The sequence below is a fragment of the Clupea harengus genome, chromosome 23 (assembly GCF_900700415.2).
Source record: "Clupea harengus chromosome 23, Ch_v2.0.2, whole genome shotgun sequence".
Classification (NCBI taxonomy): Eukaryota; Metazoa; Chordata; class Actinopteri; order Clupeiformes; family Clupeidae; genus Clupea; species Clupea harengus.
Genome location: NC_045174.1, coordinates 6,964,089 through 7,108,267, shown reverse-complemented (window position 1 = coordinate 7,108,267; position 144,179 = coordinate 6,964,089). Strand labels below are relative to the sequence as shown.

Genomic DNA, 144,179 nt, shown 5'->3' with positions numbered 1-144,179 from the left:
ATCAATGTAATGGCAAGTTATTGTCATATATGAATCATTCATTGGAGCTGTCCATGCCTCTGCTGTTGCTACATGGACGATGCTTTGCAGAGTTGTCTTTTTGGCTGCAGGAGCTTCTTCATAAAGAAGCTCCACTCTCTTTGTTATGGTTTGGCAGGAGGGAACTTTATAGTTTGGCTCCACATGCCTCGTGAAATCTTGAAAACCCCTGCCTTTTACAAAATTCAGGGGTAACATGTCACTCCCTGTTATTATGGCAATCAAGTGGGTTCATTGTTTTCAGCCCTTGCTTGGTAGCCAAATAGTTGATTATCCCTGCACACCCCTACAACAAAATAGCTCACGTTTAAAACAACACCCACATAAAGTATTTTTCAAAAATATGTTATGGGAAAAAACACACACTTACATGACCTCCAGGATGCCAGCGCATCAACCTCTGTGTTGCAACAATGTTTCCGGCATGTACAAAATGACCTAAAAATGAAAAGGATAATAATGTTTTCTTAAGCATAATTCCCAAGATAACCATAATTTTGATGCACTGCAAACTCTGCTTCGCATATGGTGAGTTTGTCCAATTATGACATAGTATATAAGATTCCTATGACTATTTCTGACAGTTAATGCATCCTCATCTACAAGCTCGTGAACTGTAGTACCACTCAAAATCAATCAACACAGCCAGTATGAACAGCAAGTCGTCCACATATTTTGACCTAAATCAATTTTGGGCAGGGTGTAATTGTAGCTTTAGGTCGAGGTCAATAGACCTACATTTGAGTTACTAGTGTAACCTGCGTTTTTTACAGCACAGTCCTGCACTAGACTTAAACTCACAACCTTGACAGTGACCCCCCCGTTCATTCACTGCATAGGTGCCCCTAATACAATTTCGTAACTGACAGCTAGAGGACTGCGACGAGAAATTCGCTGAATTTGACAAGATGTATTGGAAAACAATCGCAAACTGCGCCTTTAAGCAACGTCTAAGAAGAATCGGGTTGTACTTAGTTACTGGATGCTTGGTTTCCACTTGCCACTTTTTAAAAATCTGCAAGGCGTTCATATTAGTTCGGACCTCAACACAGACTACTTTGTTTCCTAATTGAAATGCATTGACGTCTTTTTTCGGTAACTGATGTAGTGTCAAGACGACTTCCCAGAATAAACGTTAACTCGCTTTTTAGTAACCGCGTGTGCTTAACTAAATGAAGAAAGGGTGTTGTGAATATCTTACCGTCTAGTTTCTTGTAGCCATATCTGCGTCCAGGAGACTTTCCTCCAAGGTTCTTACTACTGCCTCCTGATTTCTTCGACGCATACCGCGCACTCACCACGACAGAAGACTGAAGGGAGAGCAACCCACCTACAATGGCGAACAGTGTTTACGGTAATGTTAGCTTACGTTGGGTGGTCCCGTGTAGATTTTCTCATTTACACTACAATGAATGGTGAAAATTAGAGTCAAAGCGTAGCCTACTATCTAGCATCTATACAAATCTGTTTGAACGTCAACTATGGTTACAGTTGGTCACCTTAACTTAAGTGATATCAGATGACAAGATGAGTAATGTTAGAGTCAGTTCAGCTAGTCTTTAATATTTTAACATTACTCATGTTAAATATTCAAAGATTTTTAAGTATACTGTTAACGTGCATCGCATTCACATTACCAATTTTAAATCGTGAAACCAAGGACACGGGCGCCGCCATAGTGGATCTTCTTCTTCTTTAGAGGTTATTGGCAGACTGGGCACTTTTAACTGTATTACTGCCACCTACTGGTTTTCAACTCATACCATCACTGCTCATTACGTAAAGTGGTCATAAGCAAACCGGCAAAGCAAACAAAATACAAAACGGAATAGAGTTAACATATACCTGTTGGTCTATGTATGTTTACATTCTTTTAGCAAACCCTGTATCAATTAGAACCTAACCTGGCCCCCCACAGTTCTATCATTGACTTGTGTCATTATTTCCTTAAAGGGGACATATTATGAAAATTCCGCTTTTGAAGTGCTTCTACACTTTAATTTTGGGTATCTGGCATGTCTACCAATCCAAAAACGCTGAAAAAAACTACCCAGGCGGTTTGTTATGATTTCTTTATGTCATAAACAATATGCTTGAGCAAGCACTTCTGATTAGCTGCTGATTGTGTTATTAATATTAAACTTCCACAGAGCCATGTAGGGAGTCTCTCTATATGGCCTTGGACCACCCCCACCTCACTTGACCCGCCCACGGAATAGATTCTAACTTTGTTCATTCCTCTCAGTTCAGTCACTTCCTCCAGTTCAGACCTTCCCAGTGTCACCTCCACCTCAACCTGTATCTCTTCCAAAGAGAGTTTTTGTCTCATCTGCCATTTCATTACCTATAACCCCAACATGAGCAGGGACCCACACAATTGTTACCCTATACCCTGCTTTTTGTATTACAAACAATGAAGTATAATTTAGTATTATGTTACAAAAGTATCATAACATCCATAAGACCTCTCCTACAGAGCCAATAGAGCTGCAGCAGACTTCAACGTCAGATACTATACACTCCACCCATTCCAATGTGCAATGTATAGCTATGATTTTGGAAGTGAAAATGGATATTATATTGGTTAATCGCACCTTCACCAGATGGATACCCTGACATTCTGCTGCAGAAATATCTGGCACAATGCAGAAGTCACAGTTATGTAGATGGTGCCATGCTGCCTTGGTCTTGAGGAATATAAAATGATGAAAATCTTCTTCATAATTTTTGTTCAGGAAAACTATCAAAAACAACCTTTTTTTTACTTATCACCTTCCAAGCCTTGGAAAAAATCCATTCACATGGTACAGGTGCTACCGGTTAGGAAAGATATTTTTGGACAAAATGTATAGGTTTGGGTAAACATCAGCTCAATCCCTCCAATACTGTAGTGAGTGTTCTTTGTGTGTGATGTGTAGGAGTCGGTAAGGAGTTCCCACAAGTTGTCCCTTACTTTAATGTAGTGGAACCAGTGGAATATATACTTGACGGAAAGAATAGTACCTGATTCGAATACATTTCAATTTTAAAGTCTTTGCAGCAAGTACTTGACTGCCAGACAATCTTTGATCAGGCTGGTATTTGTTAAGCTTGTGCTTTTTGATGGATTGACATTTTGTCCAGGCATATTTCAGTGGTTAGCCTACTTTGTTAAAACTGAGATTGTACACAGGCAGAGGCCAGTTGCATTTCCTGTGATTCAGGATACCATATCCACTTTTTTTGTTTTAGATCAATACAGAGTTCCAGAGACTCATAGCTGTTCCTCTTGAGGAGAAGTTCATTTAAGCAATATAGTACGAGTGCGAGTGGGGTAGGTAAGGGATATTCCCACGGGTGGTGTTCGGCCGTAGCCACGAGGCCGGAGGCCGAGTGGCGCAGGCAACAACACCTGTGGGAATATCCCTTACCTACCCCACTCGCACAAGTACTATATTGCTTTTATAAAACAATTTTATAGTCAACCAATTAACATTTAAACACGAAGTTATTGATAAAAAAAAATATGTATTTCGCCATTGTTTTCCGCAACAAAAAAATAGTTCCATTGTCAACGTCTTTTGGAATTATACGAACTTTGAATTAACGGTTATCGCTTAATTGTATCAACGCGCTATAGAATGTTTCATCGCGGAGTGATTTATTATTAGCTGTGAAAAGTCCGAGTTGGGATGTCCTGGAGTATTCCAACTCATGGAACGTCTCTCGTCCAATCAGAAGTAGCTAAATAATTCGATAGAACCCAATTGTTTTATAAAGCCTAGTTAGACAAGCACTCAAGTCAGCTGATCAGGTCATCCCTGTCAAAGGAGGAGCAACATGCGAGACTTCATGGACATAGCATCATGGACACTTTTGACCAGGTAAATCTGTATCATCAAAGGTGACCCTGAGTTTCTTTGGTAGCACAGAGGGGTGTCACAGTGTATCTGTATTCTTATATAGATTTACATAGGTAGACCAACACTGACAGTGTCTTTCATATGCAGGGCATGTTTTCAGTTACTCCAAACACCACTGAGCTCAAATCCCTTTTTCTTTTTTATGAAACTAGCATCATACATGTCCCATCTTTTTTATAAAGAAAATGTATAAGTTTGCCTGTAAGAGGAAGGACATCTGTCTTGACATCTGGAAAAATGAAATTAATCAATATTGTATTGACCTAAACTGTGGACATTACTCTTCAGAGACAGTGTATTCTGAAAGCTCTCATCATCTTCCTGGGAGAAGATGCAGATGACCTGATGAAGGAATATCTTGTCAGTTTCAACAGTAATATGCATGTCTACACTTCTTGTCAAAGGGACACACATGAAAAAATATCCTAGATTTCTAGTAATGCTGTTAAAGGGAGGTGGTATAGTGAATGAGGTGGGTGCTTTAGTGGTTGCTAAGTGAATAGATAGAGTGAAATGCTTGACTTCATATATTGGAGTTTAAAAAGGAGAGAAAAAGAGATGATGCAGCACATAGATGGAATGAGAGTGAAGAGAGTGAAGATGGAAAGAACGAGAGAAGAAAGTGATATACAGAGATAGGGAGAGATGTCAAATGTGTCAAGGATGGTGTTTTGAGCAGGACTCAATCGCATGACTCAGGGACAGGGGGAGAGAATAATCAAAATTGTTTACTATCAGAGACAGGCACACCTAGAATGCAAATGTCATGCAGTCAGTCACAACACTACAGGATGTTTAGCCGTCTTCAAAAATGATTTGCAAGCTGTGATATCTGCCAAAGGAGTGTTACTAAGTGCTGACTTAGTAGGGTATCCAAACTTTTGCACAGGCCACAATTAAAAAAATGTTAAAATTGTAAAATGACTGTTAAATTCATAATTTAAAAAGTAACACAAGTAATCTAGCCTACAGCTGTCCATTCTAATTAGGAACTTTGTATTTTGACTTGCATAGTATTTCTTGTTGATGTTTATTCTAATAACCTAATGATCCGATCTCAATTACATTCAATGTTATTTGTATAGCAACAAAACAGAACCCAGAGCCTGTACCCCCCTGGAACAAGCACAAAGGCGAGGGGAGGAGAGGGAGTGGGGGGTCAGAAACAATACAAAAAAAAAATACACTGGATCAATAGATCTATGATGGTGACATTTTTTTTTAACAGCACAAAATAAATTCACTTCCAAAAAAAACTTCCAAGTCGTTCCATCCTAGTTCTGGTCCCGCGCTGCCGCACCATCAGGTCCAGTGTAATTTGTGTTATCCACGACTGTTAGGTCTGTAAGGACTGTTAGGTTAGACTGTTAGTCTAGTCCCGCGCTCCAGTGCTGTTTAGTTTCCATAGTCCGCAACTCCAAGGTCGTTTTGTTTAAGAGTTTGTTCTTTGTTATCCCCTGCTTAACTTTTGTACGTTCTCGTTTCCCCCCCGAATTTCCCAGTCTATCTTTTGTGCGTTCCCATTTAGACATATCGACTGTGCTTTTGAATCCTGAGTTGCTTTTGTGTTTTTGCCCGTGTTTCCCTCTGTTAACCCTGTACTGGCTGGTTCATTAAACTCCATCACCCTGCAATCTTTGTGTCCTCTGCCAATCCGTGACAATCAGTAATCATTTACCTTAGCAAAGAGGGAGAGGATTAGAATTTTTGTTCATGTTTAATTTTGTTCAGTTATGTTTAATTATTGATGACCATGGTGTATGACAATTTTAATAGCAGGATAGCCAGGGTGGCAGGATACAACAGTGCACAACTGGCTGGTGACAGCCGCAACACATTCCGCATACTGTAAGTGAGAGCGCTGTCTGTAGCCGAATGTTATTTATGTTGGGAATTTGATAAATGTTTAGTTTTGATGAGTTATGTTGTGAACTCATAAGAGACACTGTTATCAGGAAACACGCCCCTGAATCTTTGTGGAAATGAGCGAGTCAGCACATCACGTTGAAGCAGTTTGTGTACGTGCTTTGTGTACGTTTGGTAATATTATTCGTCCTTAATTAAGTTGCATTACATAGTAGCCTATTCAAACCAAGACTCCCTTTCACCCTCTGCTTGTCCCAGACAGGCAAGAGTAGCTTACAAATAATGAAGCACCATGTATTTGCTATGTGTAAAAGTTGTAGGATGGTATTGCAATGTAAGTACACTTCAATTCATCAACGGTAGCCTAAACACATTTTTTTTGTATACTTCTTTTAGACATAGTAGTGTCGTATGAAAATGCAATGGTGTATGCATTATGTTTCAGAAAGAGGTCCTCTGATAAGTAGACTTCATGACCCCTGGCCAAAGAATCAGAAATCTGAATGTCCAATCTTCACAGTGTTTCCTGCTTTACAAAAAAATGACAAATATATTATTTATATTAAACCACTTATATATATATATATACATGCTGCATACTGTATACAATGAAATATAAAGGAACGTAATTACAAAAACATTTTCAAACATATTTATTGAGGCTGTCTGAGCATAAACAGAATGTAAGACCATTCAAAACAAGATAAATAAAAAAGGCTCCAGAATGTGCCAAATGTAAAATATTAACCTATTCTTCTTTCTCCTAACCAGACCCAGGAGGAATCAAATGAATACTATACTATCTTGTCTGTGGCTGCCAGAATGCAAAATGTCAGATTTGAGGACAGAGTACTGCACATCGTTATTCTTTCTGCTTAAATGTATTGTGTATTTATTAGAGCCAGCAATTATGTATTTGTTGGTGGTCCGTGTTACAATTTTGGTGTCAATTTAGAAGAATTGTCAATTTCATTTTTTTCTGAGGCTTGGGCATGCAGTCTGCCACTCACTATTACAAGCTAAGCTAACCACAAACCAATATCTGCTTATTACCACTATTACCCACAACAGCCTAAATAGCCTTTTTAATTTTCTCATGTTCTTTATACGTCTTATTAATGTTAGTTGTACATTTCACAGGGTGAAGACAATCACTTTTCCATGGCAGCCTGTTGTACTATGATACCCCTTGTTGTTTTCTTGTAACCACCTTGTGTTGTTGGGATGAACAATGCAGCCATGAGCTGTGTAAATTGTGAGCGGGCTGGTCCAGTGTCAATCATCTCAAATAGATGGAAGCAAGGTGTTCAGAAACAGAACCTTGTACAGTTGCATGCAAAAGCCCTGCAGCAAAGGAACATTTAAAAATGAAGACTTGTGTTTTTTGTTTCTGAACTCCTAGCATTCTCCATCTTAAACTTGAAAACGTGATGATGTATACAAATAATTTGAAGATTAGACTGCAGATTTAACATCCAACTACCAATAGAGCCCAAAACATTTATGCTAGCTTCACATCAAAAGCACACAGTGTAAGCAATATGAACTATTATCAGGTAGAAAAAAAATGCTTTCAGTGTTTGTTCCAAAAAGCAGTTGAGAGAGTCCTTTGTTACCATAACAACGTATACTAATCTCGAGTTAAGGTTAGGTAGCTCGGGTAAGCGGCCAGACTGTTAAAAAATGGATGCGCTAAATCTGTTTATAGATTAACATCATGTATTATCTTACCCAAACGAACGGTTTTCGAGACAAATATTTGTCTTGTACCACTTGTTTAACACCGGAAGAAAACGTGTTTCTAAACATTAATATTAATGTTTACGATGACACGCAGGGTTGCCAGGTCTGTGTGACAAAACCAGCCCAATGGCCAATCAAAACCAGCCCAAAACCAGCCCAATGGCCAATAAAACCAGCCCAATATCAGAACTCAAAATATGCCCCTGCCAAACCATATACACTGCTTTTAAAGTCCAACAGCATTGCTATCATTGCCAAATGTATTGTAATATCTACAAAGTAACACCAAATGTTTAATATGCCAGCATTAAAAGCAGTTTTCCCTAAACAGTTCTTTCATCAAGGTCCTAAAATGGCCTTGTGTAATTAGATACAGTATATTATCATTAATAATACGCACCGTGCGTGTGTGTATGTGGGCGTGTCCCATGTCCATGTGTGTACATGCTGATCTGGAGTCAGTTTGGTAGGATTTGGGTATAAATAAATGATTTCATTTAAAATATGGATTTTTATTTAAAGACATTCATGTAATTTGCATGCAAAATAGGTCTACCCGAACCAGCGGACAAAAAATTCAACCCGCGGCAACACTTCAAAAGTAGCCCAATTCCGCGGGAAAACCGCGGACCTGGCAACACTGATGACACGTTACATGAGTGTGTATGCGATTAGGCTAGATATCAGGCACCTCCCATTTCGTTCCACTTACTGCATTGGTTTTCGAAATATTAATATGCCTACCTTTACATATACCAGTCCATACGCCCCCTCCCCCTGCGCACATATTCTGCCTGTAGCACTTGTCAGTGTATTTTCTTCGATATTTTTTACGATATTCAAGAGTAATCTGGAAATGTTTTGAAATATCAAAGCGAATTCATAAAAATAAAATAATTCAATGGTGAACTGATCAACATAGGCTCATGTCGCAGACCCCCTGCAATGCCGCCGCGGACCACCAGGGGGCCACGGACCCCTGGTTGAAAACCCCTGTTCTATACAAATTACTTAGTCAACAGATGTTTTGACAAGTGTGGCCAGACAGCCCTCGAGTCAGTGTCATGCCGGGCTCACACCGTCACGAGTCTCTTCAGCACCCTCTAGAGGGCATGTTGAACGGAACCCTCTCTCACTTTGTTGTTGCCAACAAAAGCACATGGCCAAGTCAGACGGCTTCAACGAGTTTCTGCTGGCAGCCAATCATCACCACCCAAACCTGTCTCTCGTTTGCCCTCGTTTACTCCACACAAAAGGAGCCACGCTGTCAAGGACGAGCGGGTTGTGTTTTGCTAACCACTGCTTGAATATCTCCTTTTCACAGAAGGCGCGTAAACGGAGCCAACGACCGGAGCCAACGACCGGCGGAACCCTGCCTGAAATCCCGGCCTCCAGTCTCTCTTCCCTACTACCACCAGTGAGCCCCTCAGCTGCACCTTGCCTACCTGGCTGATTCCCCCAAGACCTTCTCCCCTGAGCACCGGAACACGTCAAGGGGCCTTTACCTGGACACAGCCTGAGTGAACACAACACTTGGGAAAATAAATATACCCGCCTTGTCGGGTTTTCACTGCAATTCTGCCTCTGGGTCATTCTTGCCCTTCTACACAAGCAAACGTTAATCTATCTAGTGTTATTTTTGATGGATTTGGGTATTTTGTTTATTATTTTACCTGAATCAGTTGCAAGTGCAGTTTATTCACTATTCACTTAGACACACAAACAAACATGACATGATTATGTATGCTATGTATTAAGAATTTAGACATTTTGAACATTTTTAGAAAATTTGAAAATATATAAATAAATGAATAGTTTATAAAGAAATACATACATAAATTAAATAAGAAATATAAATAATATATACAGCTCTATCTTTTATTTTAACCACGCCATTAAGTTTACATATCTGGCTGTTATCAGAGATTTTCATGGTAATACAAGGTACACTATTGTGTTATAGTATTGGTGCTACAGTGGTTAGCATCGCAGCATTGCTGCCTTCTAAACAGTGGATAGTTCCATTCCAAGCTAATTTAGGATGCTTTTGTAGGAATGTAGGATTACGTGTACATAACTGCCAGTTATCAGAGATGTTTCAGTATGTGATATACCATGGTAATGGGACAGACTGCTTATGCTCCAGGGCGAGCAGGAAACCAAGGCATCCAAACCATAGACACAGATAGACCTGGACCGGTAACACCTGTGACATGGGTCCCAACGAGTTTGCTGGGTTGGGACAAGCCATCGACTGTATATAGAGGTGGACGACATGGCTCTATGCCCATCCGTTCTATAGAAATTAAGCCAAAGTCCCTCTGGCGTGTTGTAAAATTTGGAGCCAGAAACTTGGAATACCTCCAGCTTGCGAAGCGCCTCAACCCGCATCAGGCTTGATGGTCCTTGTTCTTCAGCCGTTTTGATTTTACCCTTTCTTAATGCCCGGGCTCCAAAAACACTAAGCCTGATGCCCTGTCCAGGTGGTTCCCCTGTCCCAGATTGTGGCCCCTATCCACTGGGGAATAGAGGCAAGAGTCAAATGGGCTCAGCGAAAGGAACCAGAGCAAGGACCAAGACCGCCCAGACTCCTGTTTGTCTCCCGAGCAGTGCGACCTCAGGTGCTTCAGTGGGGGTACTCCTCCCATCTCAATGCTCGACCCGGATCCCAAAGGACATTGGAGTTTCTTCAGAGATGTTTTTGGTGGGCTGGTATGGCAAGGTATGTCATTTATTTTGTGGGGGCCTGCTCTGTGTGCACCCGGAGTAAAAACCCACAACAGCGACCCCAAGAGCTGCTGCACCCTCTGCCTGTTCCAAGCCGACCCTGTTCCCATATATCCATGGACTTCATTAACGGTCTGCCCGAGTCCCAAGGTAACACAGTTATCTTAGTCATAGTTCTCAGATTCTCTAAAGCCTGTCGATTTATTCACCTACGTAAACTCCCATCTGCTCTTGAGACTGCCAAACTAACATTTAATCATGTTTTCCGAGTGTTTAGTCTCCTCCACAACATTGTATCAGACCGATGTCCCCAGTTCTCCTCCATGATGTGGCGGGCATTCTGCAGACTCATCGGGCAACTGCCAGTGTCTCCTCCGGCTTTCATCCCCAATCCAATGGGCAGACAGAAAGGCTCAACCAGGAGATCGAGACCACCCTGAGAGGACTAGCCTTGGACAACACTTCCTCTTGGAGCTCTTGGCTGCCATGGGCGGAGTACGCCCATAACACCCTACAGTCCTCTGCCACCAGCATGTCTCCTTTCCAGTGCCAGTTCAGGTTCCAGCCTCCTCTGTTTCCTGAACAGGAAGAAGACATTGGTGTGCCCTCCCTCCAGCTCTTTTTGAGACGGTGCAGGAGGACCTGGACAAACCGGCCCCAGGCCAACCGGTGTCGGAGACCATTTTTTCGCCCGTGTCAGAGGGTGTGGTTGTCCTCGCAGGATATCCCCTTAGGGGTAGAGTCCTGCAAGCTTGCCCCCCGGTATATTGGCCCTTTCAAGGTGGTTCGCAAGATCAACCCCATCACCTACCAGCTCCTACCAACCCCACCTTTCATGTCTCTCTGCTGCGACCGCTGCCCTCATCGCCCCTGCCCCCAAAGTTCCCCCCACTCCACAAATCATCGGAGGCCAACCAGCCTTTACTGTTCACCGGTTGGCGGTTGAGGACCGTGTCATAGGTTTTTCTTTTCTTTTGCAATGCAACACTAAAGTGTGCAACAATAGAGGATACAGCAACAAATAATATATGCATTTTGCAATGCTTCAAGTTGTCTGTGTTTTTTAGTTCATTATACATTGGGCCTCATTTATAAAATGTTGCGTAGAAACTATCCTACATTTGATCTCAGACGTTTTCTGAAATGGTCGTGGTGCGATTCAGAGAAAACGAACGTACGCACAAAAAAACACGTGTACGCCATTCCTGCGTTTATAAATCACAAATGATCGTGGAATGGTGCGCAACTGAATCTCCGCCCTCAAAACGCCCCTACTTAATCTAATTAGCATATTCTCAATGCACAAACTGAGCGCATCCTCAATGCACAAACTCTCGGTGACAATGGCAAGCAAGAAAGAAACATGTAAAAAGAAGAATTATAGTGAGGCTGAAATCGACGTTCCGCTGATGGAAGAGCAGATGCGGGCCAAAACATTGTTCAAAAGCCTGTCTGGTGGCGTAATGGCAAAAGCAAAGTATGTGGCATGGTAGAAGACACGTCTCCGAAGCACCAGCGGCCGCACCTGCGGCACGAGCAGCACCAGAAGCCGCATCTGCGGCAGCAGCACCTGCTGCACCAGCATCAGGGCCTCGTCAGCCATCACCAGCTTCCTCTTCTCATTCACAAAGGGACTTGAATGAGTTTGTTAGTGAGGTAGTTGCCGAACTCTGTCCGCTATTGAGGGTTCTTTGAACAAACGTGCCTAAATAAAACATTCTGAAGAAAATGTGAACATGTGTGCATTTATTGTTATACTGTTGGTATAGTTGGTGAATCAGCTCCCATCTTCTCAGCGCAGTGATGTGCGTGTTCCAGCCAGCTGGGATGGGAGGGTGGTCATCTTGGTCCATGCGCATTTCGTCTTCTCCTAGCTCTATGCCATGGCTTAGACAGATGTTGTGTAGCACACAACAGGCTAGGATGATCTGGCAAACCTTTTCGGGGTCATATAGCAGTCTCCCTCCCGATGCATCCAAACATCGCCACCTTCCCTTCAGCATGCCTATGCTGCGCTCCATTACCGACCGCGCACGGGCATGTGCTGTATTGAAGTGGGCTTCCTAGGCTGAGTGTGCGCAATCGGGGTGAGAAGCCATTGGGAACCCTGTTTTACGCAGAAAACGGTACCTGCTTATCAGCCATACATCATCCTGCGCGATCACGAAAAACCCTTTCTCCTTATTGCGCGGTTGGCAATATCCTCTAACAACGCCAATGCAGCCATATCTCCTACTGAAAACGAAGTCACTATCAGGCTTTTTATAGGCTATAAATTGAGCGAAATGTTTTACACGTGTGGAATTAAAATGAATACCTATTAGACGTGAATTTCATTCATGTATGATTTATTCAAATTGTTTAATTGATTTTATTGAGCGAAACATTCATTTGGCCTTTCACCATTAGCCCTAATGGTGACGGTGGTGGTGACGATGATGAAACTGCATGTCGGCGCTCGGGAGAGTTCCGAATTCCTGCAGTACTCCAGTATTGCCACAAGGAAATGTACTTACACGAACTAGAACCAGACGTAGAGATACGTCCTTTTCTACGTCTAAGACGGTTTTTATAAATCTGTACTTAGACGTGGATTTGATCGCACAAACACTCTATGATCAAATCTGTGCGTAAGTACGTTTTATAAATGAGGCCCATTGAGTGATAAAGTGGTTTAATGGAAGAGAGCATATGCTATAGTTATGGCAGCATGAGTCACTTGTGAAGTATGAAGTGGTTATAGTGCATTTTGCACCAAAGGTTAACTGATGTGCTGAGATGTGTGTCTGTAAAGCCCACTGTGTGAAGAGTTTTGAAAAAGTGGACATGGTATTGAGACAAGTGTGAAAATAATTGGGGGAAAACTGTAGTACAACCAGCAGCAAAACAGGACATGGCTGTTAAACCCTAAACATGTAACAGTTACAAGAAATTATGGTAGGTGAAACTAAGTTGCTTGGCAAACTCGACCACACACTCAGCAACTTCACATTATGAATGAGAGTGTGCGTGATTCAGGTACTGCACCTACTATCTTCTAGTGAAGACTGTTTTTTCACCCAGGATTGCATACCCCAAATTCCAAAGCCTACTTTTCAGTCTTACCATAGGATGGCACGAGTATAGCTGTCATGGCAACTGTGCAACAGTAGCAGGTGCATGCATTCGTTGTGCCAGACTGACAGGCCAGTTTTCCATCCAAATGGACACTTTAGTTCTGCATGGATATGTCTTGCTGTCTAATTGGGTCATCGTGATGTCTGAGGTGTCACTCCAAAGCAGAGACAATGACGTACTGAACCATGTGGAGTCGCAATGAAGCGGAACTCATTTTCTTGGTTTGTGTGGATTTTTTCTGGACATTAAGGATAAAAACATGGATTACTTAACAGAGGAATGTCACACATTTCACTGCACGTCAAGATACATGATGCCTATAAAGGTTTATTATACTTTGAAAAAATATTAAATTTTTTAAACTACTTTGGTCGTACTTTTGAGTTGAGTTGTACAGCATTTCAACATACACGATTGTAAAGCCAATGGTCTTGGTGTTCATTTGCCATATAGTTTGTCTATATCAGCGAACTTTGATAGTAATGAAAAATATAAATGCCCATAATCATAATCCATTTTGGAGCAATATTTTTGTTCACATATTTAATTTAAGGAGGAATATTAATGCAATAACTTGGAATTAGCTTTGTGTCATATATATATCAAAAGGTTCTTAAAGGTTCTACGCTTTCTTCTGATTCCATGGGTATGCATTTAGCATGTTTGGAAGCTTGGCAGTGATCACATTCAGATGTCATATGAAAACTTCGGCCCACTGACGGACTAAGCCTTTCTAACAGGCTAAATATAATCAAATTCAGAATGCTAATGTCATGCCATCAGTCATTAAACTGAAGCCTACAAGATGTGGGTCTCTACAACAGGACAATGTATACCTCAAAATACACCATGAAGTACTTAAAAAAATGTCGTGCAGTCCCCAAACTTAAGGATATTTGAAAATCTGTTGGTAAGTCTTAAACATGATGTACATGAAAACCTTAAATGTATCTCGGAAAGTGATCTGCAAGGAAGAGTGGGTGAAAATTCATAAATCGACAATAAAGAGAGTTTTAGTTGTCTGCAAGCTGTGATATCTGCCAAATGAATGTTAAGTGTTGACTGTTTTTTTTTTTTTTAAAGTTCGTAACTTAAGAAGTAACACAGCATTACAATTTAAAGAAACCCTCAGTGTTTAATGTTTTTTTCTGCAGGGATTGTATTTATTTATTTCACTTTAAAAATCAACAAAATCTGTCATTTGCAGAGGGGTGCCCAAACTTTTGCATGCAACTGTATACTCTGTTTTCATTTGTGAAGCAGCGTTGGCTTTTCTGGGTTTTTTCTCCCAGAAAAGTAAGTATAAAATGTATTTGCATCAGACTACAAATGTTCTTGACTTATGAATTATTTTCATATTTTAGTGTTCTTTTTCCCTTCATGATTCCTTTTTTAACTAAGTACAGTGTCATGGTTGATCCTGCAGTGATATGGTCCTTCTTGGTCCTCTTCATGTCTATTTAAGCAGCCACTCGTTCACTAAAAGAGAAGCAAAAACAGGAAAGAGTCACTGCACATGTGGACACCCTCAACTCAACTTGATAAATGTGTGTATTTTTCTTTCTCAAATTTAAATGTTCACCATTCCACTTTCAAATTGAAGTATTTTTTAATAACTGAAGCAAATGTAAATAAAGATAAATCCTATTTTTTGTCCATCTTATTTACTCTCTAAGGTGGGTGGAAGTATGTGCTCAATCCTTCAACAACTGCTGCAAAGTATTTTAATTTCAGTAAAGAGCATAATGGAAACAGCAAGCTTCATAAAAAAGTACTCAATGAATAATGGAGGTTACCTCTTGATTTCAGAGGATTTATGCTGCTGGGATCAAATTCATATTTTGTGAATACCTTAATCTAGATTGTTTACCTTACCTTAACCTGTATTGACAGACAATGACAAAATGTCTCACAAGTGGTAGAGATCTTTTTTGGTCTACATTATATGTGCCACTTGCTCACTGATCTCTTACATTACATTGACTTGGAGGATTTCAAAGCAAGTAATCTAAGTATCATTCACATTCTGTATACTTAAATCGTGGAGGATGGGTAGAATTTGCTTTAACTTAATAAATGGACAGATGATAAATGTTTTGCATTGATCTGAGTAGGTTATGTAGCTTATGGCACACAATAAATTAAGTCTGTCAACTCATTTTGAATGTCTGTCATTAGCTGGGCGAGGGTTAGCGATCCTCTGCTCCTGCTGAGCAATCACACAGGACCAAGAACACTTTTAAATAAAACTGCATGTCTGCCGAGCAGAAAGGAGCAGAAAGGCCAACCAATACATGGTCAACATTTTGGAGAATCTCCCACAGCAACAACAACCAGTGTAAGGGCATACCACCCTCCTTATAGGCACACATAAGAAAGATTGTATTTGCCGCAATGGGCAATGAAAAATACTACATTAGTCTTCCTGTGCCTACAGGACGTGTCACAGACTTGAAAAGGAGGACTTGTAAGGGCCAGAGCAAGAGCTACCTGACTACATTGGCTGGTCAACAGCTCACCAGTCGCAGGTGGACAGAGCAGTTCCTCTGCCCCATGTTAATGTTTTTTTTATTTTTCAAGTCTTAAGGCTACTGTATAATATAATTTTGATAAGATGTCACTTCTGTTTTTGAACTAATACGATTTTGTGGTTAAGCCTACAAGCTTAAAAAAGTATGACCGGCAAGTTTGAAGTCAACCAATGAAAGTCAGGGTAGGCGATTTATTTCAGAAGAAAAAAAAACCATAATCTGGCAGCGGCAGGGTTGTAAAAAGCCTGTCCAATTATTTAAATCATCCCGAATGAAATGATTGGATGCCTACCTGCCTGTCTACCTACCTATCTGTGCACACTCTATCCGTGCAGTCATTGTGCATGACCGGAGTCTTTCACAAAGCTAGGCAGACGTATTGCTATAAAAGCTAGCGGGCTAGTCGCACAGGAATGGCAAATAAAATGCAGCCAAAATATCCAGTTCCACCCATACCTCCAAAAGCCTATACTGCTAAACCAAGCAAGAAAAAAAAGACAGAGGTACAGACAGAAGTAAAAGGGCCGTATACCGAAAGGCCTTGATATTTAACAAATACAAACTCTGTGACAAAAACTTAAAAGCACAGTCCAATATGTAGGTATGTAGGGAGTTCTTCAGGTACAGCATGCCTCACCCAACATGCCTCCTCCTCTCAGTCTGGCAGTCGACTGTCCACTCACCCACAGAAGTCCAAAAGGACCAAAGAGGCACCAAAAGGTGATAAGGACAAAAAGGTCTGAAGCCAAGTTTCACAGTTCAGTAAAAGCACCCACCCCAGGGAGAGGCGAGGCAGTTGTTGGATTGTAGTTGGTGGTATGGCAGTAAGCATAACAAGCTGTAACCTAGCTCTTCAACCCAACGCAGCCCCAGGAGGTCAGGAGGTAACAATTCATGGCACTGAAATGTGACGCCATGGGTGCTGTATTTCTGTTGGACAAATGATTCTGTTTTGTTTTGAGGGGAATTTGTTGTTTTCCTGAACTATGTAGCCAAGGTAGGTAACTCATGTATTCCACCCAATGCTAAGGCTAGTAGACTGTAGCTATGTTTACAAGTACCTTATATGTAATCTATCTGTGTGTATGTTTGCAGATGTTTGCATTGTAGTTGTGAGTAAGTGATGTTTTTGAAGGAATGTATCTTATGTTGGTCTATATTGGCGTTTGAATGTTTTATAAATGTGGTGATGTAGCTTATTTGTGTGTTTTTGTAGTTGTAAGAATGAGACATGAGGTAGTTGGATCTTTTAGCGATGACATGATTAATTGCGCTGTTCTCTCCAATGCAGATCTCTCTCTCTCTCTCTCTCTCTCTCTCTCTCTCTCTCTCTCTCTCTCTCTCTCGTACTCGTTCTCCAGTAGTCAGATAGTGCACGTTCATGTTTTTTGGAGGAGTGGCTTTCGAGAGGTCTGAAGGAAGGGTCTGGGATTTTTTTCAGTTGTATACTTTCAAAACATAGATAGGGACTCACACTGAAGTCGCACACACAGTGACTTGAGACTGATCCTCAAAACACGCAAATTCGTGAAGCGTTCCAAATTTGTTTCGTGTGGCACGGTGCCTCAGGTGCTTGCACTGCCGCCTCACAGCAAGAAGGTCCTGGGTTTGATTCCCGCATGGGGCGCTGTTGGTCCTGGGGGGTAGGTTCTCCCCAGATCTCCAGTGCTCTCCCGGGCCTTTCTGTGTGAAGTTTGCATGTTCTCCCCGTGTTCACAAGGGTTTCCTCCACGTAGAACAAAAACATGCAAAAGAACAGAAAAGATTGCTCTCCTGACCAAGATTGGACTGAACACTTGGCCTGGTCCCCGTGCGCCGTAAAAGGCTGCCCACTGCTCCTGGAGCCCCTTGAGGAAGGACAAGGACTCCAGGATAGGTTAAAGGCAGAAGGAAAATTTCACCGGCGACCTCATCAGCATGCGTGTGTGTGTCCTGTGTCGCCGCCAAATGCATGTGTGTGGTGTTGTGTGCTGTGTGACAATAAAACACACTTTGACTTTGACTTGAGACTCTACTCAGACTTGAGATTTGGACTCGTTAACTATCTTTATTTTGTTATTTATTTATTTCCTTGGCACATTAACTGTCTGACGAGCTGAATGTCATTCCCTCCCTTATTATCAACTGTCACTTTACGCATCTGGTTTTCAGTCAGTCGTTAGCTGATGGCCTGGCTTTTGCTAGTAACAGTCTAGGGTCTAGATGGAGCTGGTTACTGAAGCCTGCCCGTCTTCCCCTAGGTTGCACCACTTCCCCTCTCCCTCCCCCCATTAGTAGTTCAATGAAGTAGGTATTAAGTTATTCTCCTAGCGGCTGCAACTTTCTTTTGGGTAGTTGTTCCTCGAGAAGAAGAGGCAGAGATCAGAGACTGATAGATAGTTACCATGGTTACCATGGTCATTGGCATCTCTGGATTTATGTAATTTTTATGTTTATGTTCCTTTCGTGTTTTAAGAAGATTATCAGTGAGCCAGAAGAAGACAGTGATTATATTGACCAGGTAGGGGGAATATGATATCCAGACTCAGAGCTCAATGTGGAGCACAGAATGGCCTTGGCATCATTAACCTCTAGCAACAAGAATGAACAATATTAGTGTCCATAGCATCATTAACCTCTAGCAACAAGAATGAACAATATTAGTGTCCATAGCATCATTAACCTCTAGCAACAAGAATGAACAATATTAGCGAAGCCACAGGAGGGGGAACAAGAGGATGTTCCAGGTGAATAAGAAAATGTTATAAAATAGGATAAAAAACCCTATAATCTCTAAAACATAGTCCAAATAGTCAGTATGAGAGCTGAGGGTATGTGTGTGTGCTGCTCAGGGCCACTGACCTCGATATTGCAGTCTCTGAGCCCTGTTATTTGGACAGTCTCTGACCAGCATGTTGAAGTTGATGTTGGTGCGGATGCATCGGTTGTTGAGAGACTGTGCTGGACGAACATTGTCACTCATGCTCAGAAAAATAACAGAGGGATCATTCTGACTCAGGAGACGCATCGAGTGCATCTGCAACAACAGCACAGAGAAAACGAACAAAGCACAGGATGAAGTGAACAATAATAATTAAAGACCAGAATTTGTGTACGCATTTGACCACACGAGAGGTCAGCACGCTGGGTTTTGTGTTTTTGTTTGGCAGTGACTCTGCTTAGCTTGTGGAGTTACCTGCATCTTAGTCATATATATCGGCTTGTTCATCAGTATCCATGTAGAGGTCTCATAGCATGGGGGCACTGTCAAAGAACCTTCATATGTGATGAAACTGGCGGTTTCTGGATAAATATCCGTGACATTCAGTCCCTCAAGAAAATATGCATCATCTACAAAATAAAAAGAATGAAAAACAGAAAGGAGGACATTTAGTTATTTAATTTCATTTGAACTGAATTATCGCTAACAGTCAACTGATTGCCTGTTTTCTGTCTGTTACAAGATGCTAAATCACAAGTGAAGTCTCAAATACTACTGATTGGTTGATTGAATACAATTGATTGATTGATTTTGAAGAGAAAGGAGATAATCCTTGCAGCAGCAACATTTAAAGACCCACATCGATAACATTCGTTGTGGCATAATTCCGTAGCCTAGTGTAAGTGCAGTTACATTCTCTTAGCACCGCGGTTGTCTTTTCCTAAGTCCTCATGAATTGTCCTTCACCCCTTTCTTTGACCCAAGGATGTTTTCCAGCGAGGGCAAGGAAACGTGGTGAGCCTTGGTGATGTCCTTTTTTTTACTATACGACCGCAGCCATTGTCCCATTTATTTATATAGCACATTTAAAAACAACAGTTGTACCAAAGTGCTTTCCAGTCGAGGATAATCAATTTACAATAAAAATAAAGAAGAATAGAACAATAGAATAAGAGATTTAAAGGCTAAAAAGACGAAATATATATAAACATAAAATATATAGGACATAACAAGTAATAAACATACAATAACAAAAGAGAAAAGATAAATGAGCAAAACAATTTACATTGCATTACATTATGTATATATTACATACATACATTAAAAACAAAAGCATAAATATGGATAATAGAACACAATAAAACCACCAAAATAATAAAACACAACAAAAGAACAACAAATTAAAAAGTGAACTTGACCAAACCATAAAGTAAACCCCCGGCTGACTAAAAGCACATATAAAACACATAGACTGAACCACGTGTAACTAGAACGCATCACCAAGTTCAAATCCTGGGAAAGCCACTGTATAAGATTAAGTTTAAAGACTCCAGCAGTAAACAAATGTCATCCATGATGTAAAATAACAATAGACTATGGAAGAAGAAGAAATGCCACGCCTCCATGAAGGTCTCTTTTCTTGGCATAGCCACCATGTCAAATACCATAGTGTCCATAGACAAACCAAACATGCTGTTGCAGTAAACGCTTTAGACAACGCATTTTTTCCCATCTCAACACTTTTATTTCCTTTGAAAATAGAGTTGAACTCTCCTGCTCCCACAAGTTGAATCGCAGTGAGTGCCAGAATGGTTGCTAAAACATTCAACATTTAAGCAAGTACCAGCTTTGCCCAATGTTCCCTTAGTGTTTTTTTCAATTCTTCTTTATAAAATGTATATAGATCATCTAGGTTGGTGGCACTCAATAGGATTTTTAATGAACATTTTTTTTCTCAGTTTTATTTTGTGAACGTTTATGTTACCTTTTGATACTATAATGACAGGATCATAAATGTATGATGGCAGTTGCTAGATAACGGTATTGGTGAGATGGCTGCCATCACTCTGTGTCCCCTTCAAGTTTACGCTTTTCTTCTTTTTTCAACATTTACACTCTCCTGGATATTAGAGGAAGTTCGCAATCTGGAACTACACCAGCAGACTTCCCTTTGGCTGAATACCAAAGTTGTTTACCTTGATTACCTGGGCAGAAGCTTCCCCAGAGGAAAAGAGCGCGGGAGAGGCTGAGGAACAGGCAACACCAGTCCCAGCATTCACCTAGCCAATGACTAATCCATATTATGATAAAATGGATTAATTAAAAAACCAGACTGGCCTTCTATGGGGACATTAAGAACTATCATTTTTTTCTCAGAGACGTGGCTGGATCCCTCAGTCCCTTCCATTGCCATCCTACCTGAGGTCCTCTCTATTCATCATCGGGACAGAGTCAGGGAAGTGCAAAGGAGGTGGTGTGTGTACCATGGTCAAATAATGATGGTGTGTGGATGAACAAAAAATATCGACAGGGTGCTCTCCTGACCTTGAACATCTCATGATCAAATGCAGACCTTTCCATCTGCCCAGAGGTTACAGCGGTGTTTATCATTGTGTTCCCCACATGGCACCACGTAGACGCTGGATGAACACTCCTGCTGCTGTGCATCTTTTTCTGCATAGAATGTTTCTATAAATCCAAACATTTGGGGTGAAAGATGCGTGCGCACATTTCTCTGTTTACGCAACTTTTTTGACGGTTCCAACCTTTATAAATGAAGCCCCAGAATACTCACCAAATTCTTCCAATGTACCATTGAGAGTGTTCTGGTAGTATCTGTCACACTTTGCTTAATGACAGGATCCAAATGCACGACAAAAACCCAGGTTTAAATCAAACCAAGAATTCTTTACTTATAATGTGGATTTCAGAGAAGAACAGGATATGGGAAGCGAAAACAGCATGGAAACCGAAACATTGACAGACCATGAAGAGAAGGAAGGCAACGGTTTAAATACACGGGACTTAACGAGAAACATGTGAAACCAATAGAGAAGTGACACAAGGGGCGTGAATAGAGACACAATGAACAACAGAAGGAAGTAAACAATGACACAGGATAAATACAAAATAAAAGTTCAAAGACAAGGACCACAGTGCAGTCAGACACAGACGTTACAGTCCCCACTCCTGGTTCTAGATGTCCCCAGAAACTAAAATCACCAGCCCAGAACAAGCCGGGGTGGTTGGGCTGCTCAGGTGGACTACCCGGAGGCAGAACAGAGAGGCGGGGCCGGTCGGGAGGACAGCCAGGAGGGCAGGACTGACGGATGTGGCCACTCCGGAGGATGACCAGGAGGCATGACTGATGGACGTGGTCACTCCGGACGATAAGACATGCAGGGTCGAGCGGGAGGATAGGGACGGGTTCACGCTTGTGGTTGAACAGTCAGGAGAGCCAACTCAGGGAACTGGCACTGGAACGGACTGGGGACTGGAACCTTCTTGGGAACAGGAACCATGGGAACAGGAACCACCTCGTGGACAGGAATCATGGGAACAGGAACCACCTTGTGGGCAGGAACCTCCATGGCACAGGGCTACAGAAGCTTCATGGCGCAAGCTTGCAGAACCTCTATGGAGCAGGGCTGTGGGACCTTCATGCTGCAGGAGTTCAGGACCTCCATGCAGCTAGGCTGCAGAGAGGCCGTGATTCAGCTGTCCACTGGTGGTGGCTGGATCAAGCACATCCTCTGTGCTGTTCACCTGGTGGCTGGATAGGGAGACGATTGCCACCACACACACACTTTCAGGCCCAGAGTCCCAGCAGTGAAGGACAGCCTCATGGTATCTGGCAGGGGACTAGCAGGTCGAGGACAAGTCAATTCAGGAGCTGTACAAGGCAGGGGCTAGGCAACACAGGAGCTGAACCCCACCGGGAGATAGCCAACTCGGGACCCACAGTGTGGGAGAAAATATGCTACCTAAAGAAGACGATCTCTTGGCCAAACTCAGGTTCTCACTTCCACATGGCGGCAAGCAAAGGCAAAAATGCTGGCTCCACACTTTCAAAAGTCTCTTTGCTTACGACAGTCAGTCCATGAAAAGGGCATCTGGTCCACACTCTTGCCAGCTGGGTCTGCTTTTGTCTGTCAATCTGTCAGGCTTTGCTTAATGGCAGGACCCAAAAGCACAGGACACACGAACATTGACAGACCACACGGGACTTAACGAGAAAACAAGAAACAGGTGAAACCAATAGGGAAGTGACACAAGGAGCATGAGTAGACACAATGAACAGATGGAAGTAACCAAGGACACAGGATAAATACAAAATAAAACACAGCGCAGACAGACACGGACGTTACAGCGTCACAGTCTGGCACGGTAGCTGCACCACCCTTAAACACAAAGCTCTGCAGAGGGTGGTAAGAGCAGCTCAACGCATCACAGGGACTGAGTTACCAGTCATCACCAGGACTGGGTTACCAGTCATCACCAGGACTGAGTTACCAGTCATCCTATCCCCGGACTCCTGAGGGATGAGAATGAATGTACTAAATCTGATTTATGCTGCAGCATGTTCCATTGATTTGAATGGCCCACCCCAACGTTCAGAGGTCTGATATTTCTTTTGAATGACCACTGTAAAAAAATGAATTACCGCTTTTCATTGGCAACAGGTTTTGTGCTTCTAATTCTCAGTTCACTTTTCGTAACGGAAATTCATTGTAACTTGAAGTCAACAAGTAATATGTTGCTACGCAACACCTGAAACTTTAAAGTTCTATTTGCATAATATTTTTTCTCAGCAGAAGCCACCAAACGGGAACAAAATCACTCAAAAAGAGATATTTTGGACGAATGTCTTTTATAGTTTTGGCAAGTAGCATATGATAATGTATGGTCCACTGTTCATTATTGAAAAATAATTCCCTTCAGGATGATCCGCAGCATGTCAGGGTCCTGTTCGTCTTGTTAGGATTTATTTTTTGAAAATGACCAGCAGACTATACATTATAACTTACATACAGTATAACGGGTTACGCTTTGTTGGTATGCATTTGCCTGTTTTAGGGGGTTTTACATGACCATAATCTGGTCGTACAAAAGTAAGAAAGAAAGTATGAAATTCCCCAAAGATCAGTGCTTATGAGAGTTTTTCCTTGCTACTGCCACCTGTGTTTTTGCTCTGGGGGTTTTAGGCCTTGGGCTCTGAAATGTTGATTTTTAATGTTGCTGTAAATATAAATAAAATTGAACTGAATTTAATTCAATTGCTGTAGCATTCATACAATAGCTAACGTATAAAGTGCGATAACACAATAAAATAAATGTAAAACCCTTATTACGTATGCATATTCCCACACTAAACTTAAGTGCTTTAACTCTTGATACAAACAAAGAATAGAAGAATAGCATAAGTGTGTTTTGACAGGGATGAAGTGCAGGGATTCTCAATTTAGAGTCGGTCATAATCATGGGATTGCACAAAAATTGAAACAGTCAAGCCTGCTCTGATATGTCAGTAACATTTCAAGCTTTCGTATGTGGTAATGCAATGGTTATGCATGTGGTAATAGTAATCTCATTCAAGCATCAGCTGAATGTGTCATGACAGTGTGCCACTTTATAGCTAATAAACAAAATTAGTATATTATTACATTATTGGCTCCAGCTACTACATTTTGTATAATTTTTTTTATCCCAGCCAATAATGGAATAATCAGCTAATTATGTTATAACCAAAACTTTATTACATTATTGGGTCAGAAATTGTATTACATTATTGGCATTATCAGCTTTTATTACATTAAGAACAGAAAAAAATATGATGTTATCGACAGTAATAACATTATTGGTAGATGCATTATTGGCTGCTACAGTTTCTGGAGCTATACCTTCCCTGTGTCACTGAAGCCTTTAATTATGTATTTTTAAAGCTTTGCGGGCACACTGATGCCATGGTCAAGCCATCCAAGTTTAGAATGACTAATACATTGAAATACTCATGCTAACTAATAAACATATCAGAGCTGACTTTCATTTGTTTTAGGAAATTAATTTGTATTCTTGGCAATAATGGAAGGTTCGGATGCACTTACTTTTATATGTTATTCTTGTGATGGTGTCTCTGTTCAACATGCGGTTCAAAAATGAGTTTGACGTTTCGGCAATCTGGAATAAAAAAAGAGAAGCAGTGGTGTGTGTAGGGAGCCTGGGGGTCAGGGGTCAATGTGACTAAAGCTACAACCTCTATTAGAGGTCTGAGAAATACCATTGCCTGTATACTATATGTACTGCAGAAATAATATTCTACAATGTTCCAGGCCGTTTCCTTTTCAAGTACAGGTGCTGTACATATTTTGTTGTCACATTTTGGAAAGCAACTGAGGACTGAACCTAGGCTTCTTTTCCATCACCTTGATGTGTACTGCCTTTTTCACAGGGCATTTTGTAGTGAAACACATTTGTTTCACAGTTGTCCAAATAACCTTAAATGTCACTATTTTTGCATGTCAAGCTATATTTAGATAGTAATAATAAAACTAATTTAAATTCCATGAGCTTAATTTCAGCCTAATGTAATGTTGATATTTCATTGCATTATAATGTTTACTTTGAGAAAAACAATACACTTTGAAATATCAAGACAAATTCTATCTACAAATGATTCTCGGATTTGCAAAATATAACATATTGAGCCACAGAAAACCTGTATTGTTGGAGACTGATGATTCCTGTAGAAAAATCGAATAGTTTTTTCTAGGTTTGTCAAAATAATACATTTAGATTAATTAATTATAGAAAGATCATGTGTCAAAAACAATTCACGCAAATGAATCACACTCTATGATACCCCTTGACCCCTGTGGATATTCCTTACATAAATGTATTTTCAGTTAAACTGAAAATTGACTTGGGTAGAGGGAGTTAAAGTGTCAGTGGCTTGTGCATGTTATTAGCATACTGACCTTCATAAATATTGACACAACTACCAATCCATTTGGACTTTTAGCAGCCTCTGTGTAGTTTGGATAGAGTTCATGGTTGTAGTGTATAAGTTGAGCCTAGGAATAGACAAATACAGAGAACATTCAAATATGAGATTGAAGTACATAGCTTCACGTAGAACACATTTGATCACACCACAGATAGCATACTACCACAGATTCCCCTTGCAGAATGCACACAATTGTTTCATTGCTAATAAATAAATGAATAAAACGTGAATGAATGAAACTGTCCATGTTTTGTCAAAACTTGTGATTGCTATTGGAATTCAATCTCTCCATCTCTCTCTAAACTCTACCACCTCTCTGTAACTAGCTATTAAATACTTGTTGCTGATAGACTTACAAACCAATGGAATTTCCTGTTTGAAAATGCCCTACCACGTCCCTTCAAACTGATTGTTGTATTTTTAATCAGGGTAGCATATGTGATGTTGAGCCTGTAGAAAAAGAAAGTGTTTTGCTCCCTTAGATTCCATGACAATCTAACCAGGGACGTGCACAGGAGGGGGCTAAGGTTACCCGGGCAACTGCCCGTCTGCCCCCCTCGACTCAAGTTGCCCCTCCGAAGGAAATGTAATTTTTTTTAAAATAGTATAACGGCTGCAGAATTTCATGTAGGCCTAGATAAAAAAAAATCACGGAATATGTGGAGGGGGCGTGGCGGCGGCGGTTAGTGATCGACCCTGACAATTTCACAGTTTCAAGTGATATAGGCACAATATGCGAGCAGGGGGAGGGGGCGTGGCGGCGGCGGTTACAAAAATGAACGTGTTGCCCTTGTTTCCAGGGCAGAGCAAAGGCCCCTTCAAAATTGCTGTGCATGTCCCTGAATAATAACCCACTCACTCTGTTCTTTTTCTTTCTCTCCTAATCTAGACCATCTTCGCTATGGGGCGCTGCTGTAGTCTCTCCACCCGGTCTACCTGCAGAAACCCTCGGCCAATTGCACCCACCGCCACCGCACTGCCGTACACTTACTCTACCTCATACCCTATGCTAGCATTTATATACAATATATATTATTGCCACCATCGACATGTTTCTCTGTTCCTACTCCCCTTACCCCTGTAACAGTAACCCTATGAGCACAGTGTATACCCACTAAACTGGTCTTGTCTGTATTATGTATTTACCACCGGATGTCTGTATATATATTATGTACATCTACCAAATGCAGGATATGTTCAACACCTGTTGTTTCCCTTCCCCTTCTGCCACACAACCCTCCCCCTATCACCCCTTCCTATCTCCACCCGGCCGACCTCAAGCAGATGGGTTCCCCCTTATGTGCCGTGGTTCTGCTTAAGGTTCCTTCCTCCCGACTAACAGGGAGTTTTTCCTTGCCCGTGTTGCCATTGTGCTTGCACTAAGGGGGTTTCAGGCTCTGGGCTCTGTAAAGCGCCTAGAGACAATTGTATTGTTATGGCGCTATATAAATAAAATTGAATTGAATTGAATTTAATTGAATTGAATCTAACGTTTTTATTGAGATCGATATATCTCCTGTACATTCCTTGAGGATTTATTTTGGACTGCATTCCTTGAGAATTTATTTTGGACTGCATTCCTTGAGAATTTATTTTGGACTGCATTCCTTGAGAATTTATTTTGGACTGCAATGTAAAATGTCCAAACATGTGTAACATTCAAATAACAATAACAATATTTGATAATCTAAATGTGTTTAATGGAACACATTTGCAACTTCGGAGTTAGGTACTGAAACGAAAAATGTAGAGCTCACACCTTTGCTGAAATGTTCCGTAATGTTTGAATATTGGAACACCTCGTCATTTCATTCAAGCTAGGAATATTTATCAAGTTGCTAACATTAGCTCTAGAATTAACAAGCCTAAATTGATTTACAAGAACGTGAGATAACATTGCATTGTCTATGGTATCAAAACCAGAACTACCAGCAGCATTTATTTTGCGTCTTAGGTTTCTCAGAATAAATAAATGAAGGCATAACATGCAGGGCACCAAGACCACAGTGGCTGAGGTTCATGCAATATTCACAAGGGCATCAAGGCCAGACAAGTATGGAACTAAAGCCGAGATCAGCATTGATAACAAATAAATAAACTAAACTGAACATTGGCATTGAAACACTTGTATTGAAATTGACTTTCAAAATTTAAATTCAACAAAATGTCTGAATGCAATGTATTTGGTTTGTTTCATGAAGGATAGGTCTACTTTTGATCTGATGGTTTTTTAGCAGTTGTTTAGTACCTGCCACATTATTTGGCAGTTTTTGATGTGCCTGACACTGCCTTTACATAATACAAAAATTCTGGAGGGAGCAACAATGAGAAACCTGTGAGTCGAGGAAAGATGAGAGAAACCTCTGAGTAGAAAATGAGAGAAACCTCTGAGTCGAGGAGAGATGAGAGAAACCTCTGAGTCGAGGAGAGATGAGAGAAACCTCTAAGTCGAGGAGAGATGAGAGAAACCTCTGAGTAGAAGAAAAATGAGAGAAACCTCTAAGTCGAGGAGAGATGAGAGATACCTCTGAGTCGAGGAGAGATGAGAGAAACCTCTGAGTCGAGGAAAGATGAGAGAAACCTCTGAGTAGAAGAAAGATGAGAACATAATTGATATTGGGGTAATGTCAGACTCACCTCTCCAGCAAAAGCCTGACCATTGAGTAGGTGCTCAGAACCTTGGCCATCTTCACTGCCAAAGTGTAGCCTGATCTCCTCAAGACGGTGACTATATGTCATTGGTCCACCAGAGATATTCACCAAGTGTTCCTTGTCCAGTCGCATGGATATATGACGACCAGTATTGTACATGGTACCTCCCACCTGAGTTAAAGTAAAGAAGTAAAGCTTATTAATAACCCCATTAACCCCATCAAGATTAAACAATTGTATCATCACAATATAATCATTCACAACTCTTTGAGAATATGAAAGCAGGTCTTAATTGAACTCAGAGCACCGAAGATGCATTCAGGCAGCTTAATGGGTTCAAACCCATGGCCCTCCTCCGGCTCCCCTAGACCGAGCTTTCCAGGTTTGAGAGAGATAGTTACCCATTTGTATGTTGATGGAGATTTTATATCCTGCAATTTTTTTTTCATTATCTTTTTTACATCTACAGTAGCATAAGTCATAACAAGCAAATGCATATTTCACATATTTCGTCATCAATTAAACAATAATTAAACAAGCAATGCATTTTTCACATATTTCATCATCAATTAAACAATAATTAAACAAGCAATGCATATTTCACAAATGTCGTCATCAATTAAACAAGAAATTGGGTGTGGACATTAGGTTGTACAGGAGTCCTGGATTCAAAATATACATCACAGCTCAATTAATACAAACTCAGGGCCCTCATTTCATCGATGCACACCTTATGTGCAACAGAACAGGGCATTGTGAAAAGCTATTTTGATTACTTGAGCACATTGCATCATAACATGCTTAGGCACCGTCACCGACCCCAACTGGATGTGTGTAATTAAAAAAGAAAAACAGAAAATTGTAAACTGTTTTGTAAGCAATTTGTAAATTGTTTTGAGGAAGGCGCACTGTCATTCCTTTACTACGTCCATCCCAGAGCCTTCTCAACGCTATGTCATTCGTAAGGTGTGTCCTAAGGTGTACCTTCATTTTTCCAGTTTTTTTTTATTAAAAAAACATTACAAAATGAAAGGCCTTGATTTTTTATTCCCTTACGAAAATAACACTGAATAACTTCTAGACTACAGCCATTCTTATTTGGGAAGTTTATTTTTTTGAAGTGCATAGTATTTCTTGTTGATATTCTTTCTAATAATGATAGACATCACCTGTGCACCAATCTGACACATGCTCATCAAACTCATCTTACTCATGCTCAAACCTATGTGCATGAAAATGATCAATTCCAGATATGTGGATTCAGCCTCTTAAGTAGGAACTTAACCCTCTGAAGTCCGATATCCCTGTGCAGGGATATGGTGGTTTTTATGGGGAATTGCTTTTAAAGCTCAGCCAGTTTTTGTCGGAGAGACATAGAAATTACACCCCCAGAAACCTTGAACCCTTTTCTTTTCAAATTTACACAGTTTGAAACAAATATATAAATAAGCACTTTGTAAGGAGAATAGGACTAGTCTCTTGCACTTTTCAGTCTCTGAGTGAGGTTTCAGCTCCTAACGACCCGCCCATTAGCAAATGACAGCTATTCATATGATAAGGGTATGGTAATTCAGTGATCTCTATTGGGCCATGGTGTGTCAAGAAATCCTGTGGGGGGTACGGGCCACAAAGACATTCCAGGGCCATTAGGTAAGGGCCATTGTTCTTGTCTGAGGTGTCCCAGGTGTGTTTACACCTAACTCATCAATATGCATTTGTAGGGACACTGGTTTTGAAAAGGTACAGGTCACTCTAAAATTATAAATATATAGTAGTGAAACCACACACACTTTCTAAATGCTAAACTCACCTTTGTAAAACTAACACTTATGTTTACAAAGTTCAGAGTTCAAAAGCCTTGCTCCAAAATCTTTACAATGTATTTTTTGTACAAAGTCTGAGCACCTCTGAAAGTATGTTTTTGGAAGGGTTTGTTTAGATTTGATTTAAATTCAATCTTTTTTTACTACATTCCTTTCATTCCCATGTTATTATTGCTGAGGTATTCTAGAATATAATCATACATGCCACTTTTGCCTCAATGTTTTTAGTTAGGTGAAATAAACTAAAATATCAAGGCATGGCAGACTACCTAAGAGAGTGAAAAACAGGCTCGGACTCAGTAGTGTTAAGGGAACTCTTAAGAGATAGTTTGGAGAAACACTTTAATGTTTAGTAAGGTTTACCTTTTCAGTCTTTGTAGAATGCTAAGAGATGACATAACTGTGAAATGTACTTAATCTGTACATAGTTTGACAACATAACATTGACCACTGTAAATTGACCGATCATTTAGCTAAACAGAATATGTTACTGGCTACTACTGGCTACTTAAACTATGCAGTTAAGCACAACAACACTCTATGTCGCACATCTGGGCCTTCTGTAATGTTCAACAAAAAGTGACACAAAAGTAATATTTTGTTTTAGATTTCATAGCACAGTACTCACTCGGCTTAGACCACTGATCAATATGTCATTCTCCTTCTTCTATTTACCATTCGGAAATAGTCTCACATCTCTCACCGTAGTCGCAATTAGGCCTGAAGTGGGAAGGAGCGTCCATGTTGGCAGTAGACTTTGAAACAAGTCATCATTGCTGGATATTAATACATATTAATAAATTGCTGGATATTATAGATAGATAAAGCGGCTAGCTATTCTGTTCTAGCTTTAAAAACGTTGTACACGGACAAAAAAATCATGAACAATGTTTTTTTTTTACAGCGCTGATTTGTGAAGAAAATAGAAAGAAATGACCTCAAAACGGTTGGTACCACATTTCATGTGTTTATTTTTTGTTATGCTTCTTATGTCAACAATGGACTTCCCCATGACCGAAACCATGGCATGACTAACATGGAGCTTTTCCTTGCCCCTGTTGCCATTGTGCTTGCACTAAGTGGGTCCAGGCTCTGGAGCGCCTTGAGACAATTTTATTGTTCTGGCGCTATATAAATAAAATTGAATTGGATTGAATAGCAATAGGCCGACTGTCACCAGCTCCATGAAGCCAAGGAATGGTTTATTTTCGGACACCGATCTGGTGACACTGATTTTACTTGTTATTCTTCAATGTTATTATGAGTGTAAATGATCACAGAAATAGCCTAAACAATCACTCACATTGATTGACCCCTTTTTACACCTTTATAAAGGCAATACAACCACAAACCTGGAGATACCATTAGCAATCGGTAAGTAGGTAGCTTCTTCTAATATTAGTCATTAGCTATCCAGCCTGCTATAAGTTCCAAGATAAATTGTGGGGGTGGTTGTGTATGTAGATTGTAGTAGGTAATTTAGTTAAAGTAACATTATGAAGCAATTTTACCTTTAAATAACAGATTAAAAAATATTTTGATGGCACACTGACTTGTAATACGGAGAATGGCGTCTGTGCCACTGCCACAGCACGCCTGGTGCGGCAGGTATTGCATTATGTAACTTTGGGGTACAGGGCGCAAGACCAATCGCAGGAACTATGTATTGCTTTATGGCCTCACGTAACAACCACTAAACTCATGCGCTAGCTATAAGAGGAAGCTAAAGCAGTTGTCGGAGCATAGGAAGAGAAAAAGAGAGAGTAGCGAGCAAGAGACCGACAAGTAACCAAGCAAGTGACCAAACAAGTAACCAAGCCAGTCAGTTGCCGAGATGGCCTTCTTTCTGTTGCACTAGTCAGTAATAACTTGTTAGCTGTCTTGCTATGTCTTGTGTTGCGCTTGCTTAATGTTTGGCTGTGTTAGGAAAGTTGTCAACTCACTAGTTTTCATCATAAACATCCTTGCTAATGTTTATGAAATAATTTAACATAGGCTGTAACATTATTGGTGTCATCCCTGTCTCACAGAGAATTGTAGTTTTTCCAGATGCCCAAAGTCATCGACCTGTCCTGTTGCTGGCTAGCATAGCATCTCACGTCAAAAAGTTTGATCAGTTTTCGTCAATTTCACCCCAATAAGCCTTGGAAGTTTGCAACCTTGAAAACCTAATTCAGCTATCTTGTAATACATTACACTGTCAATGTATATTAAGCATGTCACCAACAACATTTTATAAGATTACACATACTCCACATTCAAACACTTAGAAAACAGTGTATATGGGATAAAAAATGGGATTGTCATTCTTTTTAATTGTAATATTTCAGTTATGTTAGCGTTAATCTCCGATGTCACAATAAATAAAACTATTCAGAGTCATTGTGTAAAATCTCAAAATATTAGTCTACCTTGTCAGTCTACATGCTTCTTTGGCTTCTGCCATTGTCTTTGCCAATTCCACATCCTTCAGCTTGTCAACAAATACATGTGTTCACTCCATTAGGGGGTCTCGAAGCGCGGGGTAGTTCCGTAAAAAAAAATCCAATTCTTAGGGCTTTAACCTTTTTCGTAAAACAGTTTTTTTCAACTCTCGCCACTGTTTCGTATAGTCGGTTTTTTTTCATTCTCTCCCACTTATCGCAGATGTTGTTGGTTTGACAACCGATGGAACCAATAGACATAGCCTATGGGTTGACTCTGACCGAGCATGGGTCTGGGAGTTGAGACAGGCCAAAGGAGAGATTGAGTTGGTGAGTTGGTGGGTGAACAGCCCAGATTGGCTGAACAAGACTGACTGAACTAACTAAACAAGACCCTAGATCTCGTTTGTGACTGAAATACTCTAAATATGATGTTGACTCATTGGGCTTGAGATTTTGTCAACAAACATGATTACCCTAGCCTATAGGAAGAATGTTGCCAAAGCGATAATTAAATAATCATAGTATATTTCCTTCCGTGTCTTACTGCTGATTTTTAACTTCCTGCTTAATACTGTTTAGCCTAAATAACAGGGTTATTTTTTTACATATTGCGACACAAGCATTTAAGATCTATTTTGTGCAGGAAATGTCCCTGAGCAAACTGGTCAGGACGAAAATCAGGACGATTTTATTTTAGGTGAACTGACCCAAAGGAACTGTGTCCCAAAACATAACCGTTCAGCCGATCTCTACAACTCTAGGCCTCATATCTGTGGTCTATAGTCTGCTCACACAAATAAGAGGCAAACCAGCACCCCCTGGTGTATTGAGTATTATTGTGTAAGTGTGTGTTCTACTCACCTGCACCTTACTTCCTAACACTACAAATTGAAGGAAGGAAGCCCATCATCGCAAGTTGCTCTGGCATTCTGGCATACTTTGCAAGATGTTCTGGATTTGGGCATACTTAGAGCCCACTCCATCGGGGCATAGGTATAGTTGAAAAGTATACTTGAAAAGTATACTTATACAACTTATTAAAACAACTATAATCAATGGGGCATAAGTATGGCTGAAAATGGCATATTTCACCAGCAACAGATGAAGAACCCGGTCGCATTTGGTATTCATTCATTGTTATTGTGGGAAGGTCTCTCAGTAAGCTTGTGGTGTATCTTGAGGTGTATCTCCATATCCATTGTAGGGGGTGAGTCTGAGACACCAGACATGACTGTTCAGCCTTCTGGAGGTGACATGGGCCTATTTCAATGAAACACCAATGAAGAAAGGTGCCCATTTGACAACCCCAGTGAAGTGCTCAGGAATGTATCTCTTTGTTATTGCTGTTAAGCATCAGTATGGTGGTGGTGTTGCACCCTGATGTGTTATAATGCATAGTCTATGGTTCTTGGGTATAATTACTTGCATGTGATACTGAGGAGGTTGAACCCTGTAGGAATTCCCCAACTAACAGCACAAGGAATTTGACATCATGTATTTTGTACAACTGAAATTTAGAAAGGCAGTTGTAGTTCAGCATAACTTTAAACTTGGACAGTCTGACGGAAACATAAATGAAAAATTCACCTACTTCAGTTACAAAAAACAAGCAGTAACCTATAATGCATTGAGGCTGAACAGCAAAACAGAGAAGGAGAGCAAACTATACCATGTGTCCGCCTGTGTTGAGCCTCAGAGGGGCTAGGTATGGGTCAAAGATCATGTGACTGGTCTCTACGTTCACTGGAGACTGCTTTTTCCCAACAGAACATAGGTTCCACGCCGAGTTTACTAATCCCCAGAATGATGGTACTGCAAAAGAAAGTGTGGAGAGAGAGAAACATTCTGATATACGTGCTGTTTTGTTCTATATTTTGCTGTTTTGTGCTGTGTATCTAAATGAGTAAACTGATACCAATCTCAGACAGACAAATAAAAGCTTTACAAACTGTTGATCAATGTTTTGCTATATCCTGCATTGCTGCAATTCTATTCTGATCAACAAGAATCCTTGCAAGCAACCAACCACATTCCAAATACTATTCCTTATTATACATCTCCTCAGAATGTTGCAAAAAAATGTATTGAATTGAAAGGGGCATCCCAACATTTGGAGGTCGGATATTTCTTTATAATGACCAATGCATTGGCAACAGGTTTTGTGCTTCAATTTCATCATTTCACAAGGATTCCATTCACTTTTTCTAATGCTAAACTAGTCTAAATGTAACACTAAGTATTATGTTGCTATGCAACCCCTGAAACTTCAAAGTTCTATTTTGCGTGAAGAACACTTTTTTGTCAGCGGAAAAGTCAAAACGGCAACTTTTTATGTATTTTAACTTTCCTAACACCGTCAAACATCAAGCAAGTGCAACACAGCAGACAGCAAATAAGTTACTGAATAGTCCAGCAGAAAGTAGCCCCCTACATGGCATCTCCAGAAACTCCATAGTGTTACTTTAAGAGACATGCTAGCGGCACATGCTAGCGGCACATGTATTTTAACCTCCTTGCTAGCACGCCCACCTCCTATGCACAAGGTTGCGAATTCCAGTCAGGTGCGGGACTGTGCTTGTCCAGACAATGCAGGTTGCATTGGTGCCATGACCTGGATTGGGATTGAGGTTAAGGTTTAGGGAGTGAGTGTAATGGTAGCCAGCTGGTACAGTGATGTGCAGTAAGGAAACCTAACTCCCCGACGACAGATGCTAGCAACCATGGTTTTTAGCCTCCTTGCTAGCACGCACCCAGTCTATTGTGAAAGCAAACGCTTTGTAACACCCCTCTGTACCGTTTACTTATCCACGTTCTCTTAACCTTCAAACTTGAGTATCAGCTGATCCTGTTATTTGGATTAATAATCATGTTTTCTGTGGGCCACTGAAAGACAACACTAATTATGAAATGACTTTATGAGGGTCACATGATGACGGAGGGGAAGTGCAAGAATAATATTTTGAACTGTTAAGGTGTCAGTCAGTTTAGGCAAAGATTGGTACTTCACAAATATACAAAGATTAAACAAGGGGTAGTGAGAATATACAGAGAGATATACAGAGAGCTAACAGCTAGTAGGCCTACTATCAAAAACTGGCTGAGGAAATTGGGATTTCAGGTCTAATAGCAAACTAATACAGAAAGTGTTAGGACATGAGAGAATAAGACAAGGTATTATCCTACAATTTACAATACCGTTTAAAAGGAATCACCCAGAAGAGGACACATTTTCCAGGAAAACTCACATCTTCATCCATCAAATAAGGTGCAAGATGAATTGAAAATATGGTCAATACATTGACAAATGTAGCTTTCATCAAATAATCCTTCATTTGCAGCATTACAGCTCAACTGCTTCTTCCCTAAATAGGTCTTGCAGAATTTTGAGCAATGCTTTCACTGTTTTGCCAACAAATGTACAGTACATAAGTAAAAAGAACTAAAATGGCCTGAACCATGGAACAGGAAACCATGTGCAGAAATGTACTGTTTAAGTCTGTGAAAGGGAAGTTTCTCAAACCTGGGACAATATCGAGCAGGCTTTGCTCAGCGTTTATACTGAGCAGAAGGGCAGTTCCAACTGAATTGGCATTACACCCCCAACTGCACCCTGTAAGTAGCTAGCCATGCTGTGTGATTTTATCCACTTTTTGATGATTGAATCTTAACTTGAAAGTTTCCAAGTGAGCTAACAAATTTAGCATACTTTGTGTTGCCGAGATTGAAAGCAAGTAGGTAGTATAGATAACATTAACTATTAGCTAACTCAAAGTAACTAGCATAGCTAACTAAACAGTATAACGACCTAGGTTGTTTACACAGAGATTGGTTTTATTGGTGTCCCATTCAAAGCTTGTGTTGTCATATAAATGTGTAATATAATTGGCATGTTTGTCAATCCCATTGTCAAGTACATTTCTAATATAGTAGTAGAAGCCATAACTCAGAAGCTCAGAGATATCCACTCTATAGCTTATTTGCTCCTCGAGAACGTTGAGACCTCACCTCCGAAGCAAAGGTAATGTTACCTATTTTAAGTGTATATATGCTGCATTATAAGGAAATCTTGTATAAATTACCATTATTCCCCTTCCTTCAAACATTAACATATCTACTGTCTTGATCTATTGTCTTGATAACCTACAGTTGCAATCGGAAATATTCAACCCCCAAAAGATTGTAATGATTTACCAATGAAAGTTTGTTCAAGGAGCTAGATTTTGCTTTGGGAATATTTTAGTATTTGATGAACATGGATTAACTCATACATAGGATAAATCTCACTCAAAATGGATTAACTCATACGTATGATAAATCTCACTCAAAGTGGATTAACTCATACGTATGATAAGTCTCACTCAAAATAGATGAACTCATACGTATGATAAGTCTCACTCAAAATGGATTAACTCATACGTATGATAAGTCTCACTCAAAATGGATTAACTCATACGTATGATAAGTCTCACTCAAAATGACTGACAAAGGATACCAAACAGACTGACTGCTTAGAGGTGGACAGCCGGGTTGGAGACTAAATGAATTGACTTTGCCACACGGATCCCAGGAAATGGGGGTGGTGCCAAACACACACACACACACACACACACACACACACACACACACAGAGACAGAGAAAAGTTAGGATTGAGTAAAAAGTTAGACAATGGCTCTAATTGGCTTTGGAAAACACAAGAGACTGGGAGGAACAAAGTTCCTTTAAAAAGACTGACCAGTCATTCATACAGTGAGATCACCCATGGAGCATCTTCTTATTGTGATTTATTGACTGCAATAAAGCTTCAGATTTATACATTCAGCTTCCAGTCTTCTGATTGCAAAGGTACGAGGAAGTTTTTTTTTCTCCTCAACAATGACTTCTTTACTAGTTGAGTGAAACAAATCAACAAAGAACATGTATGATGTATAGTATTCATGTTATAACAAATTCTATTTGCATCAAACAGAAACTCGTCACATTTCGCTGTTTCATAAAATCGGGAGATCTGTATTAACGCATTTAGGCAGAGAATACATACAATGAAAACACGTATACACAACAATACATGCGTGGTTATTAACCTTATAAAGAAAATCTTATCGTGTTGTTAACATGAAGTTCTTGGACACCAGTATTTTCAAGTCCCAGCTGTTCCAGCTGTATTTAAAGTGCCAGCTTTCCGACAGGCCGCAAGTGTCGGCCTGCTTCCGCGATAATGTACCTGCCCGTTTCAGGAACAATCCCGTGTGAAACAGTAATCCAAAACGTTATCCACAAAAACGAACCCAATCCTCTTCTAACTCAAAAATCGCAAGGCATTACCATGCGTAAAACAGGAACAAAAAAGAAATATCACCCTTCTCACCGCTTCCCGAGCTGGAAGGAATCTTCCGTATTCCGGTAATCCTCAATGCTTTTAGAACGGACTTGAGAATAACCTCAGTGGAAAATGTAAACAATAAACATAAATAAAGAAACAAAACTACTTTGAAACAAAAATAGGCCTTTGGCTGTCTAAGTTGTCTCAGATAATTCCTAAACCTTAGCTTGCCGCCACTACTCCCTTCAAACACCTTCCCACCACCCCCTTTTGAGCGCTCACCTGCCTTCAGTCAACCCAGGAGCGTCTCTAGTTAAAGGGCTAGCCTCCTAATTTGAAGGCCTAGGTGTTTGCTACTCATCCCATTATTCTAGTCAGATGGGGTCATGTACATATATATATATATGGCTAGACTGGATTTATGTCCAGCATACATATAAAAAGGTACCGGAGAGCCTTTAACTGACTTCTCAGTACCTATATCAAAACACCTAGTTTATGTGAACATCACAATGTGTAACAGAACATTTTGTTAATATAGCCATGTCACAATTATTCAACCCTTATATGGGCCATTCTACCGAATTGGTGCAAAGTCAGGTTGGAAATATTTTGAAAGTTTGTATGTTTTATTCCCAAAACTTTGTCCGTATATATATTGTACCATATCTAAAGTACACATATCTAGTAAATGAACCGTCAATTTTTATATTGTATTTTCAGAATGTGTTGGAATGTTTTTCCTCTCCCAAAAATTGTCACTACCGAAACATAGTAATAAACTATAGTAAAAACATATTATTATTAACCTGTTCAGATTGTGTTTCCTTCCCTTCTCTGAAGAGTATTTTTACAAATATTTCTTGAAGGTTTTCACAATGAAATCAATCAAAATGAAATTTTTACCAAATTTCAAAGTTCAATTTATACAATTCATCAAAATCTAAGTGCAACATTTCTTTGTAAAATGCAAAATACTGATCATATTGATTCCAGAGTTGATGATTGATGAAATTGAACATACATTAAACCAATCAGTATCATAACATTTTAGTTGATAACTCAATATACTTTATTTTTTACAAAACATCCAGTGTTTCGGTAGTGACTGCACTGTTTCGGTAGTGACTGCACTGTTTTGGTAGTGACAGCACTGTTTCGGTAGCTATTTTGTTTGCACAGTTGTATCATATTTCCTCAACCTTATTGCTTAATCTTAACTCATACCATGCTTTAGGTTGGGAATATTAAAAACACAAATGTTTTGTGCTTTTGCTGTCTTTTCCTCCATGATTTTCTGACCTTCTTTTGCTCCCTGTTGGATAAATCACTGATACATTTCAACTTTCCTTCCTTTCGTTTCTTATTTCTTTCTCTTTCCTTCCTTAAATATTCTTGGTGTTTCACTGGGTCATCCCTCACTCTTTGTCGGTATTCTCTCAGCCTCTCTGCTCCACATTTTCCTTTTGGCATTTTGTTGTCTTATGATTCTTTCTCTCCTGAACAATTTCAGATAGAAATCAGCATTATCTACATCTTTACCATTTAGTCCACATAACACATTTATTTAAAAATGATGGGATTGAACTACTTACCATTCCATTTTGTCACTACCGAAACGATCATGTCACTACCGAAACTTTACCATATGTTTTGGTAGTGGCTGTTTCGGTAGTGACTGTTTCGGTAGTGACAATTCTATATCACTGCCTGGTTATAAATGCAGGGGTGTGGCTAAAAAACAGGCTCAGCCAACGGACTAAAACTCCTGTGTTTCGCCAGTGCCCCGTAATGGTCCGCGACGGCCGCAAGTTAATTACTGCGACATTTCTAACATACAACTCAGAACGAGGAGAACACAGTCAGTAGTAGCCTAATCTATTAAAGAGTTGCCTGAATCTATTAACAAGGTCATGGATTGGTGGCTTAAGACAGGGACAATGAAAAGAAAATTAAATGAGAAAGCCTCTGATACAGACAAGGAGAAAGTGCAACGGCGAGATGGTTCAGCCGCAGTGGGCATCATGCCACCGCGGAGCTGCATTCAAACAGCGTTTTTTTCTCCCGCTGCGGAGACAACAAGATGATAACTATATTCTGTGTTGTGTGCCGCTAAGAATTGTCTGGCGCCAGGTCTGGGTAGGAGGCCTGTTGTTCCGGGGATATACTATTTAGTTAGATGGTCCGCACGTTTTTTTTTATTGGCTAAGAAAAAGTTTGAGAAACACTGGACTAGCGGTATGTCCGTGTACCTGGCATCATGGATTCCCAGAAATACCAGGCCATTTTTAAAGAGGAACGTGATGCCTTCTGTGGGGAAATTGAACCTTGGTGATCATTGGACTCTCCAGCAAGACAACGATCCCAAGCACACCTCCGAGTCCACCAAAGCTTGGTTGAGAAATACATTCTGGAATGTCCTGGGGTGGCCTTTTCAGTCCCTGGATTTAATTTTTTGGTGGGATTTGAAGAATGCCATTGCAGCACAGAAGCCATCAAACATCAGTGAGCTAGAGGCTTTTGCAGGTGAAGAATGGGCAAAGATTCCAACAGAGAGGTTTAAGAAGCACTTACCGAATACACTTATTAGAAGTTATAAAGGCTAAAGGATGCTCCACAAACCCAAACCAACCTGGGGGTTGAATAATAGTGCACATGCACATTTGTGAAAAGAGTTATATTTTTCATTTGAACTCAAAGTTAACTCAGTTTATGTTCTCAAAATAACAAAAATCTGTATCAATAAATATTCGTTGTTGTTTTAATGAGGCTTTTTGTCATATATTTCATTAACCTTGACTCACATCACTATAACGTCTTTTGAGGTGAGGGGGTTCAATATTTCCAATTAGAACTGTAGTTAATGGCCCTATGTAGGAGAGGCTATGTTGTCAATTGAACAAACTACTGCAATGTCTTACTTCAACACTGCTGAAGGCTTCAAGAAAAGAAAAATTCTTTGGGGGTGTAATATCTGACCGCGCAAAAGAGGGACCTTCTGAGCTGTCGACCAACTGTGCCATCACAGTGAGTTCTTTAGACAGTGTCCATCTGTCATTTGCAGCACAACTTAGGACAACTGGTTTTGGTCTGTGAAAGTGTCAATCATGAACAATGGCCAGGAGCCATCAAGTCTAATGGTCAATAGCCAACCATGAAAATGCAAATCACTCAGGGGCTGTTCTAACTGAAAGGCACTTGTAACAACACAGGCAATGCAGTATTTAGAAGAGTGCTATAGCACAGTTTACTGAGCATATGCTATAGCTTTACTTTATCACTATAATGTAATTTTGACCATTGACTTTTTTTATCGGTGTGTACATACACATGTGACTTATTCACAGAGTCAATATGCACATTTTCTGTGTTTGTTTGTCTTGTGGTTTATATTGTATAAATGCACTTGTGAATGCTGACCGTCCACAACAGCTAAAGGGAAAGTTGTGTATAAGCTTCACTTTCCAAAATCCAAAAAGGTAGGACACAGGGTCAAACCAGTAAAGACAGGGCCAAGACTTTGTAGTTTTACATAAAAAAAAATATTTATTTCAAAATGTGCAAAAGAAACTAAGCAAAGGTACAGCTGAATAAAAAAAGACCATTCTCACTTCACAGGTTATGTCTTCAACCTGACGATCCTTGTCTTCAGATGAAGTTGCCTTTGACCCCCCCTACCTTATGTGGATGCCGTCCAGCGGATTCCTGTGCCTCAGGACCTGTCTCCTCAGCATGACGGACTTCCCATGGAGCAAGTCATTGCTGAGCATGTGTGTGTGTTGAGCTTCTGTCAAGGGGGATCTGAACCCCACGTACTGCCCTGCAGCATCATAAACTCATGCACAACACCACACATGGAGGGATGACAACACAAACACTTCTTCCAAGGATCACCCAGCACCAGCTGATAAACCACCTGTAGGTGTGACATGTCTACATCATCTGCATGGAGAGGAGAGGAGAAAGGGAGAGGAGGAAAACACATATTGTTTGTTTTTATTAGTATTTATTTGGTTCAAAGTTTATTATTGGGTCATATTTGTATGATGCTGAAGCAAATTAACGGCGTCAAATCAACCACTGTGTGATGATTATGTGTCTCTTCAGTGCTGACCCTAGATCAGATCAGACAGTCTGTGAATTAGTAGCCCAGTTTAGTTACCTGCGGTATTTACCCACAACATATATTTTCTCTCACAAGGGGCATGTGTTTAAAGTTTCAACAAGAACACCTTGTTGAAAAACCACTTTGATAGCCATTGACGTAAGGTTATTTATTAATAGTAAGAAGGTAAGTCCTAATCAGATCGCCTATACAGCAGGGGAGTCGTAAACAACAAGTGATACTGATATTGACTAAAGGCTTCTATATTGTCTATACTTTTGTTCACCTAAACAAATATCTAATGGATAGCCTACTGAAGTCATGACATTTAAAAGCAGCACTCTCAATTCATGAAAACACATTTAGAATGTGCTCTTGCTGTCCAGAGATCCTACTAAAAATTGCATGTCCAAACTAACATCATATAATTGTTGTTGACAGAGCAACAAAATAATTAAATATTCTTGTTACAAACTTGTGTGTGGTAACACGTTCACTGGTTAACTGGAAACACTATGTGACAGAACTTACCACTCAGAAGTGTTCATTTCCAGTATCCAAGCAACTGGTTGTTCCTCAACATCTGTCTCCTCCTCGAATGAAGACTCAAACATGCACAGTTGGATGCCCAAATGCACCATGGGTCAACTTTGTCTCTCTTCTCTCTGATGTCTGGCTACTGTAACATATCGTTTTTAATTTGTGTACTAACTTTGTCTCTCTTCTCTCTGATGTCTGGCTACTGTAACATATCGCTTTTAATTTGTGTACTAACTTTGGCCCTCATTCTCGAACATTTTCTGAAGTTTCTTCTGAAATGTTTCTTACGGGCTTCGGAAAAACAACGTAAGCAAAAGACATCCGCCAAATTCATGCACGCTTGAAAATGCGGTCCTACGCAGCAGAAGTTTTCTGGGCTGTGCTCCCCCGGAAGAGTTTTCTTAAATTGAAAGCGCGTTCTCGTGCTCCTGAATTTGCATACATACACGCCCTGCCAGCTCCTTATAAGGGCACGCAACCGTAGTGACGTGTGCAGTCGGAATCGACCGAATCTACACGAAAGCAAATCGTAAACGAGTCATGTCAAAGCGGTTTCGTGTACATTACATTTAGTCATTTAGCAGACACTTTTGTCCAAAGCGACGTACAAGGGATAGAACAGTCAAGCTACGAGCAATAGAGACCTAGTGTAACAATAAATACTACTTTACATAAGAAATAGAAAAACGAAATAGGAAATAAAAACGAAGTGCAGGAATGTAACTGCTATAAGTGCAAGTTAAGCACTAGTCGAAGTGCCAGTTAGGAAGGGAGGTGCTCTCTGAAGAGTTGGGTCTTCAAAAGCTTCTTAAAGGTAGAGAGGGACGCGCCTGCTCTGGTAGTGCTAGGCAGTTCGTTCCACCAACGTGGAACTACTTGAAAATTCTGGATTGCCGTACTTGCACAGACGGCAGTGCCAAACGACGCTCACTAGACGAGCGCAGCATTCCGGTGTAGTCCTTTTATTTATTTTATGACATCACGGTGCCTCGTAGAATCATGACTATAGGCCTACATGTGAAACGTAATTGTTAATGATACTTTAATCCGAGCATCTGTAGAGTTGATGTGAACGCAATCACCAACGATTTCTCACAAATTAATTAACACGGAGAGTTTTCTTAAATGCGATTCCTCAAAAAACCACAAGATGGCCCACGGGGCCATCTTGTGGTTTTTTAAGGAATCGCATTTGAGAAAACTCTGGCCGAGTTACGACTGCTATTTCGAGTTCGGAAAGTCTTCTGAAGTTCAGAGCAAATCCCAGATGAGAGAACTTTCATGAATGCCGAATGTTGTCCTAAATCCAATTCCTCTTAAATTCCTCTTAAATTCCTCTTAAATTCTTCTTAACTGCGTTCGAGAATGAGGCCCTTTGTCTTTTGGGGCAATTAGGGGCGAAATGAAAATTGCCCCAGACCTCTCTTATTGACTCTCATGTTAAATAATTATTTTTCACAAAACAGAGCTCTCAATGCATTCTCCATGGCTTCCGGGAGGGCTCGCCCCTCCATGCTTTCGTCATACGTAATAGGACGGTTAAGCATATAGAACGTCCTATGGCTTCGGTCAAGGCATATTCTGTCAAGATGGCTAACATTCAGTGCAACAACTCTATTCGCTCTTTGAAAGAAACTTTTTAGTCGGCGTACTAATGAAGATAAATTGTCAACAAAACAATTAGGACTTCCTAGACCAAATTTATCAATTCAACAGGTTTCTACAAAGGGTGGGAAATCCTACATCCAAGAATTGGAACGAAAGAAAATCGTGGCTAGCAGGCTGTGAAGTGGCGGTCTGTATTCCTATATACCACTGTTTGTCTTCCATCAATGAGACATGTAGCAGGCCGATCACATTTAAGTATGTGATTACTTCATTGATTGATTGATTTAATTCATGTTAGGAGAACCATTAATGTTATAAGCATCAGTTTAACTATCTCTAAGAAAAGCTAAATCAGTATTCCTAAACGCTTTTCATTCATGCCTATCAGAGTCTCGAATTTTTCCATTTCAGCTCACGCTCACAAGTCTTCAGTGAATTAATTATACTGCAGCTAGCAAACTGTTAGATTGTTAAGCTAGACAGTTAAATGAGTGCAACACTATTATCTGCATACCTCTACCAACCTTAGATAAATATCCAGTTTGTTGACTTGTCAGGATCCATTTCAACTGTGTGGTGGGATGTTTGTTGACTCGCTATAACATTGCCTTTTCCTCAACAACCTTGTAGCTAAGGCTAGCACATGCACCATAGCCTGAATGACAAGACTGTCACCTAGTGGTCACTCTCCATTGCCTTTGTTTGGAGGGGGAGGGGGTGGGGGGCACATTTGTATGGATCAATACCGATTTGTTGTGTGTGGACCACGAAAAGCAAAAAGAATGTTTCAAAACTACGTCAATGGAAGCTTAAATGAATGTATGTGTTGATGATCCACAAATTCAGATTCAGCACTTGACATGCAGAATTAGATTTAGAAATGACATTTCAGATTCAGCACTTGACATGCAGAATTAGATTTCCAAATGACATTTCACCACAAATATACACGCAGAGTATGATGTATCGCTACAAATTATGAAGTGTATATTTACAAATAGGCATTCATTTGGACAAATCAAATTTGGACATTTTTCTTACCATAACTACAGGCCTGATAAATGAATGATTATGCTTAACACAGACCTCATTGGGCATTATTACAAACCTATATTACACGACAATAGAATGCTAATAATGGGCCAAAACCCAAATACTATTAGAAATTGTTTGAATACAGGAAGCATCTTGTAGCTTTCTCCACCAAATGTTAAATAGATTTCACTTTTTCCCATGTAGCTTTTGAAAGAGTTGGAATATTTTGAAGAATGATGTCTTTATCTGTGCGGTTTAATAACAATGTCTGTAAATGTATGTAAATGAAATGTTTAAAGAAAAAGATGTCAATATGTTGAATACTTATTTCCCCCTCTACACATCCATCAAAATAATCCAACAAAACAAAGGTACCTGGAATGAATTTCCCCTGAACAGCTTCTTTGTACGCCCACCATCCTTCATGATCTTTGGATGGATTTGGTTGAGCTATTGAACAAGGGACAACAGAAAACAGGAGCAAGAATCAGCCATGACATTTTCACATTTAACATTCATTGGGCCTCATTCTCGAACGCAGTTAAGAAGAATTTAAGAAGGAATTTCTTCTGAATTGGATATAGGAAAACATTTGGCATTCATGAAAGTTTTCTCATCTGGGATTTGTTCTGAACTTCAGAAGACTTTCCGAATTCGAAATAGCAGTCGTAACTCGGCCAGAGTTTTCTCAAATGCGATTCCTTAAAAAACCACAAGATGGCCCCGTAGAAGTGTTAATGAATTTGTGAGAAATTGTTGGTGATTGCGTCAACTCTACAGACATCCTCAGATTAAAATTATTATAATAATAATAATAAATACGAGAATATTTGTATCATTAACAATTACGTTTCACATGTATAGTCATGATTCTACGATGATCTACTGATGTCATTAAATAAATAAAAGGACTACACCAGAATGCTGCGCTCGTCTAGTGAGCGTCGTTTGGCACTGCCGTCTGTGCAAGTACGGCAATCCAGACTATTTTCATTTGTAGTTCCACGTTGGTGGAACGAACTGCCTAGCACTACCAGAGCAGGGGCGTCCCTCTCTACCTTTAAGAAGCTTTTGAAGACCCAACTCTTCAGAGAGCACCTCCCTTCCTAACTGGCACTTCGACTAGTGCTTAACTTGCACTTACAGCAGTTACATTCCTGCACTTCTTTTTTATTTTCTATTTCGTTTTTCTTTTTCTTATGTAAAGTAGTATTTATTGTTACACTAGGTCTCCAGTGCTCGTAGCTTGACTGTTCTCTCTCTTGTACGTCGCTTTGGACAAAGGCGTCTGCTAAATGACTAAATGTAAATGTACACGGACACTGCAAATGTAAGTGAATAAATAAATAAGCACTAAACTCAATCGCGTTAAAATAGCCATAGTGGAATATAATGGACACATCTATCCTGCAACAGTACCTCCACCTCTACACCGGTTAGATCTGCGTTTACTTGTGCTCGCTTTCCGCTTTGACATGACTCGCTTACGAGTTGCTTTAGCGTGGACTCGGTAGATTCCGACAGCACACGTCACTATGGTTGCGTGCCCTTATAAGGAGCTGGCGGGGCATGTATGTATGCAAATCCAGGTGCACGAGAACGCGCTTTCAATTTAAGAAAACTCTTCCGGGGGAGCACAGCTCAGAACACTTCTGCTGCGTAGGAACACATGTCCAAGCCTTCATGAATTTGGTGGAGGTCTTTTTCTTATGTTGTTTTTCCGAAGCCTGTAAGAAACATTTCAGAAGGAACTTCAGAAAATGTTCGAGAATGAGGCCCATTGACTCTTAGGACATGCGAACAAGTTAGGACATGCAGATCTTATAATCTTTATTTATATAGTACATTTAAAAGGCAAAAAATGAGCTCGTTTGAATCTCAAGACAAAATCACTTCATTAGAATGTGGTAATAGCATAAACCATTCCAAACATTTCTGATCTTGCTATTGCTCAAATTCAAGGATTTCCCGCAACTCGTGTGATGGGTTGCAACAGAGTTTCCAAATTTACTGGAAATGTGTACGTTTGTAAAAATGGGTTTTGGAAAATCTGCGAAAATAAGGTGTGAGCGAAACAATGCCAGTAGAAAACCTCAGCAAACCGTTGTTGTCATGTTGTCATGAGTCTGTCTTTTGTAACTAACTGATGTCAACCCTGTGTATTGACCACACCCATGGATTTACTGCAGTTTATTCAACATTACATAATCATGTCACGTGAAACGGAATGCTTTGAAGTTGTGGTGCGAGTGCTAGTACTACTAGCCAGTCAAAGTTGTATGAAGAACTAGGGACAGGCATTTCAAGCAAAACTACTACCCCCTCCCTGCACGCACATACACACACACAAACGCACACACACACACACACACACACACACACACACACACACACACACACACACACATACACACACACACACACACACACACAAATACCTCATTCCTACTCACAGTGAAAAAAAATTATTGAGGATTTATTTTGTGTTATGGTGTTGTGTAGGAATGGGCCGTACATTTTTAAGTCAAATCGTAAATCGATCCCCTGGCGACCTATACCATAAACAATAATCTTCTGACATGCTTGCAACAGAATTTTGAACATTGAATTAACATGTTGGAGAAGGGCAAGGGGGAGGTCTAATCTATCTCCTATGTGGGTTGCTGCTGTAGTCACTCCTCCTGATCTACTTGCAGAGTCCCTCTGCCTAAACCTACCCACCCCAATCACAATGTAGTGCACTTATTCTACCCCATACTCTGTGCTAACATTTATCTGCCGTATAAATAATGGCCACCAACCACTGACACAGTCTTCTGTTCCATTCCTCTACTCACCTTTGTAATAGTAACCTTACAATCACACTGTTTACCCACTAAGATGTTCTACAATACTTGAATACTCTCTGGCTCTGGCAAATGTAACTCACAAAATCGATATTTATTAAAAAAAAACGATATTTATCGGAAAAAACATAAACGGAATAAACCCACAAAACCAACCTGATCCACTTCTAGGTTTTAGCTGATTGACTTTAGCTGATAGGTAGTAGTATTTAATAGATACTCATACATAACTGTGTGCTGGGTCCTCTGTCAGATACTCGGCCACCAAATAGGTAGTAGTAGCAGTTTAAGCTTTTGAGAACCGTGAAAAGCGCTATATAAATGTGATACATTATTAGTAGTAGTAGTGATAGGTACCGAGGCAACAAATATAACGCATTATGTTTCATCAGAATATAATATTTAAACATACTGAACCGCTCAACATTAGACTCAACAGCAATATCTCCTAGGTTAAAAACGTATCTCCACACAGCAATAGTTTGTATTGGCCTATCTACACCGCCTTCACATTCTTAAAGTTGTCATATTACCGCTACACATAAGACTATATATCCATAAACATTATTATATTATGTGATTTGTTTACAGGTGTCTACAGGACTCAATGAGAGCTTTTCACATATTGATTTCATCTTCATCTATCCACAGATCAAAGACATGCACACACAGAAAACAAAAGATAGCACTCATACCTTAATAAAATAAATAGTAAACATTTTGTCATTCATTATTTTATCAAACAGAGATAATTACGTCCTATTCAATGGTGACTGATTTATGTTGTGAAAAACTATTTTGAAAAGCTATGGATTACATCTGGTCTATTTCAATTGAAGTCATCTGTTTTGCATACCGCAATTGATTCAATTGATCTGCATATAGCATCTGTGAAATAGTCATTGACTTATTGTTAATGTACAGAGCGTTTTAAAGAGTGTAAGGATGACATCTTGGAGGCATATCTTGTATTACACTGATATTCTCTACCTGACCTCATCATCTCACTCAGCCCTCACTCAGACCTGCTCAAGTTAAGAACTATCGGCCGGGCTTGCTTCCCTTCTTCACAACTTCTCTTCTTATCCGAAGCTCTTGACAGGGCGGTTTTCATGGAATGACCTCCTTGATCCAAATCAGTCAGGTTTTAAGAGCGACCACTCCACTGAAACAGCTCTGTTGTCTGTGACAAGAGCTCTAAGGGCAGCTAGTGCTTCATCACAGTCCCTGGTTCTTATTTTTCTGGATCTATCAGCAGCCCTTCACACAGTGAACCTCCTGCGCCCATCTAACTGACCTCCATCAAACATATTTATGCTCTTTCTGGCCCACTGCGTTCCCCCAAGGAATTATGTCTGACACTTCCATCCCTTCACGCAAGACAATCAGATCAGACTGTTGTCTTTTGTGGTTCCTCATTGGTGGAATGAGCTACCAAATCAATCAATCAATTTATTTATTTGATCAAGAGGGACAGTGTACATTTATGAACATTAAAATGTAAATGCACCCAATTATAGCCAAAAGGCTAGTTTCCATTGGCAGTCCCCCTGCCAGAGTGAAAAAAAGCTTTAACGTATATATCAAACGAAGCAAATTAGGATGGGGTATTTTGTTATTTTGTTATTCATGTTGTTTTAAATGGTTGTATATTTCGATTGAAAATAAAATTCCATTATTCAATGCAAAAATATTCACTTTCCTAAAATTCAGTTCCAAAATATTTAGAAGACTGAATTTTGACAGACTGAATTTGTGAGGTTGAAAAATTGGTTTAATATTACCATCTGAATGATGAAGATGGTATTTTAACAGCCAAATATTTTGGAAGACAATAAATGAGCAGATATGTGGACACAAAATAACAAAATACCCCATCCTAATTTGCTATTGGCTAAATTAGCCAAGATTATCTGTTCATAGGCACTGATGGGTGCCATTTTCCTCAGAATTGGGAAGTCAGAGCTGGGTATGACGTCACCACGTTCCAGTCGGAAAACCAACCATTGTTGACCATTGTTAGTAATCCCAGAAAAAATTTGCAATTACAATTGCTTTGGTATTCACATTTCACACTTCAGAACTCTCCAGTGCTTTGTCTTAACCATTTCTGGGTGCTTTTTGAAGTGTGCTATGGGTCATTGTCCTGCTGGAAGACCCATGTCCTCTGATGGAGACCCAGCTTTCTGACACTGGGCCCTACATTGCGGCAAAAAATGATTTGGTAGTCCTCAGATTTCCTGATGCCATGCACATAGTCAAGGCATCGGGTTCCAGAAGCAGCAAAGCAACCCCAAAACATCGGTCCACCTCCGTCATGTTTGACTGTAGGGGCCGTGTTCTTTTCTTTGAAGGCCTCATTTCGTTTTCTGTAAACTGCTTTACCGAAAAGCTTGTTCTAGGTTTTTTATCCACCATTCAACAATCCTTTGTTGCATTCTGGCAATTTTCCTCTTCCTTCCACATCTAGGGAGGTTAGCGACAATGCCATGGGCTGTAAACTTCTTGATGACACTGCGCACAGTGGACACAGGAACATTAAGATCTCCGGAGATGGACTTGTAGCCTTGAAATTGTCCATGCTTTTCTACAATTTTGGTTCTCAAATCCTCATATAATTATTTGCTCTTCTTTCTTTTCTCCAGGCTCAGTGTGGTATACACAGACACACAACACAAAGGTTGAGTCAACTGCTCCATTTAAACTGGTTGCAAATGTGATTTCTATATTACCAGCATCTGTAACTTGCCACAGGTGAGTTTAAATACAAATTAAAGGAGCATTACCTGCTTGAAATACAATTATTTCTTACAATTTTGAAAAGGTGCCAATAATTTTGTCCAGTCCACTTTTGGAGATTTGTGTGGAATCATGTCAGATTTGGCTTTTCTTCTCTGCTTTTTTGGGTTGTTGCAAGCAATAGAAATCAACATGTGAATACCAAAGCAATTGTAATTGCTACAATTTTCTGGGAGAATTGGTACATTTTCTGACAGAAGTGCAGGGGTGCCAATATTTTTGTCCATGGTATATGAACAGCTAGCAGAGCGGGTAACGTCACAATAGGCGAATGTTCCACCATTCATTTCAGAAGAAAAAAGAGGGATGACAAATGACAATAACAAAAGAACAACATGGGGTATTGCAATAATGTTTGCAAGAGATTTAAATGGGATCAGGACATATGTGTCAGAGTTGGAGCAGTGTCAATATCTCAAAAGCACTAGGGTCAGAAGTGGCGCCAAAACACGGGTGGAATAATAGTAAAACTTAAGCATTTACATAGAGCATTCACACAAATTCAAGCATTGTTATTGTTGGGCTTTTTTTTTCCATTGTATTGCAGTACAGACAAATTCAAGCACTGTTATTGTGATATGTTAAACTAACAGGTTACAATACACATGGTAAAACCATACCCCCTAAATGGTCCAAGCTTTTGCACACATGCATCCCCACCTTTGCGTGCAGGAGTTCCAATCGGAGCAAGCAGCTTCATTTGCACATTGTAATGATAATGTCCACTCGTAAACTGCATTTAGTTCTCGTCTAATTGATCTAACCTAGGTAGGCTACTATATAGTGAAACATTAAAACATCATCAATGATAGTTACCTTCTTTCGGACGGTAGGCTAAACCTGAGCCCAGCTGCCATGATCAATAATGAACAGAGTAGCACTACAATTTCAACCTGTCTATAAATCCGCATGACTTTGCGTAGCCTAAATAATTACATAAATCAAAATCAGTGTATCTCTGTCCTGTTGCTATGGAAGGTAACCTATGCTAAAGTATCTCTTTGACCCACAATTGGAAGTCTAGTGAATCAATAACGTACCCATGATTAACGTTTCAAGTAAATGTTTTAAATGTCTGAGATAACACGGGCGACATTAAATTTAGGCATTGTTACCATTTTACGTTAGGCACAGCAATGTTACCATTTTACTGAGTTCAGTCGCATTTAGTTCATACTCACCTGAGGAACAAATGATGAGGTTGACATGGAAAACGATAACTACTTCCCAAATAATATCCATCGTCTTTATTTTAGGCACTTCCCGTTTTACTAAAGAATCTTGCAGCTATTCAGTTCCCCCAGATCGTATCGCGCTGCTGCACACCTACAAAATGTGTCTTCTACGATACGCTACATAGCAGATTTACCTTGTAGACAGGACGCCACACTTTCTAATACACTGGGATCTTGACTAATATTCTATGAACAGATTCTATATATTCTAAATAGAATGACGAATAAAAACTGTTAATACATTAGCCTACATTAAATTAATCGGATCAGATGCCAGTAGTTTATAATTCCGACTCACACAAGCCCATAAACCCATCTCTTGTCCTGTTGTAAAATGTCACGCTGAGAAATAGACTTGGACGTGACACTAACGCTATCTAGTCCCTAATTTTCCACCAACAGAAATGCTCACCATGATCGGTAACCTATGCTCAAATCAGACAGCTGAATCAGACAGCGACCCACGTACCGCGCACTTTAGACGGGGGAGGGGTACAACGTGCTTCGGGATACTGAAATTCATTTGAACAAGTCTGTTATTGAAACTACATAGGATAATTACCGGTCTATTTTTGAATACCTTCTTGAAGGATATCCGCTTAAAATCTTCGTGGGAACGTATGTTATTTTCGCTTGAGTCATTGCTTAAACCTTGACTCCAACAGTTCAAACGATGTTCACTCAAAACCGCAGAATTCTGCACGAAGCCTTTGCCTTTCAATCATCCAGAGAGCATTTCCTGCTGCTCACCACAATGATACAGTCCATTACACCATACAGGACTAAAGGAAATATCCAGTAAATGCATTTATCAACTCGAATGAATTCGCCAAACCGAATGGCAACTACATGCACAAAGTCAGGCTATTACACATACTGCAGACCATTCAGATTGTTTTTCCAAATCTGATCTGTCCAGTGTGTTCTGTTTCGATCGTGTTCAATGTGTGTTCTGTGTATGAATTTCTTGGAATATCTGCATTGTGCTTTATGTCAGTCACAGTTGTCTTCTGAGGCACCGGCCTTGCTGAGCCCACCTATTACTCCTTAGCTCAGATTTTCACTGGATTTGTAGCACCTGTCACAGTTGGTACACACATGGACTGCTTGCAGTTAACTGACACAAGAGTGCAAGTGACCATTTCTCTCACCAACCAAACTTCACCCCTCACCACGCTCCACATGGAAGACTGCCCCTAAGCTGCAAAGTATATGCAAAGTTTGAACTTCATAATATGATGTCACAATCGATTTCAAAGACAGGTGTTAAACCGATGCTCTAGTCTAAATTCATTCTGCATGCATTTTGCACCATACAAATCTGTTTAATTTACAGTAATATCTGTTTGCTGGCCTACGGAGGACAGCAACAATACTGTATATCTGATGTCAGATGAGGAGGGCTACATCTTGGACGGAAGGCCAGCATGGGTGGACCACTCTCCAGTCTGTAGTACAGAGTTCTGCTCTATGTAGTGCTACAGAGACTACAGGACACAGACCAGAAGTCTCTTGTCAATAATGTGTCAGTGTGGATAGATTTGAATAGATTGCGCCAGGAGCTGGGTCCTTCTTGGGAATGCTCACAAGTACATATTTTGTCAGTTTAATCATCTATATTATTCTATATCTAATTTATGTCTAATAAAAGCATTTCTGACCTGACATCACAGAATAAGTAAAATTTGATATGTATATTTCAATATACCGTAGATTAAAACATGATTTACATCTCAGAAGTACTTTTAATCAGGTATATCTTGCGAGATGTAGACCAAAATGAACCATTACTAACATTAAATGGTTAAATCAAAACACTGGATACTGGTGAAGAAATTAAAACAACATACAAGCCATGCTCTGATTGGTCTGATTGGTGATGACAGCACTGATAAGAATGTTTTGTGGGTGCAGTTTACCTCAGATTAGGCTGCACAGTTAGCCTGGCTCACCTCAGTTTACCTCAGATTAAGCTGCACAGTTAGCCTGGCTCACCGCAGTTTACCTCAGATTAGGCTGCACAGTTAGCCTGACTCACCGCAGTTTTCGCTGGGATTATAGTTTGGATGTGCTTCTGGCCAAGATGAAACCATGGGGCATTCTGGGGGGCCCATCAGCGACCAGAGTGGGTGACAGAGCGCAATGATATTGAAATGTTTGTTTTGAAATGTAGTTATGGCGATGGTGGCAGGGCTAGAGCTAAATGAAGCGATACAAACAGTAATAGCAACACTAGCAAACATTGAAGAATTGAAGCCGGAGCAAGAATGTGTAATCTTTTCACTGAAGGCAAAAATAGTATTGCCTTATTGCCACCAGAGTTTGGGTGAAGCCTAATATATCAGTTTGCACCATTGGTAGAGAAGTAATTGGGAAGATACACCATATGGTGGTCAATGCCAATTGATTAAAGGCTGGTCCAATTTCTCTCTAGTGCTTCAGAACCTAAGGAAGAAATTGACGACTACAGCACAATTGACAGCGATAATGTCAAATTAGCCAGAGATACCACTGAAACATCAACTTAAAGTGTGAGCAGAGACTGAGGCCGGGCTTGTAAAAAAAAACTTCTTTAGGACACATAGATTTCAAACTTCAATGAATCAGTCTAGAGCACCATACACTAGTCTTCTATATCAGGCTCTGTCCCTTACCCTAGGTAGTCTGTGGCATGCCCTAGTAAATTGTTATATCAGTTTATTTTGTGAGGACCCTAATTACCAACACAAGGATGTTATATCTCATTTTATTACAGAAATGATTCTTACATTTGCAACATATTTTTATTTTATTTTGTAACACTGGATCAGCCTCCAATTGATGACTCGTACAAGAGGTTTAGCAGTCTCAGATGTTGGGCATGGCCTGTAAACACAAAGGTTAAAATGGACAGTAAGAGGTGTCGCTAGTTTCAACACAATAAACCCCACTTCAGCTGTTAGCCCCAACATGCTAGCTATCACAGTTTATTTCTCAACACAACAGCTCTCTTCAACAGTCTTTAACTTTGACTAGAAAGTTAAGCATTGTAGAACTTACCCCCCTCAGCCCCCTCTCCATTGCCCTAATGATTCCTGCCCAGACACCTCCTCCCAATCAAATACCGGCAAAACATGACACATCCAACAAGACAAGACACAGGGGGAGGGGACAGAACACACATTCACACGCTCCAGCACACTTCCACAGTACCACAGAATCCAGCACATGGGAATGGACCTCTGCACTATAATATCATTCAGACCTTGAATTGGCAGTGCTGTCCCGTCCACTTTAACAACATCAAAGATGGTAGAATATGGCACTTTTGCTCTGCACAGACAAAAACTTAGAACTGTCTATTATGATAATGGATAATTGTCAGTCAGGCATGTAATTGGGAAACCACATGCTTTCATATCAGGTAGAAGCAACTAACCTATGAAAAAGCTGACATAAAATAAATGAAGCCTTTGTGTAGATGAAACAATTCCCATTAGTGGTGTTAATCTGCTGAGCATTAGAGATAAGGAGGAATGGTTGACCTCAGGACCATTTGTTGATTAATAAAACAGGCAGGGCTCTTCAGTAATTTACTCTGAACAAAAATGAATACCCATCAGTGAAAAATCAAGCCAAAAAGAATTGAGGTATGAAATTTCTGTCGCATATTCAACAGTGACATCAAAATCTTTGAGCTGGATGAATCAGAGCATCAAATTTCCATGTGTTTATTCAAAAAGGGTGGGAAAGGGTATATACAGGCCTACATGTACAGTACACATTATCTCTCTCTCTCTCTCTCTCTCTATATATATATATATATATATAGAGAGAGAGAGAGAGAGAGAGATAATATGTATACTATTTTCACTTTTGTTTGATAAATATATGTACAGTATACGTGTGTGTGTGTGTGTGTGTGTGTGTGTGTGTGTGTGTGTGTGTGTGTGTGTGTGTGTGTGTGTGTGTGTGTGTGTGTGTGTGTGTGTGTGTGTGTGTATAGCTGCATGCAATGTATCGGGGGGTTCAAAGGGTTCATCATCAAGGGTTTATCGTAATACAAAATACTTCACCAACAAATGTGTAAGTAATGGTGTTACAAAATACATGATTGTACTCTGGCTATACTGTACTAAGCTAATATCAATTTGTAGGCTCTTTGAGTCATATGAAGGAGGGTTGTGTGGTCAGTGATAAGTAAGACGCTCATCAGAAGATGCTGGGGTGGAGCAAAGTAAACTTGGATGTGACGCAGTGATGTGTCATTCGTAATGAGAGCTCCCTGTGGTATTAGAGGGCAACAGATGGGTATACAGTCAGTTCTGTTTGGGAGTGCTATGTTTTGAGATGATTCTTAAAACAATAAAGAAAGTCTTGCATGGCAAAATGGAAGGCTCTGAACATGAACCGTTTCTAAATGATAATGGTGAGAGTCCTATTGCTTGTTGCTGTACATGGACATCATACAGACATGGTTGTCCACTACACTTATCCCTTTTCCCTGTTGTTTCTTCCTAACTTCCCTCTCCCTCTCCCTCTCATGTCTCACAGGCCCTCACTCAACTCCCACCCAATGCTTTTTTCGGCCAGGTTCCACATTTGTTAGGGAGCTCTTTGTTTTACAGACAATCCTAAAAGCCAATGAAATAATAAATCCACACTGAATAGAGTCGTTACAATTCAGAAACTAATGTCATATTTTACAATAATGAATGTGATACAGCTTTGGTGAAAAACAGAAATATACTGTATGTTTAGCTAGGTAGTTTAAAGGAAAATGTAAGGTAACCTAAAAGCACTTGTGTGAAGTGTGAAACTATCTCTTTTTTTCCCCACAAAAATGTGAACATTGACTGGTTTATATATCTACATAAAAATGTGTAGCCTAAAATACAAGCATGGATTTCACTAAACTGCAGAGATGTTTTTGCCCACTGCTGTCCAACATCCACACACATACACCCATATCTATACTACTTTGTTCCATTGGCTCTGATAGATGAAAACAGGGTTTAGATATTGTATAGTGGCTAAGGTCACATTGACCTATTTGTTGTAGGTAATTCACACAAAGTGGTGCTTAGCTTGAACACCTGCCTTAATACCTAACATTTTGTCTGATTAAATTCAGGAATCTGATTATCTCTTCATAACCAGAGAAACTGCAGGGGATTAGGGTTAACAGTGTAATTAACACAACTGGTTACATCATATATTGGCATTTGAATTTTCCCACTCACATACTTTGTGCAGGTAAAAATGAAAATGATTAATACACTATCTCCATCTCACACACACACACACAACTTCTCAATGTTGAAAAAAAAAAGAATAACTCCTGTGGTACTTTATGTGTGGTATTCTATTCTGGGCGCTGCCACAGTTTTCTACAGTGAATGCCTGTGATTTCATGAATGCCTTTGTGGATTTACTCTCTAGTTCTCCATTGAAGCTTTGAAGGAGTTAAAGTACATATCACAAATAGGTGATTGAGTTAAAGTACATATTACAAATAGGTGGTAATGGAGTTAATGTACATATTACAAATAGGTGGTGATGGAGTTATAGTACATATTACAAATAGGTGGTGATGGAGTTAACGTACATATTACAGATAGGTGGTGATGGAGTTAACGTACATATTACAGATAGGTGGTAATGGAGTTAACGTACATATTACAGATAGTTGGTGATGGAGTTAACGTACATATTACAGATAGGTGGTGATGGAGTTAACGTACATATTACAAATAGATGGTGATGCAGGAGTACAGGTTGAAGACATTTTAATACTCAGTGGGTCAGTACCAACAATGGAAAGAATCATGAGTTCCAAAAGCACAGAGAAATAACTAAGGAGTCATACTATACTATACTATACTATACATATATGGTTCAAGGCCATTAGCTCTCCCATTGATACCTTTCAACAATACAATGACATGGTCATAAATATTAGATGGGGCACTTATTTGTTCATGAATGTGCCTTTCATATTGACATAGGTCTAAACGACCAGAGTAATCGGATTTGGTCTCTGTGAGCATCCGTACTTACATTTCATCATGCTAGCTGTGTTAGCATTTGAAATGACAGTTTGAAATTACAGTTAAACTTCATCTTGTAGAGAACAAATCTGACAGTACAACTTTAAGACCAAATTAAATATTCGTCGCGCCGCTAAGTGTTCCACACTATAAGGTACATGCAAAATTACAACACTATTTTACAAGTTTAAATTAGGTCTAAGTAAAGCTTAAATGCCATATTTTTGTGGGAGCTTATGTTTCTTTCCATAGTTGCCCGAAGTTGATCACGAGAGTGAATGTAAACATGACAACGCCGAATGTGTCCGATAATTGACGCGTGCCGGTAATTGACGCAGTTAAGATATGTATGGGAGTGCAAGGATAATGGTCTGTCAGATGACAGATATACACACATACACACAAGCTCTTCAACATATCTCAAAGTAGTATCTATCCTCCACAGACTCTACCTGGCAGCCCTTCACTTCAACGAAAAATGCATCCCCATACAAGAACATAAGCTGGTGTGCTGCAGTTTAGAGAGAACATCCCAAAGAACAAGAAGGGAGAATGCACAGCAAAGCCAATGAAAGTAAATCCAACCTTCCGTGAGTGTCACAAGCTTTTATTGAAAATTCCACAAAGTCAAACAATGTAGAGACAGGCATTATAGTGAACATATAAAATAACTGTCATCTTTAAATGGCCTTCATAAAGAATAGAATAATGAAAATAATATAAATTCTAAAAAGTGAAAACTGTGCAACACTGCATCAGGGTTATTGGATTATTATTATGGATTAAAAAACTATACAATCTATTTTTTCTTTGACGCAGATTTTCAGGACCCGGTCCCATATGTGGATGAGGTGCTGAAGATCCCCATCCCCGAAGATCTCTCTGCCCAGTTTGATAAACCAGACAAGCTGGAAGCAATAGCCAGCTACGTGTCAAGGTTCAACCGAGGGCAGGTCTGAACCCCACATACCTTCCCTGAGCATCAGGGAACTCTATCTGTATCTGTAGCAGCACGCAGGAGGGCAGCAACACTCAGATTCTCTCTATAGATGCTGAATGCATTCTGTAGTGAGAGCACATTCAAGCACACAGGTTCAAGGCCAGGATGATCACCCCTGCATGCTGGTTGGTGATGATGACTGCATAATTACAATGTCATTAATCTCCCTGCAGCATACATTCTCAGGTTCTGTAGGCATTTTTTCACAATTGGCACAAATACACCTGTATCAGGAATGAGATTCAAAAAGTGACAATTTTGCAGGTGCAGTTTATTTGAATGTTGTGTTACTATTAAAGACAAAGGTCACCAAATGCAATGATTTATTGAGAGAACAATATTTAAACACTGTAATAAATGGAGGTAAACATACATTACAACAAGTTATGGCGTACACTTCCTGCTTGGTCCATTACTGATGTCAGATAACATTGCTGGCTGAAACATTGCAGCTTGAGATTTACAGCTTGGGATTTACTGGTGTAGTAAGCATAATGTTTAGTTTTCCACAACCAGTAACTTGTATAAACACACTGTTTTTAAATACTCGAGTCACTAGCATTGGGTTGTCCTTGACACACGGCCAGCAAGACCGTGTGACCTTAGCCAATGTACAAACATCATTGTCGAAGTGACATCAAGTTAACTAACCATTCAGAAACATCCTGTTGAAGCCTAGATTCTCAAACTTGTTCGGGAGCCTCTTCTTGTTCAGGGTCTGTCTCTGGTTCAAAACGATATGAGTGCACCGCTGTGTCAAGTCTCCAGCAGCCATATTTATCCCAAGGTACATGCTCAACAGTTGCCATAGTAACGCCAAAGCCCGTCTCTGGTATCACAAAATGTACTTGGGTGAGCACACCCCACGGAGGAGGGGGGGGGTGGGGTGAGCTGGCCTATTAGCATTTAAAGGAACAGGCACTCAAAACAGGTCGCTCTGAACAGGGCTGTTTTAGACAGGGTGAGAAGGATGCTATTTTGCTTGATCCTTGTGGTATTTTGACCAAAGTGTGTTACAGACATTTCATTAAGACCCCAAGGAACCATGTCAACTTGTGGGAAAATAGCGCTCGCACCACAACTACATGGTATTTAGTTTTACGTGACAGGATGATGTAACGTAGAATAAACTGCGGTTAATACACAGGTGCGGACAATACACGGGTTTGTCTTGTGGTTTAAATACAATGTGGTTTATAGTCAGGAAAATACGGTATGTGAATAATAGGCCTTTTAAACATGCACTGTCTGTGAAAACTGTGATATCTTCAAAGGAGCAGATCTGTTGGAATATCTTATGTTATACTTATAGTATACTTCTGCCCCTGATGTCTCTGAGATGGCCTGTGAATTTTATGCTAATAAATGTTTAACTTAATTAGTTCAGTTCATGGTCATCAGAATAGATGTATGGCTTGCCTAATGTGAATACTTCTGTGGAAACACACATGCCATCTGCAGGATGACTTACAATACTAACACATACATGCACAACACATGTGCTGAACTGACACACACCAGATGCATATAGAATACGCTAATGTCAAATTATGTTAAATGTTAAATTATTGTATGGGTTGTAGTATCATCCTGTATCATCCTGACCTTACTGTTCTGTTACATTCATGGAGAGGATTGCCTTTACCTAAGTAAAATACAGTACAACATAATATGACTGTGAGTATTCTCTAATGAAGTTAAACCCATGATGTTGGCTTTATTAACAGGGGTCTTCACTTATTGAGCAACAAGAATGTAGAAGCTTAGTCTCATATAATCCATGTCATTGGACCACATGGGTTAACTTCTTAGGTGCTACAATACTGCTATTCTCTTTAGATATATTACTGCCTGCAAGCCAAACCTGTGGCTCCATAGAAACCTAAAGTAGGACAGTATCCCCAAGAACCTAATGTATAAATAACATAGGGCTTCTACCACACGTATCGTATCGTATAATTAAGACACCTCTTTGTTTTTCTGTCTTCCATAGAATAGTCATACTACTATGAATTCATCATAGTCCCGTCTGCTTTACATTCTGGTGCTGTGGGTGCATGAAACTGTGCAGAGACAGGGCAGAAACAGAGTGTGTGTGTGTGTGTGTCTGTGTGTGTGTGTGTGTGTGTGTGTGTGTGTGTCTGTGTGTGTGTGTGTGTGTGTCTGTGTGTCTGTGTGTCTGTGTGTGTGTGTCTGTGTGTCTGTGTGTGTGTGTGTGTGTGTGTGTGTGGGTGTGTGTGTGTGTGTGTGAGTCTGTGTGTGAGTGTGTGTGTGTGTGTGTGTGTGTGTGGGTGTGTGTCTGTGTGTCTGTGTGTGTCTGTCTGTGTGTGTGTGTGTGTGTGTGTGTGTGTGTGTGTGTGTGTGTGTGTGTGTGTGTGTGTGTGTGTGTGTGTGTGTGTGTAACTACCGGTGAAAGATCCTTTAGGAATTATTGAAGACTGGCAGTGCTTTTTAAATAATGGATGAGATCCTCCAGTTAGATGAGGCCAGAATCCCATAGTTACAAGGACAAGACTACAGTGAATACAAAACATGGCTTCAGAGGCTGTTATATGAAAAAGTGATTATGCTGGGTTTTCCTTTTGTGTACTGGGTGTATGGAGGTGAAACACAACCCACTGCTTTGTCTCCCCTTACTGCACTCAACCATACTTTCTCTTCTTCATTTTACTTACTGTATTTGTATGACAACAGACATAGATGCTCAGAGATGGTGATGGTGCTTGGGATGAACCACAGGCCAGGTCTGGGGGCTGACTTACTCAAGGTTAGTTCTTTGAGGTATGTGGGTTCAGCTTCTTTAGTTCCTTTAGGTATGTGGGTTCAGCTTATTCTGTCTGCTCTAGGATAGATCATTCCATGTAACATTTCTATGAAAGTACAGAGGTATCTCAAGAGAAAATGAATGCATGCAAGAGAATGTGTAAATAGTGAGCATAGTGACTGATACCTTATAGTAAGTTGCACCACTCCAGCAGAAGAAACTCCAGGTAGGTGTAGAAGGTCACCACAACATATGCTCTGTAAATAGTTAAGAACAAAGGGTTTTAGCATTCAGACCTTGTCACCTCCTTATTTGCAGAAAAGACTTAGTGTGGCTGTTTGCAGGGGTATTTATGTAAGACTACTACCTAGGTTTGAATATTAAAATATGAGGGAGGAGGCATTAATGTCATAATAATGGCCATTCACACAGGCTTATATTGACTGCTGAAAATTTGATTTGATGTTTGTGGTCGTTTTGTCGAGTGAGCCAAGTGGAACTTAGGAGATGTGAGCAGATGTAGCCAGTTCTTGAGATATTTAAATGTGTCAATTGCAACAGAATCTCACAAAATGCAGGGTGTGAAATTTCGTCAAGTTTGAACCTTTACATCACAAGGTATGGACCATATAAGTCAATTTTAAGCCATTCAAAATGGATTGACGCATAACTTGGAAACGGTTTGACGAATCCAAATTCCCTTTCTTTCAGGATGGTCTAGAAATGATGTACACCACATTTCATAATGTCATTTAAGTGGCCGCTGATAAGTTTGGCCAGAAATTGGCGGGAATGGGCCGGTTTGATCTGGGAGCTTATAAGAAATCGGAGGAAAAAAGACACTTTGTTCCAACCCATGTGGATCCTGACCTATCCCGGCTAGAGAGCAAGAGAGAGAGAGAGAGAAAAAGAGAGCTCTTCACACAAAACAAGGCTTAATTGTTGTGTCCACATATTGAAAGATGGGAGGAGGGCAGAAGGAAAGACACTTATTGAACTTACTGTCAAGCCAACTGAAGTGGGTCTCGTCTTGGAATGGCTGCAGGCTCATGATAGAACATTTTTGGCAGGTTAGGGCTAGCGTTGAGATTGCAGGGTCAAAGTCCTCAAGCACGACGAGGACAATGATCCTGCAAATGATGTCCTCAGGCAGCTGTAGATATAAACCATGACTCAATGTGAACTCCTCTCAAGTGAATTGTAAATATATTCCTATAAAACGGCAGTTGCCGCCCTCTCCTGTGCCTCTCTGCACATCTCTGCTGAGGGCGAGAGGAGGGGTGAGATGCCTGACGAACCACAACACACAAAACAATACCTCAGTAATGTCATGAACATAACATGAAACATACACTCCAATCATTGAAGTACATTATCTAATTACCATTTATACATGCGACTTTCACTAATTATCATTGACATACAATGATTCTTACCACAGTGACATCATGCTTCCTTTTCCTTGGCACACAAAAGATGGGCTGCAGACATTTAATTCAATTTTATTTATATAGCGCCAAAACAATAAAATTGTCCCAAGGCGCTCAACAGAGCCCAGTGCCTGAACCCCCTTAGAGCAAGTACAATGGTGACAGGGGCAAGACAAATCCTGTTAATCAGAGAAGAAACCTTAAACAGAACCGCGGCACATTGGAGGGCATCTGCTTGAGGGGAATTGTAGTTCTACAAGCATAGTAAGCGTGGCAGGATACAAAAGCAGTGCACAACTGGCTGGCGACATGCTGTACCCAGGATCCATAAAGGCCCTCCTTCACAGTACAACATGCGCTATCTGCAGCCCACTCCTGCTAAATGAGTCCTGAGAGGGTTCAGAGAAAAGTGGTCGTTTTGTAGAACCATGGGTGGAGATGTGCAAAGAGTGACGTATGTAATCTGTTGTAAATGTGGGGGAAAAGTGCCCATTTGTTAGGTAGGGACATTTTTCTACCTTTTAAAAGCAGCTGTAATCTAGGTAGCGTGTTTGAAGCGTGAAGGGGAAGCTTCCAGAAACAATGGCAGCAGTCTGAGCACCGGTTTCTTTTGTTCAGCCCTTTATGTCTTGCCATCTCTTTTTCACTTCATTTACTTTCCTGCATGAAGTTGCTTCAGTGCTGATTTTGTTTGTTATATCTGCCAAAATAGGCCAGGTATTTTTGGTGAGTGGGTGTATAATTATGGCCCTGTAATATCTCTCTGTTTGATGACACCTCATTAGTGTAACGATTACAGGTACGGATAGAGTTGAACCCAAAAGCAGACGTCATAAATTGTCGCGAAAGTTCAGTTTTTACTGATTTTCATGCACAGTCAAAACCGTGAGATTAGTCATGCAAACAAACAAATCTGAAGAGGAGCAGGCGGGGTATCCAGAATCCAACGAACAGGCAAACAGGGTCAAAACAGGGTGATCAGGCAAAACAGGGTAACAAAACGCAGGCGAATTGACAAGTTGCACTTTTCTGACTTCTATATCTGCGGTTGTGGGGAAAGAGGGAGTTCCGAGCAAAATGAAGAGAGAAGAAGCGAAAGGAATGATTATGATTATGTATTCTGTTGTTTGTGTGAAAACTGTTTGGGACAGTTTGGCTGTGAAAATGTTTAAATGCCTTTTAAAAGCAAATTTAATTCAGAGGGTGACTTAGATGCATGAAAAAGAACAGGGTTCGTATGGTGGTTTATCACGGACAGAGATCTTTATTTATCAATTATGGTTGTTTTTTTACAATGAAGTGCCTTATCTCATTTCTCGTTTCTCCTTTGGAATTTTAGGAGACATATCAGTGATGAAATTGATACATAAGTGAAACAATAACATGATTACATGTAGGTCTCCTCTTGAGCTATTGAACACTCAACTTCATCAGAAGATGTGCTGAGCAAACAATGGTTTCATTATGAACAACAAGTTAAAAAAAAGTAAATGTCCTGATGGCAGGCGCAGGTGTTTTAAATTCTACTCAATCATAACCTGGCACAGTTTGTGCATGGCGTCTTGCTTTTTTTTTCTTTGCTGCCTCTCTTGCTCCTGTTGTTCCCAGTTCCCACTCCTTCTTCCTCTCTTCTTCCTCTCTGTAGTGTTGCATGTACCCCATCCTCTCCTCATGTAACTGCTCTAACTTCCTGTGTAGGTCCTCATCTAAGGTCCGCTTCCTTTTGCGTCCCAATGAACTAGGGGAAGGGGAAGATGCAGAGAGGACAGGGTGTTGGAGAGGGAGATGGTGAAATGCCAGATGTGTACAGAACTGAAGAAGGGGTGATGAGAGGAGGTGTGGTGGCACAGGACAGGAGGTTGATGATGAGCACATGGAGCCTATCTCAGGTGAGCATGTCTCAGGTGAGCAGGTTGGTGATGAGCACATGGAGCCTATCTCAGGTGAGCAGGGTGGTGATGAGCACATGGAGCCTATCTCAGGTGAGCAGGGTGGTGATGAGCACATGGAGCCTATCTCAGGTGAGCAGGGTGGTGATGAGCACATGGAGCCTATCTCAGGTGAGCAGGGTGGTGATGAGCACATGGAGCCTATCTCAGGTGAGCAGGGTGGTGATGAGCACATGGAGCCTATCTCAGGTGAGCAGGTGGCAGACTCCACTGCAGCTGCAGGACTCTTTGTTGCGGTGTTCTTGATGTAAAAACAAGTTAACACTATGATCAGTTCAGGTCAAATGTAGCTAAGAACAGTTTACGTTAACATTTACTATAAACCAAACAACATGGTTTGCCAACATCTTTCAATAACTACATTAAACAAAATAACAATTTCATACACTATCAAAACAAATTGTTAGTTATGTGTAAACACGGGAGAAACGAAAAAAAAAAAAACAAGGCAGAACAGCTGGCTTTGCGGCTCACCAAAACAGCAGATATCGAACCTACAGTTCTAAAGTTATCAAAATTGAGAGGTACATGACCAGCCGAAACGACACCAAAGTGCACCATGCGCCAGCGGAAGTGACGTTGGATGAAGGGATTGGCAGGTATACATTCCTAAACAAAAACGGGGGAAACCTGGAGGTCTGCGTGCTAATTAAGCTAGGGCTAGATCCAAATGTCAAATTGCCATTGCCATCAAATTGCCATCAGTGTCTAATGATGACAAATGATTCTCTTTGCCACTTTTTCTCTTTGCACAATTATTCCCCAAACACTATGAGGAAATGCCCTTTATTCACCACGCTTTAGTGCATAAACGTGTCACATAAATCGAAATGGCAAGGCAAGACAAGGCAACTTTATTTATATAGCACATTTCATGCACATGTGCAACTCAATATGCTTTACATATACAATAACAGGAAACACAATAAAGAATTAAAATAAATAAAATGATAAATCTATTCTATAAATCTAAATCATGGTTATATACCAGTCATGAGAGTAAGTGTAATTATAGTCATCTCATTCGTCATCACAAGTAGGCCAATCAATTGTAGCTTAGACTGACCATACTGTTTGCCATCATGGCAACTAACTACAACTTAAGGACATTAACACCTTGCATTATTGTATTGGTGCAAATTGAGACAGATAGCAACATGAACATTACCTGCAGCACTTTAATGTGTGAACAATGGTAATCAGAAGATCAGAATGAACACATAACATTACCGTGCTTAGGCTTTGACTGCACATGCAGTATTGAAACTGAAATCAACGAGGCATCGTATGCATTCTTTCTGGGCAGTCTCCAGATCATGGCTGCTATTACTTCTGCAAACCACCAGATGGCACTGTGCTGTCTGGCTTTGATACTACCTACATACCCAAAAATTCCAAACTTTTTCCAAAATATCTGATGCGCCACACAGGGAAATAAAACCAGATCACATCTACACAACTGTGGCTGATGCCTACAAAGCCCCCCACCCCCTCCTGGGACAGTCATTGTTTCTGTTTCCCAAGGACAGCCCATCATCAGACCTGTGGAACCACCCATGGAGGCCATCAAGATCTGGCTGGAGGGTGAGGACTCTGCTCTTCAGCACTAACTCCAGCACACAGACTAACTCCAGCACACAAACTCTCAGATTAACATTGACTCACATACCAACTGGATCACATCAACAAGTGTGTGGACAGAGTAACACAAGAACAAATAAAAGCTTTCCCCAATCAGAAACCCAGGATGAACAGAAAGTTTCAACTCCTGCTCACAGCTAGAGAACCAGCCTAAAAGTTTCTTTCAAACTGTGTGCCTGACAGTACTGTGGTTTATTTAACTGAACAGATGGTAACAACAGTGCAGCAGGCTGCCACTCTGGTGGATAAGTTTACGAATGGTGTCTAAACAAAAGCAGCAGGCATCAGCTTCAACACAGCCCAACGGTGTTTGGTTCATTAAAACAGTGTCTCCTGCTGGCCAGTCCCCCACTAAAAAAGTGCCTGATGACTGTTTTAAGCTTTTTATCTTTTCTGGATTTATGTCTCTCACAGGAAAGTCTAAGAACCAGTGCTGCGAGACATTGGTGGCTCACAGTCCTTCGTCAATATTAGGAAGTATTGGGAGGTGTTTCGTGCCCACACCCCTCCACCCCATTCATGTGAAATCTACCTTAATCACTGGTTTCTTCTTCTGCTGTTGTTTTCCTGTCAATTACATTAATTTTATCCTGGGAAATGACAGCTGGGAAAAAAAATGACAGCTGAGGTTGTTGATGCCCCCATTACTCAGTCTGGACGTGATGACCTGGCTCAACGCCATCTGTACATTTTTGCAGTTAGTACTGACTAGAGTTCAAGCCAGTAAGCAAGACGAAGGATGTTCATTTGTCTGACCCTCTGTTTGTCTCTGTCTTGTTTGAGGAAAGGTTGCCACCTTTTGGCCAGTTGGTGAACTGCACTCCAAAAAAAGAGCCCATAGGTGCTTTTTGACCATGTTGTTATAGACTGTGTTGGCCCATTGCCTAAAACAAAGTCAGGAAACTGTTTTGCTTTCACTTGTTGCCCTGAGGTAATTCCCTCACGAAGAATCACTGCACCAGCCATCACAAAAGCTCTGACTAAGTTCTTTTCCACCTTTGGGTTACCAAGAGAGTGCAGACTGACCAAGGAACTAATTTCCTTTCCAAGACCTTTAAGCAGACTTTGCAGTCTTTGGGTGTCTCTCACACTGTGTCTAGCACATTCCCTCCAGAGACACAGGGCGCACTTGAACATCAGCATCAAACTCTGAAGTCGATGTTATGGAAGTACTGTCATGATCTCCTGGGTTCAGCCTGGATGAACTTGTGTTCGGTAACATTGTGTGTGGCCCACTTAAGGTTTTGAAAGAGCAGAGCAGTTCATGTCTAGTCCTTCTCCAAAAACTACTGTACTGAATTTTGTTTCATTGTGTTGAGAATGTGTGAAAGAAATATGCTATATAATTATTATCATGATGTGTTTGTAGTTTGATATTAGTCTCAGAGGTTCCTTTGTTCTGATGAGAGGAATTCTATCTGTGAGAACAGAGATGTTAAACTCAGACCTGTCATTTGATGTTTAGGGTAGGACTGAATTAGGAGACCATGTGTTTATGTGAACTCATTCTGGACTGTTGTGTTAAAGTCTGGGTTTGGGGGTCTTAGGTAAACATTCTTATCTCTTGGAACCAGAGTACGGGATGGTACAAGGGGGGAGTGTTTTCCTGCATGTTCTGTGATATTGTCTCTGCATAAAGTCTGTTACATGGTACCAGGGAAGTTAGTGATGGGTTGAACAGCGTTCTGAAAGCACTCCATTCCTCTTTGGAGGAGTGTAGGTTGAAGAAGCGGTCTAACACCATTCACTCCTCTCTGACAGAGTAAAAGTCAATTATTTATTATATTCTTGGTTGTGTGTCTTAATTCTGAGGTTAATTACAGTCCTAAAAAGGGTGAAATAAATCCCTAACAGTTTGGTCCATTCGATCCGGAGCTCAAGAAGGACCAGATGAACGGGAGCAGAAATACGAAAGCCGAGAAAGAAGGACAGAGAATGACCCTGCGTGTTGAATTGTTCGTTGGGCCGGTTGACGGATTTCTGCCCCCGCCTCACTGCCTTTGACGAGTTCCGAATCCAGATGAGACGCACAACAAGAATATTACGTAAGTAGCCTGGGGTTACTTATTAGAAAAAGATCGGGGATCTTTTTAAAGAGATCCGGGATCTCTTGTTAGCGCTAAAAACTTAGTCGGGGACTAAGAAACCTAGTCCGGGACTATGGTTATGTTGTAGGCCTACGTAAAAGATGTACATCTGTGTGTGAATGAGTGTGTGAATGGAGTAAAGTAATTAGGCAAAATTAAAACTTTGGAAAATATCCGGATATTTTTCATAGACTCAAGAGAAGTATTTTGCTTAATTCAAAAAAACTCACCATAATTAATGAATATGAGATGGTTTTAAGAGAGAGAGAGAGAGAGAGAGAGAGAGAGAGGATAAGAAAGTCAATGGAAAGTTAAGAAGAAGATTAAAAGAAAGTGAGGATAAGTGTTATTCTTGTGGAGAAAGAGGGGAAAACTGCAGGCTTGATAAACTATAGAGCTTTTTACGGTGGCCACGTACAAACTCTATACATTTTATCTGCTTTGTTCATTTGCACGCACTTTTTAGTCTTAAGTGCGTGAAGGGGGAGTTACTAGAAATTATGTAAAGACATAAATAGAGTTGAGCATTTGTGAATGAGAAATTGGGATACTGGCATAGACAGACACTGCGCACGCGCGCAATCCATGTGTCTCATTGAAATAGCCACCAGTGACTGTGGCTGATTTAACAGCACAGGTGAGGAAGGGACACATTGGAATTGTGATCATCATTGTGTATCATCTAATTATCATTGTATCATTATATGATAATGATGGCGATACTGCTTAAATAAAATAATACAAGTGCAGATCGATTTGAGGATGAGGAATTTTGGTCTGATCAACTAAAAAATCTCTATCCAAATAATCGAATTGCATGAATAGCCGCAGGGGTAGAGGCCCGGAGTTAAGTTTAGATTAGATTCAACTGTATAGTCATTGCACAGAGTACAAGTACTGAGACAACGAAATGCAGTGTAGCATCTATAATGAAGAATAAAGGAGTGGGATTCAGAAGAATCTCAGAGTGCTATAAATATATAGATATTATAGTAATGAATGGAAATAATTCCAGTGTTGCAAGAATTGTATTTGCAAAAACGAGTTCATTTGTTTCATTAAGAGATTGTTTGGTGCTCCGAGGCGAGACTAAACGAAGATTTGACGGTTTGATGATAGGTCAAGTCCTGTGGGGTAAATCGCAAATGTCCGTATATTTTTATTCAGGGTGTGAACTTGATAGATGAAATGACGAACACAGTTGCGTTGATGTGGGCATTCAGTCATTGGAGCAAGATTATTGATCGGAACCTAACGTTTTAAATTGATATTTAAAACTAAAATAAGCAAGTGACCAGTTGTTGGCATAGTTTACTTGAAGGTATTTTGTGTAACATCTGTGAAGAGAGAGCATTTAAAATTGCTGAGAGAGCGACGCACATAAAACGAAAAAGATCAGATTAAAACTTTCTCTCGTTACCTTAGTAGTGCGCCGTCAGAGGGCATAACAAGAGAAAAGTGGAAATACGAGATTGTGATGTGTTGTGAGCTATTGTATGTGCCAAAGTACTGAGTGACTAACATAGAACGGAATTATTGTAGATTGTTTTTAAGACGTAAAATCGCTTACGGCAACTTCGATTTTTTAAACAAGCCTGTGTGGTTGGCTGTTCAGACGGACAGAGAAGCACACGGGTGGGGGCTGTCAGGGGGAACAGAGGGCTCACATTCTCACACACACACACGCTGTATTTTAAAAGGAGAGGAGATGAGAAGAAGTGTCAACTTGCACATATTAGTGTGATTTTATATAAATGGGCAGCGATTAAGAGTCATGGTGATACTTATGTATCAACTGGGGGAATGGTTAGCATAGTACATGAGCACTATACAACATATGGATTAAAAACCTATTAAAAATTTTTTTGTATGAAATGTGAGATATGTATTCGGCATAACTCAATTAAATTTCACAGTAGCAAAAGCACTGTGCAAAACAATAAGACCAACTTTTGGTGTGTCACAAATTATACTACAAACTAGGAAATGTAAAGAACCAAATACTGTTCGAGTTTTTTGTGTCTCCACAGATACAAGGCCAGGTGAAGGTGAAGGTGACTGGGTGTTCATCAAAATCATCAAATGAAAGAGCTGGTCTGACGACAGGGGGGAGGAAACATATCAAGTGCTACTGTCTACCCCCACTGCCGTTAAAATTGCAGAACGCTCCACCTGGATTCACCTGTCACACTGTCACACTGTAAACTTCGTTCATTTTTTTTAGGATGCACCACTAGCGTTGAGTAGGGTTTCGTGCCTACTTGAGGGGGTTGAGAAATATAGCTCTTTTCCGTCTTAACGTCACCTAACCTCCAGGGAGCGCCCTGAGGGTTAGAGATTCTGGTCAACATAGTAGAGGTGTATCTGTGTTTATTGTTTTTCTTGTTTATTTGTGTTTATTGTTTTTCTGTATACATTATATAACTTGGTTAAAACAATGTTTAAGCTGTAACTATTAATGATTACTTCAGGGGTAATGTTGGGTCTATGGTCCTCTACAAGTGTAATTGAGAGAATCCATAAGAGGTGGATTTCATATGGGGAACGTTACTCATCTGTATTTTACTAATTCATGGTATAGATATGCATTTTTGCAAGCGAACAGACTTGATAGGACTAATTGCTATGTATGTACCTTAATGCCAACATCCTACTTTCACCCTAGACTTAAATCAAGGCTACTCTCATTCCAAGCAATGATCTGTGTTGGAGAGAAGTGTGCCCCAGACAACTGGGGCTACAGTAAGCCATTTTTTATACAGACGATACCCAGGTGCAGGATCTGTGTGACAATACCCACCCACTAGCAGAAATAAAAAACATGCCACAACCTAGCTGTCACCTTAAGTGGCAGTCCATTCCATATTCCTAATGTGTTTTTCTATTAGAGGAACAACGAGAGTAGGCTCTCTGAGACGGAAACAGTGTAATGAAATTGTCATCGATACTGCTATACTGTCATCAAACACTGCTTCCTCAGCCAACGTCGTACCCTGTCCATAGGAACATTTCCTTATGTTGAGGTTGGAATGCAGGGCATTGCCACTCTGACAAGGGTACCCCTAAGGTGAGAGAGGTATTGTGGTTGTGTGGTAGTATATGGTACAGTCATCTTCTTCCACACTGGGGTGGCGTATGCGCCCCCGCCCAGGTCATGGACCATTTTTGTGTTGTCAGTGCTATCTCGCAGGCAGAGTACCTCGTAAGAAGAGATTTGCTGTTGAGAAGCATGACAGCGTGTGGGGGGGATTGACGTGACTGGTGATTAAAAGATTTGGACCACCAGCTCCAAGGTTATTTTGTTTCTGATTTAGGCCCTAGGAGTAGGAAAAGTCATGTTAAGGATGGTGCTGCAAAATAGATTAGTTAGTGTATTTACTCACTGCTGCTAGTGGGGGAGTTTTGTGTTATGTTGTATTTGGATATTGGATTATATTCATAGTGTCTCTGTGACTGAAGCCTTACAGCAAATGAAGGTTGTTATGTGATGCTTTATTACAAGACAAAGTGGTTAATGTTCCGTGGTGAAATCTGGTTGCTTGGTTTACGTCTGGTACATGGTGGTAAATGATGTTGAAAGGTCTGTTCTCTATTGTAGCAATTTGTATACTTTTTGTATTTTTATGATGTGTATTTCTACATGTTTCTAAGTTCTCATGTCTAGTCTTGTATGTACTTCTGTGTGGAGTGAACTGTTGTCTGGAACCATCAAGATGATGATGCTTTAGTTTAATGATGTTTAGACTAGTATTGTTTTCATGATAAACAGGAGGGAAATGTGAAAGAAATATGCTATATAATTATTATCATGATGTGTTTGTAGTTTGATATTAGTCTCAGAGGTTCCTTTGTTCTGATGAGAGGAATTCTATCTGTGAGAACAGAGATGTTAAACTCAGACCTGTCATTTGATGTTTAGGGTAGGACTGAATTAGGAGACCATGTGTTTATGTGAACTCATTCTGGACTGTTGTGTTAAAGTCTGGGTTTGGGGGTCTTAGGTAAACATTCTTATCTCTTGGAACCAGAGTACGGGATGGTACAAGGGGGGAGTGTTTTCCTGCATGTTCTGTGATATTGTCTCTGCATAAAGTCTGTTACATGGTACCAGGGAAGTTAGTGATGGGTTGAACAGCGTTCTGAAAGCACTCCATTCCTCTTTGGAGGAGTGTAGGTTGAAGAAGCGGTCTAACACCATTCACTCCTCTCTGACAGAGTAAAAGTCAATTATTTATTATATTCTTGGTTGTGTGTCTTAATTCTGAGGTTAATTACAGTCCTAAAAAGGGTGAAATAAATCCCTAAAAGAATGTTTACATCATGTGTCTTCATTGGCAAAAGAGTCCCTCTTCTCCTCCCAGGAGAGTATGTGTGACGATGTGATCCACACAGAATTCTTTATTTAATTATTTTTGGTTATATTCAGTTTTTTTTGTCTTTGTTTAACACTAACCAAGGTGCACATTGGTTCTGTTCTGTTATTATTTGTCTTTTGGTTCCAATAGGCCTACACGTTTTCATGTGTTTTTGTTTTCTTATGTATTTAATTGCTCAGGATGGCCGATGAGAAGTTCCCTGTTTTCCCGCATGTGCAGGATTATTGGTTTGCCGACTGTGCTTATGGCTTTTGCAGCTGATCTATTTAAATATAGGTAAGGGAAGGCTCTGTTTGTGCACGTTACGGGCGCTACTGTGAACCTTCTTTATGAGTTTCTTCAGTCTGGTGGGGCTCTTTGCTGTGATGCCTTCTCCTCAGCACACCACAGCATAGAAGATGGTGCTCGCAACAACAGACTGATAGAACATGCTGTAGAAAATGTGTGCCGGATTGCACCATCTGGAGTTCACAAGCATGGCAAGTCCCCTTCTGTCCCCCTCCCCCGCTCGTGGTGGTGTATCTATTCTCTTGAACTGTGTGAAATTCGGGGAAAGTTGCATTTGAGTCAGGTATGTTTGTGTAACCACATGATACTGCAGTCTTTGTACTCCCTCTGAATTCTAGCGAGTGCTGCCATTTCATCCATCTTGTTTTCCAGGAACCTCACATTATCTGTAATGACTGCCCAGGGGCAGGTTTTAAATCCCCTTTTCTTCCTTCTCCATTTAACATCCCCACTGCCTCCTCCTTAGCTCCTTCGGAATTGAGGGCTTTCCTCCAGCTGCAACAGTCGAATGCTGCAAGGCATCCAGCTGGTTGTGTGTGTAGATAATGCCGGTCATTATATAGCAGCATAAAATATTTTGGCAGAAGCAAAGGAGAACACATTCACAAGTAATCAATAACTAAGGAGGCCAAGCACTATACGACTTCATCTTACGACTGTGAGCATGAAATAGACTGCCAGAAACTGAATGGTGTGGACATGGCAAGGATTTTCCTCTCTAACGTAGCATGTTCCCACATACAATAGCACATTAAATCTAAAATTAAAAGAAAAAAGCTTGAGAGGATAGCTGATTTTGCTGCAAACATTGGACATACTGGCTCAGCACTTACACACAGCAGCGCTGTCCATGGTTCTGAAGCAAAAAATACATGCATCTGACGTGACAGTCGAGCCCAGAGTAGACTATAGACTATACACATATCATGCCCACACCTCTGGAACTTCAAAATGTTCTTTAGCTGTACTCATTTCACCATTTCACAACACAAACGCCTCTCTGTGTTCCAGATTTACAAATTAAGCACGGCAGTACACAATACAATTCAATTCAATTGTATTCAATTTGATTTATATAGCGCCATAACAATACAATTGTCTCAAGGCGCTTTACAGAGCCCAGAGCCTGGACCCCCTTAGTGCAAGCACAATGGCAGCAGGGGCAAGGAAAAACTCCCTGTTAGTCGGGAAGGAACCTTAAGCAGAACCACGGCACATAAGGGGGGACCCATCTGCTTAAGGTCGGCCTGGAGGAGATAGGAAGGGGGGATGGGGGAGGGTTGTGTAGCAGAAGGGAAAGGGAAACAACAAGTGTTGTACACAGCATGCATTTGGTAGATGTACATAATTTATACTGTATACAGACATCCAGTGGTATACACCTACATGATACATACAAGACCAGTTTAGTGGGTATACACTGTGCTCATCAGGGACGTGCACAGGCCTGGGCTAAGGTTGCCCGGGCAACTGCCCGTCTGCCCTCCTCGACTCAAGTTGCCCCTCCGAAGGAAATGTATTTTTTTTAAATAGTAAAACGGCTGCAGAATTATATGTAGGCCTAGATAAAAAAAGTGCGGAATAAGTGTGCGGGGGAGGGGGCGTGACAGCGGTGGTTAGTGATCGACCCTGACAATTTCACATTTTTAAGTGATACAGTATAGGCAGAATATGCGCGCAGGGGGAGGGGGCGTGGCGGTGGCGGTTACAAAAATGTACGTGTTGCCCTTTTTTTCCAGGGCAGAGCAAAGGCCCTTCAAAATTCCTGTGCACGTCCCTGGTGCTCATAGGGTTACTGTTACAGGGGTAGAGAGTAGTAACAGAGAAACATGTCGGTGGTGGCAATATTATACATTGTATATAAATGCTAGCATAGGGTATGGGGTAGAGTAAGTGTACAGCAGTGCGGTGGCGGTGGGTGCAGTTGGCCGAGGGTTTCTACAGGTAGATTGGGTGGAGAGACTACAGCATAGCGAAGATAGTCAGAGAAAGGAAAAAAAACAGAGTGAGTGGGTAGAGTTTGGCTGTCCATATGCGTAGATGAGGAGTAGTGGGGGTGAGGAGCAATGTTTCCACATCCATCAGCAATTGGAACATGTTATAAGGGAGAGAGAACATTTATGTTAGTAGACATCAATTTTGGAAACAGATAAGGAGATACTTTTAGGTAGCAAATTTAACAGTAGGCAATATGGCCATTTTAGCAGTATTATTATAGGCATTAGCAATGTGATATGAAAGGAGAGGGGGAGAGAGAGAGAGGCTGCCTGGCTAGGTGTATGGGAATATCATTTAGCATTTAGTAAGGTTTGGTACATGTGGAGATTTTAGTCAAAAGCTTTGTAAGGGTGGCAGGGTGCACAACAATGCCCAATTGGCTGGTGACAGTCGCAACACGCGCCGTATGCTGTACCCGGGATCTGTCGCACTCCTTCACAGTACAACATACGTTGTCTGTAGCCCAGTTTTATTGATTTGGGGGGTTTTGCATGTGTTTAGATATGTTTAGTGTTTAGATATGTTTAGCACAATACGTCACTTCATTGTTTATTTAGGTTATACTCATTAGTGCAGGTGATTGTGATGTTAAACGATACTTAGCAGTTTACTTTTGTGTAACTAATTAGCTAGCCTACATAACTTTACAGTCGATACCGTTGTCTGCTTGTTGTGCCGCTCTCAACTTGGAAGTGGGACGTTCCGAATTGGGAACTTTCCCAGTTCCCAACTGCCTGAACGCTCGATAAGTAAAAAAAAAATCGTCGAAGAACATAGGCTCTTTCGTCATAGTCTTAACACTAGAAGGAATATATCGGGGATACGCCTTTTTAGCGACATGATAGTGCAATGCTTTCAATAGGTTGCCATACATCCACAGTGTAGTGTTTCTTGATTTGAAACACTGTTACATCTTCGATTAAGGCGTAGGTTACATACATAGCAAACGCTCCTGATTCATGTTGATGAGACGGTCAAACTATTCAGCTGTCTCCAACTCGCTTCCCGTCTGCGTCTTCTCCACTCCTCCTCCACTAACATGTTGTGCTTTGTATGCTCTTACTGCCGTTTCAGGTGGGCTAACCGACCCTCGTCTCCGTCCGCGTATTGGGCATGCTGACACATTTTATGATCCCCTACCTCGTGAGCAAATAATCTCTTCAGCGTAATTTAGTTACAGCCACATACGCAAAGTTGCCTGATGTGTAATTTTTTCCAAAACTCTCTCTTAGATTTTGGAGATAAAGAAAAACAATCTTGTTATTAAACTCGTTTCAATTGAATTGTGGTGCGTATCTTTATATTTCACAAAACATATGCATGTATGTACATTCTAGTGCCTAGTGTTGCCTACGAATTGATATACTTGTACAACAGTGTCACAATATAGCAGGGATGATGCCCCAAACAGTAAATACCCCCCATTCACCCACAAAAAAAGTAACTATAGTAACTATAGTACTATGATTCCTGCCACTGGCTCAGAGAAGGCTCCATGCCAATACAAAATGACAAATAGTTGTCCAAACACATCAATCAAAACTGACAAGAGTGATTGACATTGTGGGGGATTCCTGACCTGTCAATCAAAAACAGATAGGTAGGCCATCGACATCAAGTCAATGTTACCTACTACTGCCATGTTACCTTTCTGCTGACTGGCCAACTGTTTGCTATGCCATGCACTCTCCACACACACCTGCCCTTAGTCTGTATGGCATTGCAGAGGTGCTGTTACTCTGTTAAAGGATACCATGCCCACTGAAATCAAATACACCTCCTCACCACTTGTAGAAGCTTACTTAGAAGTTTTTGTTGTGCACTTGATGTTGATAAATCTTTATCCACAATATTTAGCACAAAATGACCAGGCTTTATATTTATTTCCCCCTGGTTTTTACCAAGTCTCCCTGCCATATTTCCCATAATCTTGATATTAGGACATACTGCCAAATACAATGTAGGTCTCTTGTCTCTTGTCTCTTGGTCTCATCTCCACTTGATACATGCTAGAGAAATCCTTGGGTCAACTAGATATCCTAAAATACGAAGTATGACTGCTCAGCAACAGTAGAGACTCTAGAACCGCACGGATCAGACAACAGTAGAGGAACTAGAACCACACGGACCAGACGTAGGAATGAAAAGAGTACACAGGACATTGAGACAGAATTGTGTTGAACAAACTATACAAGAACACGGACATACGGATGAATAGAGACATCTCTACTATAATACCTTAGTGTACTGGTATAGTCACTCAAAATCAGTTAGCATCTCTATTATAATATTACCTTAGTGTACTGGTATAGTCACTCAATATCAGTTAGTATCTAATATTACCTTAGTGTACTGGTATAGTAACTCAATATCAGTTAGTATCTAATATTACCTTAGTGTACTGGTATAGTCACTCAATATCAGTTAGTATCTAATATTACCTTAGTGTACTGGTATAGTCACTCAATATCAGTTAGTATCTAATATTACCTTAGTGTACTGGTATAGTCACTCAAAATCAGTTAGTATCTCTATTATAATATTACCTTAGTGTACTGGTATAGTCACTCAATATCAGTTATGTCCTCAGCACGGACAGAGATGCACACATATCACATACATGTGCATTCTATGTGCCTCCAAAGCACAGCTGATATTTAGTGATCAAAATATTATTTCCATGTAAGTATAAGGGTAATCTGTTGGTGTACAATTGCATATTTATGCTTTGCAATGCTTTGTGATTGAGCAATCACATTGATAACGTTAAGCAGGTGTATCCTCCAGCCAGTGAGGAATTCTTACAGGCTACTACACACACACAAATCCCCCATTGACTCTAACACACCAATTCTCCATTAAACTTTATGAGGCTGGACTAAATCGTCATTTTGATGTCTGATTTCACAAGATCATGCAGAACCTTCATACGTCACCTAAAACCCTACCTTACTAGCATTTATTGCTCATAAAGCTTTTAGATGGGACTATATGGGATAATCCTGTCTTTCTAGGCGTTCATGGAGGGATCACAAAGACAGACCCATCTATTTGAGCTTTTAGTGATCAAGAAAATGACTCTTAATGGAAGCTTACAGTCAAATGTGCAACACAGAGGAAAGCTTGATATATGATGGGCCATATACATTCACACTTGGGTCAATTCTGATCTGTTAATCTCGTAATCACTGGATTAAGGTCCCTGCTGCTCCAGTGAAGGCAATCTGTGTCGAACTGGGAAGTGATGAGGAGAAGGGCTTACATAATGGACTTGGAATGTCATCGGAAGAAGGAATAATCATTGCTCTCAACAAACCAGAACTTGAGGAAGAGTTGGAGCATATCATGGAATAACAGTATCTAAATACTGAACATTATTTGGTCCTCGCTTCCTATTTGTTTATCAGAAAACAAATTATTTTCATAACTTTCCTCCACCTGATTACATATGCATTTGATTCAGTTCTACCTATGCACTAGCTATGCAGATCTACAGTGTGCAGATAACCTCAGAGTACTTCCTGCTCTTAGGCCATTTGTCTAATCCATTCTCCAGTCCCCGCCTACTCAGTATAAAAACCTATACTCCTCTGGCAGAATTTCAGATGAAATCTGCACGAGGTCAAGTTTCTTTGCTAGAGTGCTGTTTGGTCCATGAGGTATGTCACGGGGAAACTATGTGCTTGATCTTTTTGTCAGTTCAGTCAGGTTCTGTATTCTGTCAGGTTGGTAAAGTGTGCATTTGCACATCTTGTGACTGTAAGGACAGCAAAGTTGAGCGTTCAAAATTATGCCTTCTGTGTTCATCGTTTTTAGAAATGATTGAGCATACTGCCAGATAATGCAAAGCTTGACCATTGGATGTGTTTCTGCAAGTAGGGGATTTGGAGTTAAAGGTGGTAGTGACAGCACGTGACTGGATTAAATGCAGATCCTAAATGCGTCTTCTGCGGTCAGGTGTCTGGGGACAGTCATTAGGTAAATAAACAATTGGCAGCGCGGTTGGAGGCGTAGAGATTGATTGAGCAGCGCTGACAAAACACAAGCTTTTACTGGACAGGTATGACATCCGTTTACCACGTCTGCGCCGAGACGCATGAGCATTTTTGATGGGGTCGGGGGGCTCTTCATCACGGCCCCCCAGCAGTACGGAAGAGCAGTGTATTAAATGCAAAACTCTGTAAGTCTAAATGTTAATGCGATGCTAGTGATTTCATGGCGTGTAATGGCATTTAATCACGTTTTTCATCTACAGCGAGATGTCTGGAGATGAGGAGCGCACATTTATTGCCATCAAGCCGGATGGCGTGCAACGAGGAATTATTGGAGAGATAATTAAGCGGTTTGAGCAGAAAGGGTTCAAACTTGTCGGGATAAAGATGGTCCATGTAAGAAATTTAACACGTTTCACTGTATTTAAACATATTGCAACGCAGTTTTCATAATGCTACTGTATAATGCAGAGATTGTAGAATCGCTAAACTCATTAGTAATAAACCACACAGCCTTACTTGACATCAGCTGTACCGACGTGCTTAAATGTAGGCTTGCTGTCCGGAACAGTTGTCTGAATGTTAAGAAAGAGGTCATGACAGATTAAGCAGTAGGCCTATACATTTCGTGTGGTGGTTTGAGTGTTACTTAATGAGAGTGGTCTTTTATATTTAGCAACAAGAAGACCCCTAAAATTAGAATCACGAGCTACCAGATTAGTCCACTGTTGTATTCTTGGATGCTTAACCAGCTTGTTGAGGTCACCCTTTGCTCCTTGACTTGACTGCAAACTTTAGCCTTGATAATTTGCTATTTGTTTGTTCCCTGTTCATCAAGAAAGATTGTGTAGCAATTATTATGATATATAGTAACACATGCTATAGAGATGTGCACATTGGATGAAATGTTATTCTGGAAATATAATTAAACATTTGTAAAGCCTTTTAACCCACGGTTGTATAGTAACATGAAAATGATCATGTGGGCAGTTGCAAATTCTGTCACATTAAGAAAGTGCTGGAAAATAAATGCTCTTGTGGCTCTTCACAGGCACCTGAGGAGCTGCTCCGGCAGCATTATTATGACCTCAAAGACCGACCTTTCTTCCCTGGGCTTGTCAGCTACATGCGCTCTGGTCCTGTTGTTGCCATGGTAAAGAGACTGATCACTGAATGGATTTGAAGTGTTTCACTCTTCATAGATGATTTCTGTGACTGCAGAATAATAAAATGAAATGTCTAATCTAAATGTTTTATTCCAAAAGGTTTGGGAAGGTATGAATGTTGTTAAGACAGGTAGAGTGATGTTGGGAGAGACCAATCCTGCTGAATCCAAGCCAGGCACGATTCGGGGGGACTTCTGCATTCAAGTTGGCAGGTAAGACATTAATTTCACTTTAGTCATAAGAAATGCACTAAAGTAGCACATAATATTATATGTTTAAAATGTTTGACAAATTTATTTCAGAATAAATACACGGCAAGAACATATATGATTATATTTAGGCAGTAGTATTTGACCAGATACTAGAATAACAATAATGCTATCACCTGGAAAATAACAGTTGTGCTACTGTTCGACTTCTGGTAGAGGCAGTTAGACGATTAGAGTATTTTATCAGCTGAGCTGGGTTTACACCCAGTTTACACCCCTCACTTCCGTGCTCCAGAAGCAACGCATTGATTGGCTGTAATTGTTTATGGCTCGGTCTCTGCCTCTATGTTTGTTTCCTATGTACAGAACTAGGACTTTGTACTTACACTGGAGATTTTGACCACAAACACAGAATGGGAAGATAGAGGACCATGAGGGTCAATTGGCTGGACTTAATCTGCAATTTATGCAAATCTCAGCAATGGCATTTTTGATTAGCTTAACACACTTTATTTAGCTCATCATGAGAATTATGATAACACTGACTTTATACACTGACAAACATGTTATTTTAGACATATTTTCACTCAGTGGCAGCGTGCAGGTTCAGGAGCTGTATTGGTATGTGTTCATCTTACCCTTTATAGTAGGCCTACCTCTCAATGGAGGGGGATGCTCTTTTTGCTAGATACCAGATTAACTGCTCAGGGTTTCTGTGAGATCAGAATTGAAATTCTCAAAACGACTTGTTGAACATTCACACCATCTAGTCACTTGTGCATATCATAACAGCAATTTATCATTCTTTTTATCAAATAGAAAATATTTTGGCACATTAATGCAAAATAGTATGTACGGTGGTCTGCTGTTTAGTGATGCTATGCAAAATGTTTAAAACCAGTTATCATTAGTTGTCATGCATATATTTAATCAATTTCAGTGACATTGTATTTTTTGAATATCTGCTAAATTGCAAGGCAAACCTTGATAATTTTGTGTTGATGATGAGGCTTGACTCAACACATTATTGATTCTGGTGATGAAAGTTTATTTTCAGCCTCAATTAAAATGGTTTTTGATTTTGTTTTGTAACGAGGTCAGGCCCACAGTTAAATAGAGTATGGGAAAGTAGAGCTGATTTGCCTGTGCTGTAGATCATTTAGGAAAGGAGCAATTTAAACATTTTGAAAGAAGGTCAAATATCACTTTAAATGTTCACAGTTAGCATTTTTTTTAACTGTACAAACGCTGTTTTCAATAACTTCACTGATATGGCTTCGTAGTTTAAAAAAAAAAAATATTTGTATCCGGTCTATGGGGTTTTACATGTTGACTGCTCTCTGATAGTAATGCAACCACCTGGGGGGGATGTTTTTACTTTCCCTGCTTATAGAGATGTAGCAGTTATGTCACAAAAAAAGAACTATAACCCACTGGCAGAAAAAAACCTCTGTCTGATCGATAGCCTACCATAGCGCCGAGAACCTATACCCTCTAAATATACTGCCCATTTTAAAATTCACAAAATGTACTTATATTCTAAAAACACTACAAAGATAAACATGCAGTCCTGGCATACTTGCATACTTTTCAAGCCAATCCAGATTGTTCATGAAGCTCCCGACCTCCAGTAAAGTAATATAGGCTGTCTAGTTCTGTAACCACCCCTCTGTCTACTCAGCTCTTTGAGGGCTTATACAATTCTAGAGGGTTACAAATGGGCCAAACTATTTGTGTTTAGTATCCAACTTAGAGTAGCCTATAGCCTTACAGCAAAAATAACAGTTAAAGAGATGTTAAACAGCCTTTTTTATAAAACCACTGTCGTGTCCGAGGGCAGCATCCAGAAAACCAACTTCTCAATGGCTGAGGCAAGCTATTTTGTTAAAGGAAGAAACAGCCTATAGCCTGTCCAATCAATGTATTGACACTTTTTTTGTCTGTGGTGTGATGAGGTTGATTCAACCTTGCAAAGTGAAGCAATATTTTTCCAAGATTATAAAATCATAAATCTGCAAGAAAAAACTCGATTAAAGTTGAGATTAAAGTCGAAAATATGATTTTATAATCTCAGACAATATCTACGTTTTTTTCTTGGAAATTTACGACTTTAATCTTGGACATTTTGGAATATACCCCCCCCCCCCCCCCCCCCCCCCCCCCCCCCCCCCCCCCCCCCCCCCCCCCCCCCCCCCCCCCCAGCTCCATACATTTTTTTGGAACCTATTGCTCTATTACCAAGTCTTACTATAGCAATCAGGAGTTTCACAATGAGATCACAATGCCCTCGTAATAAAATAAAAATACTCTGGGAGAATTTTTACTGTTTTCTCAAAACGCATTAACTAAAGTAATGAATTAATGAAACAAATTTTCTTCGAACTTGTAAAAGTACCAGTAACCATTGATACATAGTTATACCACTGCTTGGTTGAATTTCGTTTTGTGACGCGTTCTTTAGAACATCTATAGAGTGTGGGAGTGACCACCGTCATTTTGTATGTGGGGATTCTCATTTTGGCAAGTTCTGGTTTTAAACAAAAAAAACTCTAAGAGAGAATTAATGGGTTTTTTGGAAAATCGACAAAGTAACACCTGTTGTAGTTAAGTAACTGCTTGACAGACCCCGCATTCCATTCCGTTCAATAAAATGCATGTGTATGTTGTATTGTATTGTTTAAAGTGTCTCAATCCTTATTTTTCTTTTACAGGAATATCATCCATGGCAGTGATGCAGTTGACAGTGCCAATACAGAGATCAACCTTTGGTTTAAACCAGAAGAGCTGATGTCTTACACTAAATGTGACCATAGCTGGCTGTATTAGGCCCATGTCCTGCAGTCTCCCTTTCATGTTGTTCTTGCTTTCATGCTTTGTTCTGTGATCTTTGTATTTGCATAACAAGTTCTGTTTCCTGGATGTACCTTTGTTGTTAGATGTCACAGGTAAAGTTTGGTATATTTGGACATGGAATGAATAGATGATTTAATTCGCTTTTCTTGTGACCATGTGTGTACAAAATGTAATGGACTTAATAGATTTAAATGTGGATTAAATGAATGGAGTGAACGGACCAGAGTTCTAAAGCATAATGACATCCTTTAGGTATTTATAAAAGCTTAATAAAAATATCAAAATGCACTGTTGTAGAGGAGAGAATTTGAAATGAACTTTTAATGTTTATTTAAGTTTTTCATCATTCAATTTTCACCCCCAGAGCAGATATACATTTTGCTTCACTTAAACCTGCTCAGGCTTTCAGAGTTGCAGAAACATTCTAACTTACTTGGATTCTAACTTAATATTGTTATGCCATTCATTTTTCTTTTTTATATTAATTAATTCATTATTTTTTAAATATGTTGTAAGTCGCTTGGGCTTGAGCAAATAAGTCTACCTAACCTTAAAATGGGTTTCATTGCTGACAGGTTCCTGAGAGATTTAAAGGTGCAGAAGGTACCAATAGTCTTCTTCAATTTGCATTTCCTTGTTTACATTTTCAGGAATTGTCACAGCTCTCTTCTGCCTGTATTATTTTATGAGGAATCAAGTCACTAAGTTTGCTTGCATGCTAACTTGTGTTTGGGCAATACAGTTCATGGCATAAAAGCTTTTCTTTCATTTTCGACAGACTTCTTTTTTTTCCAGCTTTTTTTTCATAGGGAATAATTTTTTTGGGAACCAGGAAGTTTTCAAATGCTAACTCTAGAAACTACAAACTTCCGGTCGACTCCCGTTTTCGTGACGTTTGTCTTAGAACAATTTCCGGGTCATGAACTGGAGGACAGAGGATGTAAATAACTGTTCGGAGATGTACCTCAAAGTTGTCAAGTAAGCAATGCGCTGAGCAGTTACCTACGACACTAAGGGACACACATATTTTGCAATTATCTTTATACAACGTACAGAATTGTAGCAGATGGCATTGAGCCGTTTAAGCAAGAACGGTGAAGTGTGACCTTTTCTGCGAGTCAGCTAACGGGATCCAACTCAGCGTAACTGAGTCGCCTATACATTTCAGGTAAGTTCTGTGGTCCAGCTGCATTATTCAGCTGTATTAGCAACATGCTCAGTACATAATTAACGTTATGTGTGCCCGCTCAAGCGTAATCTAGAACTGATGACGACCAGACCTTCTGAAGTTACCCACACTGCCTTTATATGTTTTTCCGGAGTTGACTTGCCATCCAAGTTGCTTGCTAGCTAGCAGACTTGACCATACGCCAGACACGAAATTGCGATGCGAGAAAATCGTTTGCCAAACACCACATTTTCGCACAGAGTATGCACACCGATGCGAATTTGTATAAATTTCGCGTTCTATTGTGTGCTTGTTTAACGCTGATTTCGCGTCGCGACTGTCAGTAGTGTCCTGAGTGAATGATGGAGTTGTCCAGCAGTGATGAAGATACCGGTATATTAATTATAAACATGCTCTCAAGAAAGAGAACGTTTTGGGTACACCCGTTGTTGGAACAGAGACGACAACAGAGAGTTTCATACGCGGGTTCAAGAGCTGAAGCTGTTTCACGACAGGTTCAGACAGTATTTTAGGATGACTATGATGGAGTTCGAGGCTTTCACCTATAATGGAGTTCTGGCTCTTCTCCTGAGACTAGATACGAACTACAAAGAGGCCATCGATTGTAAACAACACTTGGCAGTGTGTCAGAGGTAAGACGATATTCTACTTTCCACAAATGTGAAAAAAAATGCGCTGACTTCAATATATGGATACCTCTCACGGACAGGCGTAAACGACTCATTGTAGCAACACTTGCAGCAGGCTCACCAGTCAGCTGCTGTAAACTAGCCTACATCTGGAAAGTTATCAGGCTTGATTGTGTAATTGCTTTAAGTTATTACTTTATCAGACATTTCTGATTAGCATTTCGTCTATTCTGGTATTTCCCGACAGTGAGACAATTTTTCATTTCAGCACTAGAAACATAAACATATGTGGCGTTCGAATGACGTTTCTCAGGTATTATCCCATGACGTGCCTAGAAAGTTGCTGGCTTGAAGGAAGTAAACAATTGACGCATGGTTGCCTACATTACAACGCATTTAAGTCAAACATTTAAGGTTAAATTGAGTTGGCCCAAATTAAAAGGTGTAACTATTTTATCTTTGCCCTAGATTCCTCAGTACTGGTAACACTTTTACCACCACTACATCGAGCTTCAGGTTGGGAATATCAACTGTAGTGGGGATTGTGAAGGATGTCTGCGACCTCATTTGAATTTGTATAGTCAATCAATACATGCCTGCACCAGCAGAGACCTTGTTGAGGAATAGTCCAGAGGGCTTCCAACAGAGAGATGCCATTTTCCTAACCGCATTGGTGCCCTAGATGGAAAGTAGGCTACGCCATCATAATTATAAGGGCACATTATCAAATATCCCGTAGTAAAACATATTCTTTGTTCACTGTATCTAAGGTGATCAATGCCAGCAAGAACCTAACCAGCAGGAAGTAGTAGAGGATAGACACAGGAATTAGGAGATGAGTTGTGGAGCACATTCTACATAATATCTTGCCTCTTTGAGGAAACCATGGACCTGTCTAAGCCATGCACAATAATGACACTCTATACCCGAGGGCACTAATAGGCGGACAGCGGTCCGTGTCCGGACGCAGACGCCATCCTATCGGGACCCGGACCTATAACCGATAAATTACTGAGAATTATTCTATTTTGACGGAGCGTTTCTATTTAAACTGGCACTGGTTTAGCAGCGCACGAACGTCACAGAACAATTGCATTCGTTGTAAATAATCTCGTGTGATACTACTCAGCCAATCAAATCTGTGCATTCCGATTCCCACGGGCATTTCAAATGATTCCTTTTTTTTTTTTTGTGAACCCAATAAAGTAAAATGATAATCTATGTATTAACTGATTGAAATAAACAAGCATGGAAACTATCTGAAGTGGATACATAAGGATACATAATACACAAGAAACCATACTTGAACACTTGCATATTTGAATATAATAATAATAATAATAATAATTAAAATAATAATAATAAAAAAAATATATTTAAAAAAAGGTTCACATAGCAAAAAAACTGTTAATCTAATTAATTACTTTATCAATTTATTAATTCGTCACAGGTTTATTGTGTGTGTTGGTTGGTTGTGAAAAGTGATTTTCCGCAGTATACATATGTGTTTGCCTAGTGTACATGTGCATCTCACCAAACCTCATGCAGATTTAGCTGAACCTTTAGCTTTGCCTGTCTCTCTGCAGGTAGCCTCCTCAAAGCTGGAGCCAACATAGTCCAAAAAGAATAATGTTCATCTCTCTCCTCTTGACGCTCTTTCTCTCTGGCCTCTTTCCTCTCCAAGTACCTCTCCACAGAGCTGCTTGCATCTGCACCCTGACTATGCTTTTGTTTAGGGGTTGGTCAAAAGCCATCGCCCTCTGTTTCATCCTCTGGTACTATGATATCTGAGTCCTCTCCCTCCCTCCTTGAGGTGAATATTACCGTAGCCTATTGACATACTTCCCCAGGGCAAAACTGCTCTGTTCTTGTGATTTAGTTTTAGCTTCTAGTTACAAACACTGACCAGTACATTCACACCCACTGGAAATACTGGACGTACTCGGTAGTGCTGCACAAATGAGACAAAACCGTGCCACCTAGTGGTCATTACTAAATAAAACAGCATTAAGACTGTTTTCAAGTGATTGCTCAACGAACAACATAGTCCCTGGTTTTCCTTCTTATACCTCACATGCATGTCTCAGGTTGTGCCACAGTTTCATCCAGTAGCGGTGCATGACCTTTGACACTGAGGAAGCCCCAACATGAATTTGCATGTGTCGGCGGAGCAAGGCGGTGGGTGTATTTATATGATGCAGAGGATTAACTATGAATTTGCAGTGGTGCTGTCATGACCATTTTCAACTAGTCAATTTCATGTTGTAAGTATAGCACCGATTCCTTTACTCACAATAAAGGAGAGAAACCTTTTAAATGCTATTCCAGATTACAACCTAGGTGTGTTGCACATCAGTTTTACTCTGTGTTGCTCTGCTATCCTAAAGTTTTACAATCAAGCAAAGCTTACAATTTGACATCGAAAAGCTCACCTGCAACCAGTCACAGTAAAAATGTAATGTGCACAAGCAAAATTAGGATATAATGATTTAAAATGTTTAATTAAGTATATTTCATATGAGTCATGTTAGAGACGTTCACGTCTCAAAGCATTTCATTCTGAGGAAGCCTGGTTTATTTGTTTGTTTTAATGGTTGAGTAAGGTTTGGAACCTTGAGTACTTTATGTGTGTCAATTGTCTGAATTGTCTGTAAAATGTGTGTCAAGATGGATAATGTGTGTCAAGTGTCTGTGTTTGTTAATTGTGTGTCAAGATGGATGAGGACTTGTCTACTGCAACCCAAATCCACCTACGGGTACAAATAAAGTAACCTGATCCTGAACCCCAGCTTCTTCCAAACGCGACCTGCCCTACAGCCAATTTACCAGACTCAGATTGGTTCTGATAAGGCGGCTGATTTTGAAGCCAAAGCGAAACTTTTTATAGGGAATTTAGCTCAAGAGGCTATCCTGACAACTGGCTGGATACAGCACTTAACAGAGTGTCAGTTTTTAATACATTTCCTTAGAAAAAAGTCTGCCTCTGTTGTCAATGCCTTAATCTGTTCTCGCCTTTGCTATGTGTGGGGAAAACTACACAAGCATTCCATACTAGAATTTTAGAGCAGGACTGCATTATCTCTTTCTCTGAGTTTTCAATCAGCTAATCATTCAATTTCTGATCTACAAGTCCTGAGTACTGAGAGGGCTCTTCCCCATCTGTGAGCTCATCTGTGTTTCCTAGTGGGATGAAGAAAGATATTCCCTATAGCTGTTTTCTGTGATGTGATTTATTGTTCTGGCGCTATATAAATTGAATTGAATTGATGTGTTATTTGCTCTGTGTATTTACCTTGATAGGGTTCAAGTGAAATCTTTACTACAGCCTAAAGCATGCTTCCTGTTCTATATTGCCCCTCCTCCTCCACATGCCTCTTGTTCCCTGGATACCACCCACAATCAGTACCATGTTTAAACTGTGGGGCCAGTTGCTACTCTATAAGCACTGATGAAAGCAGCGAGCTGAGAAGTGTGCTCCTGTATCAGGTGGTCCTGATAACATTCTCTTCACTGGCCCCCTCTGCAGGTATGGCAGAAGCTCACCAGGCAGTGGCCTTCCAGTTCACCATCACTCCTGAGGGGATCGACCTGCACCTGTCCCACCAGGCCCTCACGGAGGTCTACCTCTCTGGGATCAGATCCTGGAAAAAGAGGATTATTCGTCTTAAGGCAAGTGCATTCTGATGTCTTAGATATAGTTTAATAATCATCAAAATAACATGGCCAACATCCGCACAGTGGCCTGTCAGTACCAGTGACGGATACTGAATGACCGCATCCTTGAAGGGAGTTTAAGGAAGGAAGGCACAAAGGCATCCTTCGTGGGGTCAGAGGTTAATGAGGTTGTTCCTGTCAAAAGATCTCAGGATAGTGTTCTTATGGGCTAAGTATTGTAGGTGTAGCTTAAACTACATAGCCTGCCTTGTTCTGCTGCACGATTGACCTTAATTTAAAGTATTTCGGTTGGAATTATATCTTACTTCTACCTATTGTCATAAAGTTTCCTTCTGTATAACGCTTTCTAAATATTAATAATTAGGTCGGCCTAATATGAAGTATGAAAAGAAATACATTGAATGTGTGGCATTCACAAGAGGACTACAAGCTAATTCAAACAATATCTTAACTCCATATTCTGATAGTATCAAAGTGGTCCCAATCCGGAGATTAATATGATCCAGACATAAATCATAAACAGTGAGTATCCACAATCAGTTTGATCAGATTTCAATCATGTCTTTGAATATCCGACATGAGGCTAAGTCATATGTCCAAGGTTTCCCACCATGGATACCACACGTATAACTTTTTCCGGATATTAAGGCGAGACATTACGGTAGGTTCATGTGATACCAGAAACATGTATCCTTCAACTCCATTTTCTGATTGTATCAAAGTGGTCCCAATCCAGAGATAAAATGCGCTCAGATATGACATGTGCCGTAATCTGACAGTATCCAACATGGATTTCATCATATATGGTTCAAAGTTATAATATTTAGGCAAAACCATCTCCGGATACTGTTACACTAGGTCTCTATTGCTCGTAGCTTGACTGTTCTCTGCCTTGTACGTCGCTTTGGACAAAAGCGTCTGCTAAATGACTAAATGTAATGTAAAATGGATACTGGGGTATTTTGCAAAGTAAAGCCGTTTCAAAGATTTAGATTTACTCACTGGCCAGTGCCTTCTGCTATGAAAGTTCAAACTTTATACAACTTGGTTAAGTTAGCTACCAGATTCCTTGGATGCATGCCAAATTAAAGGGGCACTACAACTGAAACATTTGACATTTGGTGTACTTATACTTGGCCATATTTGGCTGACATGTTCTAAAGTACCAATTTTCTCACTCAATTGACAGTGTTAATGGCCGATCATGAACTTCATTAAACTCATCAGCGGTCTCCCCTCATCTTGCATTGCAGTAGTCTAGCCTAGAAATGACCAGGGCCTGCACAAGAAGTTGGGTAGCTTATTAGGAGAGTGGGGCTGTAGTCGCGCCTTCTCTCAAAATTCGGACGCACAACTGACACAGCTCGTCAATCTAACGGACACAGCTAGATAACTGATACCGCTCGTCAGTCTAACGGACGCAGCTAGATAACTGACACAGCTCGTCAATCTAACGGGCACAGCTAGATAACTGACACCGCTCGTCAATCTAACGGACACAGCTAGATAACTGTCTGAGCTGAATTGTACATGCAGACACTGGGAGGAGAAAGCTGCCAATTTAAGATCAAAACGCCTCTCCCTTTTTTCCAGTGCATGGTTTTGGCTTCAGCTTAGATGCTCTGCGAAATAGTTTTTGCATTCATGCAGCTTTATCAACAGTCCGTACCATAACAGCAGAGGGGTCTTATTGTTTAATTTCATAGGATGAAGATATGTATGGTAATACTGGAAGTATACACCAAATACTGCACCACACTCACACCAAATACTGCACCACACTCACACCAAATACTGCACCACACTCTTTCACTTCTCTCCATTTCTCTTCATCATCTCTTTTGGTTGTTTCCATCAGAAGTTTTTTTCCAGATAAACAATGTAATCATCAGATCTCTTTTTCTTTTCTTTTTTATCTACAGAACAGTGTGATCACTGGTGTGTACCCTGCTAGCCCCTCATCTTGGTTGTTTGTCGTCATAGCAATCCTGGCCACCATGTACACAAGCTCAGATCCCTCCATGGGCCTCATCAGCAAGATCCAGGAGCACCTTCCTGTCAGGTGTGTTCCCAGTTTCATTTCCCCTCGAAATCCTTGAAACTGCCAATTCAAATCTTCAACACAGAATGTAAGGCATATGCATACTATTTAAAAGGGAAACTTTGGGATTTTTCATCCAGGGCCCTATTTTTAGATCCAAACAATTAACAATTGAAATCGGTCCAGTATTAGTTAGAATGCTATAACTGGCAACCGAAAAACGGCTATACAATGGAATCCCAAGGAGCAAGCATCTGTGTCAAAGTAAACTGCTTGTTTTCACTGCTGACAGGCTCCTGTCAACATGAAAAGGATCCATACAGAGATAGATCTGTATTTGTTTACTTCAATAACCAGCACAGCCTTTGAAACGTTCAAATGAATGAGGGAGAAGAATGTTTACAGATGTTATTACTAAATATGTTGATATGTAATGGCCAGGATGACACTAGTTGTATTATTTATGTCAGTACAGCATATAAACATCACGTCATCAGAGGCGTGTCTGGTGTGTACTTTACCAGGAACTCCCATGATAGGTGGACGCCCTGTGTGAGGGAGATGGGGGAAACACTAGTGTGTGTGTGGGGGAAACACTAGTGAGATGTGTGAAACACTAGTGAGATGTGTGAAACACTAGTGAGATTTGTGAAACACTAGTGTGTGGGGAAACACTAGTGTGTGGGGGAAACACTAGTGAGATGTGTGAAACACTAGTGAGATTTGTGAAACACTAGTGTGTGGGGGAAACACTAGTGTGTGGGGGAAATAGGGGTGGGAATCTCTTGGCACCTCACGATTCGATTCCGATTCCGATTCAGAGGTCAACGATTCGATTCTAAACCGATTATCGATTATCAATTCTAAACCGATAAAGTGATTATCGATGCATCTCGATTTTTAAAACATTTGAGTTTGCTACTCAGTCTAAAATCACTTCCTACTTTGTTTTTGATAATTAAAGAAAATCAACAGATGAATTACTGTACCTTCTCTATTTTTTTATTAGAGAAAAAGGTTTTCCTTGTCACAATTTTTTTATAAAAAAATCGATTATGAACTTTTCTGAATCTAGACAGAATCGTTCTAGAGAGAATCGAGAGAAATCGAAGAATCGATTTTTTTTTCCCCACCCCTAAGGGGAAACAATAGTGAGATGGGTGAAACACTAGTGTGTGTGTGGGTGAAACACTAGTGTGTGTGTGTGTGTGAAACACTAGTGTGTGGGTGAAACACTAGTGTGTGGGTGAAACACTAGTGAGATGGGGGAAACACCAGTGTGTGGGGGAAACACTAGTGTGTGGGTGAAATACCAGTGAGATGTGTGGAACACTAGTGTGTGGGGCACCTTGGGATGGGGGAAGTATGGCAGGGAAAATGTGTGAAGGATGCATGGGTGCATGCTCTGAATGGAGGGCAGTGTGTGCTGTAGTGAGTATGCACTCTGACTGCCACAGCAGCGAACTTGGCTCTTTAGCGTTGCAGACAGGGTGCAGGATTGTTACCCCTTAAACCCAGACTCTAGGTCAGTTGTGGTGACTGCCTTCATTATAGCTGAAAATAGTCTAGTCTACTGTATTTCCTTTTAAGTGTTGCTCTGAAATTACTTTAATAAAACAAGCACCTTATTTGAAACATCTCCCCTGTCATTGTATCTTAAATACTTGTATGTCTGATTGTCAGTACAAAGTCAAACATCTTAAATACTTGTATGTCTGATTGTCAGTACAAAGTCGAACATCTCCTGGCTGACCCAGTTCTTTTGTAGAATGACACTTAAATGAAAAGAGGTGTCACCCATTTGGGTGGTACCATCCATGGCCGTTTACTAGCCGTGTGTGGGGGAAACACTAGTGTGTGGGGGAAATAGGGGTGGGAATCTCTTGGCACCTCACGATTCGATTCCGATTCAGAGGTCAACGATTCGATTCTAAACCGATTATCGATTATCAATTCTAAACCGATAAAGTGATTATCGATGCATCTCGATTTTTAAAACATTTGAGTTTGATACTCAGTCTAAAATCACTTCCACTTCAGGCCTATGTTTTATTCAAGTTAGATTTTCCACTTGCCCTTACTCAAATACAGAACTGTAAAGACTAATCCAAAACTTATATCATATCATTCACTCCATTGTGTATTTGCAGCATGCGATAAGTGGGCAAAAGATTGACTTGCACCCTGGCAAATGCAGCACATCACTTGATTGTTTTTGTTTCTCTCCTCCATCCATGTTAGCGAGGTCCTCAGTGTCCACTGCCGGACTCTGGTGTCAGCTGTGGTGTTCAGCACCCTGCTCTGGCTCTCACTGATCTTCACCATGCGCTTCTGTCTGAAGCAGCTCCTCTCTTATCACCACTGGATGTTCGAGCAGCACGGACAGATCTCCAACACCACCAGAGTCTGGGTGGTCTGTGTCCTCTCATTCTTTTAAAAGCTTTACCACTCACAACCTAATTCTAGTCCTGTAATCCACTTTCCTGAAAAATAAAATGTATAAGTATTGTCAATTGTAAATCAAGTAATGTATAAGTATTTACTTGAATAACACTTGTGTTGTATGACAGAATGAATATTATTATTGTTAATAGCAGTGCCTCACAGTGCTCTGTACGGTTCCATAAGGCTTCACTGACTGAGTAATCCTCTCTCTGCCTCCTCCTCAGGGGTTGGTGAAGATGTTCTCAGGCAGGCAGCCTTTACTGTACAGCTATCAAGGCTCCTTGCCCAACCTCCCTCTACCTGCCATTGAGAGTACAATCAAGAGTGTAAGCAAGACCAGTCATATATGTATGCATGTTTGTTTCTTAATGTGTAACAACTGTTTAAATCAAGACATCCTTCTTTCATTGTGTAGTACCTGGAGTCTGTGCGCCCACTGATGGACAATACTGAATTTGAGAGGATGACTACTCTCGCTAACGATTTTGAGAACGGTCTGGGGAAGAGGCTTCAATGGTATCTCAAACTGAAAGCACTATGGGCTGCAAACTATGTGAGTTAACCTATTATGTGTATGGATTTATTTGATCTCTACTGTTCAGACTGTTTAAGTGTTCATGTGCATTAGTATATTGGCTGTGTTGCAGCTGGAAACACATTAAAACATGACCCAATGCTGCCCTTCCTTTCAACTGTTTACTAGATGTTCCACAGTGGTGTAATAATATGATAATATTATATGACCACAGCCATAATATGACCTCAGCATAAAGTCAACAAATGAGTGAATTGAGTGAAATAAGATATTTTCCATTGTAAGAAAAGTTTCTATATGCCATAATGAATAAGCCTACAAACTTTCATTGAGATTGGCCATTCACACAGCCATGTATTGGCTGCTGAATTTTGATTGGTTGTTCACTGACATTTTGTTGTGCGAGTCAAAGGGAACTAGGAGATGTGAACAAATGTAGCCAAGAATAAGTATACCAAATTTCAGCTGAAGGGGATCTTGAGATATTGAAATGTGTCAGTTGCAGTGCCCTCTATGGAACGTCAGCGCCCTCTATCCAAAGAATGGAATAGTGAAGAGAGGTGTCAAATTTCATGAAGGTTGAACCTTTACACCAGAAGATATTGGCTAGTGAACTGTAATGAGCTGGGGTAATGCACCTCCTAGAGGCCAACTTGCCATCAAAATGTCATAATGTTTGGCAAAATGGTTTTGGAGCTATTCCCAAAATGAGCCCACTCCAGGGGGCGCTAGCACCAAAGGAAATGAACACCTAGGAACACAAACCTTGTATTCCGTATCAGTCATGTGAGGCTACAACCATCAAGTTTCATGTGAATTGATGAAGTCTAAGTGTATGATCTTGCCAACCAAAAATGAGTGAAACATTTGTTTTTGTGTTTCATGTGTTCACAATGACAATAATTATTGGGAAAATATTTGTGGGTACATTTTCTAAACCAGAAAATATAGATGACTTTCAGAGGGGTGGAATACTTCTGCAAGCCATTGTACCCTTCAAGCATATAATGTAGGCAAAAATTACTTTAAAAATCAATTCATGAAATGAAATGTACCGTATCTTATAGAAACCAATATCAGAGTTTGGAATGATGTGCAGCTGAGCATCAGGGCAAAAACACTCCTATAGGCCTTGAATACCACGAGAACTAAACGAAAGGAAACGGTAGAGTAATGGAGAAGGCCTTGAATACCACGAGAACTAAACGAAAGGAAACAGTAGAGTAATGGAAACGCCTAGAACATGGATATGGAAGGGTAAAACTGTTACAGTAAGGCCTCAAAGTTGACTGAGGGTGTCACACTTGTAGTCACTTTGTCTTGCTATTGTATGTGTTAATAATCATAAGTGAAAATATTACGTATGCTATTGATTGGTATGGTAGGTATTGAAATGTCATGACAAGGTGAAAATGCTCGTTTGAAAGAACAAAAGTCAGGACCAAACACACCTGCCAGTTTCCAGTATTGCTTGAACTTAAAGGAGTTAACAAGCGGTTTACAGATGCTTGCCCCATGGGATTTCATTGTTTAGCCGTTTTGTGGTTGCCAGTTATATTGTTCTCAATACTGGACTGATTTTGGACCCAAAAAGATGGGAAAAGAGGGATCAGGTTGGAAAATCCTGAAGTTTCCCTTTAAAGTGATATACATAACCTATCAAATTTATATATAAAAAATATAACCCTGTAAAATACAACATGTTTCTTGTGTACATTTCTGTGGAACTGTAAGTATATGTGTTCTTGCAGGTGAGTGACTGGTGGGAAGAATATATTTACTTGAGAGGACGCAACCCCATCATGGTCAACAGCAACTACTATGGCATGGTAGTAATACTTAATGAATACTATGACATGGTAGTAATACTTAATGAATACTATGGAATGGTAGTAATACTTAATGAATACGCCGCACACAGTGACAGTGTAACACCTCATTGTTTGACTATTTTAGTCAAGTGATGAAAATTGTACGTGTTGAATCGTAGACTGACTGATATGTATCTCATTTCCATGCCCTCAGGACTTCTTATATGTGACACCAACTCCAATCCAGGCAGCTAGGGCTGGAAACACCATCTATGCCTTACTGCTCTACCGTCAGAAGCTCAACAGAGAAGAGATTAAACCTGTGAGCACTGAATGCACGTCTCACTGGCTTTAGTTCTCTCCACAAATATGTTCTATTACTGATCTGTTTGCTGCAGTGACAGATAGTGTGTGTGTGTGTGAGACAGAGAGACATAGAAGATATTGTGCTTCACATTTTCACTCCATCTCCTCCAGACCATTTTAATTCTCCATCTTGTTTTTTTCCCGTTAGTTGTCTGGGTTTTTTGTTTGTTCAAATGGGAGTGGCCCTTTGGTCCAACCCCATCATGTGACCCTACCATTACCCTCTCCTCTCCTCTCCTCTCCTCTCCTCTACTCTACTCTTTCCTGTCTGTTCTCCAACCATTTCTCTGTCCCTCTCTCAGAGTCGTGTTCCAGGCACTTTAATACCTCTCTGTGCAGCTCAGTGTGAGAGGATGTTCAACACCACACGTATTCCAGGAGAGGAGACTGGTAATACACATTCAGACACATTTAAACAACAACATCTAGACAACACCATTGCTCTATTATAAGGTGATGTCAACGAGCTGATCATTTATGGTGGCCAGGTGACATATATTGGACATGGACCTGCACAACTGTGGAGAGTTATTGGCTCAGTACTGCTCTGTTTGATAGTGTTAATGTCCAGACCAAATCCAGTCAAATGAAATGGATAATTAGCAACACTGTGTGCATTTGAGAGAGAGCCATTGTGCGGGAGGAGAGGCAGGGAGCGTGTGCGAGAGGTCTTTGTCCCGCATGAACAGCTGAGTGTTTTGTCTTGTTGGCTGAATGTCTGTCGCTTTGTACCAGTCAGTCAGTTTGCATCTGAGTTGCATCTAGTTTGTAGGCACGCTCTCACACACACACTACTTTCTCCTTGAGTTCCTTCTCTTGTCATTCCAATGTGATTTGATTTGATCATCCACTACACCAGTCTGTCTTCTTTACTGCGTATGTACTGTGTTTACTGCTCATATGAGTCTGATCATAGACTACACCAGTCGGTCTTCTTTACTGTGTTTACTGCTCATATGAGTCTGCTGAGCCTCCTTCGGTTTTGGTTGTCTACACATTCCTGACTTTTCTGCTGCTTCCATTGGGTCCCACCTCCCTCTCTCTCTCCCTTCCTGCCTGTGGAACAGTGGTTGTTGAGGTCTTCTGTTCCCTGCTGTTCCTATCAGTTTGAGAGGATGTTTGACTCTTGTCGGATTCCTGGGATAATCACAGGTATCAATTTTTCTTTCCAAACATCCATCCTAAATCTGTTCTGTACAAAAACCCTCAGTAATACACAAATACTCATCCTAAGTATTCAGATTTTCTGCAACCTCAGTGAAGACAATATGGTTCTTGACACACTATGTTAATCTAAGGCCTAACTACAGCATGAGCATGTGAAGAACAGTGTCCCCCTCTCTGCCCTCTCTTTTTGGAGTACTTTAATGGGAATGAACAGTAAACTTCTGCTCTTGATATTGTGTGTGTGTGTGTGTGTGTGTGTGTGTGTGTGTGTGTGTGTGTGTGTGTCTGTCTATGGTATGTGTGGCGTCCAAGTACGGACACAAGCATCAAAGTAATGTCAGATGAATTCTACATATGTAGCGGACTGAGATTTTAAATATCTAGAATTCTGTATTCATCACTACTCTTCAGTCAAACAAAAAACAAAAATGTGGAATTGAGGTGGCTGCATTTGTTTTTTTTGCTTGTAGATACTGTTGCCCATTGGCAGGACAGTGATTACGTTGCAGTGTACCACAAGGGACGCTATTTTCGCCTCTGGGTGTATCAGGCTGGGCGGTTGCTCTCTCCAAGAGAAATTGAGCATCAAATTCAGCGTATCCTTGATGACTCATCACCCCCATTACCTGGAGAGGAGAAACTAGGAGCTTTCACAGCAGGAGACCGGTAACCCCCGCACTACATTAACCATCTGCATACAAATATGGAGAAAAAGAACACTACATTAACCATCTGCATACAAATATGGAGAAAAAGAACACTACATTAACCATCTGCATACAAATATGGAGAAAAAGTAACCTTTCATTTAAAATTATCCCTGTGAATTTCTTTCCCCCAGAATCCCTTGGGCGCAAGCCAGGAAAGAGTTCTTCAGTTCTGGTGTGAATAAGCGCTCTCTGGACTGCATTGAGAAGGCGGCCTTCTTTGTGACTCTGTGTGATGATGAACAAGGCATGATGGGAGACGATCCCGCCACCAGTCTGGACTCTTATGCCAAGGCTCTCCTGCATGGGAAGTGCTATGATCGGTGAGCCCAGTCAGTAACATGGAGTAATAATACATTACTATGATCGGTGAGCCCAGTCAGTAACATGAAGTAATAATACATTACTATGATCGGTGAGCCCAGTCAGTAACATGGAGTAATAATACATTACTATGATGGGTGAGCCCAGTCAGTAACATGGAGCAATCATGCATTACTTGATGCCTTTCCACACACACAGATTTTTCACTGACTGCAAAATGATTTGTGTTGCCTCACTCATAAGCTGTCTAATAGTTTTGATGCTAAACTGGTCTGTAGATGGTTTGATAAATCCTTCTCAGTGGTGGTCTTCAAGAATGGAAAGAATGGCCTGAATGCAGAGCACTCCTGGGCTGATGCCCCTGTGGTGGCTCACCTGTGGGAGGTAAATGAATACATTATTCATCGGGCAAGTACCCACTTCATCCCCCTCCCCTGTTAGTCACCTCTGGATCTCTCTCCTCACAGTATGTTCTAGCCACTGATAGTTTCCAGCTGGGATACAGTGAAGAGGGCCACAGTAAGGGAGAGGTGGACTCCTCTCTACCCGCGCCACAGCGCCTTAACTGGGACATCTCTTCACAAGTAATGATCAATCATTTAGTGGCCATCCTTACTATTAACAGTCCTGCAGGAATGTCAGTGCAGAATATCAGTTCCTCTCTCTCTCTCTCTCTCTCTCGCAGTGTCAGGAGCGCATCAGTCAGTCTCTTTCTGTGGCCCAGGTGCTGGCTGATGATGTGGACTTCCATGTTTTCTCATTTCGAGATTTTGGAAAGGGAAGAATCAAGAGGTTTCGGCTCAGTCCAGATGCCTTCATTCAAGTGGCCCTCCAGCTGGCCTACTACAGGGTGAGGTCCTCAAGGGTGAAGGATTTCAGCAGGAATGTTTTTGATTGTGGTGCACAGTGATGCTACCCCCTCTTTCTCTCTGTTGAACTATAGGATAGGGGGATGTTCTGTCTGACGTATGAGGCATCAATGACACGTTTGTTCCGTGAGGGGAGGACAGAGACCGTGCGTTCATGCACCAATGAGAGCTGTGCCTTTGTCAGAGCACTGGAGAATGCAGAGGTACCATTTTCTCAAACTTGCACTCCGAAACTCACCTCATTCCTACCCCACTACAGTAACATTATACCCAATCATCCATATCTCAGTCCAGCCTCACACAATTAACCGTCCTTTAACTCATTAAAGGTAGTATCTGTGATTCTTTTCATTATTTAAAAATGAATGTTTTGCATACAAATCATTTATTACTACAATAACCCAAAGCAACTTTACATGTAATTAACGAGTTCTTAATTATCTATCAATAAATTACATAAATTAGATTGTTATAAATGCAATTACTAACAGCTAATCATTTTACAATTGTCATTGGACGATGATTGAGTTGATTATTGAGTTGCAGCTGACTTTAACATTATTTGATCTACTTCTGATTAGATGATTAAGCAATAAACAATTGGATGCAAATGTTTGGGCCCTCTGAGCAGAATTCCTATTTGGTAGATTTCTGAAGTGAAAAGAAGTAAACACACCCCCTGCAGCAAAGGAACACTTTAAAATGAGGATTTCTAATAATGTTTCTGCACTATTGCTTTTTATTTAATGAAGTTACAAAAAAAGAATACAGATAACAGAAGGACAGATATAAACACCTGTGTCTTCCCCACTAGCCATCCAGGATATGCACTATGTAGTTCTGTGTTCCGGGCTGGAATACCCTGCAAAAATGGAAGAAAAGCTTACACAGCATGACATTGACAGCTATACTGCCAAAAGACAACAGTTAGTGTGTTGGCAAGCTTCTATCAGTGTCAACTGAGCTGTTGGTGGTGTTTGCAAGGTTTTTGCATTCTTGTTAGGTAGTTTGCTAGCTAGTTTGGGAACAGAACTTCTTTTTGCTGCTTTAAGAACAGTAGATTTTGGAATGTCATGCTGTAAATCAGTATATTGTAAATTAATTAATTTAATGAAACGATTTTTAGCTGTCTTCAAAAATAATTTGCAAGCTGTGATATTAGGAGTGTTACTAAGTGCTGACTTACTAGGGTGTCCAAACTTTTGCACAGACCACAATCTTAATCTTTTTTTTTTTCTATGATTCCATGCAATTATAAAGTGTAGATATTCTAAAGTGCTGTATGAAATGCAGATCATAACCCATTGACCTCAGGTCTCTCTATTTCTCTCCATCTCTGTAGAGTGTAGCTGTTTGTCAGCACTTGTTCCGCCAAGCTTGTGAAAAGCATCAGTTACTCTACCGTATGGCCATGACTGGGTCTGGCATTGACAGGCACCTTTTCTGCCTATATGTTGTCTCCAAATACCTAGGGGAAGAATCTCCATTTCTTAAAGAGGTGTGTCTATATATTTAATGGAAATGTAATGTGCATTGTTCTTACTGATTCTTTATGAACAAGTCAAGCATTATGAGTATGCGTATAGTAGCATAGATCTCTGCTCATTAAAGTGAAGTGTACTGTATGTGTGCATATGTATGCGTATAGTAGCATATATCTCTGCTCATTAAAGTGAAGTGTATGTGTGCATATGTATGCGTATAGTAGCATATATCTCTGCTCATTTTAGGTTCTACCCGAGCCCTGGCGTCTCTCCACCAGTCAAACTCCAGTTCAGCAAGTTGAACTTTTTGACTTGGTTAACCATCCAGAGTATATCTCCTGTGGAGGAGGATTTGGCCCTGTGAGTAGCAGTACTGTATCTGTCTCCTTCTCTTGTCGTACTCTTTCACCTCTGACCTCTGACGAATCCTTTGTTGTTCTGTGGTAGGTGGCAGATGATGGCTATGGTGTGTCTTACATCATAGTTGGAGAGAACATGATTAACTTTCACATCTCCAGCAAGCACTCATGTGCTCAAACTGTGAGTAGTACTTGAATTTGTCGTCTTGTATTGGATTTTGATGATGCTTAAGTATATATTTTTTATCTGAAAGCATCAGTGGATGTTGACATCAAATTTATATAGAATGACATATTAAAGGAACTATATGTAGATGGGACACCAAGCTTTTAAAATCGTCACTGCATTCCAAATTCAAAATATTGGAGAGTGTCTCCCTCCCTCCCAGACTCTACGCTCATGCAGGTTGCCAGGTTGGGGTCACTGAACCTACACCAACAAGCTTATGCAGGTTGCCAGGTTGAGGTTACTGAATTCCAGTTCAAGATTAAACTTCAATAATGGCAAGTCACAACGAGTCCAACTCCATAAGTAGAGTAGCTAATGTATACGTTTTTAGTGTTTCTATTGTTCGCAAATTATATACCAGCTCATATGGATTTTTTTTATACTCTCAGTGTTAGCAAGATGCATGGCTGGCTATGTACATTAGCCAAAGCTAAGCCTGTTATCCCGAAAACAAGCTCACTGCTTTGAAAATAGGCTACACACTGGATAATGATAACATGGTTTTTCAATTTACCAGATAGCGTATAAATCATTTCACATTTATTTTGGAGTAAAAGCGTCCTGTTCTTCCTTGTTGAAACCCAATGCAGATCTCAGTTATGAAGTGTCCTCACCAGTGTCAAGTGAAGCCAGTGAAGGCTGGTCAGGTGTCGCTGATACGAGAGGCAAAGAGCGGAGAGGATGAGCTAGATAGAGGAACAGAGACAGAAGGCAGAGGAGAAGAGAGTACAGGTCCTAGTGGTACAAGAAGCAGAGGATCTAGAGGAGAGTACAGGTCCTAGTGGTACAAGAAGCAGAGGATCTAGAGGAGAGTACAGGTCCTAGTGGTACAAGAGGCAGAGGATCCAGAGGAGAAGAGAGTACAGGTCCCAGTGGTACAAGAAGCAGAGGATCTAGAGGAGAAGAGAGTACAGGTCCTAGTGGTACCAGAGGCAGAGGATCTAAGAGCAACACTGAGTAGAGAGAGTGCAGGTCCTGTACACCTGTCAAGTTAACATGACTGAAATCCGTGAAAATCTGTGAGCTATCCCCACTGCCCACACACATACAAAAGACAACATGTCAATTTTGATTAATTTATATAAATTTGTATGTATACGTATACTTGATTCCTATTCCCTTGCTGCCAGTACACCTGAATTTCCCTCACGGGATTAATACAAGTTTTTCTATCTATCTATCTATTTATCTATCTATGTGCAAGCATAGTGTTACCTATGCAAGATGTTTTGTAAACTGGTCTGGTTTGCCTTGAGATAAGAAGTTGTATTACAGCAGAGGATCGCTAACCCTTGCCCAGCTAATGACAGATTATACAGCCCTGTATTATTATAATCAGGGTGTGATTTCTGAAAACCATTTCTGATTTTATTCTTGATTGCTCTATAGACTCTTCTCATGTTGCAGCACTTTGCTTATTTTAATGATATATTAATATATTAAATTATATTATTGTGTTATGGATACATATATTCATATTTTATAGTCTATTGGTGAAGTAGCATTAATCACCAGTAGAAGCAGAGGAAGATATATAAAGGCCAGAGGGGGGGGGGGCACCCTCAGCCTCACCCTCACCCTCACCCTCCATCCCAAACCATCCCATCTCCTGCACCCTGATTAGAATAATATAATCTGGAACACATGAGTATAAAGCACACAGTAGGCATTATGATAAATAATACTAATAAAACAGTATTGAAAATGAGTTGCCAAAATGAGTCTTCATTTATTGTGTGCAATAAGCTACATAACTTACCCAGATCAAGGCAAAAATGTCATCATCTGTCCATAAATTCAAGGTGTAGGTACAATGAGTACCAGAATAATGTAGGTACCTTACCTTGTGAGCGGGCACCGCATAAATGTGGGTGCAGTGGTGCATGAATAGTAATATTGTACCTCATTCTCGAACATTTTCTTAAGTGTCTTTTTAAAAATCGTCTTACGGACTTCGAAAGACCAACCTAAGAAAAGATCTCCGTCGGATTCATGAACACCTGGAAATGTGTTCTTAAACCGCCAAAGTGTCCGTAGCTGTGCACTGATTCTTAAATTGAACGCGCGTTCTCGTGCGCCTGAATTTTTTTTTTTACCTGAAGATCTCGAAAAATCTGATGAGAGCCAAGAAAATTATTGTTTAAGTTTGGATTCCACCTCACAATCTATCTTTTGAGTATAGGCTGAATACCTTACTATACATCCTTTTCTTGAACTTTAGGTAGTAGCCTAAATATATACATGCCTCAGGTAAAGCACTACATTACTGTGTATCTCTCCCTTGCTCCCTGCCCATCTCCCTCAGGACTCCCATAAGTATGGCACACACATCAAGAGGGCTCTGGAGGACCTGCTGCACATAATGTCCTCTGATCTAAAGGAACCTCCTCGAAGCCAGAACCAAACTGGAGTGAACCAAGTCAAGGCCAAGAAAGACCTTTAGAGTACTTTTGTCAGTGAGAGAGAAGATCCACACAACTGAAAATGGGAGTGTATATATATATATATATATATTTATATATATTTACACACACACACATTGTGTAGCATTCCAGCTTCTAGGTCTGACATCATTTGAAGCAATGCTTTGAGTCACTGTCCAGTCCACAAGGTATGGCATGGTGATGGAGTTATGGTAAAATGAAGTTAAAGCCTTCCTTGCTAAAGATTCATATGACTCTCATTTTCTCATTCATGTACTTTCCCAGCACCAGAGCCACCCCCAGACTGTCACCTTTCCTCACCTTTCCTCTGCTGTGCTTGAGAGGTGGTATTAGCATCTTTCATTTTCTGCTCTTCACAAAGTTTCTTCTCTCTGGTCCAAACACCTAATCTTAGATGTATCTGTCTATAACACCTTTTAAATCATCTTTCACACATATTTTTGCCCGTTTTAGTCTGTTCCATTCATTGGCCAGTCTCAGATATGTTTTTATCTAGCATTCCAGAGCCCCCTTCACAAGATGAGACTAGTGTTTTCTGGGTGTTGTTTTAAAAGGCTGTCAGCAGAGGACCTTTGATGCATCTGTTTGTCAAACTAGAGATTCTGATGTTCTTATCCACCTGCACAGTTGTGTCCTGGTTAGATCTGGTCTGAACTGTTCTTTGAAGGATCTTTGTAAGATATTATAAGACAATGGGCCTTTTACACCTATATACTCCGTTCAGAATTTGTTATACTAATTTACAACGTTAGCAATGTCTTTATTATATTTCTAATTATACAATAGTTAGGTCCAGTCGAAAAATGTATTAGTTTCTGATTGGACGAGGCATTCCATGAGTGAGGATATGCTTGCACAACCCCACTCACACTCTTCACCGCTAGTAATCACTCCATGTTTGATATACTTTAACCGATGAATTGTACAACGTCAACATTCCATTCTTTCAAAGCGAGACCAGGATGGCAGGCAGTGATTTAGTAATTGTTCCATCTGACAGTGTTCGAGTGAGGAAAGGGAGCAAATGGAGTATGAGGAGTGTACACATGAACATGTTAGGTGAAGACAGGTGATCATACAAATGAATGTACTCAAATAGCTTTTCGGATCAACTGGAGAGCAGTGATGGGTGAGTCCTGATTCACTCGGATCCTTTTACTAACACGGTACTAAGGAGTCTGCATCCTCCATTAATCCGGATCCTTTTCGGTCCTACACCTGCTGCTAACACCAGGCGACCTATGCAAATGAAAATGATTACCTCTCACTCCTCTCTTTATAACCTGTCCAATCTCATTATAACATACCCCAGTCCGTCTGCCTAGCCGTAAGCAAGTAGCTGGCAGACGTTCCATAACTCATCACGGACATGAGGAGATGGTTGCCACCACAAGTCATCCTTTGCCTCAGGGGACACAGGTGAGCTGACTGAGAGGATCAGGGGAACTTCCTGCGGAGCCGGAAACATAATGCACTCAAATATCCAGACCATTATCCAGACTGAATGAATCACCAGAACTTGCTGCACCACGTCAATCATAGCAGATTAGCTGATCTGGACTGAGTGAGTGGTTTAGGGGAACTTCCTCCACACAGCGCAAAACATGGCTGACTCACAACACAAGCTAATGTAGTTTATATGCTAATATAATCAACGTGAGAGGGCCATCTTAACTGCAACTTCATCCAGTTGAGTGTAAAACAAATACTGCAACATAGGCAAACCGTGTAGGCTAACACACAAACGTTGTAGATGTAGCTCATTTTTGTGTAGCAAGCTGAATATAGGCCTAATACAAGCTGAATATTGATATTTTGAACTAATATTACACTATAATGGTTAATGTTCTATATTTTTTTTAACAAGATGTAAATGCAGTGTTTCTTTTCTGAAATTCAAATTATAAATACACAAACTGTACACTGTCCCCCACATTATAGTACAGCTCTCAGATTTTAATTGATATCCTTGCAGTTGAAGACAGTGGGCTTGTGTTTCACCGCTAGGATTTCTATGCTCTTGGTGATACTGACTCAAGTGACTCAAAGGACTCGTTAACCCGGATCTATTAACTGAGTGGAATTTGCCATCTCTACTGCGGACTGACAGTACTCATTGCTTGGCAACACTTGGCCCCCGAAAACTCAGGTTTGAAGTAATTTTTGGGGTGGAGAATGAATAGACAAAATCGACATAAACTAAAGAAAATGAGTTGGTAGTAGAACTTTTGTATAAAAGCAATATGAGACTCGTGTTGGTGGGGCTGGTAAACCAAATTTAACTACAGGTATACTATAAATAGTAGCACTGCCTGTCCTGTAGATGCCCTTTTAATGCGTCACCTATTGAGTAGTTAGTTCGTAAAAGGCAGAGAAGAGCACATAGAGCACCACTCCAATAAGTGGCAGCACTGCTTCCTAGAGTGAAGGTCAGTACCAAATGAGTAGTATAGCTCCCACTCAGCATCGTTAAACTGACAGATCAAAGCTGCTACCTACATGATCACTGATGGCATTGTAAGTGAAGTACTGGATCATAGTGACATTCAGATAGTTATCTTCCAGCCCCAGGCTTTTACCAAGCTACTTCCACCAGTACACATCTTGGGATGCCACACTTAACAGTTGCAGAAAAAGTAAAAGGTTAGATGAAAGACATTCCTCCAAAATGTCCTGTTTTAAAGAAGAAGAAAAACCTAGTGTCCTGCATTGGACTCACTCCTGCATCTCCGCTTGCTTCTTTCCACCCTGGATTCTCCACGTATGTACATATGCACTTCACCCTATATTCTCCACGTATGTACATATGCACTTCACCCTATATTCTCCACGTATGTACATATGCACTTCACCCTATATTCTCCATGTATGTACATATGCACTTCACCCTATATTCCATCTAAAGATAAATCGGATGAAGAGGAGAAAGGGGGGCAGTAGTAAACAGAGCTGTTACAGAGTACTGGTGCTCTAGACTGTTATTAAAATAACATAGTGATCATCAATCATCTTGCTCTGATGCCTCGATGATTGATCATCCATTTTATATTACATTAAATGATGTCACCATAGCAGTATGCTTTCAGTTGTGCTTTTAAATACTTTTGTATTACCTACAGTATTACTTCCTTTAGCTAACCCAAGAGGTTTGTTTTCATTCTTCTAAAACGGTTTCATGTTGGCCTTAGCACTGCCATGTGTAGATTCTCTTTTTTTGAAAAGTCTTCAAAATTAATTCACGTTTATTCCCTGGTTTGCAGGCAGCTTCACCCAGTGTATTTGAAATGTGACTTAGGAATATTATACTGTGCTTGATATTCTCTATGGAAGTTGAAAGAGTTATGCTATGCTTATTGATTAACATTAATGATTAATACAATATTTATTATGTTACTTCCCCAGCTTTTGTAGGTTTTGCCAAAATCTGATAATAAAATGTTGTTTGTTGACTGACACATGAAAAACATTAAAAAGTGTAAAACTGTCATGTTTTATCTTGCCATTGAACAGCATGGCGCAGAACAAAGCAGATTTCACTGGCTTACTATAGCTATACAGAAGGACAAATGAAAGCTATAGCCAATGTTTTCTACAGCACCATTTCCATGTTCAATTTTCAGTATTAACATTCTGTGCCATTAAATGTTAATAGGGATGCCTGCCAATATCAATTTCCCATGTTGACTCCAGGCTAGGCTATTGGGCACCCTGTTAGATGTGTTCTTAGTTCAGGGAAATTTCCCAAATGGGTCATTGGGTCTTGATGAGCACAGACGGATTTATTTTCAACTAATTTGTAGTGTGAGTATTACCGCACATCAACACAAAACGGCAACAATGTGTGTCTATACCAAATCTATAATAAAATATGTTGTATGTCAGTGGCCTACATACTTAAATGTGCTGATTCAAGCCATATTGCATATTACCGTGAACTCAGTGATACAGTAAGTACTGTGAGTGAGCTAAGTATTTATTTATTCTGAATTATTTGACGACCAATTCCACTCCATTTTATTGTAGCCTTGTTCTTGTTGTTTTTTCCTCTTTTGCACTCTGAAAATGCCTAGTTTGTAGTGCCTTAATGACACTGTAGTGTGCATTGATTTCTGTCATCAAATAAACATTTAATTAAGGGAACATGTGTTATCATTTCACTACAGCACTTCACCTGGCATTGAGAGCAACATTAGATTGAAAATGAGTTGAATATTTATCCACCAAAACAGTGTGTTTAATTTGGCCCATCACCCAGCTAGGTGAGTCGGTTGATGTTGCTGGGATTCCCCAGTTAAGGGTCTTTGCCAGATACATGAGCGGTAAGGATATCAAGGAGGGGTTTCTGTTCTGAGATCAGCTGCACACAACAATAAGGGGAGAGGATATGTTAGTGGTGGAGCCAAATGTAAATGGATTAACTGTATTGGAATTTGCACTGACTGCCCGAGGAGCATGACAGGGTGCAGGTCTGGTTTTGGCTCATGTCTGTAGAGTGATCCCACATGTGAAGGTGACACATTGGATCATCCACAAAGAAGCTTTACAGTGTGACACAGGAGAGGGTTTTGATATGGGTGTGAGAGTAGTGAATCTCATCAAAAAGCAACCACTGCAGTCAAGGCTCTTCAGAGATCTATGTAGAGAAACGGCTGCCTCCATGTAGAGTGTGGGAGCCTCCCTGAAGGATGAAGACACTAACCTTGCAAGGCATTTTCGGGACAAGCAATGGCTGGTAAGATATCCATACTTTGTGCATATTTTCAACAAGGTCAATGCACTAAACACAAGCCTTCAAGGAAAGGAGAAGAGTATATTGGAGCTAGAAGATGCGATTCAAGGCTTCACTGCACACCTGTGTCTGAGTTCCCTTGAGTGACTCTGTGAAACAGCACGTCTGGACTACAGGAGAACTCTAGCATCATATTGAAAAAAAATCTGTAAAAATGTTGGTTTAAGCCTGAGGGATGAAGGGAGGGGGGAAGAAATGGAGAGTCAATAAAAGGGGTGTGAAAAAGATGGCTGTCGAACATTTGTTTATGAAATTATTCATATTTGCTTATATACATTTTTGAACAACATAAATTTGTGATGTCTGTTAGTGTAGTAGCCTAGCCTATGACAGACTCGATGTTTGAGCCATCCTTGAGAAATCTGTCCTCAACTCACAATTACTGCACATTGGGAGTTGACAAAGAAAGTGTTCTCTTTTATCAAAGAACTCTGTTTACCAAGGGTTCTAGCTAAAAACTGAGTGTAAGACTTGAGATTTTAGTACACAGTGTAGTTATTACATGGTGTAGACAATCATTTTAAAGAGACAGATGAGTTCAGAACTGAAATGCTTTACTTCTTCAGCGGCATCCAAAACATTTCCTCTCATTAACTCTTCTTCTCTGCTCTCAACTCCCTCCAAAACCTGCATTACCCCAGACTCCAAACAAAGCAGTATGGGAAATGTAGTCAACACTAACAATGAACAATATTTGGAAATGGACCCATATTCCTTTCCTACAGTACCATAACATGATCATGAGTACTCAATGTAAGGTGAAAATTCACTCAAGTTATCTCAGGACTCCGAAGCTGTAGATCAGTATATTTATTACAAACAACAATTGCAATCGGCCTCACTCACAGCACAAGGATGAAAGTGAAGCAACTTCACTAACATCGCACAAGGTTTAAATACTTAGGATTTATCGAACTCTAACGCCATACATTTTTCTAACGTCAGCAAGAATAGCCACGCTCGACTAAAAGTCCCTTTGTGTCATCCCAACTGCACTTTCTGAGATGCAAGGATGTCAGTTTTACGCAGGGTAGAACAAGCACAGTTCGACCCTTCTTATCACCTCTGAGCTCACCCAAACATATGCAGAAGGTCTCTCTCCTTACGCGAATAACTCTTACTCATATGCAGACTACATGGCGTCAGCACCTAGTAATCTAAGTTACACACAGACACATAGAAAAGCCATGTTCCTGCTTACATAAGCACATGATTCATACAAGGTTATTATTAATACAAGGTACTTGATTAATATATTCTTAATTCAATAAAAATTCAATTCAGTGTTTCAAAATGATCTCCATCACTCAATGTTAATGTAGAACCTTCAGAATTGAAGTAGCTGCTCCAGTTCTCTGTGCAGCCCCAGGACACTGATTGGTGTAACTATTTCTAACAGCATATGATATCTGCACTAGTTCTGTTACTCTTATGACACAGGGTTCAAAGCAAACTGTTACTAAAATGTCAGTGATTCTAAACTGTGATTCTCATAACTAATGCAGAGATAATGACAATGTGGTTTTCCAGTGGTAGAGGGCAAATATACCTCTTATCCAGTACTTTGGTCAATTAAAACACTGGTAAACTTGATTACAAAAGTTGGATACTGCCGGACAAATAGAGAGTATAACAGATTTTATATATATAAACAGAAGTTTATAAGACATTTTCAGGAATCTTTTTCATATTTTATGTTCAAAGACTGAGCACCTGGGCTCCCTCTGAAGGAGTTGTGATATAGAATGTTGGGGATCCATTGTATTTCTCCTGAGAAAAAACAACAGAAATTATTCAAATGTTCAGCCCATTTGAGCTCAAGTCATTCAAATGTTCAGAACATTCTGATGTGCAACACTGACCGTGATGCGTTGCTTTGCCAGCTCAACAGCGTCAGCTTGAAGAAGAGTCACTGTGCACCCACCAAATCCACCACCGGTCATGCGACTCCCATACACACCCTTCACCTCCACGGCTGCACTAACCAGGTCATCTAACTCCTTACAGCTTACCTCATACTGGTCCCTGGAAAGGAAAACGTTTTAATACATAAAGCCAAGCAAGTTCCTGGGAAGATGCACAAGACTTGGCGGGAACTTATCCTTCATATTTTCACCTGAGTGAATTGTGGCTTTCCACCATAAGCTTCCCAAATTCTGTGTAATCCTCCTGTCTTAAGGCCACAGCAGCCTGCGCCGTGCGCTCGATCTCCTCGATCACGTGACGAGCCCGTCGGTATGTCACGCCATCCATCCCACCTCTCGCAGCTACAAGACATCACAGATCACACAAACACATATTATATTATATAGATATATTATAGAATAATCATTTTAGAAATATTTCTACTTGAAATAACTATTTTGTGTTTGAAAATGTGCCTTCATCAAAGAATCCTCTATTTGCAGCAATTGCAAACATTGCAGCATTAAAACTGTAACTGCTTCATCACAAAACAGGTTTTGCATAATTTAGAGCAATGCTTTGGGTCTATGTCTTGTAGGATTAAATTGACACACCATTGCAATTGCAAAAAGGTTTTCTAATAATAAATTAGCCTTTTTAAATAATCAAATAGGATTAGCTAACATAATGTGGGTTTTAAAATGATGGATTAGCCTTTTAAACATAATCATTTAGGATTAACCAGCATAATGTTGGTTTTATAATGATGAATTAGCCTTTAATCATAATCATTTAGGATTAGTGTGCCACTGATACAAAGGGGTGAGAGTGGCAGAGATTAAGCCCTGTATGCCTATTAAGAGAGTCTATTTAAAGTCAGCCATTTCCAACAGTCATATACTACATTAACAATGTCTACACTATATTTCTGATCAGTTACATAAAATGTCTACACTATATCTCTGATCAATTACATCAAATGTCTACACTATATTTCTCTTTTCAGTTACATCAAATGTCTACACACTATATTTCTGATCAATTACATCAAATGTCTACACTATATCTCTGATCAATTACATCAAATATCTACACTATATTTCTGATCAGTTCCAAACCTTTGAACGGTAGTGTATATTCAACACAGACCTCCATTTCAGCCTGTATTTCTCACCTTGAAGGTCCTCTAGGGTAGCATCCCTCAGACTGCTCTTTCCAAGCACAGCAGCTGCCTCCTCACACTGGCGGCGTCGTGTGGGGTATTCACTCCCTGTGAGAGAGTGCCTCACGTTGGAGTTGGTGATGAGGATCACAAGACTGGGGTCAGCCAGGGTCACTGGGGTGGCCTCCAGTGACCTGGGAAATAAAATGATTACACATATCAAGTATGGCATGAAATTCAGAATTAGCTATAAAACTTCAAATTGGACATGTACTGTACCTGCAGTCTATGAGCAGTGCATGAGCAGCTCTACCCAGCACAGACACATACTGGTCCATGATACCACAGGGCACCCCAGCGTGGGTGTGTTCGGCCTTTTGGCACGCCATCGCCTTTGCCACCTTATCCCCATCATCTGTGGGTCCAGATATTCATTCATGTTGATTCAGTGTGATTCTACCACAGATAATTGTAATCTCCATCTTACTCACTGTGGCGCTGGTAGAGGAAGCTAGAAGAAGCCAAGCTGCCCCAGAATGAAAGGACTTTTGACATGAAAATCTCTACACTAAATAAACATGAAACATTTCACGCTTTGAAGTACCCTAGGTTTGCACGTACATTTCATGCAGCTGAGGGGATGCCATAGTAGGCCGTAATAATAATAATTATTATTTTCTATTAGTGTTATTAACTTTTATTATTATTATCACCATCATTCCTACAAAGCCTGTATTTATGCTACGGTCTCAGCTCAATGTGAAATATGAGACTGCTCTGACTGGACCATGTTGTGTTTTTAGTTATAGTGGATATACAGTATATGTTCAAGAGAATCCTGGATGTTCAAGGAAAGTCTGTGGGTTTGTCTTATTTTAGGGTACTTGGTGTCGCTCTCATTAGTAAGTACCTCCGCATAAATGACACACTGTGGATGTGGTTCCGATGTGCCAGTTACTGAAAAAGTCAACAGCAAATAACTCATCTTATTCTTGTGAATAAATTATCCATAGTGTGCTAGCCTATGCTTCCAAAATATAAGGTGATGATTTTTCTAAATCTGTTTTGAGGGTTTGTGTCGGTGTTGTGCTTGGGATCTGAATAAATATATGATACATACAAGAGGCTATTTCACAATAAGCTATTTGAAGGGTGATTGCAATGCTAGCTTAGAGATGGTAATGCTAAGGCCATAAACCAGAACTGGTGGGAAACAGCAATGACCATTAGCTCAGAAACCAGAGAAAATATCTTCTTCTGATCATTGCACAATCGGTGTTTCCCACAGGGTTTTGGAGACTGGTGGATGGTCCTCACTTGGACCCTCTGGGGTGGTTTTGTATTTTTTTAAAGTTAAATGAATCAACCTGGTGCACTTTGAGAGCAAAATGAAGAGGTTAGATCTATAAAGAATGTTGTGCTCTGTGTGATGATACAGCAAAAACATCACACCCACAAAGCATGGTAAAGGAGTTTAACAATTTCTCCAATGAATACATTATCTACGAGTTCAAAACAGATCTCAGTCTGATCAGTACAGCACATACCATAGAAGGTTATTCAAAATCAATCTTGCCTGGACAAAGTTGCTGAAGGAATGTGTAAACTGCAACTTCAAGTGATGCTGAGCTTGATAGGCCCCCTCCCAATGGCACACTGCTGATGATAACAGCCTGGAATCCAGGCAAGGGATGTCCTGCAAATGGAGAGTGTGGAGACATTAGTTAGCCCAACCCCATCATTAGCCATTAATGAGCCCAAACACACCAGAGATCAGTTTCCAACACGTTTGAACTTAATCACTTGAACAGCTGAAACATAACAGATAGATAGATACATTGAAAGTGAGAGAGAGAGTGAAGGAGAGAAACAGAGAAAATTAAGATATGGGGAAGTTAGGTAATAAGATGAAGAAAAAAAATAGATGAACAGATTGATTGATGGCTAGATTGAAAGAGAGAGTGAATGAAAGAGTGGGTGAGAAAGAGATAAAGGAAATGATGTAGATGGGGAGGTTAGATATTAAGATAGAAAGAGAGATAGAAAGATAGATAGATAGATAGATAGATAGATAGATAGATAGATAGATAGATAGATAGATAGATAGATGAATGAGGAGTAACATACAATCTGCCATTTACAGGACCTACGCAGTTTGGACAAAGTTTGAACAATGTTTCTATGTTAAGCGGTAATTAAAGCTGGAATAACTAGGATAATAATAATAAATACCAGTGCATAGACAGTGATAGCATTATAGAGTGATATATGTGATAGTGTGATTGAAAGAGAGAGTGAGTGAAAAAGAGAGAGATAAAAAATAAAGAGATAGGAAAGTTAGATATTAAAGAGCAAAATAAAGATAAAATATGAAATGGATGAAAATGGGTTATTAAGATAGAAAGAAATGGGTAGACTTATTTGACCACAACTGATCATAATTAGGTACTATCTGGCTATATCATTTGTAATTGTTAAAATGTTGATTAACTTCAGGGGGGTTGGCCACTGTATATGAATGACTGAATTAACACAAATATTGAATTCAGTTCCCTCATGGACATTGTACATTCATATGAATAGATAGAAATACCAAGTTCATAGTTCCCCTATTGTTTAAAAGTTTTGGAATCATTAAGAAGTTTTTGGAAGATTTCTTTTTTTTCATAGCTGGTAATGACTTATATGACGATATATAAAATATAAGCCTTGAACGCATCCCTATTTACCTCTGTAGTGCTGAATCACTCCTTTCACATAATTAGCCCAACAGGGTTTCCCAGGCAGCAGGGGTGAAGTGGATGTTGGCAGATCAAAGTCAACTCTTTGGGATTCTTCCACAGCCTCTGACAGAGTCAACATTGAGACACTTTTTCCTGAGGTCTGACTGCCAACTACTACAGTTACAAGAGGCAGAGCCTGGATAACATGGAAAGACATATAATAGTTAGAATAGGGTGTTAAGGTTGATAGTGCGTGCCGCTTTAAAGCCCATTGTAGAACACTACTTATAGGCGATTGATGCAACAGCATACTAAGGATGCCAGCTGCCGTAAAAAGACACAGAAGATGACTTCAGGAAACAAACATCTGGTTGTTGTTCTTTGTTTACCATAGCGTGTGTTCATGTGTTCATGCATTGTCGTTATCAGCACGAAAAATACACAAGTAGTATACGCTCGTAAAAGAATGTACATTGGGAAAAATCCATAAGATTTAAAGAAAATAAGTAAAACATGACATCTACAGCTTCTAGTTCTTATAGAGTGAGGACTATACTATCTGCAACCGGCCAGCAGACTGCAGACAGCTAGGTGCACACCTGAAAAACTTGTTTTAAATAAAATAGAATCAAATAGGAAATCCAAAAGTTAAATTTGTCTCGATGAGTCGAAAGGATTTGGGGATCATGATAAAGTGTCTGAAATGTATGTACGTAACCACAGAGGGACAAGAGGCTATCATATTTGATGAAATCTTGAGATATTCCCATAGAGACGAATAGACCATGTTCTGGGTTCAAAGAAGTGGATAGTCATAAAGCACCTTACTCCACCTAAGTAAAATCTGTATGTACATAACAATTGCTTATTTGTCGATCCAGTTGTGGGCTACAGGCAGCGCATGTTGTACTGTGAAGGAGGGCCTTGGGATCCCAGGTACAACATGCAGCTAGTGTTGAGAGTTGTGATTGTAGCCTGCTGCTCAGGATCTATGGTTGGGCAGTTGTTATATTGGTTAGTGTGGTGGCCAATACTAAGTCTTAAACTATTTTCACAATCAGAAAGTCAAGACAAAGGACGTGTTGTTCCAACGGATTTACTGTAGTACATTAAGCCACAGCAAAGAGATGTATTCCGGAAATAGATCTGCCACATTACATTCGTGCCAACATCTTTAAACCTGTAATTAGCACCTCCCATCTATGTTTTGCTTGGTTGACCAATCCAGCCAATTAAACCTGACCTCTCCATTCTGACCCTACCCAAATCAAAGACTTCCATGGTATATAATACCACACCCATTTTTACCTTAGGTCACTTCAAGCTACGCCCTCTTATTTTAAATCTCTACCTCATCTGAAATGTAACCCAAAGCTAATCTTTACACTCATTCAACAGGTATCTGGTAAAACTATCCCTTATTCATATGAAAATATCCCACATTAGGTTAGGTTGTTGGGTATGAGTCCTTGCATGTGACAGGCACACATCTTTTCCTGTCTATAAAAAAGGTCATGATCGCTGGTACATGATGCACCATGAAATAATTAAGGTCACAAGATCTGTCAGTTAAAATGAGTGGGCAGGAAAATAGCTTCTGATCGGTTACACAGCACTGAAAGTCATGACAAATCAATTTAGCTGTTCTAGTGTCCAAACTGCATACAGAACTTCAAAAATTGATGAACGCATTGCCAAGGTATAGGCAACTAGCCGCATTCGTGGAACATTCAGGAGGAGAATCCATTTACCGCATAGCAACAGGCCTTTATATCAGATGTTGGCCTTGATGCGTAGGCCTACTGGTTGATGATTGGTTGGTAAATGCTGTAAATTAGCTTCTAAAGTCTATATAAACTTCATTCTTTTTACTCAGTTGATACCCTTAGCAATGACTCTAAACTTTACCCTCTTGGCAGACGTGTACGATATCTAATTAACGTCAAACTGCTGCCGGAGACAGCTAAATTGAATAGCGGAGCCGCTGCAAGATATACCACCTGTGTCGCGAGAGGACCCAGCTTTTACCGCAGGCTATCCTGCCCATGATCCTGCCCAAGGTACTTCAACAGGATAACTTTTAATTACATCAGAGTAATGGCAACTCGCGCTGTTTTCTAACATTAGTTAACAAGCCAGGTCTGATAACTTTTGAGCCAGCGCTGGACAACGATATTTAACAGATAGTGATTTTAAATCAGCTTAAATCTGTGTGTCTGTTACATCCGAGGTGGTAAGGCTTTTAGCTCCATACAGGGCCAGACATTAACATTACTGGATTAGGTTCATGAACCAAATGTATGCTAAACTTGCGGCTCAAGAGTTAGCCACGCTACTCATTGCTGAAGAGGACATATGCAAGTTCAGAAAACAAGTCTATTGGTTGACAGTCGACCTGTCTTTCAATGGTGATGCTTATTTGCAAGAGACATTATAGGCTGAACTGAGTTTGTTGATATGCTTTAGCCTAGCGTTATATTTCACTGCCAAATATCACTGATGTTCAACACACGTACCTAGCTTAGCAAAAAATGAACATGGAATAGTATTTCGAAACGGTTTCCTTCTTTTATTGTGAGTAAAGGTCTGTAATATGCATGCAACATGAAATTGACTTGATGAAACCAGTCCTGACACCACTACGTTCGTGGTCAACCCTCTGTGGGTATCATAAACGAAATACAACCCCACCGCCTCAACTTTCAAAACTTAGTTCGAGCCTCCTCGCGCAGCTACTGGATAGCACCACTGCAAATTCATTGTCAATCCTGCGTGTCATATAAATACACCCACTGCCCCTACGTCCAAATTCATGTTTCCTTACAAAGTTTCAAGTCACACACCGCTACTGGGTATGAGAGCACTTAAGTAGAAATTATCTGGTTCAACGAAATTACGTCCTTACTGACGTCTGTCTTAAAACGATTTCCGGGGCACGAGCTGCAAGACCGAGGAAGCGTGCAAATTTCGAATTTGAATCAATTTTTTGACTAATCTGTGCGGGGAAATGAACATGAGTGTGTGGTTATTGTAAGGGACTAGTTCCCCGAGAACACACCATGTATAAGCTGCCATCAACCAGTAACATACTGCGTGTTCGTGCATCTGATACTAAACACTGGCATAGTAAGCAAACACTCATCCTGATGACGAACATTATTACTGTTACCATAGGTAGGACAAATCCTTGGTTGTAATCGGTGTGCTCTCCAATCAAGTTGACCCTCCCTGGAGCACAGACGGCAATATTGGGACATTTCCCTCCGAAGGTTTCACTATATACTCCCCGAGCTTTGGCCACCAACTGCTCCACAGTAGGGATCGGATGATTTGCCATAAGTAATGACAGTGAAGGTCTCAGTTTCCGATTCTGATTACTTTCAGCGTACGTGTTCGGCAGCCCCACAGAACTTCAAGCAACAAAATAGAATAACAATTAGCTCACGAAAAACCGAGGAAGTCATATGCTTGATTTCTGTGTCAGCAGATTCTTTATGGGCGGAGTTTTTCTTGAATATTAACTTGTGGTCGTCGTAGTCAAAACAGAACAGCATACCTCGTCTTAACATACTGTCAGCGTGAGCAGTTGCCTATGTGTTCCAGGCAAACTAAATCGCCAAAGGTGTTTGATGTACTCATAATGTATCTCTATAGGCTTTTCAAAATAAAAAAAGAACAATGTTTGTTTTTAATATGATGCAGTTGATGCATGAATAGATAGGCCTAGATACTTATGCTTATGCAGAGGACATGAGTTGAATAGGCAGTCCTTCAGTGTGGCACAGGACACATTTACGTTCACACTGCTAAAAGAGTGTGGCCAGATGCATATCAGACCACCTCTGAAGTTGGTCTGAGTGATTGGATCTCTATTGGGTTTTTTACACCTGGCGTGGATTTCAATTGGATAGTGCTTGACCACATGACAGTACAGGTGTAAATGCACTCAAGAGGCATTGCAGTCCAAACACAACAACTACAATCGCGCGCGACTGTTGAAAAAGCAAGCAAACAAAATCAGCTTCACGGATGGCTACAATTTTCTTCTATTCCTCTTCTTGTATTTTGTTTTTGGACCTGCCGCAAACAAGAGAAGAATGTGACATGAGCTGGACACAGCAATTGGATCTCAATCGGATCTCAATGCAGACACTGGAGGCACATCTTAATACCAGGTGTAAATGTAATGTGATTAAAATCATCATATCTAGATACATCTAGATCTGCACCATCGAGAGCATCCTAACCAACTGCTTCACACTGTGGTATGGCAGTTGCTCTGTTGCGGACTGGAAAGCACTACAGAGGGTGATGAAAACTGCCCAACGCATCACTGGTTCCTCACTCCACACCATTGAGGCTGTCCAGCGCAAGCGATGTCTGCGGAGGGCGCGCAGCATCGTCAGGGACAGCCCTCACCCCAGCCACAGACTGTTTGCCCCCCTCCAGCAGGTTCAGGAACAGCTTCTTCCCTGCGGCTGTCACCCTGCTGAACACTGCACCCCCCCCGGATACCCCCACACACACCTTCCTCCAGTGACTGTACTTCCCCCCCTCCACCCTGGCCTGGACCGCCACACACTTTCCTCCAGCCCCTGAACATTTGCATTAGACTGTTTTATACTACTGTCCATACTTTATATATCTCACCTATAGTGTATTGTTATTTATACCGCTGTCTACATATATATACATACATACAGTATATATATCTTATTTATTTATATATAACCACTATATATACTCTGCACTTTACTGCTTTTTTAGCACTTCTGGTTAGATGCTAAACTGCATTTCGTTGTCTTAGGACTTTTACTCTGTGCAATGACAATAAAGTTGAATGTAATCTAATCTAAAAAAAGATATGACACATTTAAAGCCCCAATCTGTCCTCAATGCGTGTTTAATGCCTTCACACCTGTACTGTAGAGCTATCCACTTGTGATCATTTTACCAAAGACACATGTTAATACCAGGGGGGTATTCGTCGTAGCTCGCTAAGCGGTTTAGCAAGCTAATTTTCAGGCTAAGATCAAAAACGCCCCTCTTTTTGGTTCGTGGAAGCAACTTTCGATAAATCACCATAGTAACATATCAATTAGCACTAACCTGCTCCAGCGCAGGCTAACTAAAGTGTAGCTGGATAAGCTTGCCACACCCCCGGTAAAAGGAGGGATCCCATTGACCAAGGACTGATATTAGATAGTTAGATTAGCGTAGGGAGAGAGTTCTTTGCGATCGCCAAGATCCATTATTCCATCATGATGAGTTCTTGTATGAGCGCTACCGATTCAGCCGACAAGGAATAATTCATTTACAAAACCTTCTCGAGTCATTTATTGCAAACACCACAGTCGAACATTGACTGTCTTGCGCTTTTTTGCGAGTGGTATATTTTTGTAGTGTCGGTGATGCGGAGAACAAAGCACTCATAATTATATGAGTGTTATTAGTACACCATAGCATATCATTATTGTAGAAAATGATTAAGGTGGACTCATGATAAGAATAGAGAGAAATAGAGACAATTTATTTTCACTGCTTCAATTTATTGCATTTGTTATTAATACATTTAGTCATTTAACAGACGCTTTCATTTAAAGCGACTTACAAGGAAATGTAAAACTACACCGAGGAAGGAGGTGAGGGGATTCAAACTATCAACCTTGCAGTTACGAACCGGTAGCGGTATCCTCTGTACTAGTGTACACTTGCCGTCAGATATTCATACATAGATATCACTCTATAAACATCCCAACACACCTTGCTCTCACAGGGGTGGCGGTGTTGAATTTTGCCATGATTATGGTCTTGTATTCTTCATAAGCGTTCATGTTCATCTCCTGCTCGCCAGTGGAGAAAAAAAGAGCCCTTTTCTTTGAGTTTAGAACCATTATACCGTTAGAAAATGTTTGTTTTGGTGATCGACCTTTCCTGCCTTTTGAAGTAGGACGTGCACGCGCAATTTCCCTGATAAGTTTAGCCTGGTTGAAATTAACCACATGATTTGGAGGCGGATGAGCCGTTGACGAACCAATATTTGCTGTTCTCAATCAGCTCGCTAATGTTAACGGGCTAAAAGGACAATTGATTAACTTAGCTTCAACCCTTACGACGAATGGGGCCCAGGTGTGAACAGGGTCTATGTCTGGTTACATGGCGCCACTAGTTCAGAGCTGTGTTGAAAGAGTTGTGCCACTCCCGTTGACTTTTCCCAGGCAGCGCATGAAACATTAGTCTCTGAGTGGAAATGGGTGGAAAATGGGTACTAATCGCAGCACCTTCTAGACGTATAGGAATGACATTTTACATATATAGCTGCGCAATTGTTTTTAGTTGTTGTTGTTGTTGTATTTAGAAGCTTAGGCCAACATGTTGAGAGCTGGCTAGTCACCACAGTGAGAGTAGTTAGCAGATACAAGTTAACTGTACCCTGCTGTGTATTCAAGGTTATTGATGATGACATTAGAATATGTTATGACATTTAACATTACTCATTAAGTCACTTTCTCAGTGTGGTATTGATATACTAGTACTAATATTCTCAATATTCTAGTCAGTATATAACATATGGGGTAGTCTATGTTGGATTTACATTGTTAAATGTACTTGTTAACATAATATATGAGAATTCTATTCTTAAAGAGTAACATACTATTTTATATATAATATTTTTCATAAATATATGACCATTTTCACATGTAATGACCAACATGATATTTGCATCTGTAAGATATTGGTAGGTTTCACATACTATGTTATATCACTTGATTCCTGCCCTTTGTCTCAGCCACGCCAAATGGCTGGAGCCGGGCCTATTAGAATTTAGATGATCTTGGTCAGCAAGACTCTCCCTGTCTGGCATTCACACTGTAGCAGCCAAATGGGTTGCTACAGCCAAAATGTGTTGTCACTCAATGTGTAATGTCCCTGTTTGTACACTGGGTGTTGCTGTGCATTGCACAGGTGTTTAGGCATATAGGTAGGAAGCCTACTGTTGTGGTTAGGTGTTGACCCCGGAAGGGCAAATGGTTTTGACCGCTATACCGCGAAGGTTTGAGTAACATGTCGTTGCTCTGCGTTTTAATGGACAATAAATGGAGAACTGTTTAACGAAGGCAAGACGTGTATTGACTTTATCTCGCTGACGGTAATCATCTTTAAATTATCTAAGCGCGTCAACCAGGTTATTCCTGGGGTACAACAACCCAGTAGCTCAGTAGTGTACTGTGCTCCCACACACACCTTTCATATCTAGGTAGACCCGACCCCATACAGTTCCCTTACCTTACACCTTGAACTAGACCCCCCCAGACACACCTATTTTAGTGCTTGAACATCACACTCATCACACACATGAATAAGCAGTGGCTCAGTCAATTCAGCATAGAAGGCATGCGAGTCGGCCGTGCATCCCACGGCAATCCTCCGCAGGAAGTACCAGAGGTCCAGGCAAATCTCCATGCTGTGTCATGGCATAAACATTCGGTTGAGATTTGTGGACCCCATAGGTGGAAAAGGTACTGAAATATTCTACTCAAGTAAAAGTAACATTTCTTTGATGAAATTTTACTTAAGTACAAGTAAAGTTACCCATCTAAAAATCTACTCAAGTAAAAGTAAAAAGTAGTTAATTTAAAATGTACTTTAAGTAAAAGTTACGTAGTTACTCCCAACAACTTGATGGGGGTCGCTCCAAAAAAGGACAAGGGGGCATAAATCCAATCCAAAAACTAGTTATTTTTAATTAAAGAAAAATCTTTACGATTTTAAGTGCAATAATGACATTAAACATGTCAAGTTGTCAACACAACATTTAGGACCTTTCGGGAGGTAGAATGTCCCAATTTAGTTCAGACCAAATGTGAGTGTGAGGGCACTTGTTTTAAAGACAGAACTGAGAAATTATTTGATAGCAGACTGTGTTCTTCCTATGTAATAATGAGACATGAACCACATGACGTCAGCAACAAAAACATATGTGTGTAATGTTGTTAGAGCACCTGTAGTCGTTGTTAATAACGGATCTCCTAAAAAAGCAAATGTGTAAGATAGCATAATATGCTAACGTACTGTCGCTTGCTAACCTTTTTAACAAGTTGGATCAGGCAAAGGCTATCTAGCAAGCTTTCAGTTTGGAATTGTGCGAAACTACTATTGAATATGCCAATAAACAACCAGTATCTCAATTACCTAAGTTAAAGATCTGACATTTAGGCCGTTAGAGGTCTGTAACGTTATATTTAAGGGCCAGATGCACATTACGATGCAACGCATCAGTGTCCACGCAGTGCTCCACTACTTGTCAAGGTGCTGTTTTAGTATCTCCATAGTGTTTGCGCAACTCATTGGATAGAAGGCCTTTATTAGTATAATACAGTGGTTCTCAAAGTGGGGGGCGCGAACACTCTCCAGGGGGGGCGCGATGTCACAGACGGAGAAAAAAAAAAACGACCACCGACCTGTCACTGGTTAGTGAAAGCTCCCTCAGTGGCGAAATGCAAGGGGCTGGACTGACCCAAACAAATCAAATACTGGTTTGCTCCTAATCCACCAATCAAAACGGAATTCTTATAATTTGAACGCGAGTTGCACCTAAGCTTCCGAGTATATAAAAAAACGCAGGCATGGTAAGCGCTCACCCTGAGACGACACTCTGCAGAGTTTGTTCAATTTCTCTTGTTTCCTCTATCATTCAGATATTCATTGCTTTATAAACAGTATTTTTAAAGACTCACTCCTTCCTTAGTAATACCTTACTGCACTTGCAGTAGGTCTATTCGTAGCCTATTCTAAGGAGTAATTTGCTCCACAATCTTTAAAAAAAGCTCGTAGCCCCGAGAGCTAGCCTAGCTAGCTACCTTCTTCCAACTACAGCTAGCCCTTTTCTCCTTAACACCTACTTTTAAATTTTTTGATCATCCACCGTGTTGCAACAAATAAAACACCAGCACTTGAATACTATTTTGTGCTGTCCCTGTCTACATTGGGCCTCATTCTCGAACGCAGTTAAGAAGAATTTAAGAGGAATTTCTTCTGAATTGGTTTTAGGAAAACATTTGGCATTCATGAAAGTTCTCTTATCTGGGATTTGTTCTGAACTTCAGAACACTTTCCGAACTCGAAAGAGCAGTCGTAACTCGGCCAGAGTTTTCTTAAATGTGATTCCTCAAAAAACCACAAGATGGCCCACGTGTTAGAAGTGTTAATGAATTTGTGAGAACTCGTTGGTGATTGCGTTCACATCAACTCTACAGACATCCTCGGATTAAAGTAATTATAATAATAATAATTACGAGAACATTTGTATCATTAACAATTACGTTTCACATGTATAGTCATGATTCTACGAGGCACCATGATGTCATAAAATAAATAAAAGGACTGCGCTCGTCTAGTGAGCGTCGTTTGGCACTGCCGTCTGTGCAAGTACGGCAATTCAGAATTTTCATTTGTAGTTCCACGTTGGTGGAACGAACTGCCTAACACTACCAGAGCAGGGGCGTCCCTCTCTACCTTTAAGAAGCTTTTGAAGACCCAACTCTTCAGGGAGCACCTCCCTTCCTAACTGGCACTTCGACTAGTGCTTAACTTGCACTTACAGCAGTTACATTCCTGCACTTCGTTTTTATTTTCTATTCAGTTTTTCTATTTTCTATGTAAAGTAGTATTTATGGTTACACTAGGTCTCTATTGCTCGTAGCTTGGCTGTTCTCTCCCTTGTAGCCTACATCGCTTTGGACAAAAGCGTCTGCTAAATGAGTAAATATAAATGTGAATGTACACGAACACTGCAAATGTAAGTGAATAAATAAATAAGCACTAAACTCAATCACGTTGATATAGCTATAGTGGAATAGAATGGACACATCTACATCCTGCAACAGTCCACCCTTGAAGTTAGATCTGCGTTTACTCGACGGTGCTCGCTTTCCGCTTTGACATGAGTCGTTTACGAGTTGCTTTCGTGTAGATTCGGTCGATTCCGACTGCAGACGTCACTACGGTTGCGTGCCCTTATAAGGAGCTGGCGGGGCGTGTATGTATGCAAATTCAGGAGCACGATAGTGCGCTTTCAATTTAAGAAAACTCTTCCGGTGGAGCACAGCTCAGAACACTTCTGCTGCCTAGGAACACATTTTCAAGCGTTCATGAATTTGTCGGATGTGTTTTTCTTAATTTGTTTTTCCGAAGCCCGTAAGAAACATTTCAGAAGAAACTTCAGAAAATGTTCGAGAATGAGGCCCATTGTGTATAGTTCGTTTTGTAAGGAATCATTGCCTAGCACAGCCTTATCCATTATTCGTGTGCTAATCGTTCACAACCACACATACAAGAACACGACATTGAAATTAGAACTTTATTAACTTCACACACACTGTATCAGCAAACAAACACAACATGGACAAGTTTCTGATTCGTAAAAGTCAGAAAGAGAAGCCTGTGGACTTCTTTAAACATAAACGTGATGGCCTCCAGCAACAACGAACCACCATGTCCAAGCATAGCACTGTCTCCAAGCAGTGTCTGAAGGCATCTTATGTAGTTGCTCATAGAATTGCTAAGCTTGGCAAACCCCATACAATTGCCGAAACACTGATTTTGCCGGCTACGCAAGACGTGTAGAATAATGATAGGTATTGCGCTGAGTTTAGCCCCTATGTCAAATGACACTGTGGCTGTGTTCGGATTCATAGATAGCTGTCTAATCCTTGATCTCTTGTTAGACAGGTGTCTGACGAGACAGGTCCTTTCGGGGGAAGGTATCTGAAAAACCTTCGATTTCGAACAGTCTATTAAGATGGCATGTACGGCAACATGACGCTGTGTCATCATGCTGTGTGTGCTTATTTGCTAGCTAGCAGCTACTGTTAGCGACCTGGCTAACGGATACATCGCTAACGAAACAGACTATTTTTGTTAATCAAGCATGACATAAGTACATAGTACACTGTTTATTTCTCGGTAACTTTTAAAAAAAATTACCAAAAAAAGCAAAGAAACGTACATCGGTGAATACTTTTGTGGAACTTCGACGATTTCATCCGCCATCTTTTTTAAAAAATGTCTCTGGTTAGGGAATGGTGCAGAGAGTTATGGGTAATACCTGCCGCCATAAGACAGCAAGGCAGCTCATATGCTCTCTTGAAAAATGACCGTTATGTGACGTATTTCAAGGTATCTTACTAAAGAGGAAGAGAGAGTTTAAGACATTTCAAACAGTCCTTGCTCTCTTAATAGGAAGGAAGGAAGGAAGGGAGCATTTTAAGCCTATTCGAACAGGCCCTGTATCACGCCGAATATCAGAAATCAGTGTGGGTCCTATTTCAAAGAGGACTACCGTTCATTCGCCTGAGTTCGGGATCCATTTCTCTGCTCAGCAGATTAGCTGTCAATAGACATGAAAGAGCAGCTGAAGAGTGACAGTAAACTTAAGCATCTCCCCTCTTTCGTCATTCTGGGTAGCAATGATCAGCTTTGCGACATAGCCTTAAAAATGCTCCTCCTTTTCGCGTCGACATATTTGTGCGAGGCAGGCTTTTCAAGACTGACTGCGCTCAAAACTAAATACCGCAACCGCGCACAGATCGAGGATGACCTGACGATATGTTTGTCAAAGATTGATTTGAGGACCTTTGCAGTGCAAAGCAGGCTCATGTCTCACATCGACAGACCTGTAGGATTTTTTTTGTAAAGATCACAAGAGGCCCATAATAATAACAGTATCCTAATGATAGCAATAATAACACTTATTATTATTATGATAATAATAATAATACAATAATAATAATTGGTCGATAATCATTAATTATAATAATAATAATAATAACATAATGATGGTGATAATAATGAATAGCCTACTAGTAGGCCTACTATTACTGATAATAATAATAATAAATAGTTATAATAATTGTCTGTATGGGCCTAACAATAACAATACCCTAACCTTGACATGTCAGGCCTATCAATAACAATATGCTATCTATCTATCTATCTATCTATTTATCTATCTATCTATATATGGTGGTGTAGTTGAGGGCGGTGGAGGCGGGCGGCGGCGGGGGGGCCCAACTACCCCTAACCAGCTTTGGTGGGGCCCGCTTGCAAAAGTTTGAGAACCCCTGGTATAATATATAGCATCACGTCACGCACAATTTGTAGACACCTTGAAGAATATGTCAGTTCAAGATATTTGTTCATTCAGGAAAAAACTGCAAATGTTACCCGGATTTTGGAAGAAAATTCGAGACGCCTCACAAAGCAAATAGCTATTTTTGCTGTTTATGGAGCCATAAAACTGAAGCTAATAATAGCAAGTTGACAACAACTACCTTAGCCCGTCAGAAAGTAATGTTATTCATTGATAACCTTAGCTGACAGCTGAGTTCATACAAATACAGAGTTCATACAAATACATGTACTTTAGGCATATTGCAACAGTTTTGCTGGAGGCACTCTACCGATGAACATTTTGGAGTCTTAAATGAATGTGATAACTCGAAACGTTTTTGCAGTGTTTTTTTTTTTTTAATCAGTAACGGATGTGATTTCCAATGTAGCGAAGTACAAAACTTCAGTCAAAATCCAATTCAGCAAAAGTAAAATTATTGATTTCAAAAACTACTGAAAAAATGACAAAGTACACAAAAAAACTACTCAATTACAGAAATATATAGTGTAAGGCCGCGTTCACACGACTTCTTTTTTTCGACTGCCAGCGCCTTTTTTACATGCAACTCTTTGGGGAAAGCGCACCCCCTGACGCCAGTTCAATTTTTTCAACTTTTCAGAAAAGCGCTGGGTGACGTCAAGCGCCTTTTTGACAGCTGACCAATCAGGATGAGGAGAGTAGGTACCAGCGTATCTTCCCTAGTAACATACTACCTTAGTTTAAAAAAATGGCGGACCAAACTCCGTAGATCAGGGGTTTTCAACCAGGGGTCTGTGGCGGCATTGCAGGGGGTGGTCCGCGACGGCATTGCAGGGGGTCCGCGACATGAGCCTATGTTGATCAGTTTACCATTGACTTTTTTTATTTTTATAAATATACCTGGGCCCGTCGACATATTTATGTCTGAATAGTTAAGTCGCATTGCCCAAAATACTGATGTAGACCCATATTCAGCGAAGAAATTACACTGACAAGTAGTATAGGCAGAATATGTGTGCGGGGGGAGGGGGCGTGGCAGCGGCGGCGGTTAAAAACATGAAAAAGAAGGGTACAGGACTGTGAAATGTTTTGGGAATCACTGGCACATCAGTGGGCCGCGGATTACTTTCTGGTCAGAATGGTGGTCCCTGGGACAAAACCAGTTGAAATCCCCTGCCGTAGATCATCGTATTTGTCCCTAGAAGTTTTTAGTTTTACTTTTTTTTGCTTAGATTTTTAGAAAGTTACTGAGAAATAGACACTGTACATAATAAAAACCACATTATTGTAACTGAAAACTACGTGTAAGAGGATTTGTGAGGTGTCTGAGCTACTGTTAGCATGCTACTAGCCGTTAGCGATTAGCAATCCCTCTGTGTTTTTGCAAAGCATCTGCCCCAACTTTCTTTTCCCAATATTTACATTTATCTTGTACATAATCCATCCCCATAAACCAGAGATTTCAAGAGTACAGAAACTCTCCTGAGTCGGCAAGAGTGCCAATATGGGCTAACGAGTTGTAGCTAAAGCCCTGGCTAAAGGGCTAAACAGCTTGCTAGCTATTAGCACTCTAGCTTGCTCAGAAGAGTGCTAAGACACAGCAACTATTCACGATTGTATCAATTGTATATCTAGGTTTTCTTTGGCGACTGTTGTCGCATCCAACAGCACAACATATCCCGGGCATTTTGAGCTTTCTGTGGGTTGTGACCGTAAACAGCTCGCTAGCTATTGCTATAGCTTGCTCAGGACAGTATAGCTTTGATAAGACACAGCAATTATTCACGATTGTATCAACGTGCTGCATTTCACTTAACAGGTCAGTCATTCCCTAAATCTTTAGGAATAGAATACAATTGTATATCTGGGTTGGCGCATTCAACAGCGCAGCATATCCCCTAGCGTTTTGAACTTTCTGTCTGTTGTGACCATAGGTTGTGACCGTAATGTGTCTGTGTCGGACACAAATATGGCGGCGCTTAAACACAGTGACGTCACATGGTATCCATGAATTCTAAAGCGTTCAAAAGGCGCTGAAAGCAGCGCTTTTTTTCTAAAAAAGAAGTGAAGTGTGAACGCGGCCTAAGGCTCTTGTTTTAACACTTCCCATTTTGTAGTGCTGCTCGAAATCTCAACTATAAATGTTATTCACTGTAAAGTTCACCATAAAATGCGAACCCAGCTCAAGTTTCCATGGCAACTTTGGGTGATTGGCCCCCTCATTGCTGCTTGCAGCGTTTTGTCGAGTTTGAACTTATGCTGATAGGAGGTTTTCTGGTCTTAGCTAGTATGACCAGCTACACCATCAAAAATAATAAATAAATATATAAACAGCATACTTTTTTCAGCTGAGAATGATGTTTCAAAATGAACTGAGGGTGCAAAAGTGATGAAGAATCAGAGTTTGACATTGATTCATTGAAATTAACATTGACAGCGAAAGTTGATTTTCATCTGGGAATGCATTTAGAACTCTGACAGGCTACAGACTTTTGTCATTCATGTAAACAGATCTGGGTAGTAAAATAATAACCCAGACTAAACATATAACCACACATATAATTTAATTTCATTGTAATTGTCATTGTAATACACATCATTGTGTCGGTGGGGAAAATACTGTACACTGCCTTTTTAAAACAACAACATCTCAATCTGACATATTGTGCTTCAGAGACCCCCATTCATTGGTTATTTATCAAATATGCCAGCCAAACAGAATCAGTAGATGGGCAATACACAGTAACTACTATTCAGATCTAACTCTTTTTTTTTTTTTTTTCCTTTTGTAAAAGAAAAAGAAACTAGGAACAAATCTCCCTCAGCCAGGTGATGGGCTGACTACACAAGTATACACACCAGGCGTTCTGTCACATTTATATTTGGAAAACAGATCAATCAATATCCTGAAAAACAACAAGCAATATTTACATGCCTCAATGGCACCTCTCCATCAATCCAGCTTCTACCTGTTAGTGCTGCTGCTAATGTGTCTTTATCTACCTGTGTATGTCCTTGTTTGTTCGTCACTGACTAATTACCTTATGTACTTCCTTTTTAGCTCTCTTTATTTGCTTTTCTGTTAGCTCTTTATTGTCGCTGTTTGGTTAGTTGCTTTGTGTTTGTTTTCTGCATAATTAGTATCTATTTTATTTGCTGCTGCGTGGAACTTGCTTTGACAACTGGGCTTAAATTCGTTTTGGTTTTGCTCGTGCTGGGTGCTCAAGGTCAGGTGGTCAACCCACTTAACTGCATGTTGACCTACTGCTAGTAAGCTAGCCATAAACGTGATGTTTGCTCCTGGTCGTAATGTTCTCTAGGAATTATTTTGACTTTACTTTTTTTGTACACAGATATGAATGTTTGCAGGTGCGTAATATTATATCTGGTGAGTGTATTTAAGCATCTTAAGCTGGTCTTTATCCCCTATTGGTGGCAGGCTGTAGTACAAAACCCCTATGTATGACTTCATGGGCCACTAATCTTCTCAAACGAAATGTAAAAAATTGTCTGGGTTTTTGTTAAATAAACTTATATCAATTCCCTTTCCTAGATAAACTGTGATGTGACCATGTCTCCCATCCCTATGTGCAGAGGAATGTGTCATTTTGTTTTCATGTGAAGAGCACTCATGATGATCCTGCTGCGATGCCCTTTAGCACCTTCTATTTATCTAAGAATATAAAAAACCTCAGGCTGTAGGTGGGGATGTTTTGGTAAAACTTTCCATGTTGCGTTAAAATCTAGCTTAATAAATCTGTCGCTTAAGATGCCAATGATGTGCTCAATACAGTGAATGCATTCTCCAGCAGACATTGATGTTGGTGTAATACAAATGTATCTGATTCAAGATTCAAGTGTTTTATTTGTCACATACAACAAATGTAGTGAAAGTGAAAGGGTCAATGCTTCACACTGTACAAAAAATTAAATAAAAAATTAAAATATAAAAATAAGGTGCTGAATTAAAAAATTGAGATCAAGTGTCTCACTGCCTATGGGTAAAAACTCCTCCTAAGTCTCTCAGTCCTTGAGTTTAGACTGCGTAGGCGTCTACCCGACGGCAACAGGTGATGTTTCTTGCCCTCGACTCCACCCTCTTGTGGTAGATATCATTCACGTTGGGTAGGGACGCTCTGACCTTGACCTTTATGAATGGGTCACCCATTGCTTGCCAGCCTGCTGGAGTGGTGCTGACAGCTTTTACCCCTGATGATGATGGGGGAGGGCAGACCAAGGCAGATGGGTTGGGGAGGGGGGTAATCCGCCTCACTAAAATTACATAAAAAACACACCGTGAAAAGAGTGTGAAGGAAACCGTTTCCAAGTTACCATGTGTCATTAAAACAGTTAAATTAAACTGACATTAAAACAGTGTGTGATATACTATACACCTGCATGGGAAGGGAATGTTTTAAATAGGGTCATTATTTATTACTAAGATACTGGAGAGGTTGTGTACAGATGTAAGTGTTCAGCTGTGGCTGATGGTGTAAATTACCTTTTTGATGTAAAAAAGTATGTAGGCCGTCTTCTCCCTGTCTTTGAGGAGGGCCTCCTCAGATCTCACTGAGACAGAGTGGTCACTGTATTTGACCCACTGGCCTGGCTGTTCCTCACAGTCGGCTTTGTAGTGGCCTGCCATCGTCCAATCATAAGGAACAGGGAGGTCAGGCATGCCTGCCTTTCTTAACATTTATACATACTCAATATTCTCTCTCTGCGTGCGCGCGCGCGCGTGTGTGTGTGTGTGTGTGTGTGTGTGTGTGTGTGTGTCTTACCGCTGGTGTCAATAATTTGCCACATTAAACAAACTGTCCACTGAGTCTCTGTCTCTCACCAGGGTCTCTTCTCTGTCCTGTCTCTCACCAGGGTCTCTGTCCCTGTCTCTCCACCTATGCTGGACACTTCTGAGCAAAGAGTTGAAGGATGAGCTTCATCTACACAACAGTTGGCGTTCAAACTACTCAATGTGACACTGTACTCAACTAGCATGCGTCACCTTTTTGATGTAAAAAAGTATGTAGGCCGTCTTCTCCCTGTCTTTGAGGACGGCCTCCTCAGATCCCACCGTGACGGAGTGGTCACTGTATTTGACCCACTGGCCTGGCTGTTCCTCACAGTCGGCTATGTAGTGGCCTGCCATCGTCCAATCATAAGGAACAGGGAGGTCAGAAATTCCTGCCTTTCTTAACATTTACATACTCAATATTCTCTCTCTCTGTGTATGTGTGTCTCTTACCGCTGGTGGTATCTGAGCCAATGTGGCTAAGGACATTAATTAAGGAATAATGTCCCTCTCCTTCCTGAAAGGACAATTTGCAGTTTCTTATTAATTCACGATGCAAACTCGCCCACTATTACACCAACTCCTACCTAAGTTACTTGTACATTTAGAAAAGGCACACATTCACATAGCATTCATTGCCACAAGATCAAACAGCCTTTATGTCCTTATGCATGTAAATAATTTGCCACATTAAACAAACTGTCCACTGAGTCTCCCTCCCTGTGTCTCACCAGGGTCTCTGTCCCTGTCTCTCCACCTATGCTGGACACTGCTGAGCAAAACGTTGAAGGATGGGCTTCATCTACACAACAGCCAGCGGTCAAACTACTCAATGTGACACTGTACTCAACTATCATGTGACACAGAATAATCAGAGACATGAAATGCTTGTCAAAAGGTATGAAAACTGCTAATATTTTATCTAGCATCTATTCAGTGCTGCAAGTGTCAACTACTGAGGTTATAATGTGTCTCTGAGCCCATGAAAGTTATGACGAGCAGGAGGTGACTGAAGTGAAATTAATTACCTCTGTTTGGAGGAGGCGTCCTAGGGACATCTTCAGTCCTGTTAAATCACAATAATTAGTGTCTTGGTGTTTCTGTGTGTGTATTTGAGTGTACTCCTGTCTCTGTGTGTGTGTGTGTGTGTGTGTGTGTGTGTGTGTGTGTGTGTACATTATATGCATTTTTACCTTTCCCCTAGTGTCCTCAGGTCCAGAATGGGGTCCAGTGTGAGCGCCTGGTGTTGTTTGGTGAGGGTCAGGGGACAGAACCTCTTGAGGTGGAGGATCAACACCCTACAGATAAACACGTAGGAAAGGAAAGAGAGAAGGGAAACGAGAGGGAGAGGAGAAGGGGACCGAAAAACAGGGGAGAAAACATGACAACATGAAATAAATGCATAAAGTTGTGATTAAAGTTGATGTGAAATCATATTGGTTAATGAATGTGACAAAAACGCCTAAAGACGGTCTGGGTTAGCAGTGAAGGTTCTGAGGAAGACCTGAGAAGGTCGGAACTGTCCTGTATCAAAAAATAAACATTCATAAGGGAGTGACACAGTGAAGGTTTAAGACTCACTGAGGGAGAGTGTGGAAATTACACCTCAAGGTTGACCCCCGACCCTCACAGCACTCACACCGGAACTCCACATTTGATTCCTGTGGATATAAAAAACAAGTGTGAGGTGTGTGTTTGTTTGTTTGTAAGACGAGTGTGTGTGTAATGTGTGTAATGTAATAATATGTGTGTTGGTAATACTTACAGTGAAAAAGAGCTGGAGGCTGTCTCTCACTGATCCCTGTCCGACCAGGTCGAGGGAGAGCATGGTGTTAACCTCATCCCTCGTGCTCTCAACTCCACAGCTGCTCAACACACACACACACACACACACACACACACACACACACACACACACACACACACACACACACAGAGCAGAAAAGATGAGCAAAGTATCACTGAGGAACTCAATTCTCTGGGAACTTGTATTTATGCGTCAGCTCGTTCTTTATAAGCAGCACTGACCTCTGGCAAGTTCTTATATACCGGAGCTGGAAGGATAACAGAGTGTCCACTGGGCACTGGTAGGCCATGTCGCCCATGGCCAGTGCCTGGCCGATGACCCTTAGCCGCATCAGACACTCTGAGAGGAACTCATGGGCGTCCTACTCATGAATGCAGATATAAAACACACAAACAGATGAATATCCATACATGTCACACAAGCATAATAATAAGAGGCGGCATTGGTCCTCTACCTCAACTGGTCTAACCTGGGTTTGATACCCTGGATGCATACGCAATGATGAAAATGTACATCGTATATATTTGTATTGTGCTGTATGTTGTTTTGGATAAGAGTGTCTGTTAAACGAATAACTGTAGCTTGCACACATGTATGGTATGTGCATGTGTCGACATTGCTAAGTCATCGTATGTGTCTGTCTATGTATATGCCGTAAGCTCTCACGTTCTGTGAGTTCCCCTGAAACTCCTGGTTGTGCAGGGAGATTTGGTCCTTGAACTCCAGTAGTACAGCTGCCTTTACATCCATTTCACAGGACCCTCTGAGGAGCAACAGTCCTACAAATGAACTAGAGAAAGAAGATAGACACAGAGGTGAAAAGAGAGAGAGAAATAGGGATAGAAAAGGGGGGTGGGTGAAAAAAGAGGAAAGAGTGAAGAGAGATAGGTAAGGTAAGCAAAGGACAGAGAGGAAGTTAGAGTCATTTTTAATCCTACTCACTATCATGTTTTTAGGTCTTTTTCACAAAGTCAGTTTTTGAGCCAGACGTGGAGCAGTCTGAATGATGAATGTGTGATTGTGTGTGTGCCTGTGCGAGAGAGAGAGAAAGAAATGGAGAAAGAAAGAAAGAGAGAGAGAGAGCTGTTCCTACCTGAGCAGCAGTGCCTCCGGCTCCATCCTCCACACCTCCTCCTGCACCAGCAGCTGAGTGCAGAAAGGCTGCAGGTGGAGCAGACACTGCAGTGTGGCGTTCAGGTAGCAGGTCAGCCCCAGGTTGGGCAGCCTGCAGGGAGGAGATGAAGTCAATCCACCCATGTTCAACTCAGCGCAATGGATGATAGAATGATAAAATCTCATGACTTAGGCTGACTGAGTACAGTCCAGGTGCTAGTATGTACCGTATGTCAAACAAACATGGCCAAAGATAGATGTGCATGTGTATGTATTGCATGGGCAAAGCTGTGGTGATGTGGTGGTCCAGGTGACGTACCCTCTACACTTCAGCTGCTGAAGTTGGAGGAGGGCAACAACATTGTCTGGGGCAGTTAATGAAGCACAGGGGCTTCTGTCCCTTGATGATCTTCCCCTCTTGGCAACTTCTTGCCCCATCAGATGGGTCACAGTGCTGTGAAAAGACAGTTCAGCAAACTAAAATGTTGACATATTGTATCCTTGTGTGCAGTATCCTTAAGTGTGCAGTACTCTTAACCAGCACCAACCGGTCCAAGGAGCTGGAGGAGGGCCCAAGCACTGCAGGCACAGGAGACAAGTTGGTGTCCTCCTCTCTTTCGAGGTCCTCCATTTTAACAGGGTCCTCATGGAGGATGGCCTTGATCACCTTAGTCTTCAATGAGTGAGTGTGTGAGATTAGAGAGTAGAGATGTATTTTGTTTAAGCAATACGTAATTATTTCAAGACCAGTTACCAGCTGACTCCTGTCACCATAGCAACTGTAAATAAATAATGCAATTCCGTAATATAACAAATAATAATAATTATAATAATGTGATGTATAATGTGATACATGTGATGTACTATATTATTATAACTGCAACTATATGAGTCTTAACTACAGCCAGAACATGCAGCTTTTGCAGACATAAGTTCAGTAAGCTCAATAAGCATCACATCAGTAGAATCAAACTAAAAGCACTATCATCCCAGAAACAGGCAACAGCATGCCTGAAATACAAGTCTTATTTAGATTTTTCTGATAACTTCATGCTCAGGACTAGTAACTGGAAACAGGGGCTTAGCTAGAGTGAGGTTTTGCAGTGGAAAAGACAACAGAACCACAGTCTACCTCCTCCTTCGCGGTCTCTTGAAGGGCATTTGGACTATGTGTAATAAGAGTGTCCGAGACCTCTGAGGGGATGTGAGGGGTGACCTCTGACCCTGTTGTCTGGGCCTCCCGTACAGAGCCCTCTGCCACAAGGGCTTGTTCCCTTTTCAGGAACTTCCTCAGCCTCCTGAGGATGGGGCGGACCCTGTGTGAGATATCAGAGAGGGATTGGAAGGGATAGGAGGAAGCAGTTAACAAGCGTGTACTCAAGTAGACAGCACTAGCTAGAATAAACAGAACCGTAATTTGGCCTGTTAACCTCATTTATTTTAATAATATGGTCATACTACATTGTATGGCCATATTATTAACTTTACGCTAAGCTAAGCCTTACACTGGTTACTGGTTCTTGTGTAGCCTAATATACATGACAGTACCTCTGAGGTCTGGGAATCGCCGCCTCTGGCACTGGCTCGGGACGGACTTTCTTGCGCTGGAATGAATCAATAAGTAAATTAATAAGTAATTCATTTTAGCTCACTAACATTACACTATTTTCATGCTCATATTTATAGTCATATTCCTATGCATATAATTAATATTTTTACCTTCCTAAAGGGGAAACAAGGGCAACACAACATTTCGCTCGCTCGTAGCTCCAGTAACAATTAACTCGATTGATCCTTGGCTACTAATAAAACAAATTCCAATTACAGTCCCCTTTTATACTCACCATTGCGTCACATATGACATAACAATGGCCGCAGTGTCCCCAGATAGACTGTTGCATCAACGTCATAAAGTAGGGTTTACTGGTGCGTATCAGAGTCGCTTCATCAACATTTTATTTTATAATATATATAATATTAATAGCTAACTTCCCAGTATTTCCTTATAATTAAGTCAATGCCATCTCCAACTGTCAACCTTAGCACAAAACCTAAACTGACATTGAGAAACTGTGAACGTTACCTGTGGATACAGCTTGCTAGAATGTAAATGGTTCTTCTCGTGTTCATGTCACAGAAAACATTTGTGTAACCTACTTTTAAAATGCAAGTACATAAAGTACATGTTCATGTCATATGAGAATGAGAATCGTGGAGGGAAAAAAACATAATTGTGTTGAATACGGGAAAGAGATACCCAGGGTTAACATAAATTAGCTTTGCGTTTCTTCTGTATGCCTGTCATTTTTCATCACCCACCATTTTGTAATTGCACTTTTGTGTAACCAACTTTTGTATAACGTTTGTCTTGCTTCAACAACAACAACACACACACTTCAAATGCACAGAAACAGAACTTTAACAGTATTTCAACATCAAACTTGAACAAACTCGGAACTTTAACAATTACTTGAAAATCCCTCCTCATGTCAGATTATGTTTTTTTTGCCGATTTACCTTGTATGCTGCAGGTCACCTTATGGCATCTGGAGGATTCGTGGTCCTTGATAGTCTCCGATTTTTCTGTGTTACTTGTCTTGTTGCTGGCCAGTGTTGCCAGGTCCGCGGTTTTCCCGCGGAATTGGGCTACTTTTGAAGTGTTGCCGCGGGTTGAATTTTTTGTCCGCTGGTTCGGGTAGACCTATTTTGCATGCAAATTACATGAATGTCTTTAAATAAAAATCCATATTTTAAATGAAATCATTTATTTATACCCAAATCCTACCAAACTGACTCCAGATCAGCATGTACACACATGGACATGGGACACGCCCACATACACACACGCACGGTGCGTATTATTAATGATAATATACTGTATCTAATTACACAAGGCCATTTTAGGACCTTGATGAAAGAACTGTTTAGGGAAAACTGCTTTTAATGCTGGCATATTAAACATTTGGTGTTACTTTGTAGATATTACAATACATTTGGCAATGATAGCAATGCTGTTGGACTTTAAAAGCAGTGTATATGGTTTGGCAGGGGCATATTTTGAGTTCTGATATTGGGCTGGTTTTATTGGCCATTGGGCTGGTTTTGGGCTGGTTTTGATTGGCCATTGGGCTGGTTTTGTCACACAGACCTGGCAACCCTGTTGCTGGCCGAAGCGTGTTGGCATCAGTGGGCCTAAAACACTAACTGATTAGCCTCTCCTTGTCGAAAACTAGCCAGTCATACTCATACAATTGTCCACGGTCAGCTCCACTTGTCATTGAATTTTTTTTTTTTAAATCACCTTTTAACTTTTGGTTCGTGAACTCGAGTGGTATCCTAAGCACGCCAGAACGATTCCATTGCGTCAATTATGTTTAAGACACGAGGACAGTCTGAGGAGTCGCAGAAAACTCGTTTTGTGGATACGGAGAGCTAAAAAGACATGAGACAAGACATGCGGCTAATGGCTGTGTCTAAAAGTGATGGATACAAATAAAAACCACAATGTACTGTCAGTGGGGGCTGACAAACAAGCAATATTCTCTCAATGAGCTACGATTAGCTATAGAACTCTGACAGGCTAAAACAGACTTTTGTCATTCATGTAAACAGATCTGGGTAGTAAAAAAATAACCCAGACTCCAGTGTTAATTTCGTTGACGAAAAATATGCGTTAACGACCTTTTCCCAATGACTAAGACGGGACGAAAAGGATCTTTGAAAATAAAAACTATGACTACATCTATCTATTTTAACTTTCGTTGACGAGACGAAACGCGACGAAAATGTTGGTGGTTGGTTTTTTTTTTTTCATAAACTTGTATGCACATCATTGGTTGAATATTGCCCGGTCCTGTATCTACCCCTCCTCCACTCCCTGAGATGCCCCCAGACATGCTAGCACTGGGGTCAGCCCTATGTTCCCACAGCCCTATGAACATGTATTGTTCCCAAATTTCTAAGGATTTTTTTTTCACTGACAATTTTGAAAATTAGGCCCTATGTTCCCAGATTTATTTTGAAAAATTAGTCCCGATGTTCCCACAGCCATATGTTCTAGGGTTAGAGTTTGAAAGCTAGCTAGCTTCTTCAAATCGGCAGCTACGGAATGCTGGACCCTTAACTACCAGGCAGGGGTAGAAATGTGGGAACTGTAGGAACATAGGGCCTAATTTTGTAATGAATATTAATAACAGAGCTGTGAGAACATAAGACCTAATTTTGAAAAAGCTCTTAGAAATGTGGGAACATAGGGCTGTGGGAACATAGGCACGCTCCCCAAGTGACGCCCTAACACACGTTATATGATGGCTCAAGTTCAAGCACTCGGTACTGGAAGAAAAAGAAGAATAGATACCTGGACAGTCTTTAATTATAACTTGACAGAAAGTAAAACACAATGCACCGCAATAACGGGAGAGAAACCTTGTGGCTTCAAAATAGGTGGGAAGAACACAAGACAACCCTGCAATTTATGCCAAAGTAAATTAGCTAGTAACTATCTATTATAATTAGCTAATGTTAGAATATATTATCCAACCTTAAGTTAACTTCAAAGGGGCAGTCGAGTGTGTAGGTTGTGTCAGCTTAGATAACTAGCTAGTAATTTTCGATTGAAACCTCCCGTTAGCCTTGGAAAATGATATCCAAAACTTTTAGCTAGCTAACGTTGGCTAACTATGAGGTAGCATAGCTAAGTTATACTAGCTATCGATAGCTAGCTAAGTTAGCTATCGATAACTAGCTAGTAAACGCATTGCAGAATGGACTAGACAGGCCAGGCATGACATTAATCAAGAACAAATAAATGAATATGTGATTGGTTTACATATCCTTGTCTATTCATGCAATTGTTATTATCATTGGCACCACTTTCAACTCTCAAAACTATCTGTTTAGCTAAATCTGTTGGTTATCAGATTGCATAGCAATTCATATGGAGGATATGTGGTTGATTTAACTCCAAGGTCAGGTAGGCATAGTAGTTGTATTGTGCTATCACCTCATTTTAATTTTCAAAATTTAGACTTGATATTCTCTTATATTTTAATGATAATACTGTTAATTAAGTATTGCCCTAAAATGATTATTTACATTGAATTAATTGGAATTCAGTTGTAGGCACTAGGAGATCTGTATCTTAGAGACTAATTGCATCCACAATTTATGTACTGCAAGCTTCACTATTATGCAATTGTAGACACAACACATGGGGTCCCTGGGCCTGAGAAGGGAAGGAAAGGAGTTTAATGTGGCTATAAGATGGACTTTTAAATGTGACTAAAACTAGACTAAAATGTAATGAGACTTCGTCGACTAAAATGTACTGAGTTTTCGTTGACGAAAACTAGACTAAAACTAGGGAGGATAAAAATGACTAAATGTGACTAAAACTAACTTGCATTTTCGTCTAAAGACTAAGACTAAATCTAAAATAGCTGCCAAAATTAACACTGCATATAACCATACATATAATTTATTTTAATTGTAATTGTCATTGTAATACACATCATTGTGCCAGTGGGGAAAATACTGTACACTGCCTTTAAAAAAAAAAATCTCAATCAGACATAAGGTGGCCCCCTTTCATTGGTTCTTTATCAAATATGCCAGCCCAACATAATTCGTAGATGGGCAATACACAGTTACTACTATTCAGATGTAACTTTTGTTTTGTCTTTTTTTTTTCTTTTGTAAAAGAACCAAGGAACAGTATCCTGAACAACAAATCTTCCCTCAGCCAGGTGATAGGCTGACTACATAAGTATACCCACCAGACTTCTGCCACATTTATATTAGTAAAACAGATCAATCAATATCCTGACAAACAACAAGCAATATTTACATGCCTCAATGGGCTATTTGGCTGTCACTCTCAGACTAAATCACTAGTACTGAAAACATTCAGGCTAACCATGCCTATTATATAATTTCATGTCTGAATAGCCTATCTGATAGCTGCATGGACATATGAGTCAGTGGGAAAAATGACACTGCCTTGATTTGGCTATTTCAAAATAATTAGGCTCATATGTAGTAAACGCAATCCTGAGACACTACTGTAATTTCTTATTCGTCAGGGAACAACGTGCCTTTGTTTTGATAGCATTCAAATGAGAAAAGCTAGACTCACAGGTATAAGTAGACCCAAACATTGTTAGAATTTGCCAGGCCACTTTCCTAACTGTGGGGAGCCTATGACAAACAACAGTTTAACTCTTTCATGGGAACAATGCCATACCAAGTGCTCTAGGTCTGCCACTATGTTCTCTCTGTATGATTACGGTATCCATGTCATGAATGAAGGGCTAACGTAATTGGTGGGTATAACTCTTATGTTTGTTAGCCTTCTTGCTATGATGCTGGCTATGCTTACAACAATAATTCGGTTTTAACTCAACAAACCCGAGATCTAAAGTGCAATTTATACTCGGTTTTAACGCAGAAACGTAACACGTAAGTTACATAAACGCTGTTGTAAGCCCCTTTAAGCAGTCACGTAACACGTAAGTTCTCACTATGCAACAAAAACACGGCGTGCCCACGCAGCCCGCAGAGACTGTGATTGGCTGCTAACCACATCCTTTCAGGGGGGTATTCGTCGTAGCTCGCTAAACGGTTTAGCGAGCTAATTTTCAGGCTAAGATAAAAAACGCCCCTCTTTTTGGTTCGTGGAAGCAACTTTTGATAAATCACCATAGTTACATATCGATTAGCACTAACCTGCTCCAGGGCAGGCTAACTTAAGTGTAGCTGGATAAGCTTGCCACACCCCCGGAAAAAGGAGGGATCCCATTGACCAAGGACTGATATTAGAGTTAGATTAGCGGAGGGAGAGAGTTCTTTGCGATCGCCAAGATCCATTATTCTTGTATGAGCGCTACCGATTCAGCCGAAAAGGAATCATTAATTTACAAGACCTTCTCGAGTCATTTATTGATATATGATCGTTATTGTCTATAAAGTAAGGCATTTTCAACAGAAAAATCTCCCGTTCATCGTGTCCATTCGCGTCATGGGGTAGGCAAAAAAACTTTACTCCACCTACTGTTTTGGCGTTGAATCGCTTTACAACACGCACAACCCTTGGGGAACCTAAAGGAACTATAAATCAAAACAACTGCGCTTATGTATCTTACGTGCTTACGTTTCTGCGTAAAAACCGAGTATAAAATACCCTTAACCCGATGGCGCTCGGAGGGGGTCTCGCCCGGGGTGTAATTCCATGTAGAACCGCCACTGCACACTGCTTGGAACTTGTTGGCGTGTTGTAGCTGCTCACTGCGCCATCCTGAGTTCTGTGCTCGTTGATGCTCGGTAAGCTACTTTGTTTCTTTTTATATGTATTACCGACCGTAGAATTTGTGTGGCTGTAACTGTTCTTCACTCCCTGTAGGAATTGGGGTAGCCGACAACGCTGCGGTTTTGCTTCTCGCTCCTTCTTCCTTCCTAGCAGCGCTTGCTGATTGCCATTCTGCTGTATGGTGGCTGGGTTCGTGGTTGGGTTGCCATGGCACCTCTCCATCAATCAAGCTTCAGCCTGTTATTGCTGCTGCTAATGTGTCCTTGTCTACCTGTGTCCTTGTTTGTTCGTTACTGACCAATTACTTTATGTCAGTGGCGTTGCGTCAATACAGGGCGCTGCCCTTTTGAGATAAAAAAAAAGACATGTCAAAAATCATTATATACCAAATAGTTAAAATAAGAAATGTACCGTGTTAACGCGTTAAATGTGTGTGGGAGACCGTAAGCCCCTGTCAATGTAACACCATCAAAGATTGAGAGTTGGATTGGTCTTGATCCACATATATTTATTAAGTGATGTTTACTGTAACACATGCCAAACACATTCGTAAGGACAACAGCGCAACACATACGTATTTCTCCTGCTGAGAACTGGAATAATCTATTTATATCTATATATACATTTCCAATACCGCCTCTGTGGTCACGTGACCGAACAACGAGGGAAATAGAATTTAGGCTCATCTCTGTCGAACACATGCTAGTTAGCTAACATACAGATCACCTCTATTTAATCAACCATTGCATCAAAGTTAACATTCTACACCCAATGACATGTTATTTTAACTTAGCACACACTTATATTTACAACTGACACCAGCTCACCTGTAACACATGCAAAACACATTCGTAAGGACAACAGCGCAACACATACGTATTTCTCCTGCTGAGAACTGGAATAATCTATTTCCTGCAGGAGCTAGCTTAGATACCGTAACCACAGTTTCTAGCGCGCTGCTACCATCTAGTGGTAGAACTGGTGTACTTAGTCATGCATTAACCCTGAATACTTCTCAAAACTCTCTTCAGGCAATAATCTTGCGCTGAGGGCGCAACATCAACAACCACTTAAATGTGATCAAATATAATATATTGCCATTCGTTATCACTGAGAAAAGCCCCTCCTCCCTGGTGGGGACACAAAAGTCTACGCAAAATTGAGAAAGAAGATTTCCACACAGTACTTTAATTCCCGATTTCCATGTTTCCATGTTCCATCAAAGAAAATCAGATAATGGGTCGTTTCCCGATTTTGGTTTTCTCATTTCAAAACGAAAATCCGTTGGCCGCAAAGTACACGGACCGCTCTCATACTTTTCACAGTCATTTGAGCAAGGACAGCTTCTCATTGGCGGATGAAAGTTCGATCCTGGGGCGCAAAGTCATTGCAAAGTCACCCCCGGAAAAAGGAGGGATCCCATTGACCAGGGACTGATATTAGATAGTTAGATTAGCGTAGGGAGAGAGTTCTTTGCGATCGCCAAGATCCATTATTCCATCATGATGAGTTCTTGTATGAGCGCTACCGATTCAGCCGACAAGGAATCATTAATTTACAAGACCTTCTCGAGTCATTTATTGCAAACACCACAGTCGAACATTGACTGCCTTACGCTTTTTTGCGAGTGGTACATTTTTGTAGTGTCGGTGATGCGGAGAACAAAGCACTCATAATTATATGACAGTGTTATTAGTACACCATAGCATATCATGATTGTAGAAAATTATTTATGTGGACTCATGATAAGAATAGAGAGAAATACACACAATTTATTTTCACTGCTTCAATTTATTGCATTTGTTATTAATACATTTAGTCATTTAACAGACGCTTTTGTTCAAAGCGACTTACAAGGAAATGTAAAACTACAGCGAGGAAGGAGGCGAGGGGATTCGAACTAGCAACTGTCGGCAGAGAATACGTATGGCCCAGAGATACCGTATTGAAACCGGAAGTGGGTGATTTACTCCGTTTGATTGGCTAATAACAGGACCTTTACTTCTTTGTTGAGAAATTGTGTTGATCGCCTGACTTTTAAACGATCATTTTTATTTTTTTATTATTATTATTATTTTTGTGAAGTTATACGGCTCAATACTCAATTGACTTGTTAACCGAACTTTTACGAAGTCATACAACTAAACACACAAGTGACTTGTTAACCGAACTTTTACGAAGCTATATGACCAAACACACAGCTAGCGTGCTAATCAAACTTCAAACACCTGTTTTCTATATTTTTATAGCAGTGAAATACACACATTCAAATATACACATTTTTGTACATATACACAATTTGATATAAGCATGACCAAGACCATGCATAGTTTTCTTTGCCCTCAGTTATCATACCTTCGTG

General features: G+C 40.4%; 6 protein-coding genes and 2 long non-coding RNA genes across 12 annotated transcripts in view; 4 read left to right on the top strand and 4 right to left on the bottom strand.

Annotated features, from left to right (window-relative positions):
* The window catches only part of mrpl27 (mitochondrial ribosomal protein L27), a 4,078-nt gene extending 2,294 nt beyond the window's left edge, over nucleotides 1-1,784 (bottom strand). The window contains exons 1-3 of the mRNA XM_012814542.3: nucleotides 1,677-1,784; nucleotides 1,241-1,369; nucleotides 410-477 (exon numbers count right to left, since the gene is read on the bottom strand). Coding sequence (XP_012669996.2) covers nucleotides 410-477; nucleotides 1,241-1,369; nucleotides 1,677-1,716 — 237 coding nt within the window. The 5' untranslated portion in view covers nucleotides 1,717-1,784. The remainder of the gene's footprint in view (nucleotides 1-409; nucleotides 478-1,240; nucleotides 1,370-1,676) is intronic.
* Nucleotides 1,785-14,535: 12,751 nt separating this feature from the next.
* On the bottom strand, nucleotides 14,536-52,540 carry ca10a (carbonic anhydrase Xa). 2 transcript variants are annotated; one of them, XM_012814543.3, is made up of 9 exons: nucleotides 51,966-52,540; nucleotides 45,515-45,589; nucleotides 34,200-34,342; nucleotides 28,267-28,452; nucleotides 25,601-25,696; nucleotides 24,731-24,803; nucleotides 19,101-19,255; nucleotides 18,767-18,941; nucleotides 14,536-14,873 (listed from the first exon to the last, which is right to left on the bottom strand). In XM_012814543.3, exons 1-9 carry the CDS (start codon nucleotides 52,024-52,026, stop codon nucleotides 14,851-14,853), a joined length of 987 nt encoding a protein of 328 aa, XP_012669997.2. In that variant the 5' UTR covers nucleotides 52,027-52,540; the 3' UTR covers nucleotides 14,536-14,850. The 2 variants fall into 2 exon arrangements, with proteins under 2 accessions (XP_012669997.2, XP_031416883.1); XM_031561023.2 differs by lacking the exon at nucleotides 34,200-34,342.
* Nucleotides 52,541-79,166: 26,626 nt separating this feature from the next.
* nme2a (NME/NM23 nucleoside diphosphate kinase 2a) lies at nucleotides 79,167-84,089 on the top strand. Of its 3 annotated transcripts, none has more exons than XM_031560537.2 (5): nucleotides 79,167-79,240; nucleotides 79,837-79,969; nucleotides 80,625-80,726; nucleotides 80,839-80,951; nucleotides 83,660-84,089. In XM_031560537.2, exons 1-5 carry the CDS (start codon nucleotides 79,236-79,238, stop codon nucleotides 83,772-83,774), a joined length of 468 nt encoding a protein of 155 aa, XP_031416397.1. In that variant the 5' UTR covers nucleotides 79,167-79,235; the 3' UTR covers nucleotides 83,775-84,089. The 3 variants fall into 3 exon arrangements, with proteins under 3 accessions (XP_031416397.1, XP_012669999.1, XP_031416396.1); XM_012814545.3 differs by lacking the exon at nucleotides 79,167-79,240 and adding an exon at nucleotides 79,383-79,641; XM_031560536.2 differs by lacking the exon at nucleotides 79,167-79,240 and adding an exon at nucleotides 79,652-79,761.
* Nucleotides 84,090-84,161: 72 nt separating this feature from the next.
* LOC105888799 (carnitine O-palmitoyltransferase 1, liver isoform-like) lies at nucleotides 84,162-105,170 on the top strand. Of its 2 annotated transcripts, none has more exons than XM_031560535.2 (19): nucleotides 84,162-84,969; nucleotides 89,146-89,288; nucleotides 91,217-91,356; nucleotides 93,577-93,748; nucleotides 94,005-94,106; nucleotides 94,196-94,333; nucleotides 96,067-96,144; nucleotides 96,341-96,448; nucleotides 97,560-97,644; nucleotides 98,130-98,325; nucleotides 98,501-98,689; nucleotides 98,969-99,074; nucleotides 99,158-99,274; nucleotides 99,376-99,540; nucleotides 99,634-99,762; nucleotides 100,902-101,057; nucleotides 101,290-101,403; nucleotides 101,491-101,583; nucleotides 103,937-105,170. In XM_031560535.2, exons 2-19 carry the CDS (start codon nucleotides 89,148-89,150, stop codon nucleotides 104,072-104,074), a joined length of 2,367 nt encoding a protein of 788 aa, XP_031416395.1. In that variant the 5' UTR covers nucleotides 84,162-84,969; nucleotides 89,146-89,147; the 3' UTR covers nucleotides 104,075-105,170. The 2 variants fall into 2 exon arrangements, with proteins under 2 accessions (XP_031416395.1, XP_031416394.1); XM_031560534.2 differs by lacking the exon at nucleotides 97,560-97,644 and adding an exon at nucleotides 96,795-96,882.
* Nucleotides 101,590-102,505, top strand: LOC116218572. The gene is made up of 2 exons (XR_004162931.1): nucleotides 101,590-102,363; nucleotides 102,407-102,505. It is a non-coding gene; the product is annotated as an uncharacterized LOC116218572 (long non-coding RNA).
* A 4,489-nt stretch (nucleotides 105,171-109,659) lies between the features above and the next one.
* On the bottom strand, nucleotides 109,660-118,162 carry galk1 (galactokinase 1). The gene is made up of 8 exons (XM_012814521.3): nucleotides 117,824-118,162; nucleotides 114,661-114,850; nucleotides 113,508-113,627; nucleotides 112,211-112,346; nucleotides 111,944-112,125; nucleotides 110,981-111,131; nucleotides 110,727-110,889; nucleotides 109,660-110,634 (listed from the first exon to the last, which is right to left on the bottom strand). The coding sequence occupies exons 1-8, from the start codon at nucleotides 117,989-117,991 to the stop codon at nucleotides 110,563-110,565; spliced, it is 1,182 nt and encodes a 393-aa protein (XP_012669975.1). The 5' UTR covers nucleotides 117,992-118,162; the 3' UTR covers nucleotides 109,660-110,562.
* On the top strand, nucleotides 116,056-132,499 carry LOC116218706. Its single transcript, XR_004162983.2, has 3 exons — nucleotides 116,056-116,714; nucleotides 131,678-131,975; nucleotides 132,329-132,499. It is a non-coding gene; the product is annotated as an uncharacterized LOC116218706 (long non-coding RNA).
* On the bottom strand, nucleotides 130,724-136,526 carry LOC122128694 (ubiquitin carboxyl-terminal hydrolase 29-like). The gene is made up of 16 exons (XM_042703234.1): nucleotides 136,234-136,526; nucleotides 136,063-136,118; nucleotides 135,647-135,830; nucleotides 135,063-135,187; nucleotides 134,834-134,968; nucleotides 134,495-134,626; nucleotides 134,068-134,191; nucleotides 133,623-133,762; nucleotides 133,360-133,459; nucleotides 133,176-133,255; nucleotides 132,788-132,892; nucleotides 132,623-132,660; nucleotides 132,048-132,366; nucleotides 131,808-131,944; nucleotides 131,646-131,715; nucleotides 130,724-131,443 (listed from the first exon to the last, which is right to left on the bottom strand). Exons 1-13 carry the CDS (start codon nucleotides 136,264-136,266, stop codon nucleotides 132,260-132,262), a joined length of 1,359 nt encoding a protein of 452 aa, XP_042559168.1. The 5' UTR covers nucleotides 136,267-136,526; the 3' UTR covers nucleotides 130,724-131,443; nucleotides 131,646-131,715; nucleotides 131,808-131,944; nucleotides 132,048-132,259.
* Between the last annotated feature and the right edge of the window lie 7,653 nt (nucleotides 136,527-144,179).

Coding starts and splice junctions, on each gene's coding strand:
- galk1 (XM_012814521.3), bottom strand. CDS start 117,991: ATGGCAAATCATCCGATCCCTACTGTGGAGCAGTTGGTGGCCAAAGCT. Junction 113,628..114,660: donor AGTGATTCAGCACTACAGAG/GTAAATAGGGAT, acceptor CTCCATTTGCAG/GACATCCCTTGCCTGGATTC. Junction 110,890..110,980: donor GAAAGCCACAATTCACTCAG/GTGAAAATATGA, acceptor TTTCCTTTCCAG/GGACCAGTATGAGGTAAGCT.
- LOC105888799 (XM_031560534.2), top strand. CDS start 89,148: ATGGCAGAAGCTCACCAGGCAGTGGCCTTCCAGTTCACCATCACTCCT. Junction 93,749..94,004: donor ACACCACCAGAGTCTGGGTG/GTCTGTGTCCTC, acceptor CCTCCTCCTCAG/GGGTTGGTGAAGATGTTCTC. Junction 98,690..98,968: donor CATGGGAAGTGCTATGATCG/GTGAGCCCAGTC, acceptor ACTGGTCTGTAG/ATGGTTTGATAAATCCTTCT.
- ca10a (XM_012814543.3), bottom strand. CDS start 52,026: ATGGATATTATTTGGGAAGTAGTTATCGTTTTCCATGTCAACCTCATC. Junction 34,343..45,514: donor TCAGGGGAAATTCATTCCAG/GTACCTTTGTTT, acceptor TTTCTTTTGCAG/TACCATCATTCTGGGGATTA. Junction 24,804..25,600: donor TTGTGTCAATATTTATGAAG/GTCAGTATGCTA, acceptor TTTTTATTCCAG/ATTGCCGAAACGTCAAACTC.
- nme2a (XM_031560536.2), top strand. CDS start 79,691: ATGGGGTCGGGGGGCTCTTCATCACGGCCCCCCAGCAGTACGGAAGAG. Junction 79,762..79,836: donor TGTATTAAATGCAAAACTCT/GTAAGTCTAAAT, acceptor TTTCATCTACAG/CGAGATGTCTGGAGATGAGG. Junction 80,727..80,838: donor CTGGTCCTGTTGTTGCCATG/GTAAAGAGACTG, acceptor TTATTCCAAAAG/GTTTGGGAAGGTATGAATGT.
- LOC122128694 (XM_042703234.1), bottom strand. CDS start 136,266: ATGTTGTGTTGCCCTTGTTTCCCCTTTAGGAAG. Junction 134,969..135,062: donor TCCTCCAGCTCCTTGGACCG/GTTGGTGCTGGT, acceptor GTCTTTTCACAG/CACTGTGACCCATCTGATGG. Junction 134,192..134,494: donor CCGGAGGCACTGCTGCTCAG/GTAGGAACAGCT, acceptor TTCTTTCTCTAG/TTCATTTGTAGGACTGTTGC.